Source organism: Styela clava, chromosome 9 (assembly GCF_964204865.1).
Source record: "Styela clava chromosome 9, kaStyClav1.hap1.2, whole genome shotgun sequence".
Classification (NCBI taxonomy): domain Eukaryota; kingdom Metazoa; phylum Chordata; class Ascidiacea; order Stolidobranchia; family Styelidae; genus Styela; species Styela clava.
This window is the reverse complement of record NC_135258.1, coordinates 5,551,765-5,684,478: the sequence shown is the minus strand read 5'-3', so window position 1 is coordinate 5,684,478 and position 132,714 is coordinate 5,551,765. Positions and strand designations below refer to the sequence as shown.

Below are 132,714 nucleotides of genomic sequence, written 5' to 3'. Positions count from 1 at the left end.
TCAACATAGGCTTTCTAATAGTTGTATTTTTCCTTGTGGGTTGCATTAGGCTCACGTACCGAAGGTTGCACACTCCTGAAGTATCCAATTAACCAAGAACTATCTAAATTCCCATCTAAATCAGTTTTGCCATAGTAGTAGTAGTGGTAGTAGTATTTTATTTCGTCAACATGTCAAATAGTTTACATGCAACATTTCAAAATTAATTTCAAGGCATTGTGACGAGGCTGTAACGAAGCGGCCGTTAGGTCATCGAGTCAGTCACAGCCTTTAAAAAAATAGAAAATCACTATTTTGTCAACGAGGAAGGTAACAGGGGAAGAGACAAATAGCTCATCTGCTAGAGTTGTAGAAAGACCTAACAAAATAAAATTAGGGATTACAAAGTATTATCTAAAACAGGTTGAAACAGTATCTACGTAACATGGCGTCCATGGCAAAGTTTAAAAATGTTGTTGAGACTTGAGACTTGGTAGTAGCCTATTTAAGAAAAAGCACTACTTTTCAATTATTTCCAAATTGAAATTATTTTATTGAGATATTTTATGATTGAAACATTTCGCCCTTTTTCACCCCTATCCAAAGCTGCCATCCCCCAGATATGCCACTAGACTGAAAGTAGCTATAAAAAGATTATTGATATATGGACTAATCCAATGACCACATGTCTCTTATTACGACAGTGATTGATACAAATACACAGTTTACTTCAACAATTTCTCACGTTTTTATCTGCTAGTTGTCATTTTCAAATACATATCCATCATGGCTCACGGGTAATTGTTATAACGTGCGGTTTGTGTTATGATTATGAATAATGTTGGCAAACTGTCTGCAACTGACAAATCTATCGCAATTCTGCTTACTACGGCTGACATTGATTGACAATTCTCCAACAAAAACCTTTGAAAATTCTGTTTCAACAGCCGATTACGGTAAGGAGAAAAGCAATAATCGCTCTTTAGCAACCTCACGTGGAAAGAGACCTAAAATCCATTTCAAAGATACTTGATTGGTAACTTGAACGGGGAGAAAAAAATGTTTATATAAAAGGTTTCAAAAGTCCCTGAGGGCCGCTCGGGTAGAAAAGGTTAACTTGTTTTTATGGAATATGTTAATCGAAAAAAATTTAAAACAATAATTTGATGTAGAACACATAAAGATCTTTCATAAAAAATCAATTTTCTGCGAAACACCGATTAAAAATCAATAGACTACAAGCTCTTGAAACTAAAGATTATTTGGCGAGTCTTGTCCTCAGTTGCATAATGTTCAACATTCTCCTCACTGAAACCGGTATCTAGTTTAACATTAAGGGCACTCGAAAAAAGAGCACTTAAAAGTATTTATGTTGTTGATTAATATTTAATCCAAAGCCCATTTCTCCTTTTCTCGATTGTAATATTTACAAATGAAGTTCCATATTTGAGATAGACTTGAAACTAGAGTATCAGTTGAAATAAGCAAAATACTTGAATATAATAGTTTTGTAGTCATATCTAAAACGACATAAAAGTAGATAAAAGACATGCATTGTTTTCTCTGTTATGTTTGTTGCCAATTGAGATATCGTACGTTTAGATTGACTTGTGTGACAGCACAAAATCCCTAATTTTGTAATGAGAATTATTCTTGAATTGAAAGATTTACTATATCAAATATAATAAATATGTCGGATAGGACAAGGTATGTTTCCATGACTACATTAGTAATACTTAAATTCTGTGGATTGAGCATGTGACAGATGTCATGTACACTTCAAGACAAATATCTTCCGTAATGTATCGTCAAAACAGTTATAATGGTGAATGGCAAGTGAATGAAGTAATTTAATATTATAGAATTCCCTTTAACATTTTTATTATAAACGCTATTCAGCTAATAAATGAGGTAACTTGATATTCTTCAGTTCTTATTTAATAATGAACCAATGATTTTGAAGATTCAATTCCTGTCGGGAATGATTTTATGCGAAAAAGAATTGCTGAACCTCATAATATAACTAAGGAATTCATGTGCTGATACGTTTCCACATTTTGAAAAATTTCAATATGGTTTAAATTTTAATGTGTAGCATATGATATATAATTAATAAACTTTCTTCTCCCTAAATATGTTCTATATCATCTTTGATTGGACCAAAGTTACTAAATACAATACTAAAATGTCAGATGAAATACTAAAATTTATTGAAATAAATAAAACTAATTTTTGAAAAAACCTACCGGTAAATCAATTTCAACATACCGGTAAATAGCAAATAATTCAGACAAAAACATAAATTTCTACAGCTTAAAATTTTAAATAATCGCTAGTCGCTAGAATCAGGAATCTAAATAACAAACATATTTAATTTCGAAACGATTCAAATATTAAATTTATTTTGAACAATCCTACACCTAACCTAATACCATTCCTGTCTAAAAACCTGGACTTTGATCAGAGCGTGACTAGCAGAAAAACCAATCATACCACATGCAATCTCAGCAGAAATTTTGCTGATAAGTATTCAATGAACTAACAAGAATTGATAAATGAGCTGTGCGTATATGTATTTGCTCAGTCAAAAAAATGCTTAAACATTGATAACCAAACCGTAATCTCATATGATCATATCTAGCAAAGAGCAATGAAAAAGTCATTAGTTGACAGAACGCAAACCAACCATCCCAAACTGACAAACAAACAATTTCATCATGTCATAAATATAGACCCATCCTTGCGCAAATACATTAAGATAGATTGACACATTAATGTGAACTGAGACATGAGGTTACTAGCAAACAAATACCCTAGATCTGTGGCTCCCAAACTTTTTAGAGTTGGAACCCACTATTTATTATTACCACAGCTTATGGCGACCCATTTAACTTTCTATGACATATCACAGAACACAGCAATGGCTAATCATCGCAAAACTACCGTGTTTCCTCGAAAATAAGACCTGGCCTGAAAATAAGACCTAATTTGAATTCAAAAAATGATTTTAATCAAAATAAATTTAAAATGTGTGAGAGAGTAAAGGTTCAATGACCTGAGGTAAGGTGAAGATCACACCACTATTCAAGATTGTGTCATCAAGTAATCACTTGATTTTTGCATATGAAATACGAATAGAAACAATGGATGTCGGTTTTTATATAATGTTTATTAAAAAATCTCGTGATTTTCTACAATGTAATTTTATTTTTGATAAATAAACACAAAAGACCTCCTCAAAAAATCCATAGTGTTATTCTTCAAAAAAAAAAAATCTAAACCCTGTCTCAATTTCGGGGAAACACGGTAAGAAGTGCTGTACAGTGTACAAAACTGCTATGCATATAAAAGCCACATGGTCATTCTTTGTGTAGCGAATTTTTGTTTCTTTGAGAAGATCGTAAAAATGAAACTTTCACAGATTAGAATTTAAATTCAATTCAATTTTTATTTTTTTTTTTGAAGATTTACGTATTCGAGTCGCCACCGATCCTAATAACTAGTATAATTAATCGAAGCTTTCTACATCTTTTCACGACCCACTAAGATTTCTTTCTTTTCATAGTTTGGGAACCGCTGCCTAGATTGAACAGTGAATGTATTATAAATTAAAAAAGACATAGAATTACGAGCGATAAACACACCTTCCTTAAGAATGTCATGATCTGAGAGACAACATTGACTTAATTATTGAAACACTTACGAGAGATATAGTTTTTCGGCGCTCCAGAAGTGTGTGTACCAATATGGAGGTAACTAATTTTGTTTGCCTAGTTTACATCAAATAGTGTAAAAGGACTGAGGTCTATGGGCAGGGGGTTTATTTAATTGGCTAACACAGAATGTCCCGAACTCGTAATAGGACTAAAATAAGGAATATGGAATAAAATTATGATCTAACCCAGCGGTTCTGGGTGGTGCGCCGTGGCGAGTTGCTAGCTAATAAGCTAGAAATAACGAATAGTAAGATGAAAGTATGTTTTCTATTCAAAAAACTCTCTGTAAATCCATGGATTGAACGTAAATAATGGAATAATTGAAATTTTTATTAAGCCAGTTTTTGAATGCCTCATCAAGTTTTGGAAAGGATGCAGGTGCATTTTGAATAGCTGAGACAAGATCAAATCTAACAATATTTTTATTTTAATTAGCTCCACACACCCTCAAAAAATTGTCTATAAACAAATTCTGCTCTGGAATACTCCACATAAACTTACAATCTAGTCATAAAAAATTGATTTGGCTTAACCTGGACTGGAGTTTGCCCAATTTAGCCACCAGATTACAAGAGGATCTTCAGCTGGAAAAGATACCATGACTGAATACTATGTCTGGGTAATTTGAATTTATGACATCATAATAGTACCATAATTGAAGTCCCTGATTAGCGCAAAATCGTGTACTAGTAATCAAAAGTGTTTACTCAAGTACTGTGTGCTATATTTATTGATGTGACGTATATTTAAAAAACTGAGTGAAATAATTGCATATAACCCCAAAAAAAGAGATTTTGACAGGCCCGCTGACTGTACATCAGTACATTATGATATTACATTATTACACTTTTAGTACATTATGATAAATTCATTACCGTATGTGCTTTTTGGTCTCTATTTTTTGTAAAGTTTGAACTTTACTTTAAACGCGATTTATAACTTTCTTTCTTGCATTAGCGAATAAGTATGTGATTAAGATATTGAATACTATTCAGGTTATAATCCAACCCACCGAGGACTTCATTTTCCCACATCCGGCCCGCCGACTAGAGAAGTTGCCCACCCCTGGTCTAACTGATCAGCAGTTACTTAAACATTAAACCATCAAACTAGACTGCAAAAAATCAATTTCTCAACAAGTGCTAATTATAATAAAACTGAATAATTATTCTCAGTGCTCACCAGGACTCCATAAACAAATAAATATGGATCATAAAGCTCTCCCAGCTATTTAGTTTTATTACTCCTTTTATTGCCATTAGCTATCAATCACAATGTAATTGCCCTACCTAAGGCTAATACTATAAACATTTTAAAGCTCTCACATAATTTTTAGAACTATCGTTGCCAGAAATTATAAAGTACTGAAGTAAAAGAACTGACACGTTTTCCTCAAGAAAAGTGGGTTTTTCATAACTTGGCAAAGAAGTCTCTGAGCAAGTACAATTATTTAACACACTTGCTGTGTTCTGCCCTGGAGCCTGGGAGAGTTTTCACCAAAAGTCCAAATTCATGTTTCGTTTCAAAGGCATCAGCGAAAAAGTGAGGTGATCATTGAAAAATTTCTAGTTTTGTGACAATTTGTCTTCATTATCTCACAAACTACCTCGAAAATTAAAATTCCGAAATCGCTACCACCCGCATAAGTAAATACTCTTTCGAACAAACCATTTTTCATATTTTTGATGTGCATGTCAAGTTTGCATTTACATCATTAATGGCATAAAAACTGAGTTTTTAAAACGACTTCATTTAACTAAGTTATATTCTAAAATTAAGATTGAGAAAGTTCTAAAATCAGAATTGGTCATGTGCAGTAAAACAATCAATTTTACGATTTCACTGCTCTTGGAATGAACTTCATTGAAAGTTCAATAAGTGGTTTAAATCATTGATCAAATTTTTTTTTTAATTTTATAACTATCATGCTGGTTGCTGATTGAAAATAATCTTATTAATTTATTTTGACCATTCATACACTTCTGCGCCGAATCAAAACCTTGTGTAAGTCGAGATAATATCCTTAATGACACTAACATTAACACAGAAATAAGGATATGGTAATCTCTAGAAATTGTAGTATTATAGTACTAGCAGACAGTTAGAATAATCTTATTTTCAAAATTGCACAATAAGTGTTAATGCAGTAATGAAGAAAGGTACACTTCATTGATTCTCAGAATCTTTTCATAAAAAAACGACTACATATTAGAAATAAATGAATATTGAATAAAAATGAAGCATTATTGACCAATAACAGAATGATAAAATTGAATTTCAGTGGATATTGTATCAATTTATCCATGAAGAAATGACCAAGGAATTCTTCAACTAACTACCGTACTGAACTATGAGATAAATATGGTACTCTATTTGATAAAAAATATTCACACAATACAGTATCTGAATATCTACCGGTACCTTAATCATCAAACAGTTAGGCCTGTAGACTGCGGGAAATAAACCAAGTCCAGAAGTCTCTCAGATTCAAGCACTCTGAGTGAGCAGAAATGGTGACGCGCAATTTTTATTTGAATAACAAATGGCATTTTGAATAACACCTTGTTGTGGCTTCTATTAGATGAGTGAAGCAGGTCTAGCCCACCTCTTCATACATCCAACTTGGCAATTCTGATTGGGCAATTTGGCATTAGGTGACTCCAATTATAATCAGCTTGACGATATCTTTTGAGGAATACTTTTCTATCCACAATACATTACTCTTGTTGACTAATTCGGTATCCAATTTGGCAATCCTCATAAAATTATTAATTTGGTGTGGCAAAAGAATTTATTCATTTTTTTTTTTTATTTGTTTGTATATTTTCCTTCCTTTTTACTTTTAAGTCTCGCTTTTTTCGCTTCCGACAGTACGTATCATGTCTCGATGATTGTGTGTGTGTGTGCGTGCGTGCCTTAATTAGTTTTTTTTTTTACTTTTGGGTGAGCGAACACGTACTACTTCTTTTATCAATACCTTTCCATCTAAAATCTGTACGTTTCAAACCTTACTCTAGGTTTTGTTCGCTTTCACTATTCTATAATCAGTTACTTTTACTTTTGTTTTTATCTATTTTTTTATCGTCTATTGCTGATTATGGAGTCGAAATAAACTTATACTTATAACATGATACCGGTACGGTACGCAGCTACAGTCTGACAGTACCGGTACCGGTACGGTCAGAGTTTGGTAAGGCTGAGGCCGTACTCGAACTAAACACAGAAACAGTCAAAATGATCAAACCAAACATCCCACACCTCGATTGAAGTTATTTGTTGACTTCAAATGATGTTTTTATTGATATTTACTGGGCTTCATAGCGTTAACGAAAAAGTAACGTCCATTTCCTTCGCCGTTCGAACTGAGCATTCGCTTTGTTTTCACTTTCAGCTATCCAAGGTCTTTGTTTACGTCCGGAATATTAGTGACGTCACGACCAGCTGATGACTTTTCAAGTGCTATGATGTGCAACAGAGCGTGCAAAAATTATTGCATGTTTACGATTTTAGATAGATGTCTGTCGGCTTGAGTAAAGGTCCTAGAAATTTACGGTATAAATTTTATTAAAATCCCAGAATTTCAATGTAGTAGTAGTAGTAGTAGCGGTGGTGTGGCTCAACGGGCTAAGCGTTAGGAATACGCTCGCCACCGCACCTCTAATTACTCTGCGTGGGTTCGCAGGTTCGAATCCCATGCAGGGATGTTTATGTGCGAGAGGATTGCTGGACTCCTCGCCGCCGTTGGGTGGTTCACGTAACCGCTGGTCGGTTACGGCTTCCTCCACCACCAAGTCCATGCTTCCGAAAACAAACAATATAACTAATCCCATACCCGACTTGAAATGGTAACCGGACGAGAGGCCGTGGTTTGCCATAGGTATAAGCCATCTTATCGGCTTTCCTCTCCCCGGGATAAATATGTAAATCCCATTCTATTTTATTTCGTCAACAATGTCAAATAGTATACATACAACATTTCAAAATTATTTTCAAGGCATTGTGACGAGGTTGTGACGAAGCGACCGTTAGGTCATCGAGTAAGTCACAACCTTTAAAAAAATATAAAATTACCATTTTGTCAACGAAATTGAGCTAAAGTAACTCACTGAAAATAAATTAACACACAAGAAAAACAAAAAGAAAACAAAAACAAAACTCAATTGAACAAGTTAAAACCATACTATGTCGTATGGCATATGCACAGTATAATTCATGCCTAGTCCAACTCTAAAAGGGAATAATGGTCTTTTACAGTTAATGTTCTATAGTAGAGTCGTATATTTCACGAAAATAGGACTCCAAATTCGCTGATAATGCCAGTTCTATAAATATCATCGATTTCGACATTTAAAATCGTTGATGTGATTCAGACAGGAAATGAACTAACAATAAACTCCCTTATAATGGCTTGGTATTAGTTTATCGTGTGCTTTCAGTCATACATTCCATCCCTGGCCCTGTGATTTTATTGAAAAATATGATATGACTGCACCATACTTGGAGTAGGTATAGAGAAATGATGACTGACTTGCTATAATGACCCTTTATCCTCCATATTCTTTCAATACTTATTGGACACGTAGTGGACATAGCGATAGTTTCAATATTATTGGACACTTTAGTGAACATAACGATCGTTTCAATATTATGTTGTTGTTATTGTTCTTCTTCGTCACCATCATTAAAAAATCGCTTTTGTCTTCGAATACTGGACCAATTGCTTTAAAGTTTTCAGTGTTTAAAGTTAAATTTTTTTTCCAGAAGGCTATTACTTTCATTTATTCCTAAATTTTCTACGAATCCTGAAATTTCATTCAAGATTTCGCTGTTTTAAAATTTACTCATGTGAACACTGTTTTGAAACTTATTTCAAGTGGTTGCGTGATCAAGCCTGCAGGTATGGTACTGCTCAGTTACCGTACCACGGTGAAATTGACTTATTCCTTTTGCGATCTTACTATTACAGTAATGTCAAATGTAGGTTTCCTAGAAAATCTAGCCTACCGTATTTGTTAATTTTGGTAAGAGCAAATTGAATTGAGTTTTGATATGCCATAGAACAGGATTTCTCAAACTTTTGGTGTTACGGAGCCGTTGAAGAAGTTGATTATTATTTAGGAGCCCACAATTCCAAAGCTAAACTTTTTTGAAAAAATATGTTTTAAATTAAAGCCATAAATGATGCTAAATTTCACAGATAAATTTCATATATATATATATATATATTGAGATGTGCTGTCTTGTCCATCAGGCAAAATAAGCACGTGCTTAGGGAGCAGAGGAAAACCACAGAAATTTTGGCGCACCAAGATGACGCAAAACATGAACTCAGGTTGTGTACCAGGTTAGGGTTCAAGTTACGCACCATCAGTTTTGTAGGCGATTAACATCGTCATAGGCTGTCAAGTGTGACGTCGTTAATTAAGTAAGATATTAATCAACCCTATCCTCAACAGTAGCGGTAGCTCAGGGGAAGCGATGAAACATGATCAAACATTAGGATCGTGGTTCGAACCCCACATGGTCGAGTGAGTTGTAGGGGTGGACCACCAAACAATGCAGACGGTCGAGGGGTAAAGGGGCAGGCCAGGGCAGCAACCAAGGAGAGCAGGGCTGGAGAGGAAATAAATAGGAGCCAGCATGGTAGTCAGCGAAATCGATCAGCGGGATGACCAAGCGATAAGGGGGGAGTAAAAATGGAGACAAGAGTAAGGGAAGTCATCGAGGCGAAAGATATCAAGACCCAGAGCAGTTGAGGGGGGAAAGGGTCAGGCGTAAGCCAAGAAAATAGGAGCCGGCGTGGGAGTGAGCGAAATCGATCAGCGGGTATGGCAAGAGAACAGGTTAAGCAGCCAAGGAGAGGAGAGATGAACAGGAAATAAATAGGAGCCAGCATATGAGAGTGAGCGAAAAGCGATCAGGATGGAGTTAGATCATCGATGGACAGCCAAGGAGAGCAGAGATGAAAAGGAAAATCGATCAGCGAGCCCCGGAACGGGGAGCGAGCGGGGAACGATTCCAATAGGAGAGAGATCGATAACGTCAGTTAGTTCTTTATCGTCGGCGCCAATGCCATTTCGGTTGATCGTGCGCATAATTTGCAAGCTCTATGACGTGATTGTAATGTCGTAGTGATTTGATTTTAGGATTGGGGGTTAGGATTGACATATCAAAAAATTGTTATGCTACGCCCACTAGAAGTACGGTACGAAAGGTACGAAACCCCTGACGGTACCGTAGGCGTGAGGAACCGCAGTAAATATTGTAGCCTACTTTGTTTTTTTATTTAATAAGAAAAAATGAATTGCGTTCTTATATTCCTCTTATTTCTCTCTCAGGACGCGGTGCGGGATGGACGTGTCGACGTCTCTGCGATGACACGATAATAAAACTCGTTTATAGGACTTGGAAACAAATGGTAAAAGTCAGGAACAGTGCTCGGAACGATAGACAACAGAAGAATTTTGTTAAAAGAAATTTGAATAATTCCACGTGGTACCGGCAATAATATTGAGGAAACATGGTATTTGAACTGGACACAGAGAGAGCGAGGCCTGATCAATGTATTTCACGGAAAAGGCATGCATACTCAAGACTTTGGGTCGGTAACTGGTGTCAGATCTATCTGACTATGTCAATTTAATGACTGACCATCATTCGCCAATACAAAATACTAGACATAAAACGGAAAACACCATAATGTTGTTTTAAGATTGTCCGCGACCGAATGAAAACGCTTTTTTAGACATTGCAACACGCAAAATTTCGGGTGCTACAGTAATGTAGCCTATGTACCCTGGCATTTTCCCTAAGGATTCTTTGCTTTACTGCCTCCACATTGGTACGTACAGTACTGGAGCGCCATAAGTAATCTACTAACAGCTCAGATTTGTCGAATTCACAAAAATACGAATGAAAACAACATATAATCGGGCACTTTACCCCGCATTTTTGTGTTCACGGATTGTCATGATATTTTCGGAGTAGTATTGCTTCCAAGGCGACGAACATGTATTTTTGATTTACTAAATATTTTAAATATATTTTTAATAGGTACTAAATCAAGTTGTAGGCTACTTTCTGAAAATTTATAGCAGATAGTAGGATTTTCCAAACAGCGATAACAAATTCGCAAGATCGCAAAAAATATGTATCAAAACTAAATATAATCGGGCAGTATATTCTTAAATTATTATGTTCGCAGATTGCCGTGGCATTTGAAGCAATGCTTTCATATTTTTATAAGTTGAGGCAGCCGCGTGTTACCATAAACACATTTGAATTAAAATAGAAAGACATTTTAAATACTCGTTGTTGTCATGGATTGAATATTGTGCAACAGAAAAGGTAATCATACACTCAAAAATTAGGCTCTCTTAAAGAAAGCGTAATTGCGCGAACTTCCGGTTTCGAGAATCGTTAAAATTCTGTTGTGTTGGGTTTTATTGTTTCTTCACACAGAGTACGGCTGCAATAAACGCACCCTGAGTCCGCAAAGGTTTTTGCCCATGCGAAAATGGTCCGCGACCAGAAAAGGTTGGGAAACGCTGCTCTAGGTATTGCCCATTTTCCCGAACTTTTCGTTGCCCTTTTCTGTGTTTTTATTTTTGTGTTGTCAAGTTGTAGACGAAAGATCGAAATAAAATTGTATTATATGACAAGTAAGAGCCGTTCTGCAAACGAATTTCAGGTACTGGTAAGTTACCGTACCGCATATTATTATCGGAGAATCGATATTTTTTTATTTTGCCCTGGTAACGTAATGGATAAGTGACTTGGATCACTTGGTATTTCAATTCACGTTGAAATTGGAAGTGGAACAAAACAGGCTTTAAAGTGGTCCTGAGTGGGCTACCCGTCAATCAAGTCATCGATCTAGTCACACTAGAGTGAATTTGGCGTTTACAAGCCGATAATCTCCGTTCTCGGAGCGGGAAAGCGTTCGCCCGGAAAATGGGATTTTTTCAAGTGGCATTAGGGGTGTTGCAGTGCCTCTACCCCCTCAGTTGTGAGAAAACGTGTGGAAAGCCACGCCGGCTTGATACCTAACCCTAAAACGTCGTTTTTCTTTTTAATTACTGGACCAATCGCTCTGAAATAGTCAGTGCTCGACGATAAACATTTATTTACTTCAAACGTGTCCATATATTTGAGCATAGTTCTCTTGTTTTTCGATGGCAATTTTGCGAGCTGCCTGTTACAACAGTTAGATGGCGATTACGAGCTGGTTCACAATTCACATGTTCATAACCATCATCTTGATTCAATATATTTAACCACCTGCCCTTTATATGTAGAATACTGTTGGCTTATCTTAGGCTAGTTTGTCGCAGGTTTTTCGGGTCCCATCTTCGATTAATACAAACAACCAAAATTCTCCGGAAGACAAAATTGCCATTTAGTTATTTGGGAGTCGGTGCTGGGGTACACATCTATCTATAGAATCAATAATTACCGTATTTTATCCGTCAGTAGTGAGATTGAAAATCAAGAACCGGTTTTCTTCTGCGTCGAACTCATTAGCAACAGGCTCCCTCATTTCAGAAAATGTATATATGTCAATGTCACCAGCATTAACATGACACGCTTTACATAAATCTAATAAATGAATTCCGAAACGCCAAATATAGCAGTAGCACATAACCAATTCGCTGCGGTTTATTATGTAGCCTTCCGGCACCGGTACAGAAATAACCGCAAACCACTTTTTTACCTCATACCAAGTGCAGTTTTCAGTATTCTGGGGCGTCTCCAGCTGCCGCAAAACCATGGCGGTATTTCCATACCATGGCCTCGACGGCAAAACCTATGGCGACTGACTTCTTAGCTGCCACAAACCAATGACGAGCTGCCGTTACGGTACCGCGGCAGCAAATTGAAAACCAATGGCAAGTAAAATTTTGCTGCCGTAACCACGGCAGGTGGGCCGTAAAGACAGGGCGGCCCCTTATGGTGATAAATATTGGGTAAGTTGGAACGTTTTTCTTATGGATACAGTTTTGATAGATTTGGGGTTAGGGTTTAAGTAGATATAATTCCGCATGATCAATTAAAATCCGGTACATTAACATTACCATATTCTGTGCTGTAGCTACGTTTCCCCCCCTAATAGATATGCATTCCCAATCAGCATATGCTCATAGTTAGTATGCTCTCAATGTACCACACTTCGAAACCCAAAATCGAACATGTATCGAAAAATCGAAGGGTTTATACGGCCAATTTCGCACCCGGCCCAGTTGAACGAAGGGATTTTTGCAGTGAACTATATGCTTTCTCCATATGCAACGAACCATTCAGATGGACTACGTAACAATGCAGGGAACAATGAAATAAAGAGCAAATATTCGGAAGTTTCCACTCATTGGTCGAAATTACTCAGCTTCGCTCTATGGCCGTTTCTATTTTCGGGTTAATATTTTTCGTCTGTCAAGCTCCATCATACCCTACTGCTCAGCTCCAAGCTGTGCTAGGAGAACCAAAGCCGGGTTTACGATCTCGTAACTGTGTCTCTCAGAATCGTGATAGCGAAATCTCGTTAAATGCGATTCACCAAAGACCTCGTAAGCACGGTCACTAGCATTCTCTCGAAATCTTACGCACGGTCGCAGTTGAACAAAATGCACTGACTGATCACTCAGCCGTATCAGTTGTCGCCGCTCACGGTCGAGCGTGTTTCGCCTTGGCGGTAACCTATCGGCTTTCTTTGCTTCACCTTTGCAGCCTGCGTTTTGAAATGTTGTTCATATAGCAGTGGCGTAATCTATAGACTGACGGATAGGCTACATGGAATAAATGCTGAAGTTACAGAGAGAGAGATTTATTGCCACAAAACAAATTACATATTGTGAACTATTTGTGTGACAGACAATAAAATCAGTGCGTTGCCAAAGCTTGTTAAGATTCTATATTTTTAATTGAGTCTATAGTCCTCTATTAAGGTCCTTTCACTTGCATCTAGCGGATTTTTTTCTTTCGGATACGACATGGAGAGATTGTTGGGCTTTTCTTCTGCAAGCTTCAATATAGGTAGCCATTTGTGAATCTGTGTTTATAATACTGTAGGCCAATGCTAGAATAAACTGGTCGCGGCGCGGCGGTGTGGCTCAACGGGCTAAGCGTTAGGAATACGCTCGCCACCGCACCTCTAATTACTCTGCGTGGGTTCGCAGGTTCGAATCCCATGCAGGGATGGTTATGTGCGAGAGGATTGCTGGACTCCTCGTCGTCGTTGGGTGGTTCACGTAACCGCTGGTCGGTTACGGCTTCCTCCACCACCAAGTCCATGCTTCCGAAAACAAACAATACAGTAAAAACTAATCCCATACCCGACTTGGAATGGTAACCGGACGAGAGGCCGTGGTTCGCCATATGGATAAGCCGTCTTATCGGCTTTCCTCTCCCCCGGGATAAATATGTAAATCCTATCCTAAACAAAAAACAATGACTTCAACAACTGAACAATCTCTGAATCTCAACCCTAGTTTAATCTGTAAATGCGGCAGATATCCCACAGCTAAGTTAACGGCACTAGACTACATACACGCTTACCCGAGTAAGGCCTTTTGATACTATGTCAATTTTTACAAAGTATGCTAACGTCTCAACGAGCCTATTTTAATTTGAATCACTGCTGAGAGCAATCCGAACTGTTAACGAGGCGAAGATTGTACTCGTTAGCTAGCGAGCTCTTCAGCGCGTTAAAGAACTTTCGTGAATACCGATTCTCGGTAAAATGTGAGAAGAAGGCACTTTACGAGACGTCTCATTTGGCGCCAAAAAAATTCTCTCGAATAATTTCTCTCGAATATTTACGAAGCTCTGTGAATACCATTTTTGCTTTTCACGAGAAAGTCGGTGCTTAACTAACACGTTACGCGGTAACGAAGCTTTGTTAATGGGGCCCCAGACGGCCTACCGGCGAACTATTTTCATTGGTAGATTTCAAATTCCATTATAATCAAACAATTCAAGCACAAGGAAATGAATACACCCTGTGATCGCAAATAATCCTATTCAGGTAATGAAACTGCCGTGGAAAGTATGCAAACGAAGTCACTATATAATAAATTATTAGTCTTGTGTCGTGGCCCCCCTCGACCTGCTTCGTAGCCCCTGTAGGGAGCACCCGGATGAGAACCACTGCACTAGTACAATCAAGTGATTTTACATTTAAAAATGACGCTACAGCGCTGGACGTCCTACAGTGGGTTGCAAACATCTTTATGTGAATCAACACCTTATTTATTCACGAGTCTCAAGCTTTACCTCATAGGCCGCGAGCCGAGGCAATTTATCTTTCAGTTTCGTAGCGCACATACGGTAACTACCTGAAAATGATTTTAAAATGTTCCTTAGAAATTTAGTAACAAATATTGCCTTGTTCCCACTTCCAAAAGTTGCACGTTTCACAGAAAAGACGCTTTTACTACAATAAATATGTGTTACCATCTGTCCTATTTTCTCTGCTTTTCCGGTATCATGGGCCAATCAACGCATACTTCTGCATGACGTAACAATCAAATTAGTCAGCTGTAGGTGGATCCCCAGTGGTCGGATGAATATCACATGTACTACTACTGCTCGCTTTTGCGTTGAGTAGCCTTTCCACAGATTTTTTCAGTTATTATTAGTTCAGTTATTCTAAGGAGGTGTTGAAAAGTACAAGTAAGATATTAAACACTTGTATATCCTTACCATAAATAGCAATTTTAGTTAAGCACAAGACGTTGTTAAATCGGTACGGTGCGGTAACTCCAAGGAAGGCTAGACCTAGAATAATATGTCACAAACAACGATATTTTCTAGCTTGTTTATGATTAATTTAATGACTCTTCTTGACTATTCAGCAGACCTATACTATTATATAGGCCACAGCATATTTGGAAATAGATATTAATGGCTGTTCCTGTAATGCACGGTTGTGTGAAAGAGAAGAAAATAATCAATTTTACTAATGTCGGTCGGTCTAAATCTAAATTCATAGAGTCGACAAGAACCTGGGAAGCAATGATAAGTTATGCCGGAGTGGAAAGGAAGTAGCATTGGAAACGATTGAGAGGTGAGAAATCGAGTTGTAGACAGACAGTTGATGTTTCAAAATATAGTCTATAGTCCATACTCATACTATCATAGGGCATTTCGGACTGTGATATATCAAAATTTAGTGTAAATATAGTCTAGTAATGGTATGCAAACACTGCTGGACTGTAGTACATGCAATGAGCATATATACGCTCATTGAGTACATCAGATAAAATGCATTATGTATTCAAGGTATTAGTTAGTAATTAGTGGTATTTTTACACTCATGCTGTTCCAAATATGATTTTCTTCCTCATTTTAGATACTGTACTACAAAAGAAAACGGCAATGTTTCACCAATCCGACCTAACGCAGGCTCTGATCACTGTTGCTATCAGTGCTATAAAATCGATTAAACAAGAAGTCTTGAAGCGAAAAGGTATATGAGAATCATAATAGTTGCAAACAGCTTAGATGGGCTATTCATATTGAAATACTTTAGCACTTTTCTGCAATTGGAACTGCCCATCAAACTCATATTGTAGACACTTCATTGAGGTTTTCAATTCATTTTTTTCTCAACTATGAAGATCTTTTGAGGCTAACGAGGCATTAATAAATAAAGCTGATGAATTTGTTTGTTCACTGTATGAAGAGGATATGAAGAATGTAAATGATACCAGGGCACGTCTATTTAACACTGGCAAACATAAGGATCATACTCTCCACCCAACAATGATTCACTGAAGAAGCATGTGGCCCTCAAATCAGTTCTTGAGTTAGCAAACTGCAAGTGTAAGAAAAATAGTCAAAGTAATTTATGCAAGTGTGCCAAAATCAACTTAAATTGCACATATTTTTGTTTTTGTATTGACTGCAAAAATCACAGTACACTTATAGAGAGGCGCAGTTCTTACCACTTCATGGCAGCTCCTGCCACGAACGAACCGCGGCAGCTCTTGCCATGGTTTTATAGCGCTATTCAATATTCAGTAATCAGTATTAACGGTATATTCACAAATGAATGTACCAGATTTTAATTGATCATGTGGAATTATATCTACTTAAACCCCAACCCTAACCCCAATTCCATCAAAACTGTATCCATAAGAAAAACGTTCCAACTTATCCACTATTTGTCACCATAAGGGACAGCCCTATCTTTACGGCCCACCTGTCGCGGTTACGGCAGCAAAATTTTACCTGCCATTGGTTTTCAATTTGCTGCCGCGATAACGGCAGCTCGACATTGGTTTGTGGCAGCTAAAAAGTCAGTCGCCATAGGTTTGGCCGTAGCGGCCATGGTATGGAAATACCGCCATGGTTTTGCGGCAGCTGCAGACGCCACAGAATACTTAAAACTGCACTTGCTTATAGAGGAAAAGTCGATTTTCGAGATAGGGGATTTCGAAAACAATTCAGAAGAAAGTGAATTAGATATTGTAGTTGATTTAATAAATATCATTTATTTGTTTGTTTTTTCGGACATTTGTTAGTGTCGTAGTCCTGTTTCTAGAAATAATATTGCCTTTGTTCAAATACATAACCACATAAACTAAAAAAAGACTAATTGTGATATTTCTGTTCACTATGTTATGTACATATTGTACATTCATTTAATTTTCTTGACTTTTCCGGTAAATTTCTAAGTGAGAAATAACTGATTTATTTGTGTTTTCGTGCTCACGATGTTAATTTGTGACTTCATTGCTTAAAAATAAATACGTTTGATAGCTTCTATAAAATGGATGTAGCTTTTTATGCTGTTCTTGTTGTAAACTGCTTGTGGTTATTACATAAAATTTATTCGCTAATGTGAATCAGCGTTGTTGGTGTCGCTGCTTTCGAGGTCACTCGCGACTCCTGTCACACAATTAAAGTATTTTTTGTTGTTGGTTACATGTATGCCATATTTTTCGTAATCTACCTAATAAATTATGATTGACTGAGGAAGTCCGATTTTGGTCAGGCAAAACATTACAGGAATACATTTGTGTTAGTGTGCTGTAGGGCTCTCGAATTGCATAGTTCTTATGTATGTGTTGTAAACTTATGGTTATTGAATTTCCGGGAACCTCTTATATTCAATTTCGCATCAGGATTGTGGAACAAGCTGTAATGCGTTCAGTATGTTCATTTTCACGAATTCATTTAGTTATCAGATGTGCGGTACGAAACTCATTTTCTGGGCTTCTTCAAGGCCTCGTCTCACGGCCCATATCCATGGTAAAGATCTACAAGTGTTAAATAACTTACTTATACATTTTTCAACAACGTCTTAGCACAACTTAACTAATAATAACTAAACGGGGCTATGGAAAGGCTGCCCAACTAAACGCAAGATCGATCGAGAAGACCCCACCTTAAAAATTTAATGAACTCATGCAACCTGTTTATGCAATATTTAAAATATAATTAAACTTGCAGTGTGCAATCTTAAATGACATGTTTTTCCTAACCTGATATTTCTTTATAGCGTGCAATGTTGTTCTATTCAACCATCAACTATTTATTAACCCGTTTAATTCGTTAATCATACTGTACTTGTCTTAGTTGTCCATCACTTTCATAATTATCCAAATGATATAAGAATTATCCTATATGTTTGATTACTGTTATATTATTTCTTTTGAATATTGTATTTATATAAATGAGATCTTTTGAGTGCCTTTATTGAGCTTTAATATTTGCAAATTTTCCTCCTATACTTCATTGTGATTAGGTCAGTTTGATCACCGCATTGGTACATTTACATTGATAATGATCATGCTGAAAACCTCTTGAACGCCCCAACTATACTAGATCCAGGATGGAGTGTAAATATTTTTATTCCCAGTACTCCTCTCAAATATATTTTTATCAATGCGGACCCTACGAACAGTAATTTGACTGACTTGTATACATCACCCAAAGGCTCAAGTTTTTATTAGCAAAAAATATTTCTCATAGCATTAAGTCAGCAAACATAGATATAGTTCGAGTTATGACATTCCCTATAAATATATGTCCTATGAATATATAATAGGGGGAACTCAGTCTTCTGCATTATCAAGTCCAACATTCCTCAGATGTGTATAAATTTTATTCTTGCCAACACATGCCTTTCAATGAAAGCTTTTCTCCCAATTGTCATCATAAAAGTTCATCATTAGGTTTTTGAATGTATTTGACGTTGACAATGTGAAAGTTTTATTTATTTTTTGCATAAGTTGCTAAGTGAAATTTTCCCAGATGTGACCAATTTTCGTGATCATGATTTTCAGAAGTGGTTCTCAATCTTCTCCAAATCTTTTCTGTAACTGTTTTCCACACCGCTGCTCCTTCCAAGCTCCAATGCACATATCCCATGATTTATTATCAGCTGGCATGTTGAACAAAAATTCCACCTAATTCAATATTAGATATCTATTTAGGATGTCATTATTTTCTGTATTTCTTCTGTAATAAAAATTTTTTTTTTTTTTTTTCAATTCTCAAGAATTCTCATATGCATAATTAAAATAGTGAATATGGGGGGAGCTGACTCTGATGACCGTATGGTCGTATCGCTCCCCCCAGTCTATACCGAAAAACTATACATTTTTATTGTTGCCATTGTTTCAGTGTTTATTTTTTTTTTTTTTTTCTGGTTGACGAAAATAAATCTCTCTCTCTCTCAGTAATAACTAATATTCATCCGGTCGCTAACAGCTGATTCGATTCAATTGTTACGTCATGCAGAAGTCATTGTTCATTGCCGAAAATTTAGAGAATATAGGACAGATCGTAGCACATATTTCTTGTAGTAAAAGCGTATTTTCCGTAAAACGTGCAACTTTTGGGAATGGGAACAAGGCAATATTTGTTACTAAATTTTTAAGAAACATTTTAAAATCATTTTCAGGTAGTTACCTGATGTGCGCTACGAAACTCACTTTCTAGGCGTTTTTCAGGGCCTCGGCTCGCGGCCTATCACTGTTGCCGTTCCTTTCACAAGCTGCGAATAACGAAGTCGAAACCCAAGTTGATAAAGTTTACTTGAGATCGACTATGGTAGAAAGCAGGCTGTCTGTGCCAGCAATACTGCCTATTGAAAGTGATTTAGTCGAGACATTATCTTTTGACCAAATAATTTCTGAATTTGCTTCAATGAAAACTAGACTTATTGAATTTGGAACTGTCAATAAATTTTTACAATTACTGCTTCAATTCTTCTGTTGTGTGGAATTTTATTCAGCTTTTACGACGGTGTTGAGGAGACGGCATTTCGCGCCATACTGCGTTGTTACGCCACTAAGTCCATGCTTCCAAAAACAAATAACTGGCTAACTAATATCATACCCGACCCGACCTGGACTGGTAACCGGACGAGAGGCCGTGGTTCGCCATATGATTAAGCCGTTTTATCGGTTTTCCTCTCCCCCGGGATAAATATGTAAATCCTATCCTTGTTTCGCGATTCCCAAATTTGGCACAATATGGCGTCCATGAACTTGTTAACCCTTGACGTTAACATTAGGCAAGTTGGTTGCCGGCCGTTGTGAGTTGGAACTGGTTTGCTGAGAAGTTGCTTCTTCCGTAGTCCGGTATTAGGTTATATACGGGCAATAAAGAGAGATTGTTCTTCACTACAGACAGATTCAAAATAAGCTCAGATAAATTAAAAATGGTAAAATGAATACGGAATACCGGTACTAGAGGTGGAGAGACAAAGAACGCGATAGACAGACAGAATCAAAATAAGCCTAGAGTCTGTAGAGTAGGCTGCCATTGAATTGAAATAGTACAATGCACGCTAGATACGGAATGCTAGAGGTGGAAAGACAAAGAACGAGAATAAGTACCGGTATTGTGTCGGTATATTTGGATGAGGATATTTGAGTCAGTGAGCATTCTGACAACTCTGCAATTACGGTACTGTACTGAATTAACAATGCTCACGCACTGATGCATTTTGGCATTATGCAACACATTTTTATATACAGATATACCGGTACCCGGTACCGGTACCGGTGTTGTAGTTTTGTTATGATTTGATTCTACCAGGGTATGGTACGGTATAGTACCGGTACTGTGGTTCGGTACGGTACCGGTTACACTGTAATAACCCATTCTGCCCTTGCTGCCTTGTCAGTCCTTTGATCAAAAAATCATATATTTTTATTCCGATACTTTGATATGCCTTGATATTACTGCGACTTAAGATTATACGGACTCACCGAGTTATTTCAATTTTTCATCGGGACCATAGGTTGGGAAAGTTTGAAACAATCACGCTCTACAATTTTTTAAAATATATAATAAAAAGACAGCGAGAAATTTCTCAAAGGAAAATTTTAAAATGTCAATTTTTCATTCTACAGTTCTTACCCAGCAACTAATCAATTTGACTGTTCTAAATATTAAAAATATGTAGTAAAGTGAACACTATTTCTTATCATAAATAAACAGTAGAAAATGGGTTCTTCCATGAGCTCATTGGCTGCGTGTGCGTGCGGAAGGAACATTATAACAATAAATAATCGAAGATACTTTTTCCAAACTAACATTGGGGAGGGAGGCTTTAGTTATGTTGATTTGATTGAAGGAAAAAAAGACGGACAATTTTATGCTTTGAAACGGATTATCTGCCACGATAAAAAAGCTCGAGATGAGGCTTTAGAAGAAGCGGAGTATTGTAGACAATTTCATCACGATAATATAATTCCTCTTGTGGACCATTGTGTGGTTGATAAGGGCAGATTAACAGAAGTTTGGCTTTTGCTGCCGTTTCATAAACGAGGAACATTATGGGATGAATTCCAACGTTTTATTAGTAAAAAAGAATGGATTGAGGGAAGGAGAGTTTTGCGAATTTTTTATGGGATATGTAGAGCTGTGGAAGCGTTTCATACTCACAAACCCTCACCATTGGCACATCGGGATTTAAAGCCAGCTAATGTTTTACTAACCGATGAAGACGTACCTGTGTTAATGGATCTAGGATCTGTTGCACCTGCTAGAGTTGAAATCAAATCTTTTTCTCAGGCGCAAGAGTTACAAGATTTAGCCGCGGAACGATGTACAATGCCTTATAGAGCACCTGAACTGTTCCAGGTTAACACTCACACCATTATTGATGAGAAAGTTGACATTTGGTCACTTGGTTGTATTCTATACAGTCTTATGTGTCTTGAAGGCCCCTTCGATAAAGCTTGGTTAAAAAAGGATTCTGTTCATTTAGCTGTCCAAAACAGAAAGTTGGTCTATCCAGATAACCACCCTTTTCCTCAAAGTTTTCGAAATCTTGTTAATGAGCTTATGGTTCTTGAGCCAGAAACGAGGCCCAACATAGAGTGGACTATTTCTCAAGTTGAAACATTAAGAAATTCGCAAATGGATGATTCATAGGAGTGATCTCAATATTCGTTTAGTTTTATATTTCCTGCCTCATCCTTTGATTAACTTTTCAGAATAATGTAGCCTAATTCTAAAGCAAATTGATTATAATACGAACTTCTGTTATGTAATTTTGATAATCAGATGAACTATTTATTTTCAAGTTCAGCTCTTCAGTTTTTGATCAAGCAATTACTGTATATCCTCGCCATACAAGCCGACCCCCTAATAAAATCATTTTTTTTTAAATTTGCATATAAGCCACAAGCGATCATGTGTATGACAACCAATCACAGACTGTTATCGCTGGTATAGCGTACCAAGCGAGCGCTGCTTTGTGTGTGTGAGAATTTATCATGGTTCGAGTTGTATCCATTAGAATTAAGTTAGCATAATGTCGTTTCATTTGAGTGTGATTACTGATCAGAGTTATATGCGTTTAAGCCTTAATTTGGCAACTTTTTGTTGAGTTTTAAACTCAGCTTATATGCGAGGAGGATATACGATTCCACAGAAATGCCATATCATGGAAGTGGATTCAGTCAACAGCCTCTATTGGCTGATAATGATGTAAGGTTAGGTTTACACCTTTTTCATTCATTTGACATTAAAGGTTTTCTGGTGCTACATACTGTTCTGATATGTGTATGAGAATCAGGGCTTTTTTAGCCCATTCTCACATTGTTGCAAATTAACAGAATTTCTTTTGTTACAAAATTATCGTGGTGCTTAGAGGTCGGTGGTAAATTCTGTGTTTTTATAGAATTACAGTAGTCTAATAGTGGGGTCTAGCTGCCTAATTTTTTGGTGTTTTACATTTTAGCTTCAACAAGTTTGATTTTGTATGTTTATCAAATTTATTCCTATCAAATCCCTATCAATATATCCTAATGGATATTTCAAGTATTTTGATATTTCATTCCGTATTATATTTTACGTGACAGTTTTAATTTAGAAATTTGAATTGAAATGTCACTGTTATAAATTCGATTTTTTTATAAATGCTGATTTATAATCTAATCTACTTGTGTTCCACCCTTCATGAGACTATAAGCACAAGCAAAATGTTGTACCAGGGTGTAGCCGTGGCCAAGCAAAATGTTGTACCGACTACCGAGCCATGATAACTCGAAGCATGCAATTTCGAAAAACTTTTTAGTTTTATAACTTTAACGCTCTTGTGCTAATGGCCTTATATGACATGCCTTCCTTTATACAATTTAATGGTTTGAAAAGGATAAATATATATCGTAAATTCTTTTGTTTTTGCGGTGAAAGTTTGTTTCCTTATTTGTACCACTCTTGTAGGCGTTCATGTATCTTTGAAAGTTTTGAACCTTAAATGAATGCTTATTATTCTTGTGCAATATTTTTAATATTGTTGCATCTTAAATTATTTTGTGTATTTACTTGATTTTAGTTTTAATTTTAAACATGAATGTCATTTCATGCTGTGGATGACTCTTAATCCTGAAAGAAATTACTCAATGTTGACGAATTTTAATTTTAAACATGAATGACATTTCATGCTGTAAAGCATGCTCTTAATCCTGCAAGAAACACCCCTTTGTTGACGAGGCCAAAAGTAACATTTATTAGGGTGGACAACTTTCCTAAATAAAATAGTTAAAGTATCAGGATTTTGTGTTGTGTCTTATTTTAAATTTTCTGTATTCTGTCTAATCCAGTGTTTCTCAAACTTTTTGAGGCGTATTGAAATATCCTAAATAATGCAGGCAAGATAAAATCCAACAAATATTATTTTCAATTAGCTCCATGCCCCCTTGAAAAATTGCCTACGCTCCCTTGAGTGGCGCGCCCCACTGTTTGAGAAACGCTGGTCTAATCTATATTGATCGTGTTCTGTCCTGGGAAAATAGCTCTTTAGTATTTATGTTAACCTTCAACCACATACACTGTAAATATTCGTGTCTTTCCTGTGCAGAAAATAATATATAGAAATAGATTTGGTCAATCGATGTCGTACAAAGATGAAAATGTTGAAATGTCAGTGGAGATAGCGACATCGAGTGTTTCGTTGGGAAATAACGAACCATCAGATGAAAATCGTGAAAAAACAGATGACCTTTCACCTGCGCCTGACGCTGAAAATGAAATGGGACAACTTAAATCAAAATTGAAAAAAATTAAGGGGAAGAAAAATGAAAATAAAGAAGAGGGTGAAAATAAGGAGGTGGAGATAGAATTTGCTGAAGGAGATGGTAGTTTTATGTGTGGGGTTGTAGAAGGCTTCTATGGTAGACCATGGACAACTGCTCAAAGGAAAGAACTTTTTCAGAGGTTAGCGTAGTTGAATTTGTTATATAATATGGATTTCAAATCAATAACGCACTGGTTGACTGTATTAAACCTCAATTAACTTGTATAGATCTACATTTAAGCAGGTATATTAGTCTGGAATAGGCTGTGGAATCAAAAGTTTGACATGTTTTCTCTGGAATTGTCGTTGTTCAAACTGCTCGAAGTCTGAATCATAATTTTGAAATCTAGATCGAATATCCTCCTTTCATTAATAATGAGGTCAAAATTTTCAACTCAAAAATTATTAATTTCACTAATCGTTTTTAACAATCTGTAAAACAAATCAAAGTATTTATTATCGAAATTCGATTTTCTTAGAATTTCGAGTTTGAATATTTCGTAAGTCTGACTCAAAAATTTGTTTAAAGCTGGAGTCGGGAGTCGAATATATTTTTTACTTAACTTCTAACGATCTCTCATTTTATTCAGAATGAAATCGATGGGAATGAATACTTATCTGTACGGACCGAAAGATGATTACAAACATAGATTATACTGGAGAGACTTATATTCTATGGATGAAACAGGTAAAGTTTCAATTTTTCCATTGGCTTACGCTGGTATGCATGAGTCTACTATTTATTTGAAGACGAAAAGGTTGAAAATTCTTCGTGTTCCAGCATTGCCTACTCACTTTTTACACCCTCTCTGAGTTGGTGATCTGGTCGTTTGAAACCAACCCAAGTTGTTTAACCTGTGCAGTCAGAGGGGTGAGTGGTGGTGCTGGGGTTATGGGTGTCTTGACCCCATTTAAAAATGTTCTTTAGAAGAGTTTCTACTTTTGCCTACTGCTTAAAACAAACCACAATTTAGTTTTACGGTAAGCGCATCGCGATAAAAGCGCATCATGAAACGGGCAAAGTTTACATTTTACTTTGAGATGTTTATACTCTGAGCAAGACTCTGAACTAGAGTTAAAAGTTACTATTTATTGCAAGGTTTAAACTTTGTCTACCCTAATTTTTTACAGAGGGTTAGGCAATTCCCCCCAATTATTTTCCCTCCGCTCAATATGGGACAATATTGGTGAATTTTGGAATCACTTATTCAGAACAAGCAGGCACCTGAAATCAAGTAGCTTTTAGGTTAGGCAAAATTCAACTTTTACCTGTGCATTATAGTTGGCCGAAATTGTTTTACCATGAAAGATTTCTCAGTTTGAACATGATTGGTACTTGGAGTCTATTTGGTAATGTTAATAGGGAATATGGTCCATGAAACTGAGGTAAATTACCCCGAATAGGTCAGAATTTTTCTTTTTTCGTAGGATTTTAAATTAAATTTAAATGGCAGGATATTATCTGAAGATAGCAATCAATATAAGTCAACTCCTTAGCAATATGTTACCAAGTTAATATGTGCATGAAGAATAACTGCTAACATAACTACTGTGTTATGTGGCCCAACCTGTTATGATAGCTTTTTTATGTGTGGTAGTTGGGAACTAGAAATTGTATGATGCAGTACCAGTAACTAATAAATACCATCAGTGTGTATATATCAATACTCATTAGGTTACACCCACTATCTTAATAATGCCCATACCTATGAATGGATTGATCCATCCAATCATTCATGTTCGCTAAACTCGATTCAGCAGATAAATAAACTGCAGCTGGCGAAATTCCAGCAAATAGTGTCTTCCTCTATTGTTACGTAACAGTCACGTAACAATAAAGTCAGACACTAAGTAACAGAATGTAAACAACATAGAAAAGTAAAATGAATTTATTGATTCATAATATACACAACATTTGAAATAAGAAAAGATAAATAGAATAAGTAAAATATTCTATCATATATTAGTTTAATAACACAATTCTGTTAATTTTTGGGGCGCACTTTGGGAACCGCTGGGTTATCCAATTTACTAGTTTTTGAAAATAACGATTTCTGGAACCTTTCTGTCATGTGTTCAATTGTTGCACGCATTCTAAATTGATTCTCTGAGAACATATCTAGTAGGATTAATCAATTTTAATAAGCAATATAATTAACTAGTTACTATCTTGGCTAATATAATACTTTGTCAAAAATACTCCCTTTTTAAATCTTTAACGAAAATGAGAATATGTGTTCCTCCTAATTAAAAATGAAAAAGTATATTCTGTTGTACACTAATTTTCTCAAAACATGGTCTCTAGCTATGAATAGAGTACTAATTGAGGAGTTGCATACAACCACTGATTCTTCTAAGACGAGTATTTAAACTGTACAAAAAGCAGAGTGCACGTTTAACTATTGCTAGTGAAGAATGAAAATTTCTAAGAGGGGGAAAGATGGAAATGCATTGAAAAAGGATGGGTACTACTGTTTTAAGCGAACAGGAATTGTGAGGAATATGCCAATTATACGAAATTCTCCTCGCTCTTTTCATTAAGGAAATTGGTACTCTCGTAAGGTGTGTACCTGGTTCAGGTTAGGCCATAATTTTATTATGATTTTCCCAAAGGTTTCAGGCCCATGCCATAGGTTTCAGTCCCTTTACACAACTTGATGTAAAATGGGCGAACAAAATTAGTTAAGCCCATATTGGTACACAAACTTCTGGAGCGCCATATTTTTTGCCTGGTGGGTACGGTGAATGTAGATGCGTGAGAGCTTACAGCCAACCGAGTTTGGCGACACAAAGTTTTCTCCAAAAGTTCAGAAGTTCTTACTGATCCTTTCTGTTACAGCTCTGCTAAAGCTCCTCATTGATGCAGCAACAGAGCAAGATATCTTATTCATTTATGCCATATCACCAGGCCTTGACATGTCATTTGCTTCAGATAAAGAAGTGGATTGTCTGAAAAGTAAACTGTTGCAGGTAATTCATTAATAAGGTTGCTTGAGGTAAATTTTTTGTGTTTTTTTTATGTCTTTGCTTTAAACAAGGCTCTGCAAAATTTTAAACAGCTGTTAAGTCAAATAAAAGTTTATTAGTAAAGTAAATAAACAGACAGAGCACATACTTATCATATAATCAAGGGCAGTCTCTTTTTACAGCTGAATGAACAGTATTTATACCAGTGACCAGTGAGGCTCGCAATGTAATAATGACATGACAGTAATAATTACTGTAAACAAACATATGATTCATAGAAAATAATGAACTATCAACAGCAAACCACAGAAACTCAATTCTTTATATTGTAATTTCAAGTCCGACTCTTTTAAAAATATAAGCTTCGTGCAATTTGGAATCTGTTTGTACTGAGTGAAGCTATAAAAACATCTGATAAAAAAAAATTTAACCTGAGCCAACATGAAAAAATGTTCAATAACATTTTGAATGTGTATTTATTAAATGCAAGTTGTTAATCTTTTTCAAATTCATCTAAATATTCCTTCACAGGTACAAAGTCTTGGATGCAAGGCATTTGCCTTGTTGTTCGATGACATAGACCCGATCCTATGTGCAGCAGACAAAATGCAATACGCATCTGCCGCGTCTGCTCAAGCCGGCGTCACAAACCAAATGTATCAGCTGCTTGGGGGACCAAAGTTCTTGTTTTGTCCTACAGGTGGGTGGAAGTTTTTATTGTTGTCATTTAATAGAAGGAGTAGACATTTGATTCTTGCGCAACTAGCAATAAATGAAGTTGAGCCAATGTTATGAATGTCCCTATACTTCTATTTTTGGTACTGTTGTTATGCCATAATTTTATTCTGATTTTCCTTATTTTAGTCAAATTTCGAGTTCGGGGACTGTTTTTGTTAGCCAAGTGAATATACCTCCTGCCCATAGGCTTCCCGTCCCTTGCACAACTTGATGTAAAGTAGGCGAAAAAAATTAGTTACCTCCATATTGGTACACATACTTCTGGAGCGCCAAAGTTTGTCTGTATATACTGGTGCCGGATTAGTTTGGTCATTAACTCTCTTTCTGTATTGTTTATAACAAAAAGAAAAGCATCTTTAGGAAATTTTTATCTGAGGTTTTGTGGGCTGATGATCTTAGCCTTATTTTGACACTTCGCCTAAGATTTAGACTCGCCACAAGATTAAAGACTGAGGAACACTGATCTAAACTATATAGTTTGCTTTGATTCAATTTCGAATTTGTTATATTAATTTGAAAGCAGAAATCGGTAATTCGATTTTGGCTCAACTGGCAAAAAATACTTTTCAGCTAACGTTTTGATCAACTCTATAGTTCTATTTTCTATTCATTCAATCAATAATGGTGCAGACTGGAACAAGTTACAAAAACCTAATTTGGAAACACTTTAACATGTTATGTAATATCTTATTATGAAACATTGTTATGATAAATTTAATTGACATCCTCTTCAAACCTTTTAACTGTTGCATATGCAAAGAAATACCAATTGGAATAACAGGCAAAAAATATTTTTAGCTGACTTTTTCAACACCTCGATAGCTCTATTTTCTATTCATTCATTCAATAACGGTGCAGACTGGGAACAGGCCATGCAAACCTAATTCATTTCTACTTCAATATGTTATGTTATATCTTATTATAAAACATCGTTATGATGGAATTTAATTGGCATCCTCCTTAAATTTTGTAATGACGTACGCAAAGAACCAACGATATAGCTTATTAAGGACAAAGATGGCCAATGCTTATTAATCTACTATACAGATAACATTATGAAATAATATTTTTGAACTTGAAATTTTATATATACTGATGGTTATATATATTTTAAGATTATGTTATATTCAACAAAGAACAAGTAGAATTCGATGAATACATTTTCAAATAGGAACGAGTATTTTGATTATAAAAATGAGTATGTTTCAAATTTATATAAATATACATTATGACTAAAATTTCTTCATTCAATTCCCGAAAACTTAGGAAAGTCAGAACGTCACCGAAACGAAAAAAAAAGCATAACTTGGGATGCTTGTTAGACCTTCAACGCTCTTGAAAACCCATGTTTTCTGGCCTCCGACCGCTAGCCGATACGGTATAACTTGGCAATTAGAAATTACAGACCCCTTCCCTTTGAAAATTCCTGGCTATGATTCCCTTGTGAAGGTCTTTGCTCATGTTCCACAGACAACCGCTCTGTGGCTTGGCACCCCAGAGCGGCCAAGAGTTTGAGAAATATTTCTCGTAACTATATCATCTACTTTCTACCAACTGCGCATCTTTACTAGATCAGCCCATCTCTCTCCCTGGCAATTTTTGAGTTCATTTCTATCATTTTTCAGAGTACTGCAACAGTATGGCAATACCAGATGTCAAGAATTCATTGTATCTCAAGACTATAGGAAATGAATTGAATAAAAATATATCAATCATGTGGACAGGTGAGCTGGCTGTATTTGCACTGATGGTTGTATTTGTATTGTTGGCTGTATTTGTACCTGATGGTTGTATATATATATTGTTGGTTGTATTTTTACTGTTGGTTGTATTTGTACTGTTGGTTGTATTTGTACTGATGGTTGTATTTGTACCTCATGGTTATATTTGTACTGTTGGTTGTATCTGTAATGATGGTTGTATTTGTATTGTTAGCTGTATTTGTATTGTTGGCTGTATTTGTACCTGATGGTTGTATATATATATATATATATATATATATGTTGTTGGTTGTATGTGTACTGTTGGTTGTATTTGTACTGATGGTTGTATTTGTACTGTTGGTTGTATTTGTACTGGAGGTTGTATTTCTATTTTTGGTTGTATTTGTACTGATGGTTGTATTTGTATATCTGGTTGTATTTGTATTGTTGGCTGTATTTGTACCTGAAAGTTTGTTGTTGGAAAACATTTCAACCAATGGATCAATCAATTTTAAGTTTTTAGTACCTAAAAGAAATCCCCTTTTTCATATGAGACCTGAAATTCTGTCCAAAATTTTGGCTGTTTTATTTTCTAATCGTTCCCTTCACAACGAACATAACTGCCTCCAGATTTCTTCAGCAAACAAAGTGGTCTAAGGCCTAAATGTACTGGTATATACAAGGGCACATCTAGGATTGCCAGAAAAGGGGGGGGGGGGGGGGGGGGGGGTCAAATTCGCAACTTCCCATGCTCTGGCTTTTAAAACAGTTGTTGCGATTATGTGCGCTTGTCTTTCTCCTCTGATAAAACAGTTGTTGCGATTATGTGCGCTTGTCTTTCTCCTCTGCTAACCGTTTCAACGTATGATGATTTTTCTGTCAAGTAAAATATTCAATTCATGACATCTGCGAGAATTTAAAATGTCATTTTATATCAATTTAATTGTGTACAAAGTAACTTGCAGTTGAGTCAATTTGCGACAAAATAAAAGCATTGATACTCTAAAATATCACGGCAATCTGTGAACATGAAAATGTGAAAAAAACTGCCAGATAATATTTAGGCTACCTATGTGCCATCATATTTGAGCATTGCTTTCAATTCACGTTTAGCAATTTCAACACAGCAGAAAAACAATGATTCAACATAGTAAACATTGCGCAATATTTACAATTCAGTCAACTTATTATGACATGGTTGTCATAACTATGTTTGCTCTCATAAATGTAAAAATTTAAAGTGAAAATAAGTAGCATATTTGGCATTCTTTTGTCAATTGGTAAGAAGGCGTCATACTAGCTTGTTAAAATTCCAAATTATGTACTGAATTATTATTTGAAAAGGCCACTGTCGCTACCTAGAACGCTGTCGTTATAGGTACATTTTTGCGTGGATGGTAACGGTTTATTAAAGTTGCCTCATGTACCAGCGGAGAACCTGGGCGCCCACTGACTTGTTTAATATTTGTTTTGATAAGATTTTGCCATCATCTTGTCTGTGTAAATTCAAGATGGCAAAAGTTAGAAATGGAGTTTTAAAATATCTCGTCCCCGCCTATTTTTTAAACTTCTTGATTAATTATTTCTACCTAAGCTAGAGGGCAAGAAACAAGATTATTTTGATGCATCTGAAACAAATAGCTGGGTGACTGATTCTATGAATTGGACTGGTAATCGTACGAGAGGCTGTGTTTTGCCATATGATTAGGCCGTCTTCGTGTCTTTCCTCTCCACCGGGTTGGATAAATATGTATATCCTTCCAACTATCTATAGAAACTGAAATTGGAACACTAATGGAAATTTGTATGGGTATTGAAATTGTGTTTTCAAGCGGGGATCAATTATAAAATATTGAGTTTTGTACAACAAAAAAAATATCAAAAGTGTTAATGTGACTTTAAATTAAAATAGAATTTTTGATTCAGGGCCTAAAGTTGTATCGAAACACATCTCAGTGGAATCAATCAAAGAACTGACAGAGAGTGTTCAAAGGAAGATTGTCATCTGGGACAACATTCATGCCAACGATTATGACCCAAAAAGGGTCTTCTTGGGGCCATATAAAGGTGTAGATTTTGTAAAAAAGAATTGTGCAGCAAGAGTGTAATGTTGGTTTTGGGGTACTCCTGTAGCATGTGTACCAGGATACGTTTAGGGCAAATTTTTATTCCGGTTATTCTTATTTTTGTTCTATTATTAGTTCGGGGACTGTCTACGTTAGCCAAGGGAATATACCTCCTGCCCATAGATTTCAGTACCTTTACACAACTTGATGTAAAGTAGGCAAACAAAATTAGTTACCTCCATATTGGTACACATACTTCTGTAGCGCCAAAAATTTTTCTGAAGCCGAAACTAAAACTGACCTCAACATTCATTTTTTTTTGTTTGTTATGCCTTTAGTCAATCGACTGGGTTACATGGGAATATATCTTTCTCGAAACTAAATTCTTATTTGCCTTTCCTTGAATAATTGGTACCGAAAAGCAATTGCTATATAGGCTGGGACAAGTCAGCCAAACATAGGCCTAAAATTTAACCGGAATTTTGAGTTTTATCGAAAAAATAGCTCAAATAAATTTGTTGAAGTTGCGATTAAATTGAATGATGGCACGAAGCCAATTGTTTTCTACGCTTGCCTTTGTAACTCTGTAAATATTGTTAAACTGTAACTTTTCACGTCACACGGCCCGTCAGTCTAGGTAGCCAAAACTTTTGGCACATGGTCTAAAAATCCTGCCCTACTATGTTCTATAATCTTAGGCTGAGCTCAATAACTTTATTAAATTATTTATCTATAGGTCGTTCTACTCATCTTATTCCTCATTTATCTGGAGTTTTAACAAATCCCAACTGTGAGTTTGAGTCCAATTATATCGCTATGCACACGCTCGCCTCCTGGTGGAAGAGTTACCAACTTCAAATTGAAATTGCACAGAAAAACAATGAAGCTGAAGCAGAGAAAAAGTTGGATATAGAAATGGGTAACTATATGATAAAGTCATTAGTAATTAGCATTATTGAGGGCTCAAAATCAAAACCATCAAAGGTAAAACAAAACGAATCATGACAGCCTAGCGGCTTAGCAAGTATAATCAGGCGAGAAAGTTTTCGATGTGAGAGAAAACCTTTGTCTCTGAATAATAAGTTAGAAACCTAAAATTCAAAGACTTTCGCATGGCGCCGAAGAGGTGAAAACCGAATCCTGTTATCGGATCCTTTTGGATTCGAATACTTCAAGATTCATATTATCCGAATTCAGTATTCTGAGTTGCCCATCCCTACATCAAACTTTTGGTATATTTTATGTTGTAGTCTCTTTACTTATAAATCTTTTTTTTGAAAACATTTTTTTAAATCTTTTGTTTGAAAACTTCTTTTTGGATCAGCAAAATTGGCTATAAACAGTTAGTTGGAAGATTAAACTCATTGACTCAATTATTCCCAAACATTTCCTTTCACTATCTAATATTGCTCACTCTCAGAAAACGTCATCAAGCAACCAGATATACAAGAAACAATAGAATTAAAAGAGGAGCCTGATGCCGGGAAAGAACAGAATAAAGAAAATAACGGAGAGAAAGAAGAGACAAGTGAAAAGGAAGGTAACGAAACCATAGGTGTTAGTTTCAAAATGATTCGATTTATACAAAATCTAGCGCTCCAGATGTGTGTGTACCAATATGAAGGTAACTAATTTTGTTCGCCTATTTTACATCAAGTTGTGTAAAGGGACAGAAGTATATGGGCAAGGGGGTATATTCAATTGGCTAACACAGACAGTCCCTGAACTCGTAATAGAACTAAAATAAAGAAAATCGGAATAAAATTATGGCCTAACCCTAACCTGGTACGTATACCACGGGAGTACCAACCTTCTGGGAGGAATCAAATCTCTTAACCTTGTATAAGGTAAATAGCAGTTTTAGCATTAACACCAAGCTAAGCCTAACTGTTGAAAAACCGACCTAATACAACCAAATACTCAAATCAATTACATGGGAAAATAACACCATCCATAACGTCCATCCGAGCTATCAAGCGAGCTTACTTTTTCAGCTTCATCACCAAAGCCTTCTCAAGATGAAAGTCCAAATATATCTAAAGATCTGGCAACTGTCAATGATGCAAAAGTGGAAGGAAGTGAAGATCCGAAATCTCTTAAAAAAAAAGATTTGAAAAATAAGGAAACGACGGGAGATGGGATGAATGGAAAAAAGGAAGGTAAAGAGTAGATAATAAGTTATTCAAAAAGAGTAGTAATACATGCACTACATGATGATCTTTAAGGTGAGAAATACATTCCGACCGAGATGACCGGCTTGTAGACTATGTATCTGGCTGTATTCCTGAATTCCTTTGTCTAATATTATTGCCACTGACTTGCAATTAACTTGACTTGTTAAATTTATTCTAAAATGAATAATCCAGTCTTTTTATTGAGCGACGAAAGATAATACGACAATGAGAACGGGTGAATAAGCTACATCAATGACGTATAATAGCGTATAATTTGAACCTTGGATGCTATGTTAACTTATATAACCTGCTATACAAAGATAAATCCAATGCTCCTATTTGCGCTAAGTATAACCTAGACCAGAGTTTCCCAAACGTTTTGGGCCGCGGACACCTATTTGTGGACATTATTTTTTACGGACCCCCATCCTAAACCATTTTATGTACGTGTTCGGGGAAGAAGGATAATGTTCCATTTGGATTTAGAACAAAACAACACAATCGACATTAATGTGATGGATCAATTTGTGACAAGCAAACTCGTAGGCCCAACCCTACAACAACGAACTAATTTAACTGTGTATACTTGAATAGTCTCTCACAATTGACTTACCGTATTTGCTCGTTTTGTACCACAGGCCCATATTTTTTTAACCAAACTCACTAACTGGGCCCTCATTCAAGCACAGACGCTTGGTATTTTTAAAGGAAAATTATACACAAAAATTTATGTATACCGGTAACTTTGTTAAGCCATGTGTGTGTCAAGTCTTCATTCATCCAACCATTTCGACTGTAAGCACACACAACACCGCTTACTTTCTGAAGGCCATTATCCACTCGTTTACCCTTGAATACTATGAAAGGTGAGGGCTTGCTATCATTGGCCTTGGCAGCTAGTACAACAGTCACTCTTAATTTCTCATAGCCCAGCTAGTACAACAGTCACTCTTAATTTCTCATAGCCAGTGGTCTTGATAGCGTTTCTCATTTCCTATTGTTCTCTACCACTGAAAAATCAGCTTTTGCATCGGGCGGGTATTCAAGCACCATCCCTCATTTATTTTTATGTTCTGTTCACACAGGCGGCTATTCAAACGTGCCCGTAATCAAGATCGGGCGATAAAACGAGCATTTACGGTAACTGGGTTTCACGCCTCTTTCCTGCATCAACGGGGCTCAAATGACCTTGGCAAAGTTGCACAATTTCTCGACTGGTGATAACTCAATAACGCATACAATCAATTATTACCAACATTCTATCTCTGTGACAGAGGTCTACCTCACAAACACTGAAAGCGACGATCGTCTACATTTACAATAATTTTTTCACTCCCATTATTAAGGTCTCGTAACAATTACCATTTGCGATTGCGTTAACTTACGACTTCATCTTGTTTATGAATGACTATGTAACAGTGGATATACGTTAAAATGTATATATTCCAAACTCTTAATATCGCTGCGGTAACCAGTTTGGTAAACCCTGACCTAGACAGTTAAATATTATCTCTCTTTATACAGTCAATGCTTCTATAAGTCCGCTGAGCAGCAAAGGCAGCAGTTTGATGGGAAGTGAAGATTCCGACACAGACAGTGATTATTCATCGCACGAAGAATATTTCTCTGTTCAAAGATATTCTGTTTCACCACCATTCGATCATGGAGCATATGACCCCGAGGACTCTCTTAGACAGGTTGGGCAATTTATTGTATTAGTTTAGAACAGCATTTCTCAAACTGTGTTCTGCGAGCTTCTTCAGGGCGTTTTGTGGAACAGTGATCAAAATTGTGATTAAATTGGTCCCCATGGTGATCTCGACCGAACTTCGGTGACTCTTAGTCTTAAATTTGTCTTCTAACTGGCCTCAAACAAACGGACAGGGCTTGCTATTCAAACAGGCGAAAGGTCTTGTACCAGTCTGGAATGCATGGAGTTTTCGGTAATTGCCAGCTCTAGTTTTTTAACTATCAATTTTACAGCAAACGTTTAATCTTACCCTAGAAATTTTTTGTGAACCATTCAACAATTTTTCCTTTTAATTTAATTTGGTGTTCCTCGAGGCAAGACAAAAAGAGTAAAAAAAGGTGTTCCAGGGTAAAAAAAATTTGCAAAGATCTACGTTAAAGGATTGGGGTTATGCGTGCCATCGTACCTACGATTGCTCTGCATGGGTTTACAGATTTGAATCCATCTGTGATAATTATGTGGGAGAGGATTGCTTCTCGTCCTCGCCACATAACTACAAGTAGGTTGGGGCTTCCTCCACCATCAAATCCAAGTATCTGTAATAAATACCAGTTACCTATGCCTGACATAGACTAGTAACTGGAGAAGTTAAGCCATAAAGTTGTCAGATCATTAAGTTGTCTTAACAACTCTTTTCATTCAAATCCATACATATTAATAGATAAACTGTCTTAATCCATTTAATTTACGGAACAATTTTATATTTACACAGGCAATCAGAAGTTGGCTTCCGTATTTTTCTGCCACACGGTTACCTCTTGGAAAACCGATTGCACGAAGTGGACCTCCGCTTGGAATGCTTTCACAATGTGACGTTTCTCTAATCTCAAATGCACCTATGGGTCCGACAAGTTCCACAACCAATGTATTAACAAATGACCCAATACCAAGCACTCCTTTCGCTATTTACGGATACGGGTCCGCATCTCACTCCCCAAATATCGAAATAAAAACAGACTCTGCGGAAAACGAGGCAAAAGATGACAGCGCTAATGATGTCACTGTTGCTGTTAACGATAGTCTCCATGGTAACGAAATTTCTGATGTTGAAATGGCCGGTGCTACACCGAACCGTACGCCACCGAGTGTAACACAAGTTCCTCCAGATGGTGCTAATGAGTTAAAATCGGACAATAAACCCCCCTCTGATTTGGACGTTGATATGAAACCTCCGTTTGAAGATGAAAATATGCAAATGGGAGACTCTGAGGATTCGCCAGTCAAAAGAATAGAGTCGACTGTACAAGTGAGTTTCCAATTATAGAGATGCCACAACTTTTCAACCAAAGCATGGCTGTGAACTCTCCCAACTACGAATGATTCAAAATATGATTTTTTTTCCTATTCTCTCTTGACTCCCTCCTCCAAATTTTGGTAGCAAAACACTTGTGTGTACATAAAGACTTTCCTGACAGTCTGTCTTTGTTGCCACTATTATAAGTCCGGAAGTCCGGCTGCATAGCCTTGTTTTATACTGAAAGACTATTTCAAAAAAGTAACCAATACAGATAATTGCCAATGTGAGAATCGCCGTTTTTTTTTAATGCACAATTAATGCTTTATGAACGCATTTTAAAAATTTTGCAGCTCAGATATTTATATACAATACACAACTGATCCTAGCAAAATTATAAACTTTGATTGATGTCCCCTATAATAATTTTGGTATCAAACATCCAAGACAATTATTTTGGCAATGTGTGTACAATGGGAACTCCCATAGTGTGTGTACCAGGTTAGGGTTAGGCCATAATTTTATTCCGATTTTCCTTGTTTTAGTTCTAATACGAGTTTGGGGACTGTCCAAATGAGTTAAAAATATCTGAAGATCACTTTTTTATTGTGCGCTCTTATAACTCCACTCCAAGAAAGGCTAGACATTGATATATAATACGATAATGTTTTTGTGAAGACTGTTCAGCTTTGGTCTTCGGTCATGCTGCTTTGGTAGCATAAGTTTATTTCTTATTTAGATGGAAATAGAGGATGAAGAAGAACGAATGCAGTTTGATGCCGAAGCTGACAGTGATGTATCCATGACAACCAACAATAGCACAGAAGAGAAGAAAAATGAGAAAGTCGAAGATGATAAAGATAGAAGAGGTTGGATAAGAATTTGTGTGTTAATTTCATTGTTTTTTCAATTACGTTAGAGCAGGGGTGGGCACAGTTTTTGAACCTGGGCCCATCTAGATGGGTGGGCTGTGTACGTGTGACATAAAAGTTACATTTTATGAACATTATTTACAGTGTTACAAAAGCAAAAGTGAAAAACCATATGACTTGTGCTAAAACTAAATTTAATCGTGATCTCAACGAATTCCTTGATCTATTTTTAGTTAGAACATCAAAATATGGTTTTAGTTTGGGCAGCATCAGGCCGACGAGATTGAATTACCCAACGAGCCTCATTTGGCTTTGCCCACGTCAGGGTCTTCTGGGTAACATTATAATGGCAAGATAATTCTTAATCCGCTGTCCATATACCAGGCCAATAGACCTCTATGATTTGAAACCATCTATTTATATGACAGTGTAGAAGACCTTCATGTAACTGACCATTTCAAGGTTGTTTGAAATCAAACTCAACTCTCAGATCTGATTTCACTAGTGCAAACATGTTTGTTTAAATTTTCAAATAATTTTAAGGTTCATTGTCTGGATCATCTGTTGACATGGCAACACCGCCTCACCAATTATCATCATCAGCCAATCAGAGTCCTGCACATCAAAGTACAAATGTTGAAGATGAAACTGCGTCTACATCTAAAGAGACAGAGATTGAGAATGAGTGAGTTTATTTCACACCTTGCTGGGGTTTATTGATATATCTTGAAAAAATAGGAAATCTGTTAGTGTTACAACTAGGGATGCCCCAGTGCAAAAAGTAAGGTAAAGATTTTTTTTCAAGGATAGTTTAAAATTATTTTTTGCTATTGTTGCTTTTCTTATTTTTTTATTTGTTGGATTTATGTGGCACATAACAAGCATTCAAGAAAATTTTGAAAAAAGTTAGAGCCCGTCTTCTTAATTGAGAGACCTTGCCATTCTTCTATGAAATATGCTCAAGCACTATACCGACCCTATTTGGCACATCCCAGTACACCAACCCTACCAACGTGGTACGCCTTTTGAACCTGTTGGTGCACCGTAGGGCTGACATGGGCAAACTACAACTCATGGTCCAAATTCAACCCGTTTGGTAATATAATCTGGCCTGCCTGACGCTACCACAACCAAACTAAAAACAAATTTTGATGTTTCAGTTAAAAATAGCTCAAGGTATTTGTTGGGATTGCAATTAAATTTAGTTTTGGCACGAGATTTCCACTTTTGCTTTTTTAACACTGTAAATATTGTTCATAAAATGTAACTTTCAACATGACACTTACATGGCCCGCCAGTCTAGGTGGGCAAAATTTTTGGCCCTTGGTCTGAAAACCTTGCCTATCCCTGCCTTAGGGCGTAGTGTGAATAAAAAAACATTGGTATGGTGGTAAGGAAGTATTCATACAATTTGCTTGGTTGGGACATGTAGCGATTAAGTGCATGACTATTTCGAAATGAAAAACGGATAATTTTATGGTGTTGAACTTTTTTTTTCTTCTTACAGACAAACCTTATACAAGATGGAGCAGATGACATTAGAAGACGTCGAACTCGCAGTTGAATTATTTTATCTTCCGTACGAGCATGGAGGGATTGGTAGAAAGATGGTGGAAGATTTTATCTGGTTGCAACAGAATGTTCGGAAAGCAGTTGCTTCACCTAACGCTTCAAAATTAATGAAAAATGACACTGTGGATAAGGTCAGTGTTGCCAGGTTTTTTACTTTTTGCTTAAAAATTAGCATAGGATTCAAATATTTATCTCGGGGATATTGCTGGAAATACGATAAGGCCGCTAAACTGTATGGCGAAGCACAGCCTCTTTCACAGTTACCAGTCCCTGTCGGGTATAGGATTAGTTAGTTATTTGTTTTCAGACGCATTGACTTGATGGTGGAGGAAGCATTAACCGACCAGCGGTTACGTGAACCACCCTACGGCGGCGAGGAGTCCAGCAATCCTCTCACACATAACTATCCTTGCTTTGGATTTGAACCTTCAAACCCACGTAGGTTAATTTAGAAGTGCTCCACATCGCCGAGCTGCTAGGTTTTCTATTCTTTTGGAGTTGTTTTCTTTAACAAGGCTCAGTATGAGCAGCTGCCCATGCATAATGAGCTATTATTTTGAGAAAGATCAGCATATTTCGCTTCGGCATAGCCTGATTTAATGCACCCCTCCACAGGGCTTGGACCTGATAACCTCAAACTTCTATTTCCCATCGGAATTTTTAAATTACATTTCAAATAGTCAGGTCTAAGCTTTGATTTGTAAAGTTTTTTTTAAATATAGCTCAAAACAAGAATTATAAGAATCAAGGATCATCGTCTCATAGCTGATTGTGCGGAGCGTTTCCGCAAAACCCAATATAAAAATACAAAACTATTTTCTTAGGCCTTAGCATGGATGGAGCGGGCAATTCGCTTTGAAGACTATTGTGTGTCAATAAGAAGAATGTGCAACAGACTAACTTCGTGTTCAAATCGAGCTCTGCTTTATGATTTATTTCCTTATTTCTGGGACATGAAAGGAGTTGTATCTATGCTTAGTTCTTATGTTAAATGGATGGGTAAGTGATTTACAGGGCTCAAAATTTCTTTAGAATCATATGGTTGGGATAGACCTGACGAGGGTGAACTACGGCCTGCGGTCAAATCTGGCCCGTTGGTTAATTCAATCGGGCCCGCCTGATGCTGCCACAATCGAACTAAATACCAAATTTTGATGTTTTAGCTAAAAAAATTGCTCAAAGAATTAGTTGAGATTGGATTAAATTTAATCCTGACACGAGGCTTATTGTTTTCCAATTTTGCTGTTGTAACACTGTAAATATTGTGCATAAAAGGTAACTTTTACATCACACTTACATGGCTCGCCATTCTGAATGGGCAAAATTTTAGCCCTAAGTCCAGAAACCTTACCTTGCCCACCTCTGTGATAGACAGTAGAGGTATGCAATTCTATTCGATTCTACTTGAGTCCTCGAGTCGTTCAATATTTATTTGATTACGCAGTTGAATTATAAATAATTTGGGCACTCCCGAAGTATGTGCACCAAGATGGCGGGCACCGGAATGTAGTATGTGTACCATATCAGGGTTAGACCATAATTTCAGGTACAAATACTACGGGAGTCACTTGGATAGTTCCCGAACTCGTAATAGAACTAATATAAGGAATAAAATTATGGCCCAACCTTAACCTGGTACACATACTACATTCTGGTGTCCGTCATCTTGGTGCACATATTTCTGGAGCGCCATAATTCAATTATGCAACCAAATTCTATCACATCCATTTTTTTTCTGCTTGTCACTAAATATTCATCATTTCTATCTTTCCAGGCCAATTTTACCTACGTCACCAAACTGCCAAATCATCAGAACCATCTGAAACCGGATCAAACATGTCTAAACCGGCTTCACCCGAACCATCATCGCCTACCATCTCTTCAACAACAAATCAACCAATTAATTCTAATCCTTTACCTCAATGTAAGTATGTATCTCAGTAAAACCAAATTAATGTTGCCACATTTTTGTTATAGTTTAGTTCAAACAGCCAAACCAAAAATGGAAGAATTTTAGAGACAAGAAGTTCATGTGTGAATTTTTGACATGTTACTGACATAGCGCTGTCCTTTTATGCCTTTAGCACCTTGTTGATATGAAATAAATGTGCATTCAGAATTTTCTGATCTTTTATCCCCGCTCGCCTGTGTTTATCTTAGTTTAGATCAGAATATGTACGGAAATATTTGGCCTGATTTATTCCAGCACAAGTCCTAACTACCCTTGTCTCTTCCAATTATCATATTATTTGAATGTTTCAGTTCCTCCACCTCCTCCAGCTGTAGCTTGGTTGGGAATGGATCCAGAACCCTGGGTTTTCAGAGGAGGATTAGCAGGAGAATTCCAGGTAATTTATTTCCTATAAACCTGACCAATTTTGCCAAAAAACAATATTATTTTAATATTATTCAAAATTAGCTCCCATATAAAAACAAAGACATAATTTGAGAGTGCATATAGAGTAATGCAGGATGAAATTTGAAAAATAAATAAACAATTTCCGGTTACATGTTGTAGGTGATGCTTAATGATCTAACAAGAGTAATTTGAAACTAGAATTATTTGTTGTTTGCATACTTCCATGCCGACGAAGAGCATGCTGTTGACTTATTAAGATGTCCTTGATTGGGTTAGTTCTTGCTTGGTTAGTCTTATGTTGATTTCAGATTTTATGTGGTGTACACTTTCGCTTTGAACAACGATGTAGTCTCTGATATGTAACTCAATTTTTACACCCTGGATGACATTATGGGCATTGGGTTTAAAACCAAAGATTTTCAACTTGCATAACTGACATTGGTTACTAACTTTTTTGTGATACATACTTTCCTTGCCCTATTTTGAAACTCATCATTCTTCCCCCGCAATGCATGAAAAGGATGTTTTCAGTTAACATTCAGTCTTGAGAGCATCATTAGTTTGTGATATGCTCACATAAGGACCTCCTGACATTATGGTTCATGCTGGGCGTATAATATAATTCAATGATACTAAACTAATAATATTAGTATTACAACATGCAAATACGAAGTGAACAAAAACATTTGGTTAACGAATCCACAGCCATTCTTATTCAACTATTTCCTTTCTCCAGCGTCTTCTTCCTGTCACGATGGCCAATGATTTATTTTGTCAAGTCATTCCATGTTCGCCTCAGACTTCCACGTCAACTTATATCATCAGACCTTATTTACCTACAGATGAGGTGAGATGAATCTGTTGAAACAACTATTTTATTTATTTAAATAACATTTATTAACGCTCCAGAAGTGCGTGTACCAATATGGAGGTAACTAATTTTGTTCGCCTACTTTACTTCAAGTAATGTAAAGGAACTGAATCCTATGGGCAGGGAGTATATTCACTTGGCTAACACAGACAATCCACGAACTCGTGATAGGTAAACGAGGAAAATCGGAATAAAATTGTGGCCTAACCCTAACCTGGTTATAACCTCAGTTTACTTTGTTATTGTGATAGTTTGACAAATGCTGCATTATGCAAAGATTTGGGAACACACTTTCCACCTCTATTTACCAAGCGAATCTTGTGGGGATAATTCTATGCAAATTGTTGATTTCATTGGCGTTAAGTGATGGCACACAATTATCTCCCATAGGAATCGAACCTGTGAACTCACTCAGTGCGATGGATGGCATGTGTGTGTTCCTTCCTGACACTTCACACCACGTGCCAACTGCAAATGGTTTGAGTGAATCCTCCATAATTATTTGAAACTACACCTGAACAAATGATTCATAAAGCTTAAGCAACTCTAAGCATTTGGCAACTCTTTGTTTGCTCTTTTACTCCTGAGTCTGTGTGCTTTGAATTTTGAGCAAATTCTTTCAGAGAAAACTTTCTCTTTCTCTAGAAATCCGTTTACAAGATATGTTTGACAACTGGGAATGATGGAACAGATTTCGCAGATGATTTCACTGGATATGAAGATTTGCCAGGAGAAAGGTATTATGGTGTTAGTGTACAGACCAAAGACTGTTGACTCCTGTGCGCTCTTCAAAGTGACTCAGTTTTGCTTTCAATTGTTTCCACCAGTTATTTTTTGTGATATGAATAAGATAAAATTAGGCGCCGCTGCTTAGTAACCAAATTTTATTTCCCGCGACTCCCCTCGCTCTGGAATGTTGTTTCATTATTTATTTTCATAATTAACAAGAAGAAATATATTAACCTTTGTTACATTCCTCCGTCTCTGATAATTATTATACGTACCTAAAACCTAAATTTTCACGTTCCAGACTTGTTGGAGGACTCCTCACACTCAGTCCAGAGTATTGCTTTATTCTAGAAGATGAACAAGGAATATGTGGATACCTCGTGGCCACAGCAGATGCGAAAGCATTCTGGAAGAAATACTCCATCGCTTTTTCACCGGACGTCGGAGAAAAATATTCTTTACCAAAGGAAGATGTAAAAGAAGGGGAAACTGGGATCAAAATTGGGGAGGAAGTCAGGGTTAGAAAATTTTTTACTCAAAATTTCTGCTATCTATAATGAGAAGAAAATAACATAATTTACCACTTGACCATCACTTACGACCCCTGTGCCTTCAATGATACTGCTATTGTATTTGGGCAGACTTTCTGATAGTTGCTTTATATTTTTTCTTTTATTTTTTGAGTTTAATTCGATTTACATATTTTGAATTTGATTATATAAGCTTTTTCTCAAGCCAGTTTATCTTTTAATAAGTATTTATGAATATCAGGGTTAGGAATTTTTACTCAGAATTTTTCTTTCTAGTAAAAATCGAACAACGCAATGGTCCCAATGTATGTCTAAATAAACAGACAGTTCAAAATAGTTTGATGATTCCTAACACTTTTTAAATGCCCTCTCCTGCATTGGGATTTTGGGATGCCATATAGACAGTAAATTTATTAAAAGAGAGGGCGCACCAAGATGTCGCATAACCTGAACCCTAACTTGGTAGACAACCTGAGTTCAGGTTGTGCGCCATCTTGGTGCGCATACTTCAGGAAGTCCAGAGGGATATATGTATGGTCCCAATAGTTGTTTGAATGCTCCCCACTGTATTGGGCTTCATTATGGCAATGAATCAAAATGAAAAGGTATTATAAATGCAACCGGTCTCACAGTATTCGTATCTTTGGCATGATAAGCTTCAGCTCCTAATGGTAAGAGGTAAACAATTTAATGATCCCAATGTATATTTAAACATACTATCACACTCATCAGTGGCATTGCAAATAAAAAGATGAATTGTGTATGCAACTGGATAAAAACTGTTATTTTTTTGTTATTTGTCTGAAACAGTGGTTTTCAATTTTTTCAATGAAGCGGAACTCAGAGTATTCGAATACTTTTTCGACTAATAATTCTGAATGATAGCCACTTTTTGCTTCATTCCTGCATTTGCCTATTTTGGAACTCTTAAATCCCCACTCACTATGCATAAAAGCTTTTTGTTCACCTTTTATCAGACTGTTACCTGTGATGTGCGTGGCTTGAATTTTAGTAATACTGCACTAAATTACAAAGTAAAATTACTTCCCCATAAATATCGAATTTAACAACTTTTTTGCAACACTCTTCTTTTTGTCCATTTCAAAACACCGCTTATATTGGAATTTATCAATTCTCCCTTACTACGCATAAAAACTCTGTTCCAGTTCACCTTTTATTAGATTTTTAGCTGTAATATGCATGACTTGATTCTCAGTAATACTGCACAGAATTGTATAGTAAAATTTACTTCCCCATAAATACAGAATTTCCCCTTTGGCGAGGAATACCTCTCTGGCTGGGGAACACACACTATCATGGTGCCTTACACCAATTTTATTGTTTTCAGAGACTTCTTGATGAGATCAGGAGTAAAGAACCACCTGATGCCTATGCTGTTGATAACTTGTACACTACACATCCCGCTTACATGCAGATTGCTGTCCATAGAAGAGTTTCTGATCCCAGCATCGCTAAAAGTATGACAGTATGTCTGCTCTCCGCACTCAAGTCTCATGGTAAGCTAGTCTTCATATATATTTTAGGCGTTCCAGAAGTGTGTGTACCAATATTGAGAGAACTAATTCTGTTCGCCTATTTTTCATCAAGTCGTGTAAAGGGACGGAAGGCTATGGGCAGGGGGTATATTCACTTGGGTAACACAGATAGTCCCCGAACTCGTAATCGAACTAAAATAGGGTAAATCGGAACAAAATTATGGCCTAACCCTAACCCGGTACACACACTACTCGAGTACCCAGTTTTATTATATGATGCATTTATAACAATTTTTCTCTGAACAAGACTCTGCAACAGCTAGGTTAGGAGCTACTATAAATTGGAAAGACACTAGTCCTTCTTTCGATTCCGCCATTGTTTATCCAATTTATTACACCCTGGGTGAGGTGGTGGTAACGTGATTTGAACCCGAAATTTTGATCTTTGATGCCATTGCGTTTCGTCTGACGCTTGAACTACCAGGCCACCGTACAATTTGTTCAGAATAGTGACAGACTGTGTATCGCTTGTTCTTCATTCCATGTTTTTTGAACTGCTAGAACCATTTGTGACTTGTGTCACAAAGATGAACATGATGAAAGTCAAGAGTTTACAGGGGAAAAGTAGAATCTCATTCAACAGAATGCATATTTTACCAAGGCTTTGCTGAAGTATGGCCTAGTTACTGTTTCTATGAGGGCTCAAGCTTTCACTCTTAAGAGGGCTTAGATCAGCAGCTACTAGTATATTGAGCTATGGTATATACTGAAAAGTACCCAAATCTTTCCAATTATTGCAGTCCGAGTAAGGTGACAGTGGTCATGGAGGTTCGAATGTAACACCAGTTAGTTTAACAACTGGACGTCAAGTATCAATCACAATGTTTCAAGTTTGTTTTATTTTCTTCTCTAGGGGTACATGGCGTTCACACGACCGTTCGATCCAGTGACTGTTACATGCCTGATCTGTATTGTCGCCTTGGTTTCCATGAGATACGACCTCTTGACCCTTCACCTGTGACCCCTGCACCTTCAACATACAAAGATGATACCGCTATTGTATTTGGGCGGACTTTCTGATAGTTACTTTATATTTGCTTTTTATTTTTTGAGTTTAATTTGACTTACACAATTTTAATTTGATCATATGGGCTTTATCTTGAGCCAGTTTATGTTAAATGATTCAATTACATTTGAATCCACGTACATTTAAACCCATGACAATTGCACCTATGGATTTTTTTTTGTTTTGCGGATATTTGAGCCCATACTAACCCTAACCCATGGGTTTTAGCACTCGCATATAGATTAAACCTGCGGATATACACATGGGTTCAAATGTACGTGGGTTCAAATGTACGGTCACCATGTTAAATATCAAGTGGTAGCTCACATTTTGCTCTGAACAAAGCCCTTTTTAATGAGCTAGGTTTGGGAACTATAGAGCAGTGGTTCTCACACTTTCCCTTTTTAAAATTTTAAGTCTTGCGCCTCGTATCAAAAATACCCAGCTAACAATAAGCTACAAATAACAGATAGTAAGACGAAAGTATGTTTTATTCAAAAAAAAAAGTTGAAAGTAAGTGGATAGAACGTAAATATCCAAAATAAATAGGGCGAGATTAAATCTAACAAATATTCCTATTCAGCTTCATGCCCCCTCAAAAAATTGTCTACCTCCCCCTTGTGGTGCGCCCCACCGTTTGAGAACCATTGCTATAAAGAAATGTCTATGCACCAGACCTATAAGCTTCTTGGATTTAAAGAAAGTTGAAAGATTGTGTGTTATTGATTTCAAAACTAATACCAGGAGAAAATGTTCTAATCATACAGGAATGTAACATCCCATAAGATCTGTATAATAACTAAATATGAAACGAAGTTACAATCATAAAAAGGCCACCATTGCAAATGACCAACCGATTTTAATTTGTCATAAACTTTCATTGCCAGTGCCAGTAAAACATGGTTTGTAAAATTTTGGACTTTGGGACTTGCTTTGACAGGAATGCTGCTAAGCCCCTGTGAACCTCTGGCATTTGGTCATTCCATGTCTTTCAAAAACAGTAATTGAGTGTTGCAACAAGTGTGTCTTTTACAACACCAATAAGTATAACTATCAGTAGAGGTTACTCGAGACTAACTAACTCCCAATCCTTCCTCAATACTTTGTGCCAGTGAATTCGTATGCGTATAATGCAAAGATGTTGTAGCGGGAATAAACATGACTACTCTATCCAATCCCAAGCGTCCTAAGGCTCACGAACACAAATGTATTTCTGTAATGTCTCAATTGACCAAAGTCTGACTTCCTCAGACAAGCAGCCGCATGATGAGGTCTGATTTTTGTGAGATGAAATGTTATTGTGTATGTAGAAAGACATTTGTGTTAGTCTACGGCATGACTCTTGAATCTCATAGAAAGCCATAAGACTAATAAGTATTTCACAATTGAACTTTGATGAATGCAAAGGTGATCAGCCATTTCGTGATATCTCTTAAATTTAATTAGCCTACACAGAATTGGAGAGTAGTAACGATACAGTAGCCCAGTGGTTCTCAAACTTTTTGAACCACACCCTCTTTTCGGAATTTTTTAAGTCTCGCCTCCCACCTCAAGAATAACTAGCTAACAATGAGCTACAAGTAGTAAGGCTTTACAGACAGATCTCTAAACAGTAAAGAAGTGTGAATATCCAAAATGAGGCGGCTGAGATCAAATTTAACAGGCGTTATCATTTTTAATCAGCCTCGTGTCCCCTCAAAAAAGTGTCTATGCCCCCAACGTTTGAGAACCACTGCATTAGCCTAATTGGTATATTGATTTGAGTTATGATTTTGCAATGAATTGAATGATAATTCCTGGTGATCTTCTTTTGCTTTTGCAATTTTTATTATCTTTGTTCCTTTACCATTTGCTTCAAGTAAAATTTGCAGTAATTTTATTCGTTTGTGATGTTTTGTAGAATGTTCGTGCAGAAACACCATTGTTCACAGTGCTCTGCTCTACTGTACCTGGCTTGTTTATAAGGATCTTTTTACTGTTCTATATTTTGAAATTCCCATGCCAGATCTCAATGGGTTAATCTGTTTATATAGTGCGCATTAAACAACATTGTGCTAATAGTTCGCTGAGAATTCGATATTTAAAAATTTTGCAAGAATATTGACTTGACTGTCAAACTTGAGTGATACTTTTCAATGACTCGAAATGGCTTGGGTCACCTAAAACAATGGCTTGATATTGGGCTCTGCAAACCACCATACAGACTTACTCAAGACTCAAAGATCATTTTGGACGAGTGTATAAAAACTTTTGGATTGGGGCAACGAAAACAACTTAGGTAACAGGACATTGAAATTCATACCAAGGTGGCCAATAATTTTTGGCTTTTTGATTTTTCGATTATTTGTGATAGTAGCATTTAACCACAAGGTATTTGGTATTACCTAAAAATCTTTCTCCATATTTATTCATTCAACTAGAATACCACATGGAAAATCTTGAGTGAAAGGTGTACATGCAAATACGGTGCTTAAATGTGTCGATGGTCGTTAATAGTAGGCTATGTTATGATTTTGGCAAGCTTGTACTGTTATGTGTACTCAACCATATTGTTTAATAATTCACTGAGAATTTGAAATGTTAATGATGACCACCATGAGTTTTTGCTTTGGATTTTGTAACTTCAGTGGTATTGTTGTTAATGCTAATGTTCAATCTCTGTGCTCCTCAAGCTTCTCATTCCTGAAGTCTTGTTCAAAAACCTACGTTTTGTAACTGATTTTTGTTTGCTCCATGTTCCTATGTCTTCTTCTATTTTTCTACAATGATATTTTACTGCAATTTGTGTTCATGGTTCTATACTTTGTCAAAAATATATAAATATATCTATTACTGCGGTAAAACACCAATAAAATCATCTGCAAATCGAACAGTGTATGTTCTGGTATCTCTGGTTTTTCTTTAAAGATGTTGATCTAAGCTGTTTGAGTTGTTATCATAATAATTAGTAATAATAATAATTGGCGATTGTACAAAGAACACTTAGGTGCATCAGTGCAGTTGAGGACTGGCAAACTTGGGGTGTTCCATATGTTAGGTATTAATGCTTTTTTAAATAGGGCTACATTGTAGTGTGAGTGACCAACAGTTAGGCGCCCTGTAACATGACGAAAGCCGTGTTGAAGTATTCTATATAGACTAATTCACGTTTTTTCGCCGTAAAGAAAAGTGTACTAGACATATAAATGTATGTTAAAATGGTAAAATACTACGCTAAACTGCGATAAAATGGCGGACTATACAACAGTCCGTTGTGCACTGAATTTCGGTGGTTCCAATCAATATTTTATTTACTCCTGTTATCAGTAGAGTCTATATTTCGAAACGCGATTATTATCACTGTACGTTCTTGATAAAATCTCGAGTAAGCGAGCGAAGAAACGGCCGAAAACTGATAAAGATGGCGGCCGATCGTCTCCGCCATTTTGTTACACTGGGTCCACCCGCCTGTTTGGATAATGATTCATTTTCTGTTTTACTTGGCAATGCGTCATGATAAAAATAAAGTTCCTACTTCTTTATCAATCTATACCGTTACCACCACGGACACAACGTCTTTTATATCTAATGCGGAACGTTTTACACTTCTGTAAAATGGCAGGCAAAGTGATTTGATATTTACTTTCTGAAACTCAAGACAACTATATATTTAAAGAAAACAAGGTAAGTGCATTCACTAATTTTAAATATGAAACAAGTAGGGTTTGGTGATGACTTCTGTAGCTTAGAAATGTGTTGTTGATGTGCTTGGAAGTTGGCTGTAAATGCAGAAATGGCATGTCTGCATGTCAATAACTAGGCCTACTGAATTTCAGAACTTAGTCTACACTGATGGTCTGAATCATGAATTTACATATTTATTTTAAATAAAAATCGGGTAAAATAACTTAATTTACCGACGGGCCATGGCCCCACATAGTCAGTATGTTTACTAGTCAAGTCAGAAATGGATAAATGACTGAATGATCAACCAACCCAGCATTTCAGATTCGTAAATATAGTTCAGTGTTTGTGAAGAAAGCCTCGCTACCTAATATATAAACATGATCATTGTAGATATATCTAGATATGTGCAACCACAATTTTTATTCCAGTAGAATTGGAACCAGTATCAAGTTATAAAAAATAGATTTAGAATAATTCCATTCAAGGAGAATTAACACTGAAATAGCTACGAGAGGGACCTAGCGCAATGACCAGACGTTACTATTTGAAGTGATTTGATGGCTATTTTTAGGTGACATCTCTTTGGCATTCAAGTATTTAACCTGGTTGATTTATATTTCTAAGTAGGAATGAAAAAATGTAGACTCTCAAAGTGGAAAACTCAACCGTGAATGTGTCGCTGATGACGGAGTTCAAAAACATTAAATATTTTTTTCAGTTCTTTGGTGAGTTTTTTAAATTGTCTGTTTTCAAATATGTGTATAGACAGTACCATTTTAATATTAGTGTCACTCGAGAGAATGCTTATGACCCAGTTTACATATTAACCTGGCACACTATAAATATGAATAAATAGAAAGGCAGTTTGTCCCATGACTCTCCATCAGATTTGAAAGAGGCTTGCATGGAGGAACGTATGGCTAAGCCCACCAATATATATTGAGAATGTTCAATTATATACTAGTATTAGGAAATCACCTGTTTCCTGTGCCATGTATTTCATATTGTTCTGGTTTTCTGACCTTTTTAAAGATTAACAGAATTCTGTCTTTTAGAGCAATGGAAACAAACAATTATAACTTGTGCCAAGTCCATGCTTCCTAAACAAATAACTAACTAATTCAATACTTAACATGAACTGGTAACCGAACCAGCTGTCTTATCGGTTTTTCTCTCCCCCGGGATAAATATAAAAATCCTATCCTAATTGACTGTATCAGACTATGAACCAATCTCTAATATTCCAGCATCATTGTTTTTCCAGCATCGTTGCTTTAACATGGGGCAACATACTGACAAGACATTCAGCCAAAAACATACTGTGAGGCACTAATTTTAGGTCTATTATCAAAACCTAGATGTGTTATTTTGTTGTATAATGAATGCTTCTTATTTCTCAGGTCTAAAGACACTGACTTTTCAATTTGTTTATCAGAAAGATTGAATTGATCAAGTTTCTAAGAGGTGGAATAGACAAGACGATGAGGAACAGACAGATCTTCTCTTCAGTTTATGTTTTGTGATGTTTGGTTCATTTTTTTACAATAACATGCTTTTTTCGTGGAGGATTTTGCTCAAAGTAAATCTTAAGCACCTGCTTTAGAATGGAAGGAGACTCATCTCTAAGTAAATTCACATGTGCCAATCTTGCTCATGACACCTTCAATGTAAGAGCTATAAACAACCACTACCATGTTAAGAGCTATATAGATTCATGGCTGATATAGAGGAAATTCTACCCATAATTTTATATACTGTCTATTCCGTGCATTCTTTACGTAAAATATGGAAAAGTGGTTCTTTATTTGCAGCGAGTGCATAATGACATTTATTGCAATACAAACTGTGTTGCAATCCTTACAAAATTGCAATATCGTATGGAGTCCATGGCCACATTTGGCAATTCTTGCCTTCAAAATCCACCACCAACGCAACTCAATTTTACCCATGGTTGAGAAGTCCCTAGTTCAAACTGTTCTGAAAAATTTGGGGGATTCTGACTTAGCATAGCTTTTACTGTGGGATGTGGCAGTAGGCAAGGGTTGATTGGAATTGTATGAAACTGAACTGAGTCTTTAATCTAGGATTCTAATCATGATCACTAATGCTAGGTCATTGTTTTGAACTTTTTTGAACATGAAGTTAGTATTCAGCTCAGGGTTTCACATGATGGCTCGGCGGTGTGGCGAATCGTGCTGAGCGTTAGGAAACCCTCGCTGAGTAGGAGACGATTGCTGGACCTCATGAACCATCCGTTGGATGGTTCACGTAACTGCTGGTGTGTTATGGCTTCCTCCACCATCAAGTCCATGCATATGAAACAGATAATTGGCTAACTAATCCCATAACCATCATGGACTAGTAACCAGACAAAAGAATTTTTTCATAAGAATTTGCTTCGACCAAAATCGCAGACTCATTTAGAAATGAATAAAACTTATTATCAAGTCATAAATAATCGCTGGAATGTCAGTAGCGACTTAAAAACAATCAAAAACTTTGGGTGTAAATTGTCAAGAGTGTTCCATGTCAGTATTGTCAAGAAAGCTGGTCCTGAGTGATGAATTCTACCTGAATGACTCGGTGGTAGGTTATTTGATTTGAAGATCCACCGATGATTACGAGAGATCACACCTAATCAACTCTCACTGGCTGGAACTTTTCTTAATGAGACAGGTTCAGAGGTACACAGTTCGATACTCCCATAGTGTGTGTACCTGGTTAGGCCATAATTTTATTCTGATTTTCCTTATTTTAGTTCTATTACTAGTTCGGAGACTGTATGTGTTAGCCAAGTGAATATACCCCCTTTCCATAGGTTTCAGTTCATTTACACAACTTGACATAAAGTAGGTGAACAAAATCAGTTACCTCCATATTGGTACACACACTTCTGAAGCGTCCACAGTTCAATATATACATGGAAAACAACCGACTTTTCAAATGAATGTGAAGATTTTTACATGGAGAGGCCAAGCCAACCAAGGCCAAGAAACTATGAAACAGCTATCAGAGTAAAATATAAAGAAACCTAATTCCAAGCAAAACTTAACTTATGTGATGTACGCTAATTCACATATCTATCATTCTGCTGTTGATGAGTAATTGTGAGAACAATGAATCAAGTTTCAGTAGTGATACAGTGCATTTGGTGATGTATTTTCATTCAAAATCTTAGTGGCATTCAGAAACACTTTTTCTTGAGTCTTGCAGTTCAGCAATCTTCTGCATCAGTGGTTTGCAACTATGAATCTGAGTTAATCACCAGCTGTTGGACTCTAGTTTATCAAATTGGCTGTTTATCTCTAAAGTCACATGTTAGAAATATTGAAGATATGTTTTGATATCTTCACTGGTTTGTCCCATCAAACTGGGTGTGATTATTCTCAAAAGTATGAAATATTTGGTGCTCAAATCTCCATATGTTTAGATGGCTGCTTGCTTGTGTTCAGGGTGAATTTGTTCTTTCAAAAAAGCTGAACTAGCGCTTTAACTGCTAAAACTTTATATGATAACATACTTCATGAGGAAATGTACAATTTTGATTCTCATATAGGCATTATGTTCAGCTTACTAGTAGGTGGTAGTGTTTGAGTAATCTTTAATTTTTTTTCCTATTTTCGACTAAAATAAGTTTACGAATGTGTCCTCATAATTGGATTTTTATCCTGTGAATTATGGATCCCAAACTGTGGTGTTCCTATTCCCCCATAACCAATTGAATCAAGAAAATTCTAGTTTCGGATTTGTCCAGAGTGAGGCGCTTCAGATGTACGTGTACCAATATGGAGGTGACTAATTTTGTTCACCTATTTATTTTACATCAAGTTGTGTACAGGGATGTACTGAAATGTGTACTGAATACTATGGGCAGGGGATATTCACTTGGCTAACACAGACAGTCCCCAAACTTATAATAGAACGTAAATAAAGAAAATTGGAATAAAACTATGGCCTAACTTAGTACACATACTATGGAAGTACCAAAAGTGGTGTATTAAATTGTGATGTGTGGTATTGTTTGGTTTGATGTTTACGGGAACATGGTTTGTTGTATTGGGCATTTGAGTTCAAGATATGTCAGATTGATTTTAATATGGTAAGACATAACCACCAGCTCATCAGAGCTCTGGAATCTAAGTTTGAAGTGTTTTCGCATTAGTCGTGTTTCCAAACTACCCAGAGTCAAAATTTTGAATTTGTTCAAGTCTGAATTTATACTTGCATTGGCGATAAAAGTCAAAATTTGATTTTCTCAAGAGTTTGGAGTCCGGGTCTTAACCCAAATTCAGTTGCTATTTTCCTATGACTACTGCTTCTACCACTAGAGGTCATAAAAGTGCCTTATCGGGGTTAAGTGCTTATTCTACATTCCTTGCCCCCATAGATACTATCACTAGGATGTTTTAACAAGTATTAGCCAGAAAAGTCTGACCGCCCCTGAGCTATTCGAAAACCACTAACAGGCTCCAAGATCCAGAGAGCCATAGTCAGATTTTGAACCCAGCCCTAGCCAAAATTTGTGATTGGTAAAGTAAAACATTTCAGAGTCAGAAGTCCGTATTTTTGAATTCTTCATGCAAGTTTCCAATTTTGGGATGAAATGGAACTGTTTTTGAATGCAGACCCTAAATCTATCGAACATCATTCGAAGAAAACATCCATAAGTGCAAGCAAATTTTAGATATTTCATTTTACAACTCACAAAACTTGCAATTGTGTATGCTGAATCTTACAGGCTTGGCTCAACATTGCAGCACTGCTGGCTATTGTAGTGGTGTTATACCAATACACCATTAAGTGATCAGTGATGCATGAAATAGCAGCATCAGTACTGCAATGTTGGAATTGGATTATTTCGACTACTCTCATTGTTTTCTGATGGTAAGAAGTCTAATTGATATTAAAAATTGCGTGGAAACTGGCATCTCATCTTGCTAGTTTCATCCGTTATTCTTCCTTTTTGTTAATTTAAATACCTTTTTTGAAATGATATCAGTGGCTGAAATTTATAATATCTTATTTTAGTCGCCCAAATGGTTATTCATTGAACATAAATTCAAGAAACAGTAAAGAATCACAAACCATCATTCCATCTCGTATCTCTGGGACGTAGCCAGGAAGATGGGAGTCTGAAATTTCTAATTGCCAAGTTAGACCACAACAGCTAGCGGGTGGCAGCTGTGGGTTTTCAAGTGTCACGAGGGTCTAAAAAGCATTCCAAGCTACGAAAGATTGCTATGTAGATTGTGAAGATTGCGGTGTGGCTCAACGGGCTAAGCGTTAGGAATACGCTCGCCACCGCACCACTAATTACTCTGCGTGGGTTCGCAGGTTCGAATCCCATGCAGGGATGGTTATGTGCGAGAGGATTGCTGGACTCCTCGCCGTCGTTGGGTGGTTCACGTAACCGCTGGTCGGTTACGGCTTCCTCCACCACCAAGTCCATGCTTCCGAAAACAAACAATATAACTAATCCCATACCCGACATGGGCTTGTAACCGGACGAGAGGCCGTGGTTTGCCATATGAATAAGCCGTCTTATCGACTTTCCTCTCCCCCGGGATAAATATGTAAATCCTATCCTTATGTATGATAACAGAAAAATGCTTTTTACATTTCAAAAGAAGGAGGTTTCGATCACCACTCCCTCCCACCCCTCGGCTATGCCCCTGGGTCTCACTTTATAACATGGGGCCAGCTGCATATTAAAATAGATCTTGTATTATATACAACTGAAATATTGGTTGCAAAAAAATAGAACTGTGCTTTTTTGTTCATTGCACTGACAAAGAGTGATCTAGTTCATTTCCAGCTTTCAATTTTCTCTGGTTAGGTTGAGCAGTTGAAGCCGAATCATCTTAAAGTCCGAATCAGACTGTTATTGTCTCTAAGTTATATTTACTGCATGCTACAGGGTGTGTACAACCGACAACAAACGAAAAAGCATCCATGAGACTTGATTTTGTTACTATTTTACAGTTTTGTATAAGCATAACATAAAATAATGGCGTTTGGTAATGATCGGAGAGAACTTCGAAAAGGAGAGAAGTTTGTGGTGACAATTGATGAAGTTGTACATAACACAATACTGGTGTTTCTTGAATACAGAAAAGCTAAATTCTGTGGAGCATTGCTTAATACCTCTAACAGGTAATATAAAGTTTTGGAGATTCATTGTTATAAGTTGCAATCATTTTTCACTTTATTATTTTTTGCATGGTCAAAAAGTATATTAAAGTGGCATAAAGTTTTGCCAAAATTGAACATATGACAGACTCCCTGATACATTCCTAGAAAAGCCTTTCAAATGAAAAAATTGAATACTCCCTATATCTGGTCACAAGAATTTTTCTGTCCATAATTGAAGCTTGACATAATGTATTGAGCATTTTTGGTCAACTTAAACTAAATTCAGTTTTGAAGAAATATCTAAGTCTTTGTACGTTTCGGAGCTGACTTTCAATATTAATGATAAAAGTCAGGTCTTCAGAAACATCGAGTTTATTCGGCGTTCTTTCAAGCCAATGTTTTTGGTATCAAAATAATTTGATTTCCTCAATTTGTTTTTAACATCAAGTAGGAATGCAAAATTTTCTCAACCTTGTGTCGATTGCTTTTCGCCTGGATGTCTGTTGGTTCAAATGCTCACCTAATTAAATTCATTTGCAGACGTGGACCTTATGGCATCGAAGAACGTCCAGATAACACTTATTATCGGGCGTATGGCATCGATCCAAAAAAGTTAAAAGAGGATGAAATAGAGCGTGAAAAAATGGTTGCCCAGCAACAAGTTCGTTTACCACAAACTCTTGATATTCGAACAACATACGCGCAAAAAATTGAATTGCCACCGGCTCGGCAAATATACATGAGACGACGACGCTCGAAAAGAAAAGTCAGAATGGACATGATCAACACTGATTTAGCTCTGAAAATTGTCACTTCAAATTCTGGACGAAAACTTCTTTCTCATCCTTCCACATGTTGTTGTGACACTTGTGCATCTGGTGGACTCATGAAATTATCAGATGAGAAAAAAGCTATTAAAGGTCTGTTTGATTGATCGATAGCCTGATGGTTAGAGTAGTGTTTCCCAACTTTTTATGGCTCCTGCCCCCTTCCGGAGGCTTTGAGAACTCATGGCCTTTCTGTTTATCATTCCTGTGGTATTAATAGTGTCATTTATCATTCGAGTTATATTATAGTGTTATTTTGAACGGTAGATTTCAAATTATATTTATTATTGCTTATTATATTTATGGAATAACCTTATTAAGTAATGAAACTAGGAAAATGGGGAGTTTTTTTGTAGAGTGATAAGTTAAATCAGTAAACAGAAGAGTAAAATGTTGGATTCAAATACTGAAAACTGGGTAGACGATGCCAAAACGAATGCCAATCCATAAAAAGTAGCTTATTATGTGTAAGTAGATGATTGTGAAAAACTATATAGAGTGATTGGAAAAGCTGTTGAAAATACCCTTCTCTATGACTTATTGTTTGTCCCGGAGAGATATACCCAAACCCAATCAAAAACATATTAATTATATGATTATACGACAGACCAAGCCAAGACTTCATTTTCAACAAGCTATTTTCTATCTTGCAGGCAAAAGAAAACTAATCGCTGATGGACGGAAAGAAACTGGTTCAAAACAAGAGAAAAACGATATGGCTGGTTTCAAACCGCTTTCAAAACAGGCAAAAAGAATTAAACTCGATAAAGAATCTGTGAAAACAAATAATTCAAAAGTTTCTTCCAAAGACAATGGCTCTAAAGATTCAGCAAAAACAGGGTCAACTTCGGAACCAATAAAACGAAGCCCTGTGATAAAAATTTCCTACAAATCGCCAGGGGGCAAAGGTCGAATCTTAAAAATACCTTCACGACTTCACTCCCCAACTCCCAATTCAAATGATGCCGTTACTAAGCGGAATGCAATGCATGAACGAGCAAGGAAAGTTGTTAACAGGGCTAAAAGTGAACATTTTAAATATTTACAAGAACATAAAGGAGACACAGACAATAAATTTATTGCTCCAACAAAGGCGACAGCCAAACCGAAAGGATTATCAAAACGATCATCAACGAAACAAACAATTTTATCTCTGGATAAAAATGAAGCAAGCAAAGAGAAACCAAATTTTCTTCATGTATCTGATACATCAGCGTTTACCTCAGTCGAAAGCCCAAACCAGCAACGTAAAACTCCAAAAAATTCACCTCGAAAAAACACTGAAGCGCAACAAATAAAAGACGATGCAGCCAAAACTTTTAATGGGAAAAAAGAATCGCCTAATACAATACGGCGAAGACATGTGCGGTCTTTACACCCACATGTTTTACTTCAACCAATATCGGCCAGAAAATCTGAAGACAGCCTTTCAACGCTTTCGAATTCAACGAAGGCAACTGTACCATCTCAGCTTGCTGTAAAGTTCAAACAGAACATTCCAAAAGAGGAAAGTTCAGAAGCAGAAGATGCATCAGCTTCCGTAAACGCCGTTGGAACTTCATCGCATAGAAAAAAAACTCCTACTAGTGTTCAAGCATCACACTCGATTTCCGTCACACGGTGTACCACGAGAGCAGGTGTAAAATGGTGCCAAGGTGATGTAGTTTGGGGGAAAATTATGGGGTTTCCTTGGTGGCCAGGTATTTTGAAGAAAATTGTCATCAAAAATGCGGAATCAAAGATAGAACAAATTGCCATTGTGGACTGGTTCCAGAGCAAAACGGTTTCTCATATTCCGTGCACAGAACTTGAATCTTTTTCAGAAAGTTTTGATAGAAGGTAGTATCAATTTTATGGCTAGATACAGCAAAGTAGCTAAATATAGAATTTTAAAGTATTTTCATTGGGAAACTTGTAATTTTAATCGCATAGAACTAGGGTGTGCTGTGCAACTGGAGGGCCAGTTACAAATAGGTGAAACCGCGGGCCGCACCTTCATTCAACATATGCTTTCTAGCAGTTACAGGCGCAAACATTTTGGTTATTGATCTCATGACAAGCGTTGTTAGCATTGCCCAAGCTAGCTTTCAGGGCATTGTAACCTCATAGGCATAGATAATAAATTGGACTCGGGTATAGGTAATGCAAAGGAATTAGAATTACTCGAACGTACCAGATTAAACTAAATTAAAATCTCGCTTTGAAGGCTGCGCACCATCCAAAATTGGCACTTCTCAGCGGGCCACACACCTCTGGTATAGAACACTAATCCTGTGAATATGCCCCCTGCCCATAGGTTTCAGTCCCTTTACACAACTTGATGTAAAGTCGGCGAACGAAATTAGTCACCCCCATATCGGTACACACACTTCTGGAGCGCCCATTATTTAACTCTTTAAGATTTGGTCATTTTGATCATTGACTCATCTGGAATAACCTCATAAAAAAAAATTTCTTTTCAGATTTGTTCGCAAACGTAAAGGAAAATACCGAAAAGCAATCCAAGATGCTCGAGAAGCAGAGAAAGAAATGTCGCCTGAAGTTAGAAAGTTAATCATGCAGTTTGAGACTTAAATTGTCCACGATTTTGATTCATTTTTAATATTATTTCTGTGTTGAAATGCAGCTGACTCAACAGATTACCGACGGAACGCAATAGCATAGTTGAAATTAGGAAACCCGCTGCCCAAGAAGAGTTTACTTTGACCACTGAGATTCATTTGATTAGTTTTTAACTTCGAATAAATTCGTCGTTATACGCAGATAAACCTGCTTGATTAGCTAATTTGATTCAGTCCATATATCTATCTAAGACAGTTGTTCCCAACCTTTTATGGCTCCTGGCCCCCTTTCGAAAGATTTTAACACTCATGGCCCCCGGTTTATCATTCCATTGCTGTTTGTAGTATTATTTGAATTGGTGTGTTCGAAATCCCATTATGTTCAAACAATTCATGCCCAACAGCCTGAAAACACCCTGTTAAACCTTATAATGCGATGTGGCCGGGAAGAAGGAAAGTTTTCTCGCCAAGGGAAAAGATAACATCAGTTTTGTACCTAGCATTGTGCCCCCCTCCAACCACGCTGTGGCCCTCTTGGGGGCCATGAGCCCCTGGTTGGGAACTGCTGATTTGAGACGAGTGAATTTATTGTATAAAAAGAACAACTGGATTTAAACTGTGATTCCAATCCTGTTAGTATGTGAATGAAACTTTTTGTACTAGCAAGTTTGATGACAGTTTATATCTTATTAAAATAAGTTTACAGGATCAAAATTGTCATGTCTATTCCAAGGAAGGGCAATCACTTTTCTGAGTGGGCCAGTTACAGATAATAGACTCAGTTACTGAGCCAAAGGCTCAAAACTCAATATGAAAAACTATGGAAAAAAAAAATTTATTTACATCAGCTAGTCCAACAGCTAAGCTAACATTTGTATTATAATAAGAAGAATAATGTAACAATCAGGGTCATTATGCTGGTATTTTCATCAGTATTTTCAACGGAAACTTACATTCATAAAAACTATAGTCATAATTTTAGCATACAAGTGGGCCTGCGGGCCATTATTAGTCTACTCCTGGTCTATTCCTTGATTCTGACTTTTCTCTCAGAAGACCAAATTGCTATTGGTATATGCTTTTTCTTTTAATCTTATGTTTGTAAATGACTATTGTTAGAGTAAACGTACTATGAATTGCAGGTTTTCATCATGTGTTGCTTTTTTTACCACATGAAAAATTGTAAATTTGGTATTAAATTTGATAGTTGCTACGTAACTTGAAATATAGCAAGCGAACCTACTTTCTACTACTGCTACTACTGTCTTGGTACGCGATTGTCTAGAGTTGGTCTTTCCAACACAAAACTATGCTCACGAAGTAATTCAAATAATAATTTTGATAAAATATGTCAAATAATAATTTTGCAAGAAAATTTACTCCCAAAATTATTCTGCCATGAAAGTCTTCAAAATAATTCTAATTTCCACAAATGATTATTCTCAAATTGTTGCTTACATATTTTGGAGAAAAGTCGACCTTGCATGTGAATATTTGTTTAAATTTCTTTCAAGTGGCAATGAAAGCATGTTAAAATTCTAACATATTGCTTCACTTTTGAAAACGTCTTCGTGGGTATGTCTAGAAAATTTCGTTTCAGCTGAATTTTGAATCAATGCTCTTTGAATGGGTCCATATCTAGATTTCAGTTCATTTAAATTCCTGTTTTTGGCATAACTATAGTGGGTATGATTTTGATTACCGGTAAGTATGAGTATGATTTTGGTATGCACAATATCTTGTCGCAAAATGAGCCTAATGTACAGGGGGTCCATAATGTACTTTTACAATTTCGTTATGAAGTCGGTTCTCAATATATCTTAACCAGATTTTGTTGTTTCTTAATCAGCAGTTGTTTATTACCTCATTCAATGCATTTGTGAGGGCCAAAACAATATATAGACAAACTCCTCCCTTTGCAATTTTGAAAAATTTCAAGACTTTGTGGACACCCCATATATAATTTGAGATTTTTTCAAGGAAAAAACTATTCAGACATTGGCATCCTTATCATTTGGTTCACTATTCTCTTTCAATCATAAACCAGTTTATTCCATGAAGCTGCATGTTTCAGTTAAATTTGCTGCTCCAGTGTAAAGTAGTGAATTTTTTGTTGCCAGTAATTGAATGTCTTATTCTTTTTATGGAATGTTTTGACATTCTCATTTCTTGCTACAATATGACTGTAAATTATTGATGTTCAACGTTTTAAAATTGTGTTTAAACACTTTTAATTTGAAAGCGAAAAGCATCTGGTTACCTATTCCCATACCCCCCTACCTTGGATATGTAGAGCCTGAGGTTCACAATATGAATATCCCTCATGATAAACATTATTTTATAATATTTCAAAACCTCCACTCGCTGCTACAAAACGACTTTCAAAGATAGTGCTCAGCCTTTTTTTAAATTGTATTGTCACTTTTAATTTTATAGCAGGAATGGCGTTCACATGACATTAAAGCATCTTGTAGGGTGGTAACCAGGCAAGATGGTGTGGTTTGTCCTATGAACGAACCCCTTATAAGAACCTGAGTTGTTTTTCAAGTTGAAATTAGTCAACCATAATTGCTCATGAAGTCATTTTTGCTTCAACACTTGCACTAATATTATGGTCACTCAAGAGTGAAGAATAATATTAATTTAATTTATTAAACTCTCACTAATAGTTGTCCTAACCTCGAAGACTATGATCAGGCGACTAGTGACTATGATTAAGGTTGTATCACTCATAATAAATGTGCACAAGTCCTTGCATATGTGATATGGTGCACATAATTTTATTATGTTATGTGAAGTATCGTTGTTAAGATTCTCACTGTTTTCCTTGTTTCATTTCTGCTCAGTTTATTTCAATTTCTATCATTTTCAAACTTATTAAAAGCATCCGGAAAGATCTATTGTCATGGACTTATTAAAAGCATCCGGAAAGATCTATTGTCATGGTTTGAAAGTAGTGATCAGGATGGGCCGCGATCTACTGGTTTCTTTTGTCTCGAGACGCTGGGTTTCAAAAAATTTGACTTACGACTCTTGACAGCTCTGATCACTGAGCGCATATGCAATCATCCTTTTTTAAGAGACTGTATGAGAACAAAAAACCATGTGTCTGGGCTTTGGGTGTCATTCCGACCCCAGGAAGTACGGTATGTAGGGGCCACTCCCTTGTTAGCCTGGCGCCTCAAAAAATAGTATGTCGTTCACTTGCCCCTTTTTTAACACACTTATTTGCATACTTGTCCCACTGTCCTGGGTTAGGTAAACTTTTCAGACATCAGTATCAGCCCACATATCAATGCAAATTAAAATTCTTCAGCGAACACGAATCTTCATATAACTATCTTGGAAATTGGTATAGGTAACTGGCTAGTGCAAATTTAAAATCACTCAAACGGATTGGATTTTTATATGGGGGGAATAAAGCAGATAATTCTGGGCATATAGCAAACCACAACTTCACATCCAGTTCACGCTAGTGTATTGTGGTAAGTCAGGGGTGGGCAACTTCTCTAGTCGGCGGGCCGGATGTGGGAAAATGAAGTCCTCGGTGGGCCGGATTATAACATGAATAGTATTCAATATCTTAATCACATATTCATTCGCTAATGCAAGAAAGAAAGTTATAAATCGCGTTTGAAGGAAGGTTTAAACTTTACAAAAAATAGGGGCCAAAAAACACATAATGAATTTATCATAATGTAATAAAAGTGCAATATTATAATATCATAATTGACTGATGTACAGTCAGCTGGCCGGTCAAAATCTCGTCGCGGGCCGGGTCCTATGTTGCCCACCCTGTGGTAAGTGGATGAAATAGGAAGATTCTTAAATGTATCCATAGCAGAGGATGGTCTCTTTTACATCAGACTAACCAGTCCTATTTCAATTGTATGGATCTTAATTTACATAAATGATCTAAGACTCTAACCATCTGCCAAGACATTATACTTTTACCCATCCTTATACTAGTATACAGAATGTGGAATGAACCCCACTTCATATGCTCATTTCAACTATTTTCCCCACAATAGATTTGGTCCTAAAATCAAAACAACCACCTCGCCATATGTGCTTGGGTGTGTTGAAACTGCACCGGGCATGAACCAGCAATGTTTTTTTTTAATATAATCGTTTCTCATTGGGCTCAAACCCTGTGCGTGTTGGTGCATAATCAGCATGAAGTGCTCCAAATTCAGCTTAAAATGCTAAAAACACATTTGCACGTGAGAGTGAGGAAAGCACCACACAAAGATTTTTTGAACAATCCTCTTGCAATGCGCAACCGAGTATGATATTTTGTTAAATGGGATAAAGTTGAAAAGTTGAGTCAATCAAAAAAAAAAACGAGAATATCGGTCGGAGACCGAAGACTTATCGATCGAGACTCTATAGTGACACCGCGTGTCCCATCACTAATTAATTGATAACTCGCTAATTATACGACATAATTCATCCGAAATCAATAAGCTTCTGGTCCGAAATATGATAAATGCACATGCAAAATTTGGAGCAGATTCAACCACGCCTTCGTGAGATATCGCGTGCATCTAACAGACAGACAAATAAATACCTATCAACATACTTACCGATCTAAAGATCGATAGGTAATTACTGAAGTACATGTAATTGTGTTTGCCCAAACACAAAAATGTAAAATTTTTCTTGTCGGACGATTACCTTACTAAATCAACATTTTTCACATATCACAGTTTCGACTTTTAATTTTTTTTAATAGAAAGCAGCCGTGTTTTGATTTTATCCTATGAGAAATATGTGTGCGTGGTGGTCGAGCGCGTGTAAGGATTATGCGGTTTATCTGGCATGAGGATAGAATTCTTGTAGTAATGAAACAGATTAATCACATGGCGAATACTGAATTTTGCCCGGTTACCTGTCCGGATATTGCCCGTTCAAAATCACGGTTACATGTACCATCGTCAGGCGGCTGAGAGTCCCGATATTCGGCTGTCGTGGCCTTGAGTTATTTATTCCTTAAATCCGAGTATGCAGTTGGGTCGCTAGTCTGCCGCTATCGCTATTTCCTTATATATTGTATTCAAGGCCTAAATGCACAGAACGACTGGCATTCTCCATTTTTCAACACATCACATTGGCACTCCTTTTGCCACAAAGCTGATTTTTTTGGATAAAAAAAAACAAGAAATCTCTTTCACTAACTAAAATAATTACATAACAGCAGACTCATAAAAGGCTGTGATGGAATTTTATTATTCACAAATTAGGCCGATAATTTATGCATATCATTTAACAATTGCAAAAATACACTTATGTAATATTTGAAATAATAAAATAGAAATAAGATTAAACATCATTCTTCAACAATAATTTAATATTCACAAAAGACCTAATATTGACACAACAGAAGCAAAGCCGTTCATTTATTTGGACCAGAGAATATACATTATTAGATTTCCAGAAAACAATTTTTGGCGAATTTCCTGAAAAATGCCTCTTGGCATGTTATTTTGTGGGGCGATTCAAAGTACATTTTTTCAATTCAATAAATTTGACTCACTTTATGGTAGAAATGTTTGGTAGTTTGCTTTGTAGCACCTTGGTCTAATCACCTAATATTACCTTCGGACAAGGCGAGATTTCAATAGAGTGGAGATGATAATACATGTTAATAACTGCCATATGGAATTTCATTTTTCAGAAAGCAAAAGGGGTGTGCAACGTGCGGCCTGTAGGTCAAATGCGTCCCACAAGGAAAAATTGTATGGCATGAAGATAAGCGCTAATTTTGGATGGTATGTAGGCTGCGAAACGAAATTTGCCTGCAACTACAAGGAGGCCAAATGAAGGTGCGGCCTGCGGTTGCACGCAGTTATTTGCATCTGGCCCTCTTGTTTTAAAGGTTGCACACCCGTGCAATAGATGATAAAAGCCCTCATTCAGCAGCCTGTCATAAGACTATGAGGGTCACAAGGCCTGTCATAAGACTATGAGGGTCACAAGGTGGCGGATAAACTTTTTTGTCAACCATCTGACGAATGAGTTCGGCACTTGAATGCTCGCATGCACCATATCTTGATTCATACGGTTTACACATAACCTCATGCCCAGAAGTTATATCTATACATCTGCAAAACCAGTCCAATTTGAGCCTTCGTATACTATAATGTGTAGCACATTTTATTGGATGGCCTCCAAAATTTAACTGAAAAATTTCAGAAAAAAATGAAAGTATCATAAGAATAATTTGATTCACAGCAGAATGACATTTTTTTAATAAAATGGAGTTTAGCAATATGGTGTTACCAAAAGATTTCAATCAAAAAATTGGCGATCCCGAAGTATGTGAACCAAAGTAGAGGACACCGGAACGTAGTATATGTACCAGGTTAGGGTTAGGCCATAATTTCAGGTACAAATACGGGAGTCACTTGGCTAGTCTCCGAACTCGTGCTAGAACTAAAATTGGAATAAAATTATGGCATAACCTGATACACATACAACGTTCCGATGTTTGCCATCTTGATCCACATACTTCGGGAGTACCAAAAAATTATCCCACTAATTTTACTTATTGGACATGAAATGAATCATTTTGCTAGATTGTTGTTGTGAACAAATATGGCTTCCCAGTTTCAAATTCTCAGTGAATAAAGATGGGCGAAACCACTAGATCAGGGGTGTGCAACCTGCGGCCCACAAGAAAAAGTGTGCGGCCCGCAGCGAAGGGCCAATTTTGAAGGGTGTGCCTGTGTCCCCCGCGAAAGAAGTTTTTAATTTGGTACGTTTGAGTAATTCCAATCTCTTTGCATTGCAAATCGAGTCCAATCTATGCATGTGATGTTACAATGCCCTAATAACTCACTTTCGTGAACTGAACATAGCATGTCATAAAATCAATAATCCAAATTGCTGTACCTGCTACCTGTACAAAGTTTAAATAAAGCTCGCAGTTTCATCAGTTATTTGTATTTGACCCTCCAGTATTGAGGTTGCACACCCTGCATTAGAAGATAACTACCTTTATTTTTTTTACAAATTTACCTTAGGGTTCTCCGGGACATTACATCGCTTAAAATTTAGCTGTTTCATTTCAAGTCATGGGAACATTTTTATATGACATATGGGAACACTGTCCATATATATTTGGGCATTGACCTTCTTGGTCTTTGTCGCATTATACTTACGTACGATGTTCCTCCATCTTCATTTATATAATGTTTAAATTCTTGCCAGGTTAAAATTTATCACAGTTCTCACCAGTTCGACAAGGATTAGCACAGACACAAGTTGGAGCAGTTTCCAACCACCTCCCATCCTTCCCACATATCATCAAATTAACACCCTGTGACAAAAACAAAATATGGTATTCAGCAAAAAATTCACATACGGCCCATAATTCACATGGTTCCATATTTATCCCAGAGGAGGGTAGGCAATAAGACAGCCTAATTATATAGGTATGATCGTTCTTCATCATTCAATTCTATAATTACTCCTGTCACCTAATGAATGTCCTCAGACTCCTCATATAGCATATGCCAATGTGTCAGGAGCCTAGATAACGGATTCTGAAACTTCATTTATTCCTGGCCCATTTTTTGCATCAAAAGATGTCTTATTCCCATGAAAGCTTCAAAATTGAGTATCATGAAAATGTCTCCTCTCTTTTCAATTTGTAATTTCTTGAGACCTACTTGTAGGCCTGAGGAGCTACGTTGCGAAACACTAGCCTAGCCGTATTCCAACTTACATCTGTCTTTCTTGATTTGTCACATTTCACTCTGCATGCAGAGCCAACCACAGTACCATTGCATTCCACTTCACCATGTAACACTTTGGGAGGCTGATCACAGATTTTCAAACCTGGTAGAAAAGTAAAATTTTTCTAAGCCCTTCAAGAGCTCCATATATTTTTAATCGATAAATCTAATCAGCTGTGTGGGGTAGAAATACCATCACCCCTCAGTAAAGAGCCTGAAGTCAGGTCCAATCACATTTTAAAGTTCCGAGTCCCAGGTCGAATCACTGCAGATCGAGTCGCTGCTGCTTCGAATTGTAAGTCTGGGTCCCAATAGACTTCATACCAACAGTGAAATGGATGACTACGAGTCACATTGACATCAAGATTTCACCGCACGATCTTGCGTTAAACTAATTTTAACTTTGAAACTAAGATTCATGTCAATCGTCAATGTATTGACAATTTAACCTTGCAATTAGATTAATGTAGACTTCACTACCGCAGGATATACATGCCCGGTTCAAATCTAATAGCTAAATATGTATACAAACATGATGGTAATCCATTAGTCCAGTTTCCTTCTTCATTGCATGTAGTCTTCACTGCTCCCTAATCAATAAAAGAGTGTAACATTACTATGGCAGCTATCGAACACCACATACTAGATAATTTGTAAATTAAATAGAAAGACATTGTTAGTACGGACAGAAATTGAATAACCAATGTTATTCCCACAGAATCAGCATAAAGTAGCTTAATGGTTAGAACGGACCTCCTGAAGTATGCGCACCAAGATGGCGCACAACCTGAACTCAGGTTGTGTACCAGGTTAGGGTTCAGGTTGTGCGACATCTTGGTGCGCATAATTTAGGTGAGTTAGAACAGTGGTTCCCAAATTAGGTTAATTATACCCAATTGGGATAATTTGTTAAATTTAGTCAAATGAGCTATTGAGTCACATACTTCGTAGTGACATAATACCACTACTCTGACGTACAGATTGTAGGCTAAAATGGTGAGCTTGCACAAGTTTAGCAATTCAATGTCGGATGGGAGTATGCAAGAGGCTTTAATATTATCGCCATTTTTCATCAAGGAAAAAGGGATAACAATATGACTACTATATCTTAATTAAAGGGATAATTGAGTTTTTGATAAAAATTTTGGGAACCACTGGGTTAAAGCATTGAATTAAGTATGTTGGCTTAGCAGATTTGATATAGAGAATTTGTTGTACAAAAGGGTGAATGTTGGAATTTTGAAAATTTCAATTAGAAAATTGATAAAGTAAAAGCTGCTTCTTAAACAGGTTTCCCAATCAAAGTTTGAAGCCATATTCGCCAGAATATTTCAATAAAAATTTGGAGATTTTTTAGAAGTTGAAAATATATGTTTATCTTATTTTCTCGAAACAGTTTTTTTTTCATGTTACATTTTTGGGGGTTGAAGCCCTCGAAATCTGGCCAAAGGCTCATGCTCACAAGAGTACAATAGATTTATAGTACTCAATTTAACGACTAGTTTTTTCTATGATTGAATATGTAATATACTTAAACTTGTCACCAACCACCAACTGAAAACCTTTTTTGCAAGAGAAAGAACAGACAGCGCCAACTGAGTTGTTGTACCAGTTACCGACACACTCTATTGAACCATTCTCAACATGATTAAGAGGCTTGCAGGTTGTCACTGAAAAAACAGTTGAACACTGAACAGTTTTTTCAAAAACTAACTATGGTTAGAGCACTGGATCTAACTAGAGATCACAAGTTAAAGATTTCTCAAAGATCAAATCCATGGCCACCAAGTCAGAGAAGTATAACTTGGGTAGGCAATGTCGATCTGAAAGATTCTGGTCCTTAGAAATAGAATATCCTGGCACAGTGCCTTATTGGGAGCAAATGGTGTGAATTAGCATTTATTAAAAAAATAAGGGGGGGGGGGGGGGGTTACTCCCCGTTAGTCGACAGAATCAGTTTTGTACCTAGTATTAACCCCCTAGCATCTGACCCCATTTCAACCTCGCCTCCGGTTAGAAATTGCTGCTATAAATTATGAATAAACATTTGAAACTTTTTGAATGTTTATATTTAAAAATACTCACATGACAAAAACTCATAAATTACTGGCAGAAGCATGGCAATTATCACAGCTGCAGCACGTTTTTTCAAAGCCTGCCATAATTCTGTAAAATACAAGAAAAATTACATTGTTTAACAAAGCCGAGATCCAAGTTTTAGGTCTTTCCAAGAATAGCTCTATAGAAGTCAGTGGCTACTTGTTGTTAGTTGCGATATGCAATAAATACACAAAACATCTTAAAATGTGGTAAAAAGTTTTCTACTTTTAATCTCCATAAGTGTTCTAAATATCAGTGAACTCTCTAGAGCATAATCAGATCTTCAAGTATGATCATAAAACAATTTGCAAAAAAGGTTTGAGAAAATAATCTGAGCATTAAAGAATCAAAACTTACCATGCAAAGTACCAAAAATGACTCTTCTTATGTAATCCATATTTCTAAGCAGTTTTCCTGGAGATGGTAGCAGAGAAAAATCAAGTGGTAGGTGTACACTCTATCAGGACACTACACACCTTAAGCCAAAATATTGATTAATATTTAAGATTGCACACCTTGGAGTTTATAGACAACTTTCATAACATAATTCCAAGCAGTTGACAAAAGTTTTCTTACAATTTTTATAGGAAACTTTGGCACAATCTGAAGGATAAGGCTTTGAAAGCTCTCAAATGTATTAACAGTTTGAAAATGGAAAATACAGATTACCCTAACAACAAGGACAAATTGCTACATGTCTGATTCACTACATGTCCAAGATTAAGAAAACAATGTTCAAATATATGAACACATATATGAAGTGTGTTTCCCCAATATTAAGTTCATAGGCAACAGCAGGTACAAATTTTGGCTAAAACTTTAACAGTAGAAATACCTTTTATAGCTTTTTATAACATGAACAACAACTGCAATTGATCCTAATAAGTTGGAAGATTTTTTATATTGTTTTCGATATATCAATTCAAATACAAAACATTTACCAACGCAAAATATTTTGAAAAATAATCCCAGAAATATCCTACTTAAAAAATAAACCATGAATAAAACATTGAATCTAGTAGCAATTTACTGTTTTTCATTGACGGAATAAACATGGTCTTTTATATGATACTCCTTCGATTCTTTTGCTCTGAACAAAGCCCCTCGCGAGTTGTCATCGATATCTGAGAATTTGCGAGGACCTACACTGTATGATATGACCGGAATCTTTCAAGTTCGGCATTGCTTACCAAATTTAAAACCGGTACATTATATATTAATTTTACTTTCCATAACAATGTACAACCCGACAAAACTATACAACCTGGCAACCCATAAATCACAATTTCATTGAAACATCTCAATATATTTATATGCTAGTCGAAAATACAATAAAAACAGCTTAAACGAAAAACATTGACCAAAACTAATAATTAAATCTACATACATATAGATCTTAACAGCTTTTAACTCTGATATAAAAAAGCACAATCTTCTTTGAACCAGCAGTGAAACATAAAACCTCACCTATTTGGCAACTGTTCCGAAGTCTGATTCCATCTAGATCAAGTTACAAGTCCTAAAAATTCTGCTCAGTCATGGTTGAGTGGAACTATTCTTAGTTGGAATTGATATATTTCTTATATAATGTCATTCAAATGCATGGAGCGGAACAGCAGTATATTATGGTTCAAAAAAAGATGTCTCGAATAATATTATGAATGTACTAAAGTAAACTTAATGGAACTAATAATCTTGTCACAACTATTCCTAGAGCAAATAATCCAAGTGAGAACATCAAGCTGTGGTTATTATAATTCGTGGTAGTTCCTATTTTAAACATTCATTTTGTGATTCATGGCGCTCACTGCTAAAAGATGTTATAGTTTTGTGCACCAGGGAAAACGTTTTATTTATTTATTTGGTTTGATCAGAGCGAAGTTATTTGAGAATTGACTAACAAAAGAAAATTGATTCAAAGCAATCTGTTTCAGAAATAGAGGGGTTTATTCTTTGCGCAAAACTATGGGTGACCACAGAAGTAAGTACCCATCAGTACAGCGGCTATTGAGAATTACAGTTCGTAAACACTTATTAACTCATCTGCAAGACACACTAGACATAATAATTGGCACTCCCATAGTATGTGTACCAGGTTAGACCATAATTTTATTCCTATTTTCCTTATTTTAGTTCTATTGGAAGTTCATTCAATAATTCACTATATAACGCTAAAAGTTTAATTTCGCAAACTAACAATACCATTAATTGAAGAATTTTCGAAAAATCATTTTACCATATGTTCAATTCTGCTCAAACACCTTAAACTGGAATGAAGAGAGAAATTAATGAATCTGAATTTCTATTTATTTTTCAAATTCAAATCAAACTGACAATAATATAAGACTAACGGTAGCAGCCTTGCATTGCTGCTTTTCCATTGCCTTGTTCAAAATTCGAAGTAAAAAAGAAATAAATATAAAAATAACAGCAGGACAAAAATTAATTGAAATGAAACAGAGAATTTAATAAAATCCCACACACTCGAGACGGTACTCCTGTAGTATGTGTACCAGGTTAGGGTTAGGCCGTGATTTTATTCAGATTTTCCTCATTTTAGTTCTATTACGAGCTCGGGGACTGTCTATGTTAGCCAAGTGAATATACCCCCTGCTCATAGGTTTTAGTCCCTTCACACAACTTGACGTAAAATGAGTAAACAAAATTAGTTACCTCCATATTGCTGCACATACTTCTGAAGCGCCCCCGAGACAAAAACCAAAAAAAGGTAAACGTAAAAAAAAACTTTTTGAAATACTTGGTGATATCCACCTCTCGTAAGATGGGTGGCATAGCCAGGGGTGGTTTTGGGGGTCAGACCCCCCCCCCCTTTTGAAAGTAAAAAAACATAATAGCATCTTTCTGTATCATAAATTGCAATTTGCAGCTTGAAAGGTTCGGACCGGCTGGCTGTTTTGATGTAGCTTGTCAAATAGAAATTTTGTTTGAGATTTCCTGGCAAAATTCACAAACATCCATGGCACAAAAAGTTTGGGAAAACCTGATTTAGACCAAATACTTGGAAGCATTATTTATGTGCAAAGCACCATATCGAATAAATATATTCGATCCGATTCTGAAATCATCAGGTATTTGAAAAGCCCCAGCACTAGTCGTCACTCTGAGTCAATATTGTCCGAGAGGAATCACCCATTTTACTCGTTTTCCATTTTTTTTTCGTGCGATCCTTTCTTTGGGGAACATCTGAGTCTAATGCATAGATATCAGAGTCGAATACGTCATCACTACTTGAAGAATCCTTGACTTCTTCCAGTTCATTCAACTCCCATTCATCAGGACCCGAACTTGGAGATTTTTCATTTGCCATTCCACCTTGAAAACAAATGTAACATATTATAGGGTGTCCATAAAGTCTGCATAGGGAACTCATCACTACCATACGTTGTTATGGCCCTCACAGATGTATTAAATGAGGTAAAAATACAATTACTGATTAAGTGTTGAACTGTTTCACTTATTAAGTTTGGCAAGCCATTTCAAAACGGTTCAAGAACCACTGTTATAAACTGTTCAAACTGTGCAAAAGCCAGAAGCACTAGCTCAGAATCTATTATTAAAGATTGAGGAAAGAATAGCAACAGAGTTTTTATGCGCAGTGAGGGGGAATACCCCAAAAGAGGGATCCGAATAAGACTAAGAGCGGAATTTATCGAAAAAGGTTGGAAACCACTGTACTAGTGGGTGAATTGTTGACTCAATAATTTTCGCCCTCGTTTTGCGTTTTTTTTATTATAAGTGAACTTCTAGGGCTGGGCATTTCAAATCGAATATTCGAATCAAATTGAAGATGAATTATTCTAATCGCTGTCATCTTGTTTTTTGTCCGCCCGCAGGTCGAGATGGACCCCTCAATGCAATTCTGACATATGACTCTTATCTTCCGAGTTAGTCATTGATGTAACATGTTGCATAATGTGTGTGAACATTCATCGAACTGTGTGAGTGGTAGATAACGTGTTTTCACGAATTTATGCGTATGAAGGACTTATTACAACCAAACAGTCAATACAACTAAGTACCTTCCAAGTATTCGAGATCCAATTCGAAAAAAATATTCTATTCGATTCTGAATCATTAGATATTCAAAAATGCCCGACTCACCTCTTTCAATCATTCGCTCTCTTCTCCTTGTATACATGGATCGATCTGTGATATCGGGATCATTAAGAAACACAGACTCTTTGGTTCTGTCAGAACAAAAACAATCATATTTATTACAAAAAGAAAGCAGAAAATTTGATGCTCCGAAAGTGTGTGTACCAATATTACTTTACATCAAGTTGTGCAAAAGGACTGAAACCTATATTCACTTAGCTAACACAGCAGTCCCCGAAGTCGTAATAAGAATTAAACTAGAATTCAGATGGAAACCGAAGACTTATCGATCGAAGGTTAGGGGATCCCCCAAAACAGTGGTCCTACTCCATATTGACACCGTGTATCCCATCACTAATTAATTAATAACTCGCTAATTATACGACATAATCCATCCAAAATCAATAGGCTTCTGATCCGAGCTAAGATGAATGCACATGTAAAATTTGGAGCAGATTGAACCTCGCTTTCGTGAGATATCGCATGCATCTAACAGACCGACAAACAAATACCTACTTACCGATCTTAAGATCGATAGGTAATAAGGAAAGTCAGAATAAAATTATGCCCTCACCCTAACCTGGTACACATACATTGGGAGTACTGATAAAAGATTGGGTGTTAGTCTTGCGTACCCTCAACTGATGGTTATATTAAAATTGTCCATCCTTAATTGATCAAAATGAAAATTTAAAAAAAAAATACTGTATTCCAAATTACTTCTAAAATCAAAAATATCAAACAAACAAATTTCCTCTTGGAAGATGCAGTCGTAAACAAATCACAGATCAAAAAAACTTATTTCCAATTTACCTGTATGCCATAAATCCACTGACTCTTGAAATATGAATCTTTTTAATAACGTCTTTATACTTTTTATCGCATAAACCTGTGAAACATATGACCTATATTTGTATTGCTCAATGCAAACTATCCTACCGGTTAATTAATGAAAGGGGGAAGGGTTAATTCATACATAATTTCTGATTGAGAGATAACTTTTTACAAAGGAAATTTACTCAAAGCCAAGTCAACCACTCACCTATACATACCCCGAACCAGTACCTGAATAAGTCATAGTTTTCCACAGATTCTAGTTAACTTTCCTCTCTCCAGGATAAATATGTAATATCTATCCTAATCATAAATCCATAGAGATATGCATATGGAACAATCAGCCAGTTGTCTAGATACCATAAATGATTTGGACTAGTAACTACGAGAAATCATAACTGTTGGCTTGCAGTGTGGCGCATCATGCTAAGCGTTAGGAATACACTCGCCACCACACGCACCTCTGATTACCCTGCGTGGGTTCAAATCCCTTGCAAGGATAGTTCTGTGTGAGAGCTGACTTGGACTGGTAACCGGAAGAGAGGCCATGGTTCGCCTTAGATTTAGCCATCTTATCGTCTTTCCTCTCCCCTGGGATAAATATGTAAATCCTATCCTAATCAAAAAATCATTTAAATATAGCAACACTTACCACTACTTTTTTGTGTTAATGGAACCCCTGTTACAGATGAAACGAACTGAGAGAGAAGTTGGACATTTTTATAATCAACCCTAACCCCACAAAGAAGACATCTCTTTATTTCTGGTTTAAAAGGATTTTCCATTGATACGGGCATGTCGTCATCTTCAAGCTGTGATGATTGCAGTTGTGTACTCGATAGACGTTTTACGCTGTTTAATACAGTATTTTTGGAGGGTTTTAAAACCCTATTTATACATTTAAATGATCTTAACATGTTTCTGTTTATCTAAAAATAAAATAAATACTAATACGTGGAAAAATAGGTCGTAAAAAATTTACAATTTCTCTATAACAAATAATTTTCTGAAGGGAGCTACGGTAATTCAGTATCATTGAAGATCATAAAAATCACTCAAGAAGAAAACAAGCTCAAAGTAACATATTTTAACTAACGGGCTAATTCCAGGTAAATGGCAACATATTTCAGCCCTATTGTGGGTTTTCATTCTGTTAACTGTTACCCATAATTTTAATCCCAGAGCCTCAATAACATTTCAGCTATAAGATTATTATAGAACTCAAAAAAACAACTTTCAATTACAGTTATAAATTATTCCTATAGTGATTAATTGGCGCTCCAAAAGTCTGTGTACCAATATGGAGATAACTAATTTTGTTTGCCTACTTTACATCAAGTTGTGTAAAGGGACTGAAACCTATGTGCAGGGGGTACATTCACTTGACTAAGACAGACAGTCCCCGAATTCGTAATAGAACTAAAATAAGGAAAATTGGAATAAAATTATGGCCTAACCCTAACCTGGTACACATACTACGAGAATACCAATCAATTTAGCACAGTGCTAATAAATATAGAGTTAGAAAATGCTACAGTGGATATGAATTGGGATGAATTACGGATTCACAATCTAATAGGAGAAATAAACTACAATTGTATATGACCAAAATTTAAAAATATGAAAAAATTAATGTATTTACAGTGTACTGTACATTAATTTAACAAATTAAAATCGAACAAGTAAAAACTGAGGCACTTTTGACAAAATAAATAGATTAGAAAAACAGCACATTCTGAAACCTTGCGAATGCTAATGACTATTTTTTCATGTCACTTCCTGCAAGTTGTCTATACAATTGGTCCAAATATAATAGGAAATGAAAGGATGATGAAGAATATAAAAATAATAAATTATAGCAACTGAAGAATACTTCCAAATATAAAATATAATAATTTGAGCTGTGTTCAACAAATAGTATGCAGGAGTGAAAGTACAACCACAGCTGTCTAAAATACATTGAGAGGCTAATTCAGGGGTTGGCAATTACCTTTCTGAATGCCCCAGTTGCAGATTAGACTTGGTAAATGGGACAGAGGCTCAAAAACTATTCGTAAATATATTTGGTTGAATCAAATAATTCTCTTGTTATAACAACTGCATTTTTAGCATCTTCAATTTGGAAATATGCAAAAATATTTGAAAGGTACATCAGAAATAACAGATTATTCGATTCCAGCCATCTCAACTAGTTGCCAGACTGTATTTTAGCAAAAGATTGGATAAATTATTCTACATATGGAGGGAGGATTCAGAATTCGATAACTGGACCCAAATTGAATTGAATAAATTCAGCTTGTCATAACAGTCGCATCTGCGTCTCCTTTCTCAATCGCTTCTTTTATACTTTCCGCATCTTTTTTCAGTTGTTCGTTATTCGGATCAATTTTAAGAGCTTCGTTGTAATCCAACAAACCTTCCGCGTACAATTCTAACTCACAAAACGCGGTTCCTTTCCTGATATGAGCTTTGAGACGAGCATTTGCATTCGCTGGTACTGGTGGTTGTAACAAGTCAAGCGCACGAGAACAATCATCAAGGCATTTATAGAAGTTTCTGAGCTTCAAATGACAAGCAGAACGGTTTAGATATAATAGATGGTTTTTGGGTTGGATTCTGATCGCAAGATTATAAGCGTTAACAGCGGCGAGGAAGCTTCCAGAAGCAAAAAGTTTATTTCCTTTTTCTTTCAGCCAATCAGGGTCCTTTTCATGCTCTTCCAGATCCGTGTCATTCAATTCAGTAGTTTTCCTTGCTTCAGCTTGTTTTTGCAGCCATTCTTCTTCTTCTTGAGTTTTCGATTCCCGCAGAGGAGTCGGAAAAACCCTTGGAGTGAATTTGAATTTTATGTTTCCTCCTTGCCGAGGTTGTGAACCTCGTGGTTTTGCAGCCACTGTTTTTTTCTCATTATTGCTTGTTTTATCATCTGCGACATCACCAGTTTCCATGGTTTCAGCATTAAAAATGGCTTGACTCTTCTCAATCGCTGGTTCTCTTGCCTTTCCTGCTCCATTAACCTGTTGAAAAGAAGATAAAATTTAGAATCAAAAAATTATCCGTTTCTTATAAATTTTTGTTGCATAAAAACTTAGAATTTTTCAAAATCTAAACAATGCAATTTGCAAATTTTAATCTGGATATTGCTTTGTTTATGTTTGAAAATTTCCAAAGTATGTATGATAAAAAACTCTGACCATGCCTCTGACATTTACTGTATATTCCATTTAGAGAGTTATGAAGGGAACATTATTACTATTTGCATTGAGAATATTATTCTACACATGTAAATTCATTTCGTATTTTGTTTTGACTTTAGGAAAATAACACAGGGCTTCCCAAACTGGGGGTCGCGACCCCTTAATAAGGGGTCGTGCAACAAATTTTAGGGGTCGTAAAGAGTGCACCAATTCCACACAAAATACGATATACATTGTACTGTTTTAGACTTTTGATTCAAAACACAATCATTAAGTTAGTGCAAAACAGGAATCTTACAATTTCAAGAGAAAACATCAAACTAGGGAAGCTGCCTGCTTGTATAACAATCCCAACTCAACAAAGGTTGCGAAAAATTATGATATATTGAAAGGGGTCGCGAGCTTGTTTGGGAAACCCTGACATAATATATATCATCATTTTTCAAGTAAAAAGGAACACATCCAGATAGGGATGGGCAATATAGAATACCGAATCCGGAGGATTCGAATCCCAAAGTATTCGAATCCAACGGGATCCGATAACAGGATTTGGTTTCCGCCTCTCCGGCGCCAAGCGTCAATTTTTGTATTTCGGGTTTCTAATTTATCAATTATAGACGAGCGTTTTTCTCGCAGGGAAATCTCTCTCGTTTAATTAAACTTGCGTCTGCTCGCAAAGAACCCGTAAATTGGTAAACATCAAACACTGTAACTTCAATCGGCATATTCAGGACAAGAAGTCGGTAAATTTAACCTCACGGCGAGGACTCGTTATTGCACCATTGTTGCGTTTTCCTTCTTTGCTATCTAGCTAGCGTTATTTGTGCCGACTTACTGGTGATATTCCAATAATCTGAATGCAACAATCTTCAATTGTTTAAAGATGTGCCTTGCCTCATTTTAAATCAAATTATTTTTCGCGACCTACTGGTTTTTCCCAAAAAAATGATGCACGTAAACCAAAAGCCAGGCGTTAAATATTATAACATTACTCGCCATTAATTTAGATCAATTATTATTTACGAAAAATTATTTACATTTAAATTTCACTCTCAAAAGATTACATATTTTTCGGTCCGTTTCTATCGTTCAAGATAGACGCACGTTTGATCGAGTGTCTGTAGTATTTTAGTCGCCGATAAATTTTGAAAAAAGTTGCCGCATCTGTATATATCTGGCGAGATAGTGACGTATTGAATTTGAGTAGGGCTAAGTCTGGGTAGATAATGATTAATGATAACATTTCTATCGTTCAAGATAGATGCACGTTTGATCGAAAGTCTGTAGTATTTTAGTCGCCGATGAATTTTGAAAAAAGTTGCCGCATCTGGCGAATTGTGACGTATTGAATTTGAGTAGGACTAAGTCTGGGTAGATAATGATTAATGATAACATTTCTATCGTTCAAGATAGACGCACGTTTGATCGAAAGTCTGTAGTATTTTAGTTGCCGATGAATTTTGAAATAAGTTGCCGCACCTGGCGAAGATAGTGACGTATTAAATTTGAGTAGGGCCAAGTCTGGAATGGGTAGATAATGATATGTAACGATAATCATAGAAAATGAGTTCGTCTTCAGATGTTATTACCTAATAACTAAGTACAAAATCGCGTTTATGGAAACTTGGTTTTACGTGTCTTGCTCTCACAGAATAAAAGGTTGATTTTATTTGATAGTGGTTAAATTTAATATTTTACAACTGCGCATAGGTTGCTTGCAGTGGCCACACGCCGGTTTAGCATCTAATTAATTCTCAGCGGGTATGTTTTAGTATACTCGGCAGACTATTTTGTATTTAACCGCTTACTATTAAAGTGTGTAAAGCGTGTCTTAATTTAGCATATCAGTATTTAGGGATTACATACATTTGGAACAATTGAAGGCAAAAAATATTGTAATATTCCTAAATTTTATTGTCCTGGGAACTGCCTGTTTAGTATCAAATGAAATGCAATGTTCAGGACATTTCCAAATAGATAATACAATTATAGTAAGTAATACATTTGCAATTTTTTACCATCTAAATCCAGCAATGTAGAAATTCCCACTATTTGAATAAGTATGAAAATAGAATAGGATTCGGTATTCTGGATTCGATTTAACTATTCTAGAATATTCTAGAATAGTAAATTATTCTACATTGCCCAGCCCTACATCCAGAAAGTTCCAGAGTACTGTACCATTGAGATATGGGCATCCCCATGGATAGCTAGCTTCTACTAGAAAATGAAGTTATAGTTGTTTATTGAACCGTTTATTATCAAGTCCTCAAGCTGGAACAACAATTGATTTTCCTTTTCTGAAATTAATTATTTTCAAAAACCAATAATAATTGACCACCGTGACATTGAATATTTTCAAGAACCAATATTTCCAATAAATTAATCAATATATCTATCACTTCCATCTGTAAAATATCTGAATTCACTGACACTGACGTACAAACATTGATTAAACTAACCAGGGAACCAAGCCACTTGAAGAATTGTTTCGCTGAATTAATTGGCTTGTTGTGATTTTCGTTAGGAAAAAATCATTTTTGAAAGCCACTACTGAACAACTGATTTCAAAACTTATGTATTTGAAGATGAAGAACTTTTACTTTTATTTATTTTCGAATAGTATGATATTTCTCCCCACTATTTGCCGACTGGCTGATATCACTGGCTGATGATTATTATCTTACTTTTTGCCAGTTTGACATAATACTGTGAAACATTATACAATGAGAAAAACTAAAACCAAACTAATATAAATCTAATACATTCACTGATGTTCAATGATATGTATGGAGATACTGTTTTCAAGAATGACCAGAATTTCCCAAGTTCGTCATTGCCCTCTCAATTTATCACACCCTCAGGAAGATTTTCCTAATAACTTACCGAATTTGTGATATCAAGATCATCCACTTCCTTCAATGACTGCTGAAGACGTTCTTCAGCCAATTTCTTCTTTTCCTCCATTTCTTCCTCCTTTTTCAGTTGTTTCCAGCGTTCCATTTCATCTTCAGCGTTTTTTCGTTCAGTCTCTTTCACTGATTCAATTCTAGATTTTTCTTCTTCTTCTAATCGCATCATTTCTTTTACTGTGTATCGTTTATCAGTCGTCTTCTTTGCCAATGCTTCTTTCTGCTGCCGTTCAGTCTGTTTTTGTACATACTCTACCGCTTCTAACTTTTTTTTAAGCATGAACGCTTTATCTTCTGATTTTTCCGATAAAAGCTTTCCCCAAATTTCATTTTCGACTTTAACAAGATTAAATTCCACTGCCCCGTCTCGAATTTTCGCGACACTTTTATCATCATCAATCTCTTTATATAGTAAAGCCTCAAAGAGAAAAGGCGGATAATTCGCTTTCAAGAATTCGTTGGTACAAAGTAGACCAACATTAGCAGTCTTCACACCTTTTAACGGCACAGTTACATGAACTTTGTCTTTGGTTTCAGTCCAACTGTAATCTTTTACTAAAATCGGCATCTTTTTATGAGATATATTTAATTAACTAATCTTAAATAGAAAATACAGAAGAAATATGAAAAATATAATATATAGCAATTACGGTTAATATACTTTATACCAAATATATGAAACTAGTCTAATACAGAATCAGATAGATTGAAATGCAAAAATGGTAACAAGGCATGTAAATACAAAATTAAAAATCGATATATTTAACAACCGTATTTGAATATTGACAGTGGAATTGCTATTTTACAATTGCTTTATAGGTATAAATAAATTTCGATTTAGTCACAGTCAGGTATATTTCTTACAGACTTAACGGAAGAAATGAAAATTATAACAGAAAGCCATTTAACCCTCAGATATATCAGAGTTTTTTTTAACTTCGTGTGGTAGATTTGTGGAAATGACTCAAGTCATGAATTGGTTCATGTTTGAAAAATGACAGTTGTAAATCAAAATCCCTGAAGATTCTGTCCCAATGGTGTAACAGTATATTTGAAGTGGGCCTCAGGGACTTGAAAAACAAAACTTATTATATGCTTGTAGGTTAATATGTGAATCTTAATCGTTTAACTATTGGTGGTCCTAATCAAAAGCCGCTGAAATCATATATTGTGGCCCCATGGGGTCTTGAATCTGGTACAATATCCCAGGATTTCGAAACAGGCAAAGAGAAAAAAGTATCAAAAAAGGTTGGGAATTGAATATTCATCCACTGATATTTATAAGGTGTCCATAAAGTCTTAATATTTTTTAAAATTGCAAAGGGAATTTATCGATACCATTTTTTTTAGTCCTCACAGATATATTGAATGAAGTAAAAATACTTAAAATAATTACTGATTATAAAACATCAAACCTGGTTAAGATATATTGAGAATTCTGTAAAGGGACTTTATGGACACCTTGTATAATCTTTAAAACTCTACATTGTTCAATCAATGTCTCATACCAAACCATGAGTTTACAATTTTCAAATTCAGCGCAACTGTCAAACACTCCAAACAATAACCGCGCCCAGAACCAATAAAAAATAACTCAATATGACCTATGTTATCATTATAAACCATTCTTAACCCTTTATCAGAATCTTGGTCAAAGTTAACCACTGCGTTACTTGAGAATTCATGTTTTACAGGGGATGCAGAAGACCACATAACATCAGAATTAATGTCAACTGCAGTTATTGTTAAAAAAGAAACATTTTTTAAATTTCCATGAAAAAGATCTGTTTTCCAGCTTAAACCTGTTGCGTCAAAAGCTGAAGAAACATTATTTGTTTTCATAAAAGAAATCATCGAACTGTCAGTATTATTATCACACTCATCACTGTGTATTCTTAGATCCCAGTAATCCTTTTCTCCTAACGTTAACTGCAAATGAAACCAGTATCTATGGAGTCCATAAAGCTTATCCAAAACGCCAGGTTTAACTGTGTGACGCTCCAAATAAATAGTGTCTGAAGTTGACATTAGACATTTTTTGAGAAGCAAATCGTGGTGTAAACTGGCACAAATGAACGCGACATCTAATGTATCTTTCCAGACAGAGACCAAAACCCCAGAATTTGTGGTATACACATCAATTTGGTCATTTGCGACAAATTTATTTTCAGCATCAAATAATTTTTCATTTAACTTCTCTTCAAAAACAAGGCTTCTCTGTCTTGGTCCATTTTTAATAAGATTTTTTACTTCACCGTGCACGAAAGGTGTCAAGGAGAATATTTGTACTTTCATAATTTTTTTCAAATCCGGCCAAGTCTTTAAACTGTGCCATTGTAGCATAGTGGATGTGAGATAAATTTGTCTTTCCTTTTCAATAAAATTAAAGGTTTGACCCCCCTTGGTAGAAAAACAAAGCTGGAATTTTGCACCAAGTTTTTCAAAATGCTTTTGCATTTTATCCGTAACACCAGTATAAGGATTAATTTTAGATAATCCCAAAAACGATTTATCCCTCATTTGTTTAGACTTTGTAAAAAATCGCTTCTTCCAATACTTTTTTTCTGCTTCCAACGGACTAGCAGGTTCTTTAACTGCGTTTTCAGCAAATTTTTTAGCATTCATGAAAACGTATTTAGTATAGAATACTTTCCAAAACGAATTATCATCCGCGATTTCTTGCCACCTTTTACAAACAGAAGCGCAAGACAAAAGTGACTTCACGTCTAGATATTTAAACACTTTGAATATTAATTCATTTGGCAAATCATTAAGTCCGTTATTCACCTTGTTTCTAGTAATTTTAGAAAGTTCTTTCGGTTTTGTTGTTGTTCGCTCATAGAGTCGATAATAAGAAGAATTTGGAACTGTTTTTCCGGAACTTTGCTGCTTCTTTTTATCCAAATATGATTTTTTCAAAGCTGAAATTTCTCCCGCCTTGCGCATCTTTGTTGAAAAAACTTGTCCTAATATCACAAGATGTCACCAGAGCACGATCCAGAGACCATATGGAATGGTTGGTCACAATGTATATATATTTTCCGTTATGATGCTGATTATAAACTGTTATTATGGTATTGATGAGAAGAGTTTTCCTTCTGGGTTAACCTTTCACCTTAATCTTCCTCATTATCATTATAAATCAATTATTAGTCTTAACTATGTTAATTTAAATCTAATAGAAACAGAAGCAGTCAGATATTAAAGTCCAAACAATCCACAACAAAAATCCCTAACCCATAAGTTCAAAGGTCATGAATTATGAAACTCAAGAGTACAATCAAAAAATGTGAATATATACAGTATAACACCACACTTCTACTGGAAAAGGGGAGAACAGGCTAGTTTCTAGCATCTTCCAATGGAGTTTTCTAAAGATGATGCATTCATTCATAAAGTCATATCCTGAACCATGAAATTTTAAAATCTTGAATGGAGGCCAAATTTCACCCAAATGAATCTAAATAGGATTCGATTAGGCTAAAGTAACATCCTATTTGTAAGCATTTTAGTTTTACAGTTCGCTCATGATTTTAAAATCTGACATATATCACGATTTTGGTATTAAAATTAGATGAGAATATTCAAAATCTATTCGGATACTTATTGAAATCTCAATTTGACCCTCAACCTTTACAAGTGTGGCGGTACACTCTGCCAGACAAAAATTTACAAATTTTATTAGTCTTTCCAGGTATGGCCTAAAGTAAATGATGGATAAATAGTGAATAAACCAGCAAAAGCATGAAACAAACAATATTGGAAACCAATTCAAACATGAACAATTCTGGTATCATCAATTTATTGCCCAATCACTTATTTTCTTGTGTTCTGTGGTCATGTTTGTCTTGGGTTTGGTCAGATTATTACCTTTTTCTGATTATCCTGAACCAGAGATGAACAAAACAAAGGAGAACCGATCAAAAAATTTTTAGGTGAGACAATGTCAATAACAAAATAAAACCAAAATACTTTCTTGAATAAAATATAAAGTGAACTAAGTCTGAATGATACATAATTAACTTAGATAATGCAGCTTTCTGCATTTAAATAAATTTTCATGTTCTCATTTGACATATAGAAGTGAGCAAATGAAAGCCAGTACGGAAATTACTATTAAAAGCAATTGAAATGGCACCAAAAAATACCAAAATCTAAATTGTAAGTCATAAGTTGACTGAAAGGGTTAGGGTTACTGTAAGCACTATAACATGTGGTTAAATAACATGAGACAATAGACAGCAAAATCATGACATAATCAGATTTTAAAGCATAATTAGCATTGTTCTATGAATTCGGAACATAATTATTCACAAATGCAAAGCAATTTTACAATAATTTTACCCTTGCAAGAACAACCAATAATAAATTGTCCTTCCAAGATAAACCAATAAGTATAGATACATTATACACAACATATTATTTGTAACAGTATTCCGAACAAATTCCAACACAGGTTTAGCCTTCGATTAAAGATACAAAAAACATAGACATTTGAAATTAAACTGTGAACATCCAAATAATTAATATTTTTTCAAACGCTAAAATATGGTCATTTTTGTGCTGCCAAGAAACAATATATGGTCATGCTCCATTTAAATCATCCTCAAATGAGGTAATTTCAATAAACTATCAAACTTTGAATACCTGAGCTCCATTCTGGCTTTCATGTCAACCACCAAATTGAAGCCAAGTCTTTGGATTTGGTAAAATTAATTCAATCTTTAGTCCTCCCAATAGAAATGAGAGAGGACCTATTGATTGATATTTCCAATCTTAATACTAATTCCCAAATCACCATGCAAATGTTTACACACATAAAAAAGTGAAAATTAAACATACTTGATCTCACTCCCAATAGAATGAAGGTATCTTTTTATATAAGCCTATTTCAATCTAAGTCAATCTAGCAAAAGATTTACTATGGCAGAATTGAATGTATTATTATGTAAAGAAGCCAATCAGTAGACAGTTGACCAATTTTGCACGACACAAGCCATTCATTTTGGATTTATAGACTAATTTTCTGACACGCTTTATAAAGCATAATTACAGTACATGACATCTTACCAGAAGTTGACCTAACCCACAGGAACTTCATATTATTTTGGATTGCCATTAGAGGATAAATCTAAAATTTTGGACATTTAAGTCACTACCCATATAACACAAATACTTGAAAATCTCCAGCGAAAAGCGAAACTCAAACTGCTCTATTTATATTAGTCAGCTGTGTGAAAGATACAAATTTTTTGATAGAATGACTATGTCAGGCTTTTATGTTATTTGTGAGCTTATAAAATTAAGCTGTTTCGGGATTCAAGTCAATGAGAAGCTTTACCGTGTTTTTGAAAATTTCAGCACTTCCGAGCCAACTGGACATTTTTGAATGACAGTTCACAATTCTAATACCAGTCCATGATACCTGTATTCAATTTCAATACGACTACAGAAAACACATTTTTTTGTCAAATATTTTGTTATTAATATAAAGACAGAAGTAAGAGAAACTCGCATGAGAAGCAAATGAACGTTGAATTGATAAGGAACGAGATAGTTTTTGTGTCATTGATAAGTTTTCCCCAAAATGATTGTTGAATATGGCACTCGGATAAATCGAAAATGTTGCCTATGAGAATGAACAACAACAAAATTGAAAGTTCAACAAATGCCTGAAAAAAATCGCTCTGTTCAGGATTTTGAAAAAAAAATACTCAAATGATACTGTGTGTCACATAATTTAAAAAATATTGGAACTAAAGAGTATTTTTTTATTTTTATAATCGACTTATCTGAGAAACATGGCTTACCAAAGTATGAAATTAATCCCAAAATAAATATTACTTCCACAATTTGGTGATGGAAGGTCCTTGCTTAAAAGCAAATTGAATATTGGAAAAGGAGATGCAAGCAGACACTAGCATGGTAAGAGCAACAGTTTGATCGAGTTCTTTATATTAAAATTTGTGAAATAATTTGACAATGAACCCCTATATCAGCACTTGAGAACATCTTTTATTTCGTAAACAGATACAGCCAGAAGAAAACAATGCAAAACACAGCAAACGCAAGCGAAGCCATACATTACATTGAGTTTGTACTTTAAAAGATGAAAATCTAACATTTCGCCAATTTTTCTTTAAAACAACGTAAAACAATGAACATATTTGATGATAATTTGAGTTCTTAACAAACGTAAACAGAAAAGGGTTAGGGATGTTGTATCATTGGTGACAAAACCAAAAAGCAAAGTTACCAACAAATAACTATTCCTCAAAATATTTGAGAACCAGAAAACAGAATTCTTTTCACCCTATTCGCACACAAGGACAGACATTTAGGCATCAATATTTTATTTTGAAGGTTATTCAAATGTTTTATTCATGATTTTGGTGAACTTGGATTTTTTCTGAAGCAAAGTAAATCTGTCATAAAGTGAACCCACAAACCCGCTTCATTTTCAAATAAAATATAAACGACTGTTTATGACAAGCCATGATTACGTACATTCCTTAGTGAAACCAATAAGCTTTGCATACATGGTTTCTTTACTCTCAAGGCGTCTCATTTTGATAATGCCACACAAAATGCCGTCTTACGCAGTGTTGACCATCACACTTGAACCAAAATTTAACAATTTCTTACAGAGGCTTCTTATGTTGCATGTGTTATGGCATCCGAATGGTGCCACACAAGATGCTGCATTTTGCCCATCACTTTCAAAGTTATTTGAAGAGGAATTTTACATAATTTTTTTCAGAGGCTAACACATTAGCATACAAACAAGGTGCAGCAAGTCATTCAATTTTATATCGCAAACTAGCAACTGAAACGAAAAGTATTCATTTCGAAAATTTCGGATTGTAATTTCTGATATGTGTAAAAAAAAATTTGACGCAAGCAGACAACATATTCATCAAAAAAGTACAAAGGTAGCGTAAAATGGAGATACTTTATTCCACTACAGTCAACTAAAATGAGCAAATATTATATCAAAAAGTGGGAAAACAAAAGCAATTCTCATTGTCATGTGACAGATAAAGCAAAAGCCTTCAAACAAATTGTATAGAATTCTGAAACCAGGGGTTCCAGCTGAACTCATACAGCGGTTTGCCCACAATCGTGTTCGGAGGTTTTACCCATATGCTGCACAGTGGTCTTACTTGCATCATGTGCCAGTCGTCCGGCACACACATTAACAACTTTATGCTAGCACAGAAAGGGTAATTTCAGAATTATTCAAGTTAAATTATTGAATTTTTAACTCCAAGATGTTTCAAATCCAATAAATGATATTGGGAGAGACAAATTCAGGTTTGAATTATTACTCTAACTTACATTTCTGCCAAACAACAAAAGGAGCAAACATGATATTGACTTTGTGAATTTCAGAAAAAAAACAATAGGAATCACTTTTGTTGTTCCCACTTTATAATTAAACATTCGCAAATGAAATTTAATGGAATAAAAAGCTAAACTCAGCATGCAATTTTTTGAACTATGACGTCACTATTTTTTTTCGAGTAAAATTTTGAATTTTGCCATAAAACGTAACAAATAAACCACATAAAAAAATTGTCCTTAAACGGCGTTCTTGCGTTTACCGATGATCAAGTTTATTTTGAAATAGAAGCCCCGTTTAATATTAAAACGATGTTCAACAGTTCATTCTCACACACATAATATTCACAGATTTGAAAGGTCTTGACGATGACCTTTAACCCAAGGTCGGGAACTCTTGTTCGTTTTGAACATCAGGAAGTAGTTGATGACCTTGCCTCTGCATTCGTTCCCCTCCAAAACGACCGCCACGCCCACGTCCACGCCCTCCTCCTCTACCTCCGCGTCCTCGACCTCCAAACCCTTGATTTCTGTTGTCTCCGAATTGGATATTAACGCTTACTTGTGGTTTGGTTTGTCGTTTATGCTGGTCATCAGGATTGGTTTCTCGTTTCGAATCGTCTTTGTTGACTTTGCGCAACACTTTCATGCCTTTCCATTTTTCTTGGCTCTCTCCTTCTCCGGGTCTTCGAATATTAAAGGATGGTTTTGCTTGAGTGCCTTGTTCCTGTTGGGCTTTCCATTCATCGAGTGTCATTTCCGTTGGTTCTTCTTCTTTCGGTTCTTTATCTTCTGCGCCTTCCTCGGTTGTTCCCTCCTCTTCAGTCTTTTTTGGTGATTCAGTTCCTTCAGTTTCAGCATTTTCTTGCCATGTTCCGACTGGTTCAGTTACAGCGGTAACTTCCACAGTTTCCTCGATTTCGTTTCCAGGGGTTCCCCAATTTCGTGGGCCAGCGCCGTCACGCTTATCGCTTGGTTTCACACTTGATCGATCACTTCCGCTACGTCGGTCGAATTCACGTTTTCCGCGATCATCACGTCCGTCATTTCGATATCCACCAAAGTTCCTGCCTTGATATCCACCACGACCTCCATTTCCACCACGACCTCCGCGGTACCTTTCCGCACGATCTCTTCTTGGGCCATAATCTCCAGTGCCAGGGTTTCTCAACTTCTCCCCTTTAGCTTGATCAAAGCCTTCTGTTTTTTGATTTTCATTGTTTTCTCTGTTCTCCCGTGGATGATCATTTCTTCTTCGTGGTGGTCTCCTATTTTCATCACCTTCCCCGTAATTTTGTCTTTCATTACGAGGTCGCCGAGCGCTATTTTGCCTGGGACCATCGCTACGGTCATTTTGACGTCCTGGCTTTGCAGATTTTGGTGCCCCTGCGTCTTTTTTAGGTGGGACATTAGAATCCTTGTTCTCTTGGAATCGCGTTGGCTTTTTTTGGTTTTTTGGCCTGTTTGCCAAAGCCTGCTTTTTCTTTTTAGCTTCCTCTAACGCGCTCTTTTTCTGATCTTCCAGCGTTTTCAAGGTGTCTAACGGATCATAATCCGCCGCCGTGTCGCTTTCATCGTCAGGTTCGGAACCTATATCGTACCGATTACTGACGTTTACACTATAGATATCCTGTATTGCAGGCATTTTAAAGAGGTTTTGCTGACTCTAAATCGCCAATATTCAACAGCTTTTGTACCGAAAATCGAAGAAACGTAAAACGCCGCCTCGTGAAAGAAGTTTCCGCTTCAAAACGTGCTCGGCTCCGAAATTCCTCGTTCCCACTAAAACACGCCCACAAATAGCGTTGCCAGGTAATATTGGCGGTTTATGGCAAGACCAAATTTTAGAAATTGAATTGTATAATAAAAAATTCGGATAATGCATTGGCTCATTTTAATAAACTGAAAATATTGATAACGCTTTTGAATATGCATACAAGTATTTTGATGCAAAAATTATTCGCTAATCAGTTAGAATAGACTGAATAGCAAAGAACAATCGATTGGTATCTCACCGTTTGTTAAAAAAAATGGGAATAAAATAATGTATAAAACTGTTTTTTATTTTAAAATTGCACAGTTGGTGCAATCGTATTTTTTTCATACTCATGTGCAAGATGAATTTTTTGATGACAGACATATTTAAGAATCTATCTTCACGGAAGGTAAACTGATCGGAAAATTTTACCAGAAGAATCTATATTTCAATTTGAGGATATTGAAGATAATGGCAAATTTAAATTCACCTTAACTACGTGAAGAAAAAATTTAATTTTTTGCAAAATTTTGATGATTTAGAAAATTAAAATTATATAATCCACCATGGAAAAACGAATGCCAGAAAAAATGAAAAACAACAAGACCAACTGGGAATGGCAACTTGTTAGAAACTCTTATAAGATAGGTTTTACATATTTGACGATTGCCTATTGCCAGTCACTGTCGGGTATGGGAATGGCAAAAAAATATTTCTTTTTACGAGGAGTTACACAAACCAAGATCAATGAATGTCAAATATCCTGTACCTAAAGATGGAAGAAGTGACTAGAAGGATATCATAGTTTTTCTATCACCCTACGGGCCAAATTTTACAGTTTTTTATAATTCCCGGGCACAAGCTCATGTGATATTCGGCACCGTTCTTACATTTGGCAGCCATATTAGTGATGGACGTTTCCCCGACCTTTGACCCCTGAAAAACTCTCCTTATACTTTACTATTGCAAAATTCCAAACGCTCATTTTAAGAGTGTTTTGGGGGTTAGCGCCTACAAACTGGTCCTTATAAATTTATGCAACTAAACTAAATGTCGTCGGAAGGCATGATAGCAACCATTAAGTTGTTTGATTTACAACTATTTTTGGGGGAACACACGTAAACACTGACAAATAACACGCAAATACACGAAAACGAGGCAATACTTACAACTCTGCCTGAATATCTGTCTGAGCCAAAGAATGGTCTGAGCGGCCGCATAAATTCCTGTTGTTACGATGTTGTTGGCCTATTGCTGATTGGTCATTGTTACGGCAATAAACAGGGAAAACGATGCTCGGGGAAACATTTATTGATATTCGTGACCATATATTTGAACATTGTTCTCTTGTTCGACATGAAGTGGACCAATCCACAAGGTCTAGATCAGGGCTTCCCAAACAAGGGGCCGCGGCCCTGAAAGGGGCTCCGAAACGAATTTTAGGGGCCGCAAAGAGAACACCAATTTTACACGAAATACAATATAAATCTATTGTACTTTTTCAGACTCTTGATTCGAAATACAATTATTGAAAATAGTGTAAAACAAACATTTCACGATTCCGAGTGAATACATCATCATAATACCGTGTTTCCCCCAAAATAAGATACTGTCTTCAATTTTCTTTCGAAAATAACACTAGGGCTTATTTTTGGGATAGAGAATACCGAGATTTTTTATTATACAAAATATGAATACCGATTTTCATTTACTTATAAATAGCACGTCTTTATTCAAAATAACTGCTAAATACAGATTATTAATCATTTAAAAAGTAGAAAATATTTTTTGCTATCGACTAGGACTCAGTGGTTCTCGATCTTCATTGTATTGTGACGCCTTCCAAAATATGCTCAAGTTGCGACTCCTCGTGAAAATACTAGGGATGGCCCGGGATTCGGATCCGGACTCAGATTCGAGTGGAATCCACACATTTTATAGACTCGGATTCGATTTCAAGTCCACGTCATTTTTACCGCAATTCTGTTTTTACTAATTTACGCCTATATTTGTACTTTTGCCTCTATAAATCTCACTACATACCTTAACTAGGTAAAATTCAAGGTTAGATCTGTAACAATATCCCTCGTGTGTATTATAATATAAACACTCCTTATAAAGACCACGACAGATATCCAGATAATATACCGTAGGTTAAAAACTATTGATCGCTGATAATAATAATGTTGCGCCAGTCGCTTTCAAACTATCTATCCTTTTCGGTATACATGTGACACAATAAAATATGTGTTAGCGAAATATTTTTGAGTTTTTGATTCGCGTAAAAATGAAACATGCTCCCGATCAACCCAGTGGGGAATCTCATCAATACCTCTTTTAAATCGAGTTTATTACGTGCAATCCTTTCTCTAAAACGGGAGCGATGGAAAGCGTGGGGAGTTTCAAAACGTTTACATGAACTACTAAATTGCAAGAAGATGTAGAAGACATTGTATTGACGACGAGGCATTTCTCTACCATTTGCGCACGTGACATAGTAAATTTACGGCTAGAAATATCTGGAATTATAGGAAAGCATTGTAGTCAAAAGCTTTTTATTTTTCATATTGACATATAAAAATGTCTGAATAGCCGCCCGGAAATGACACAAGGTGGTGGGCTGGAAATCCAGTTCACAGCCAAGGCGCACAAAAGCCCACGTTTACGTTCGTATTATGGCCGCCAAAAAAGAAAGAAAATATATTTTTAAAATGATTCAACAGCTATCTGCAGAACCATTAGGCAAATGAGCTACGACGTATGTATGTGGGCGCACGATGCTGTAGCTTGGTCAAAAACGTGTTTTTCTGCTTTTACATTGTGACGTCACGGACTCGGAGGATTCGATTCGAGTCTTCAGTCTATTACTCGGATTCGTCGAATCTCTGTAATGGCGGACTCGTCCCATCCCTAGAAAATACGTATTGATACATTTTAATAAAAGACTTTTTTTGCAATGAGTTTTATATGAACGGACAAATAAAACTTAACGACAGTCAGTGAAATCGCATTTAATGCGCCTTGGTAGAAAAGTCTGCTTTATATAAAAACGAAATCGCAAAGCAGGTGGGCGTGCGCATCGCTTTTTGAACCAAGGAAAAATAATTTTTATCTACGGAAAACCGAACTTTCAGAATTAAACTTTTTTATTATAGCACCATCACAGGTAAGATCGATTTAATCTACTTTTTTTCAGTAAAAGTAGAAGATATGGGTTGATTGGAAGGTTCAAGAATCACGAAATTTTGCGACGTCCCAGCAAAATTGAAACGACGCACTTCCACGGGATTAACTAAACAAAAAGATGCGCTATCGACTAAGTCTTTTTTAAAGGCGAGCGCTCATATTATATATAATTCTTTTTAAAATTCAGGCTTGATCTTATCCTCGGGGAAACACGGTAGAATCATCGCGCTTTCATGACAATGCATATTCTGACCGTAAGACCCGATTTGTGTGTGCTTGCATAACAATGACGGCTTTAATCGTTACGTTAGCGGTTTCCGAAGGCGATTTGCTGAGTGCGCCCCGAAACATATCACATATTATAATAATTCTAAATGTTTTATTGTTTCTTATTGTTGCAAATGATGTGTATATGAATCAAATTCATTTTACCGTTCTACGTTGTTTACTTTCTGTTCCGTAGGGTATATTGTTATAAGAGGTAAACCCTACAATACATTCTGCAATTTTGTAGGCTGCGGTTTATTCATTTGCTGAACCGATTTTATTAAACATGAGTAATTTTTTAGCATTTTAAAGAAAAACCCAACAGAGATAAGAAAGAAACGATAACCTTTTGCCTTCATTCCTCAGGCCTACATGTTTACAAACCTCAAAAGACATCAAGTACATATTAACGATGACAAAATTGTTTTTGTTTTAAGGCAGCATATTTTCCGTGTAGGTGCGCCATGAGTTTTTCCCTGATAATTTGGCGTCACAGAAACCGCTTCCTTATGCTAAGTTTGATCAATAAGAGTGAACAATTCGAGATAAAGACCATGCCGTCGGTGGCCAGACATCATTATTCATCATCTAGGACTGCATAAACATACATTGAGCCTAGGTTGGACTTGCTATGCAGCAAAAAGCATTCGCCCCCATTACACTGAATAATTGAGTAACGTTAATCTGAATAAATATGCTTGTTTTTGTTATTGAGTAGGCCTAATAAAAGTTGAGAATTAGCTGTGCCAATAAAACATCAAAAATGCATATTTCGAACTGTTTAGCATTATATTATTAACGTGGACAGGGGCCGCGAATAAAGTTATATAATAAAAGGAACCGCAAGCTCAAAAGTTTGGGAAGCCCTAGTCTAGATTACAAATTTTTAGTACCGGGAGATGAAAGGAGTCGTTGAAAAGTTATTTAAAAACAATAATTAAGATTTCATATTGAGCCGCTGCTTCGCTCTATTTGCTAATTAATGTATCGCTGATTGGGTGATCGCGATCCTCATTAATTGCTATGACTCGATGTCCGTTTCTATAGTTTTGTTGAATGTATTTCATTTATTCCTTCGTATCGCATGTATATTGGTTTTTGCACGAGGAAAAATATGGGAAAAATAGGAAACTGTATTGATTTATCTTTAGAGCATAAAATGATGCGTTGTTTCATCCGAAACTAATATTTGGAGCTAATGAATTAATTTAGAATGAGCGCATAAAATACTTGATAGAGGAAATGGGACCTTTTCACATTGTTTGTATCCCTTCTGATCTTGGTAGCGCTCAGGATACACCTGGTTGACTAATAACGTTTTATAGGCCGTGGTTTTATTATATGGTCACCCCAGCTTGACGTTATAAATATGAAAATCACATTCCATTGACTCACATTTATGCTCCGAACCACTTAAAGTGTAACATATTTATTATTCACTTATCCATAGATTTCTTTTAATAAGAAGTGCAAGTTTTCAATACTGTTCATCACAGAAATCGCGTCAAGATTGAGAAAATACTATATAAATCCGAAAATACACGACAGGAGATTGTGACCCCAATTACATTTCCAAATTGCCAATTCCGAATGCTAGCAATTTTGGGTCCGAATTCAAAAAAGAAGTTGAAGTCAATTTTCTTAAAAAAAAAACGCAACAAATTTGGAAGATACCCCAATACTTCCAGAATTTACTACTTTTACTCGAGCGTTTTTATTTTATACTTCTGTTTTGTAAAGAAAGCAACGACGCTCACTATATCTCAAAATCTCGCATACGATTTTAATTTTTTCCTGATTCTTCAGCGTATTGTTCGTTACTTTATTGTTTTCGCGGGCGGTCCAGAAGTGTGTGTACCAATATGGAAGTAAGTAATTTTGCCTCCTTTACATCAAGTTGTGTAAAGGAACTGAAACCAATGGGCTGGGGTTCACTTGGCTAACACAGACAGCCATGAACTCGTAATAGAACTAAAATAGGGATTTATGGCCTAACCTGGTACACACACTACGGGAGTACCTTTTCGCGACTGTGCGCGCATCAATTGTACAGTAGAAGCCAAATGTTCATTTATCTCGATTTATCATTACCATCACATATCTCTCTCGTTCCATGCTTAATACAGGACATATTCCTAACATGCGAAATGTAGAAAGAATAATATACCCAACGCGACTCTCCGAGTAAATGAATAGGGCGTTATGAATATATCGGGAGGAGCAGATATCTGGTTACATTTCGTTGCTACAATGGTATCGAAGCGTGCTGCCGTTACCGGAGAAACACAAAAGAAAAATGAAGATCTCATTATTTTCCTAAGTGGTTCTTGAATAGGTTTAATCATGTTTATTTTTCAATAATGAGTACTAAAATCTTCAAAGAATTGTCTACTAGCCACACAGACCTCTTGTCTGGCAAGCTGGTAACCGACATGGTACAACGCTTAAATTGTTGCGCAAACAATGAAAAACCAAAATGTGTATTGTGATTCACAATTTAAGGAATTTACAAAATATAGAGCTTAGCAGGTGGCAGCGTGCCTACGTTGAAGTATTTTTACTTGTACATTATGTGTTTTTATGATGTTTCGGATGTAAAAGCGTAGGGTTGAGTGTTTAGTAAACCCAGAGATTTGAAAACCACACCACCTGCGTAGTATTATGCCGTATTTAAAAACAAAATAAACGAATGAGAATTAGGCTTGTTTTTTAATAAGAATAAATCAAATACCGGTATTATAATTTTGTTACACGTAACGTAAGTCTATGGTTGCTGCATTAGATTGGTAGGTATAAGTTTTTATGGATGGTTCAAAGTGTCTATTTTGGCTTAATAACCAAGCAGATGCGGAGCATATATTTTAAAGTGACAATATGACCTTGCGCTGGCTATCATAAGTATTTCAGGAAGCTACTCCTTTTTAGTGTAATACGATACTCGAATGAAAGTTATGCCTACGGCTTCCGGTATGTTCTAGGATAAAAAAAGACTACGTCCAAATGAAATTATTCGAGTCTCTTGAAGTCCACACTCAGCAGTAATATGTGCTCGCGATGGCCTAGCCCTAGTGCACTGGTCGGCAACTTTTAGCTTTGAAAGAACCATTTGGCACCCTTTTCGTCAAACTCAAACCTACTCGGAGCCGCAACATGTACTCAGTGACCATTAAAACTCTTGGAAAATCATTTATGAAGCAATATTCTTCTTACTAAGAAAAAGCCAAATAAATTACGAGTGATGCGATAATTCAGTTTACGACGAAATTTAAAGAATTTGAAAAATGAAAAAAAAGCTTGTTTTGACATTTGAATCACCTTAATGCCACCTATTTTTACCGCTCTCGACTTATACATGCTGTGATGTGTAATTAGTGAGTATTAATAAACTTAATGCCCCCCCCCCCCCCCACCGACTTTCATTGAATGTACAGGGCCTAATTTGGAGCAAGCAACGTGAATGAGCGTGGCATCGAAAAGTAGATTATTACGCATCAGGGTTGCATGTTAGAAGTCTTGCCCGAAGTCAAGATGCGAAAATGCCGAATAAAAAATATAGGCTTGGCGACTCAAATACGGAAATGCTAGATTTTTAACTGTTTATGATATGTTCCTTAATACTTTTATAACTTAGCTCTGGGATCCCGTGATGATTGCACAGGAGGTCCGCAACAGTATGTTCCCCAGCTTTTCATTTTAGGGGGGAGGGGGTTCGAAATTTGGGGGTGGTTAATAATTTTCTATACAGGGAGTCCTCGGGTTACGATGGTCGCGACTTACGCTGTTTCGAGGTTACGAACGCACTTCCAAAATAAAATAGAATTCTATACTATAATACCAAAGCCCTTAAACTGGATAATTGTGATCAAGAAAATCAGTGCTTTGGGCTCATTGGTTTTCCTCATTTACATCGTACTTTTTGCATTATTTGTACATTTTATTACCGTACCATACTTTACAATACAGTACGATATGTATAGAGTAATTTATGTACTGTACAGTATAATGTTCCGACTTACACTAAAATTCGGGTTACACCGCTTCTCAAGAACGGAACAACGTCGTAAGTCGAGGACTCCCTGTATTTTATATAATTAAATTTAATTATACTTGAGTTAGGAATTACAGTGTAGTATCACACCTGTAATTTTAGGAGGGGTGTTCACCCCCTATATGGGTGATGGGATCGTTGGTCCGCAACAATATGTAAAGAGCCTGGTCGATCTGTAATGATTGATTTCACTCAAAAAGCCATTGCATATTTTTTGTTGCACGTTGCGGGCGAATATCCATTGCTGTCAAAAAATGCAATTAAAATTTGATTGACTTTTGCAATAACCTACATGGCAGCAATTTCAGCGCTTACCAATATGATGACAAAATACTGGTAGAGACGTACCGTAATAGAGTCGAATCTAAGAGTTTGCTCGACAAAATCGCTCCGAGAATAGATAAATTGTGCGTCAAAACTAAGATTAACAAATAGGGCTCCGCGGCCCAGAAAGTTTGGGAAATTCTGAATTAGCTGATGAACAGAATGAAAGGGGACAGATCAGAAAATTAGTGGTGTGGCAGGACAGCACCGAATAATCTTAACCTATCCAAAGAAGTACACTTTAAGTTCAGTTGGTAATATTACGCTAAATTAACACTCAGATACACTTCGAAGTTTACTTTCTATGCGTTTACACGCTTGTCATACCCAACGGAGCTCACTGCAGTCACTGATACGCGAACAGTCACTGATATGCGAAGAGGAATAATGAAACTGAAAACAGTGTTACACATAAATGCAGGCCGACGACGTAAAAATGTTGAAATTTGCGATTTTGTAAGGACCACCATGTTTTTGTCCAGCATTACCTATCCCATTTATAACACCTTGGTTGAGGTGGCTCTGCGCAAGCACCTCACTGATATGTAAATAGCTACAATTATGGAACGGCTGTTCAGCAGTAACTACACAATTCACAGCGCTCAAATGTTGAGGACGGCTCGGTTTTGAACCCTCGATAAGGGATATCTTACGGTTTACGCTATAAAATAGTAAGAATACTGTATATTGAGCGTATATTATAGAAATTCTCCAAGCGATGTTTCCACGTTTTTCACATCGTATATTCAATTAATAACACCTAAATGAGAAGGTCGGCACGGGTTTTGAACCTGAAATATGGGATATTTCACGCTACATATTTGTATTACTGTTTAGAAATTCACCAAGAGTTTCCACGCGGAATAAAACTCAGCGCAAGCAGCCATCGATACGCAAAGAGCTACTAAAATCTTCTCGTTTAGCATTACGTACCCAGTTTATAACATCCGAATGAGGATATCGATAGGGGGTTTAATTCCGAAATATGAGAAATTGTAAAATTACTGTAAAATTTAACTTATTTTTTGTTTTATATGTTTTTATTTATATAAAACCTAGATTAGTGATCAAACTAAAATGAAATAAAAAAAACTCCAATGAAATAAGAATTGTAACAAGCACAAGAAGTGAAAAAACTGCAGAGTTGCGATAGAATATACAAGTAATCATAAAGCACAATGGTCGAAATCCAGGGTGAGTAAACTAATACATATTCTGAAAAAAAAAACATTTTTCTTTGTTGTAAATAATTGATAGACATTAAATTGGTGCCGTAATTGTCAACGCGCAATTATACAATAAAATAATTTATTGCAGGGTTGTGCAATCTTTATACAGGAGGGCAGATACAAATAACTGGATGAAACGGCGGGCCGCACTTTTATTACACACAGGTTTTCTAGTAGATGTAAACACAAAAATTTTGGTTATTGATCTTACGACATGCGTTATTCGCTTCGTACAAGTTAGCTGTTAATGCAACTTAACGTCATTGGCACTATTCCGCGGGCCGCACAATTTTTTCCTTGTGGGCGCAGGTTGCACACCCCTGATTTATTGCCACAGTAGCTCTTGTCAGCTTGATGGTGGCCCGTTACGTCGCTTAGAGATCAATCTCCTATATTTCTGAGTGCATGACCTTGCCTTAAACAATTTCCTTATAAAAATAAATAGTTTTAGGCGAGGCAAGAAGTCGGAGAAATGATATACCGTGTTTCCCCGGGTCGGCTTATTATTCAATTTGAACCATAAAATACTTTGGGGCGCCTCTTCGTCATGTCAGTTTAAATGAATCAGCGTTATCGCGCTGTGAATCTGGAATATTAACGCTGTGATTATCATCTCTGAAGTTGCCGCATTTGTGTGTACATCATGAGCGCCGGGCTATTGCCGATATCAACATACGTGCAATTGCATTTTGTGAAAATCGCCGAATGTTTTCCGTCAGCGTGACAGGTTATTTAGGTCGTAAACATCTTTCTCCCTAAATCAAGAATTTTCCTCGACTTATGTTTAGTATCACGAGGACGATGATAATTAGTATTCGACTCGTAATTTACAGAATAAAATTATGTTCCACACTCCGGTGAAATGACACCGGTTCTTGCCCTCCGATGTAATAAAATATACACGGCAAAGACTTTATTGTGCAATATGTTTTAGATCTCGACTCTGACTCCACTTTTAGAATTTTGCAATTTCGACTACGAGAGAAACTACAACTGTTAGTCTTTCAAAAAGTAAACCCCGGCTCGGATTGACGCCGAAAATTGTCGTCCATGGCTTTAAATACCGAAAAAAAGTAAAATGAAATTGGTTCTCTTTTCTAATTTATTTCAATTTAAATACAGTCGGTGGCCGATACCGAAAAAATTGCCGACGTTGCCGAGACCAATACCCGATACATTGACGTCGATCACTTGCAACAAACAAATGTTATATGTTTGTGTTAGTAAGGCTGTTTGTCTATGGCTTTGCTCAAAGTAAATATGCATCTAAAAAAATGCTGTCTATTTTCGTTGAAGTGGCTCGGCGGTGTGGCACATCGTGCTAAGTGTTAGGAATACGCTCTGCGTGGGTTCGCAGGTTCAAATCTTATGCGGGGATAATATTGGGCGAGAGGATTGTTGGACTCCACGCCACCGTAGGGTGATTAACGTAACAGTTGGTCGGTTACGGCTTTCGCCACAATCAAGTACATTCTTCTGAAAACTAATAATTGGCTAACTAGTTCCATACCCGACATGGACGCCATATAATTTAGCCGTCCTATCGGCTATCATCTCTCCGCGTTAAATATGTAAATCCTATCCGAAGTGAAACCTGTAGTTCCGCGCGTTTCTTCTGAGACCCATTCGCACCAAGGCTTTGTCCTGTCGAGTAATAAATTGCATGACTTAGTTGTATGACGAGAAGTTATTCATAAACAATTTTTCTTGAAATCATTCAAATAATCAGTTGTAATAATAGATTTGCACAGATGACAAACGTTTTCATAGTTAATTGGCCGATCACTTCCTATGGGCTTATTTTTTTTTCAATATCCAATAGACTATAGAACTATGCGGAATATCACGTATGACACCAATAATATGCATTTCTTCTCCTATCAACTTAAAATGCAACAATCTGTCTGAAATTTCATATATATATACATTCCCGATATATGCGAAATCAAATGCATGTATTTTATTTATTATTTAATAGTCCTTTACATTTCTGATTGGTGTAATATTAAAGTCTTTCCGACAGCAGCCTCCGCGAATAAATAAATTCTTATTCATTGTACACCGGTAGACACTTGCGCATTTACTTCTAAATATAACTGCACAGAAGGACTCGGCGCATAAACTTATCGTCTGTACTTCAATTAAATGGCAATGTATATCTATTACCAATTAGGTGTCTCGCCAACCTAATTCAGTTGGCGTCCAAGATACAGAAAACTTACGTAATATAAATTAATGAGCGGGCAATCAATGTGATTGTTCGCAGCGATACTTTCGGAAGATATTTTTTCGATACTCCCGTAGCATGTGCACCAGGTTAGGTTTAGGCCATATTTTATTCCAGTTTTTTTTTTTTAGTTCTATTACGAGTTCAGGTCTGTCTGTGTTAGCCAAGTGAATAATTATACAGCCTACCCATAGGTTTCAGTCCCTTTACACAAATTGATGTAAAATAGGCGAACAAAATTAGTTACCTCCATATTGGTACACACACTTCTGGTGCGCCCTTTTTTCGTCTTGAGTGAGCGGGAAAACCCTGCAAAACGCTTGACACTCTGATACGGACGGGGATGAATGTATTTATTTGTCAGGTTTTCGTAATAAATACGATAACGAAAATGTTGCGCGTTTCAATTGTAAAAGTCTGTATAGTTGTCAAATGTATATGTACAGATACTTGGTATTTTCGAATGCAAGTTTGCCGAAGCTAGGTAGGAATAGAATGAAAAATGTTATATTATATAAAGGAAATAATAGATATTCAAATGAATAAATTAAAAATCAACTTATTACAATCTGTCCGATATCCACGCTCGTGAATTTTGATTTTGAGAGCGCTTTGATAAATATCAGAAAGCTAGAATTGTACTTAAATTACTTACTTTCTGTACACAAACTGGGAATATATGAATCGTTTTGCTATATTGTTGTTGTTGCTAGCAAAAAAAAATCGATTTTCTCCGCAAATGATGGGCCAAACGATATTAAATTTTTAGGGCCTAGAAATGGATGGTGTCGCTAGAAGGCCAATTTTTTATAAAAAAAAATATGGGAACACCTTTACAAATAAACCAAATATGGGAACACCACCACGCCCCTCCCCCCCCCCCCCTCCCAACCTTTCTGTCGATCATTTCGGCAAACTAAGTTTTATCTCTGTTTTTTTTTATACAATCGAATACGTTAAAATTTATCATACCCAATAATATTATTTTACATATTTTTCAGTACATTTCATCATGCTTTCGCGACAATTAATTCAAAGTTTACTGAAATACAGCAACCTCGAATAAATGTATCATTGAAAATGACATTTGTATATGGAACTAAATTATTATCCTTCACTTGCGTTCAGTAGCGTGTCAGAGGGGGGCAAATGGGAGGGTTTGTTGCTTAGTTTGATGATTTAAATTATAATATTACAACATTTTACTCTCACTTGGACTTTAATTTATTTATTCTAATGTATAACAACATCTATAATTTGTTTATCCCCTAAATCAGGGGTTCTCAAACTTTTGGTGTTACGGAGCCCCTGAACAGGATGACTATTATTCACGGATCCCCATAATAAATTTTAAAATTGTTACTTACCAATTAATATTCCTTACTTAGTTAAAATTACTTTACTCAATTTCAATGCTAAACTTTTTTAATAGGGTTAATACAAGCCATGAATAAATCTAAATTTCACAGATAATTTATATATTATGGCTGTAAATTTGACACTTGACAAACATATTAATAAATTCGAGGTCGAACCTCCCTTCTGATATTTTTGAAAACTGAAAAATCGCTAATAACGTTCGCGATCGCATCTTGATAAAATCGTCGATTATTTTCGTCAGTTTGATATGTTTTTTAGTAAACATTTGCACGTCGGTGTTTATTCTCCTTTAATCACAAAATTTTTTTCGGCATATGCATAAATTGTTCCACGAAGAAGACGATAATTGCTTTTTGTTTTGTGTGGAATTATAAGTTCAGTGTGAAAAACAAGTTATTATATGTCATCGGCGACGATATGCCAAGAATATTTAATAGAGGGGTGTATTCGCAACCCAAATTTCTCGAATGAAAAGCGGCATTATATAATAATAAAACTAAAACTTAAAACAGCTAACACCCTAAGTTTTGCTTTAGCAGACTCGTGACAGATTGAAAAAGCTTTTTAAGACAATGTTAATAACAAAATTTGGTGTTATTTTAGGTTTTCTTTGGAAATTATACGGTAGTAACAGAAATCGAAACATAGTCAATTGCGCGCGATATAGGTTACTTTTATCCATTCTGAAACTACCGACTGAGCCGCATGCGACTTTTTCTCGATATGTGACGATATATAAGATAATTATTATGAAGTATATCAATCAATTTTTTTTATTGCAATAAAATAAATTTTAATCGTCCGTATTTTGTCCAGATCTTGTGATTTTCCAAAAGGGTGATATATATCTTTGAAAGAATCTGAGTGGCAGACATGCGATAGGGCGGAGTCAGCGTTATAGGAACGGCTCACATTTGTCGAAATCTCTGAATTGCTGAAATCTGTTATTTTAGAATAATAATCTTTAATTTTAGTAATCGTAATAGTAATATAGACGCAAAGACGAGTAGCGATGAACACAATTAAATTATCGTGCTCGCGTCGGCCATAGATTGATATTTTACGCGACAGAAAACTCGTTATCTGCTGAGAAGTCTTTTTTTTTTAACGAGTGGCCTAATCGCGAAGAATGTTGCGCGAGAATTTCCGATTCCAAATTTTAAACCTCACTCCCTTTTAAAATCGCTCCTACTTATAGATAATGTCATATTTGAATTACCGCCTTGCGATATTTCGACGCTACTGTTGTCACATTTTATTAATGCCGTTATTGCGTCTTTGGACAGTTACAAAATTAGCCAGGTAATCGAATAGCCCGCGGAGCCCTTAGGTTTCTCTCGCGGAGCCCTGGGGCTCCGTACGGAGCACTTTGAGAACCTATGCCCTAAATAATTTTCGAAGTGGGGTATAAGTGACAGCATTATATGAAACTCGCCCCGGCCAGCAGGAAAGTTTGACACGCCACTGCTTGCGCTGCAATCACGACCATCATATTACTCTCGTACATGTCATTTAAAAAAAAGTATTCTTTGGTAAGAAATATTGATTTTCCACATCAGTCATAGCAATATAAACGGCGCTCCAGAAGTATGTGAACCAAGATGGCGGACACCTTAACGTATTATGTGTACCAAGTTATGGTTAGGCCATAATTTCAGGTGCTAATACTACGGGAGTCACTTAGCTAGTCCCCGAACTCGTGATAGAACTAAAATAAGGAAAATTTGAATAAAATTATGGCTCAACCCTAACCTGGTACACATACTACGTTCCGGTGTCCGCCATCTTGGTTCACATACTTCGAGAGTACCGCTTTTTTTTAAATTTATCTTGGTAGGAAATATTAATTTGCCACATCAGTCATAGCGGTAAAAACTGCCTATGAGTGAAAATTAAGATCAATTTTCTCGATCAAAACCCAAATGTGTCATTTATGGTAGGAAACATGGGCGGTAATTGGAAGCCTCCGCCATTTAAAGTTAAAAGTACTTTAGATCCCCTTTATCGGACGCTCCGGAAGTATTCGTACCAAGATGACGCACAACCAGAACAATCCTGACATGGTACACATACTCTGTTCAGGTTGTGCGACATCTTGGTACGAATACTTCGAGAGCATCTAGGAAAGAGAGAGAAAGAGAGAGATTCATTGCCACAAAACAATAAATCTATTTCTCTTTTTCTAGATGTGCAAACAATGGACAGGACAAGGTACTTTCATTTTTATCGGAGAAATTTGATTTAAACCTTAATTTCAAAAACGTGACTAAAAATTAACGGATAGCACGCAAACCTGAAATTTTGTTTGAGTGAAAAAAGTGCCTGAGCGACCTAAATTGCGGTCCGCGCCTCTGATTAGCCTATGTCAGGGAAGTAAACAAGGAAGTCGCGCGCGAGGGAAATATCCATAGGTCGATAGGTTAACATGTCTCAGTAAAGTTCTGCAAAACTGGCAAAAAATGTACCTACTTGACAAGCCGTAACAGGGGCTTTCAATGAATTTTGTACAGGTGAGAATTATGTGATGGGATTTACTTATTTATCCCGGGGAAAGAAAAGTCGGCAGGAGATAGTACATACTGTAGTATGAATTAGGCGCGGCGGTGTGGCTCAACGGGCTAAGCGTTAGGAATACGCTCGCCACCGCACCTCTAATTACTCTGCCTGGGTTCGGAGGTTCGAATCCCATGCAGGGATGGTTATGTGCGAGAGGATTGCTGGACTCCTCGCCGTCGTTGGGTGGTTCACGTAACCGCTGGTCGGTTACGGCTTCCTCAACCACCAAGTCCATGCTTCCGAAAACAAACAATACAGTAAAGTAAAACTAATCCAATACCCGACTTGGAATGGTAACCGGACGAGAGGCTGTGGTTCACCATATGATTAAGCCGTCTTATCGACTTTCCTCTCCCCCGGGATAAATATGTAAATCCTATCCTATTGCTTGTTGTGCTCTGGGTAACTCTTGCAGCATTGCAAGGGCTCATGACCTCTTTTATAAAATTAAAATTAATAAAGACTGATTAAACGCATTTTCGGTGGTCCGCACATTGAGTTAGCGATAGCAATTTTATTGTCATCGCCACAGCGATCATTTAAATGCGGGAGGTTTAGAGGTTCGAATTCCAGCATGAAGACAGGAAGAGGGATAAAATACGGGTCTGGTATAGTTTAGTACCACATGCACTTCTAGTTGACCTGGCTCGACAATTTTTGCAAATGTCAATTCTAACCCTCACCTGACTACGTCACCCAAAAATTACGTCATTTCAACGTCACAGTGGCGTAATAAGGCCCACCAAAATACAGAAGTATGCGAATGGTCGTCCAAAACGCGCAGATGATCACCCGAAATCGAGCAAGCTATTTTCCTCGTCACAACGATCACGATAGGAGAGAGATCGCCGGCTTTAGCGAGTTCGTTATCGGCGGCGCAGATGCCATTTCGGACGATCGTAATTATACTTTGGCATGCCCCATGACGTGTTGGTGACGTCGTAGTGACGTAATTTTTGGATGGCATAGTCAGGTGGGGGTTAGGAATAACAATGCAAAATTCGTTATGCTACGTCCACTGGAAGTACCTGTGGTACTAAACTATACTAGACCCTAAAATACAATATATGTACAAAATTATTGCTGGACACTTTGCCCTTGCAGTATTGTTGAGGTAAACCCTGCTTGCTTCGAAAAGTCCCTCCATATACAGTTATATCAGAATATATAGTGTTTCCCCAAAAATAAGACAGGGTCTTACTCTTATTCCAATTTATTTTCATTTATCAAAAACAAAATGACAAAGTAGAAAATTGCTTTTCAAATATACAAAGTATGAAAACAACCATTTACTTATAAATACCAGGTTTTTATTTGAAAAACTGCTGAACAAAGATTATTCAGAAATGACTAAATAATCATCCTCTGACATGTATTGCAAATCACTAGATTCATAATTTCGGCGCTGTCGACTACTACTAGGTCTTATTTTAAGGTGAGGGCCTATATTATTAAAATCATCTTTGAAAATCAAGCTAGGTCCTATTTTCAGGTTGAGTCTTATCACTCTTATTTTTGGGGAAACACACCGTAATGTAGCTTTTTATGTACCATCCGGTGCCTTTTTTGAGTTGATACTTCGAGTAAAGCAGAATTACTTTATGGTTTCATTTTTTCTTTAGCACCTGTTTCCTATGAATCATCACATGCACAAGAGAGAAAACGGTAAGTGTTTTAAAAATCAATTTAACAAGTTTTTCAGTTTCAAATATGGCAGTAGGAAATACTGATACTTAATAAGAATAAACCAAGGGTGCACAACTCAAATTGCTGCATTCATGTGGCAGTAACCCTTTGTGTTTTTGTCATGCTGCGCATCACCTTTGATTACCCCGCGTGAGTTCGCAGGTTCGAATCATATGCAGGGATAATTATGTACGAAAGGATTGCTGGGCTCCTCCTCCATGAAGTCCATACTTCCAAAACAAATAACTGGCTAACTCTAATCCCATACCCGACATGAACTGGCAACCGGACGAGAGGCCGTGGTTCGCCATATGATTTAGCTGTTGGCTGTCTTCTCCCACTGGATAAATATAGAATTCCTATCCTAGGACCCAACTATTTTATTAACAAATAAAATAGGCGACTTTTTAACTTCCGCCCTAGCTATCCAATTATGTGTGGCAATAGCACTTACATCAGTTTCTACAACCTCAATAACCAGCCCCCATGCAATTTATTGTGAGACAAAGTTTAGATCAGGATTGTGCAATACTGCAACAGGCTGAAATGACTGAGCAACAATTTCCATATCGAACATGATATGGTAATCAGACAATTTTTTCATGGGTGCCGCTGCTCGATAACCAAATTTGGTTTCTTGCGGCTCCCTTCCCCCTGAAATGCCTTTTAATTATTCATTGTAATTTGTATATCAAGTGTGCATTTAGTCTGGTGAGAAAATAAACTACTGATTACTGATTACTGCCATATGGTTATTTCTAGTGAGGCTTAGTGTAATCAGCCAAATCGACCTTGTATTTCAAAAGCTCAGCATGGTTTTGTGAAATAAGGGGGTATTGTTGTGTAGTTTCGTCGTAGTGACGTAATTTTTGGATGACGCAGTTTAAGATTGACATATGCAAAAATTGTTATGCTACGTCCACTAAAAGTACTTGAGGTACGAAAATACACTAGACTCAAATAAGGGAACCTGTTGTTAGTGAGTACCATACAAAAGAGAAGATTTTTGAAATTTGAATACCATCACTGGTTATGCCATATTATTATCTTTTTTCTCCTACCTCCCCTAAGTGAGAAATATAAAAATCTAATCTAAAACATATTTTTTACACTAACAGGAACAGTAAACAGCAATATTCATCGGGATATTCTCTTCAAAGAATTCTCGCTTTATCACGACCAAAAGAAAGCAAACAAATATGGCTGACAAGTTTTGGGTAAGAATTTTTTTTTTCAAATATCATTTTCATATAAACACAGAGAAATTACTTTAATGCAATAACTATAATAATTCGACACTCCAGAAGTATGTGTATCAATATGGAGGTAACTAATTTTGTTGGTCTGTTTTACATCAACTTGTGTGAAGGGACTGAAACCTATGGGCCCCAGAAGTGTGTGTGCCAATATTGACGTAACTAATTTTGTTAGGCTACTCTACATCAAGTTGTGTGGACGAAAGCCTTTAGGCAGGGGGTATATTCACTTGGTTAACACAGAAATTCCCCGAACACACCACAGGAGAGTAGCCTCCACATGACTATTCAAAATTAAGGAATGTAAATATCTAAAATAAAGCGGTCAAGATTAAAACTAGCAAATGTTTTTAATTTTAATTAAAAATTTGTCTATGTCCCACTGTTTCAGAACCACTAGTGTAGTGTATAATTCTCTCTCTCTTTCAGTCCGAACTTGCGATGGGGCCATCAAGATATGATGTGGCCTTTACCAAAAGCAGCTCTTCACAAACGACCAACGCAAAGGCTGATGGAACTCACAAAACCGAAAAGAAATTTCCAGCTTAACACATTAAAAGTAAGTACCGTATTTTTTGTCTGATAAGTGGATTTTTCGAGATGTGCTAATTGGGTGACGGTCTATTTTTATTTGTTTTTTTTGGGGGTCGAGTTATTTTTAGCATCGTACCAGAAAATACAGAAAGAGGGGGACAATAACATACTTCCCCCAACAGTTTTCATGGTCAGCGTGGCATATTTTTTTTTGAGTTGATTTATTATTAACATAGTACCAGTAAATACAAAAACAAGTCAGTTATCATGTATCGTCATTTTCACACTGTGAATCTGAGATATCTTCGCTGTAATTACTTATTGATTTTAATCGGTAAGTATGTTGATAGGTATTTGTTTGTCTGTCTGTCTGTTAGATGCACGCGATATCTCACGAAAGCGAGATTGAATCTGCTCCAGATTTTGCATGTGCATTCATCATATGTCGCACCAGAAGCCTATTTATTTTGGATGAATTTTGTCGTATAATTAGCGAGTTATTAATTAATTAGCGATGGGACACAAGGTGTCACTATGGAGTAAGAGCGCTGTTTTGGGGGATCCCCTAACTTTCTATGGATAAGTCTGCGGTCTCTGACCAATATTTTCGTTATTATAAATTGTTGTTGCTACATTTGTGTGTGTATCATGAGAAAAAGGCAATTACTGGTACAATGCGCTTTGGTTTTGGTATGTGTACTGTAAACATGTCTAAGAGAGATAACGTATTTATGCGTAACCAAGGAAAAGTGTGTTAAGTGGAATTGCTAAAAATAAGAGCACATATTGCAGTGCATTTTTGTGTATTTTAGTTGGATTACTCTTACACTAGACCTTATTAGATCCACATTTCTGACCTGTACTTACAATATACTCGGATTGTCTTATGAATATATTTATTACAATTATAAAATAGATGGCATTTTTAATAGGATTCAGGATTTCAATAACGGTTCTTCTGTATCCAACTCACTAATAATGGGTTTCCTCTTATCAAAAACTATACCGAACCCGCAGCCTTGGAATTGCGTAATAATTACTAATGTAAGTTATTAGATAAGCTATATTAACATGACACACTTCACATTGAATCTAATTCATAATTTTCGTTAATCGTCATCTCAAGAACGGGTTTGCTTATTATCACAACATTCCGAGAATACCTCTGCCAGTTTTTTTTTTCATTTATTCTATTTTTCACATTTCCACTGATCTTTCTCGGACCACTTGCGAGTCTGCTTACCCAAGTTTGCGAACCTATAACCTATACCAAAGCTTTCAATACAGCCACTGACAATATGAAATAAAATCCAAGCTTATGTACAAGTTATCAATAACAAATAGTAAATAAAAGCAAAGTTTCACATCATTAGTAAGACTGTGTGAAATTAGAGTAAAGTTCATCTCTGGATAATAAGAGCAGCAAATTAATGATATTTATAAATTTTTTCAGACAAATTTTCAAATCCAACTTTATTCTTTTAGAATTTGTTGAGTTTTTGGTAGAATTTAAAATCTCCAATCAGACTGACAGAAAATAATATAAAAATGCACTTTCAAGTTTTAATGTGAAAGCAAGAATCCAATTTCATAGATCTGTGTAGATGAGTGACTAAGGATTATGATCAGTAAAACTCATTTAGTTCAAATTCACAGAGTACTTTCATACGATCATTGCATGGTTGTCTTTCAACATCATCAGTACCATACTTAAATATTCCACAGTTAAACAGAGGTTTAGGCTCGCGCTGTTTCCAATACGTTGACCATATATTGCTATCTACTGTAGCCCCATCTAACCATTTGAAATCTCCTTCGATAAGATTTATTCCAATCCAGTAGTAGTTAGAGCGAGCTATTAGTTTTTCGTTATTTTGCACAAGACTCAAGATAGATGACTTTTGCAGGCCCATGTATGCCAGATGAGCATTCCTTTCTTCACAATATGTTTTCCCTTCCTCCCAAGTCATGGAAAAAGAACTTGAAAAATATGAGAATCTTTCATTTGCTTTTACCCAAGGGAGAGTCGCAAACTTCAGCATTTTGGCTTCTAAATTTGCCAAATATTCTTGCGAAACTTCACCTTCAGGACCTGGATGTCCAACCATTCCTGCATTTCCTTTTGGCCCTGAAATCAAATGTATGTTTATGTAAGTCAAATGTAAGTTTTCGAACTTTTCACCAATAATAACGAGTTTGATTTTTCTATCAGCAATTTTTTGTGAAAAGAGGGGGAAGAGTATTAAAATAAGCTGCGCTTGACGAACCACTGCAGTAGGCAATCTCACCCAGAATTTCTATGTTAACTGATTATTGAATATTAATTAAGTCACTTTCACAGAATAAGATAATTATGTGTGATAGAATGGCTGAACTTCTCACCACTGTAGCGTGATTCATATAACACCTGGTTGTTTACAGCTATCCTACCATCAAGCCTATTAATCTCATCCCTGACATGGACTGGTAACCTAACAAGAGGCCCTGGTTCGCCATATGATCAAGACGACTCATTGACTCTCCTCTTCCCCACGATAAATATGAAAAAATTCTAATTATTGCTTACCTATGATTCCTTGTTCGCCCTTTTCACCTCGCTGTCCCTGTGTTCCTTTCTCTCCTGTAATTCCAGGGATTCCTCTCTTTCCAGGTCTTCCTTGTATTCTTTGTGCATTTTCCAACCAGTCTAATTCTAAATGCATTTTTGATCTCGCTCTATCGTAACTCACAGAGAAAGTACTATCACATTTGATCTCCCCTATTACAACGCAAAGCAGGAAAAATATGAATCTTGCCTTCATCATTTTTATAGTGTTCATCTTGAAATTATATGTCAGATATGAGCGGAGTCTTGCGTGTTTTATATCTTTTTGTATTGGTTGCTCTATTTTTCACACGGAACACAAATCTTTTACTTTTAATCTGGGTGGTTTAAAGGTGTGTCTCACTTGTTTTGCTGAAAATTGTTCAAGGCTTTTTGTAATGGAATATTTGGGTCATGTTTACAGTTCATAGGGTTTTCAAGCTGTTAACATTTTTTGTGAACAACTTGCACTGAATTCTCTTTTTGTCTCATAAAACACTAGTAGGCTATATTATTTCTTTATTTGGTGGTTTTAGGGTGTGTGATGCTCATTGGGCAGAGTGTTATCCCTGTTTAGTGAGCTTTTTTGTTTCGGAATTTGTGGTCTTTTTATAGGTAATGGGTTTCTAAACCATTTTTCAAGCAATTAACACATTTGAGAATATCGTAGTTAAAGTGGATTCTCTTTTCATCTCCCAGAAAACAAGTATATTACTTTTGTACAGGGTGGTTTTAGGGTGTGTGACACTTATTTTGCAGAGTGTTATCCTTGTTATTAAATAAGATCTATTGTGTGTGTGGTTTGAGGTTTCCTCTTTTCAAAATACCATACCCAGGGGTGCAGCCAGTGGAGGGTTACATGGGTCGTATCACCTGCCTCCCATTTAAGAAATATTTTTGATGCAAAATTTCTTCTACAAAAGAGCAACAGCGTCGTTTCATGGTCGCTCATCATGGTTTCGCGACCAAACGATATTATTCTGTGTGTTATCACTGTAGCGCAATTAACACCGCCAGACCTTTTTCGTCTCTGCAATATGGTATCTTTTTTAGTTGGCGCTGATAATGGCGCTTACCAAAATGTCAGTTATCCTTTATCAATAAGAAAGTTTTTTTTATTTATTCTATTCTTCCACATTTCCACTGATAGGAAAAAAATCTAAGAAATATTTTTATTTTCAATCAGTTTCAAGCCCCCTACGACCTAGTGACCTACGACCGAGTCTACGACCCCTTTGTGGGGATCAAAAATATTTCTTAAATGGGAGGCAGGTGATACGACCCATGTAACCCTCCACTGGCTGCACCCCTGGGTATGGTATTTTAAAGAGGAAACCTTAAACCACACACACAATAGATCTTATTTAATAACAGGGATAACACCTGCGTACCCAAGTTTGCGAACCTATAACCTATACGAAAGCTTTCAATCCAGCCACTGACAATATGAAATAAAATCCAAGCTTATGACAAGTTTATTGTTACCAATAACAAATAGTAAATAAAAGCAGAATTTCACAACTTTAGTAGGACTGTGTGAAATTAGAGAAAAGTTCATCTCTGGATAATAGGAGCAGCAAATTAAAGATATTTATAAATTTTTTCAGACAAATTTTCAAATCCAACTCTATTCTTTTAGAATTTGTTGAGTTTTTGGTAGAATTTAAAATCTTCAATCAGACTGACAGAAAATAATATAAAAATGCACTTTCAAGTTTTAATGTGAAAGCAAGAATCCAATTTCACAGATCTGTGTAGATGAGTGACTAAGGATTATGATCAGTAAAACTCATTTAGTTCAAATTCACAGAGTACTTTCATACGATCATTGCATTGTTGTTTTTCAACACCATCAATACCATACTTAAATATTCCACAGTTAAACAGAGGTTCAGGCTCGCGCTGTTTCCAATACGTTGACCATATATTGCTATCTACTGTAGCCCCATCTAACCATTTAAAATCTCCTTCGATAAGATTCATTCCAATCCAGTAGTAGTTAGAGCGAGCTATTAGTTTTTCGTTACTTTTCACAAGACTCAAGATAGATGACTTTTTCAGGCCTTTGTGAGCCAATTCAGCATTCCTTTCTTCACAATAGGTTTTCCCTTCCTCCCAAGTCATGGAAAAAGAACTTGAAAAATATGAGAATCTTTCATTTACTTTTACCCAAGGGAGAGTCACAAACTTCAGCATTTTGGCTTCTAAATTTGCCAAATATTCTTGTGAGACTTCACCTTTAGGACCTGGATGTCCAACCATTCCTGCATTTCCTTTTGGCCCTGAAATCAAATGTATGTTTAAAAGTTTCGAACTTTTCACCAATAATATCGAGTTGATTTTACTATCAGCTATTTTCTGTGAAAATAGGGGGAAGAGTATTAAAATAGGCTGCGCTTGACGAACCACTGCAGTAGGCAATCTCACCCAGAATTTCTATGTTAACTGATTATTGAATATTAATTAAGTCACTTTCACAGAATAAGATAATTATGTGTGATGGAATGGCTGAACTTCTCACCACTGTAGCGTGATTCATATAACCCCTGGTCGTTTACGGCTTCCTCTATCAAGCCTATTAATCTCATCCCTGACATGGACTGGTAACCGAACAAGAGGCCCTGGTTCGCCATATGATTAAGACGACTCATTGACTTTCTTCTTCCCCACGATAAATATGAAAAAATTCTAATTATTGCTTACCTATGATTCCTTGTTCGCCCTTTTCACCTCGCTGTCCCTGTGTTCCTTTCTCTCCTGTAATTCCAGGGATTCCCCTTTTTCCAGGTCTTCCTTGTATTCCTTGTGCGTTTTCCAGCCAGTCTAATTCTAAATGCATTTTTGATCTCGCTCTATCGTAACTCACAGAGCAAGTACCGTCAGATTTGATCTCCGTTATTACAACGCCAAGCAGGAAAAATATGAAACTTGCCTTCATCATTTTCATAGTATTCATCTTGAAATTATAAGTCAGATATGAGCGAAGTCTTGCGTGTTTTATATCTTTTTGTATTGGTTGCTCTATTTTTCACACGGAACACAAATCTTTTACTTTTAATCTGGGTGGTTTAAAGGTGTGTCTCACTTGTTTTGCTGAAAATTGTTCAAGGCTTTTTGTAATGGAATATTTGGGTCATGTTTACAGTTCATAGGGTTTTCAAGCTGTTAACATTTTTTGTGAACAACTTGCACTGAATTCTCTTTTTGTCTCATAAAACACTAGTAGGCTATATTATTTCTTTATTTGGTGGTTTTAGGGTGTGGATGCTGATTGGGCAAATTGTGATCCATGTTTAGTAAACTTTTTTGTTTTTGGAATTTGTGGTCTTTTTATAGGTCATGGGTTTCTAAACCATTTTTCAAGCAATTAACAGCTTTGTGAATATTGTAGTTAAAGTGGATTCTCTTTTCATCTCCCAGAAAACAAGTATATTACTTTTGTACTGGGTGGTTTTAGGGTGTGTGACACTTATTTTGCAGAGTGTTATCCTTGTTATTAAATAAGATCTATTGTGTGTGTGGTTTGAGGTTTCCTCTTTTCAAAATACCATACCCAGGGGTGCAGCCAGTGGAGGGTTACATGGGTCGTATCACCTGCCTCCCATTTAAGAAATATCTTTGATGCAAAATTTCTTCTACAAAAGAGCAACAGCGTCGTTTTATGGTCGCGCATCATGGTTTCGCGGCCAAACGATATTATTCTGTGTGTTATCACTGTAGCGCAATTAACACCGCCAGACTTTTTTCGTCTCTGCAGTATGGTATCTTTTTTAGTTGACGCTGATAATGGCGCTCACCAAAATGTCAGTTATCCTTTATCAATAAGAAAGTTTTTTTCATTTATTCTATTCTTCCACATTTCCACTGATATTTCTCGGACCCCTTGCGGGTCTGCGTACCCAAGTTTGCGAACCTATACGAAAGCTTTCAATCCAGCCACTGACAATATGAAATAAAATCCAAGCTTATGACAAGTTTATTGTTACCAATAACAAATAGTAAATAAAAGCAGAATTTCACATCTTTAGTAGGACTGTGTGAAATTAGAGAAAAGTTCATCTCTGGATAATAAGAGCAGCAAATTAATGATATTTATAAATTTTTTCAGACAAATTTTCAAATCCAACTCTATTCTTTTAGAATTTGTTGAGTTTTTGGTAGAATTTAAACTCTTCAATCAGACTGACAGAAACTAATATAAAAATGCACTTTCAAGTTTTAATGTGAAAGCAAGAATCCAATTTCACAGATCTGTGTAGATGAGTGACTAAGGATTATGATCAGTAAAACTCATTTAGTTCAAATTCACAGAGTACTTTCATACGATCATTGCATGGTTGTCTTTCAACATCATCAGTACCATACTTAAATATTCCACAGTTAAACAGAGGTTCAGGCTCGCGCTGTTTCCAATACGTTGACCATATATTGCTATCTACTGTAGCCCCATCTAGCCATTTAAAATCTCCTTCGATAAGATTTATTCCAATCCAGTAATAGTTTTGGGGAGCTATTAGTTTCTCGTTATTTTGCACAAGACTCAAGATAGATGACTTTTGCAGGCCCATGTATGCCAGATGAGCATTCCTTTCTTCACAATAGGTTTTCCCTTCCTCCCAAGTCATTGAGAAAGAACTTGAAAAATATGAGAATCTTTCATTTACTTCTACCCAAGGGAGAGTCGCAAACTTCAGCATTTTGGCTTCTAAATTTGCCAAATATTCTTGCGAAACTTTACCTTTAGGACCTGGATGTCCAATCATGCCTGCATTTCCTTTTGGCCCTGAAATCAAATGTATGTTTAAAAGTTTTGAACTTTTCACCAATAATAACGAGTTTATTTTTCTATCACCAATTTCTGTGAAGTCCAAGCATCTGACGCAAATATCTGGCTTACTAGTCCCATGCCCATGGACTGGTTATCACACATGCGGCCATGTAATACCCTATCGCCATCTTATCGACTTTTCTCGGCCCACGATAAATATGAAAAAATTCTAACTATTTCTTACCAATGATTCCTTGTTCCCCCTTTTCACCTCGCTGTCCCCGTTTTCCTTCCACTCCTCTACTTCCAGGGATTCCCCTTTTTCCAGGTCTTCCTTGTAGTCCTTGTGCGTTTTCCAGCCAGTCTAATTCTAAATGCATTTTTGATCTCGCTCTATCGTAACTCACAGAGCAAGTACTATCAGATTTGATTTCTGTTATCACAACGCAAAGCAGGAAAAATATGAAACTTGCCCTCATCATTTTTATAGTGTTCATCTTGAAATTATATGTCAGATATGAATATGAGCAAAGTTTCGTGCGTTATATCGTTTTGTACTCCTTTGAATTTTTTTTTCTTTTACTGGGAGGTTTTAGGGTGTGTCAAGCTTGTTTTGCTGAAAATTGTTCAAATTTTCAATTTTTGAAGGCTTTGTTTTGAAGTTCGGGTCATGTTTACAGTTCAGGTTTTTTTAAGCAATTAACATATTTGTGAATATCTTAGAATGGATTTTTTTTCATCTCCCAGAACACAAGTATATTTCTTCTGTACTGGGTGTTTTTAGGGTGTGTGACGGCGGCCTCACTGTGACCCTTATATTTGCAGAGTGTTATCCCTGTGAAGTAAGGCTTTGTGTTTTCATATATAGGGGCTATGTTTATAGTTTATGAGTTGCTAAATCAATTTTCAAGCAATTAACATATTTGTGAATATCGTACTGTGATTTGGCTCAGAATCTAGGTTTAGTCTCTACCAGTTTGCCTATTTTTATGCAAACACATTCTTCATTGTTTCACCATCACTTAGCTAAAATGGCAAAGTCCCTGAACTCGTAATATAACGTAAAATTATGCCCTAACCTGGTACACATACAATGTTCCAGTGTTCGCCATCTTGATTCACATACTTTAGGAGTACCAAAATTTTAGTGACCCCCTCTCCTAACCATCTGATTATTTTTAACAACTGCATTTGGGCACTGCAGCAGGCATGGCAGTACACACCTAAAAACCCTAATGTGAATGGAGCCCAGCTACGACATAGAAAAAATGAATCTTCTGAGTCGGAGCTGGATTCACAGTTTGAATATACTGCCCCTCCAGAACTGGAGCCAGAGCCACTGTGATTTTGAACAGGTTCCCCAGCCTGGAATAGAATCCTGAATCAATAAGTAAGACATCAATACCATTTTCAAAATTTTATTACTTTGTACAAATAATCGCTAATAAGTGAGTTTATTTTGACTTTGTAACAGACAATAACATATAAAGGCAATATAAGTGCTCTAACCTAAAATTGTGAAACTTGAAAACATCGTTTTGCGAAATTGAGAAAAACATGTATTTTTGCATTTTCATTCTTTAATTTTTTATTGATTAGGGAATGCCAAGTTTTATAGACTAGGGAATACCAAGTTTTATAGACTTTTGCTTTTAACTGTGATTAGATACCAGTTTAAAGATTACTTATTTCTTTGTAGCATTTTCGAATAAAACATTTTTGAAATTTTCAAGTTTCCCTATTCGTTTTAAAACCTCAAATGCATGAATGATAAAAATATGATTAAATATGTCAGAATAGCAAACAAAACCTGCAATCAAGCTTAAAACGTGCAAGCAAAATTCTTAAATAACAAAAATATTGGCCTTGCAGTTGCGACATTGTGTAAATATGCTTGCTTCATCAATGATATCCTATATACAGCATGGGCTCCCGCTCCGTGACCTATCCGGTCTTGCATAGTTATCATCACAAATACTGACTAACTGACCAACCAATTATTTTCGAATTATTTTTTTCATTTGGAGAAATGTATCATAGTGTTGAAATTGTTTGTGATAATAAAATCTCTGGTGTGGCTTCCCAGGTCTGGATTCATACACCTTTTGCTCCAAACAAGGCCACGCCCTAATATTTTTGAAACGGCCAGAATTTTCTCTATTTGGCATGGGTTACCCAATTTTTTATACCCTGAGTTAGGTGGGGAAATTGAACCAGGGATTTTAACCTGCAATGCCAACACAATCTAACACTTTCTATGCCTTATATAATTACCCGTACAAAATTTGAACCTGCGAACCCACGCAGGCCGTCAGAAGTGAGATGTAAACATTTAGCAAGATGTGCCATCTGAACTGCCAAGCCATATTATAGTTAAACAGTCATATATATATATACGGAGAGAGAGGGATAATATTATAATAATCACATAAGTTTTGTTAGTTTATGATATGAAATTTTGCAACTCATATCTCAAGTTCAAAAGTAAGTTATTTTTGTCCAAAGTCTATTTCACACAGTACTTTCAAAGTCCTACTGCAACTTGCCTTTGTAAATTTATTACATTCCGCATGTATCCCAACACATTCACCATTACCGGCACAAGCTACTTGAGTAGTCCATGAATTTCCGTCAGCCACAACACCATCAGTCCATTGGTAGTTCCCATTTGCTTGTCGTTTCAGTCCGATCCAATAGAAATTACTACGGGCGATCAACTTCAAATTCCCCTTTATAGAATTATAAATGCCTGGGTCTCTTGGTCCCATGTATGCCAGATGAGCATTCCTTTCTTCACAATATGTTTTCCCTTCCTCCCAAGTCATGGAGAAAGAGCTTGAAAAATATGAGAATCTTTCATTTACTTCTACCCAAGGGAGAGTCACAAACTTCAGCATTTTGGCTTCTAAATTTGCCAAATATTCTTGTGAGACTTGACCTTTGGGACCTGGATGTCCATTGTTCCCCTTTGACCCTGCAATGAAAATCGAGACAAAATTGAAGTAATGTTCTTTCCATATGTTACTTATATGCCCGTGTTTCTTAACCTGGGTTAGATCGAACAACAACAAGAACGAATGTGAAGTCTTGGCGTATTCGAAGATTAATAAATAATAGAATTCACAGAAAACAATCTTTTTATCCACACCAGATTGGTATTTGAAGCATGGGATCTGAATGGCTTGTACTATCAACACTTTTAATACCGGGTACATCATTTTAGCTTTAGGATTTCCAAAGTTGCGATTTCTGCCTTGTAATGTTTTCCTTTCCAAAAGTACACTTATTTCGGTACTCCAGAAGTATGCGCACCAAGATGTCACATAACCTAAACCCTAACCTGGTACACAACCTGAGTTCAGGTTGTGCGCCATCTTGGTGCTCATACCCCAGGAGATCCCTTATTTTTCTGCCAATTATTGTGGCACAACGGAGGTTGTGTATCTGTATCTATATATCACAATAATTGCATTTGTTCAAAGTTAGTATGCCTTTAATATATCTTTTATTTATATAACGAGAATTTCTACAAAATATTTCCAAAATCTACCTTTTTCTCCATCGGGTCCTCTCTCTCCCTTTTCTCCTCTTACACCAAACACACCCTGGAATCCACGCTCACCCTTCAGTCCTTGCACCCCTCGCTTACCAGGCCTCCCTGGCATTCCCTGTGTGTTTGGAACCCAGTCCAATTTAAAATGCATTTTTGAAGTCGTCTCGTCATAATTTATAGAGCAGGTATCATGCGCAATGATTCCTTTCTTGACGACGAATACTAAACACAGCATTAATGTTAGTTTCAACATTTTGACAAATTTGCATTTGTGACTTCGAGTTGAAAATGAATGAATGACTACGTTGCATCTTGTTTTATAGAAGTTTATTGAAACTGAAAGCTTTTTTCTCTTTTGCGATGTAAAATTGTTTTGTGATTTCTGTAGTTAGAATTATAAGTGAGATTAATCGTTTTGTGTCTGCAAGCGTATCTATAATAGTGATGGATTTGTTGTTTGCGTGAGCTGCTTTACTTAATATTTGAATTTGAACTTGAATCCTATATTTTCTTAGAATCCCAGACATTATTCTAGAAAACTTGTTTGTAAGCGGGGTTGAGTTAACCACAGGAACATTCTGTATTCAGTATTAAAATGGAACAGTGATGTCACTATTTTATCTTGACACTAGATTTGTTTTGTGGGTCGAAACCCCCTTCTTTTCAAAATGTAAAAAAAAATGTTCTGTATCATACAAACAAAATTTTCGTATCTAAAACACTCTTTAGACCTTCAGGACTCATAAAAACCTATGTTTTCCAGACGCTACGCCCTGCTAGCTGCGTCGAAAGTTGAATAAATAACTTTTGTTTTCTGAACATTATAATATGTCAAATGCTTAAATGATGAATTTTCTACATGAAAATTTTTTAAATTTGTTTTGAATTCAGGAATATTTTGTATCCAGTAATGGAACCAATTAGGTCTAGTTTCATGATCTATTCCATTCATCTACTTCAGAGGTGGGCAAATCACGACCTGCGATGTGTTGCACCGGGCCCACTTGTACGTGCTGAAATTAGTACTGTAGTTTTTATGAGATAATGAAAATAACTTCATAATGACCCCTGATTGTTACACTGTACTTCTTAATATTATATAAACGTTAGCCTAGCTGTTGGACTAGCTTTTGTAAATAAACTGTTTTTACTCATAGTTTTCATCTTGTGTTTTGAGCCTCCGGCCCAGTAACCAAGTCTTTGTAACAGGCCCACTCAAAAAAATAATTGTCCACTCATCCCTGATTTACTTAGTTTAGTGAGGTCAATTCTACCAATTATACTTTGACAGAATTTTGTTCCACATGGGCGATATGCTGGGATTTATTTCACCTACGTACTTTATTTGTATTGAAAACATGATCCAGCACTATTGATGATAATTTGGCTGAATTTGCGTCTGCATGAGCGATAAGCCATAATTTATTTCACCCACATACGGTACATCTTTAGTGTAGTGAGAACAGGGTCCAGATTTTTCAGTAGGTGATTTATTTCACCTACATACTTAATTTGTATTGAAAACATGATCCAGCACTATTGATGATTATTGGGCGGAATTTGGTTCCGCATGGGCGATATGCCACATACATCTTTAGTGTGGTGAGAACAGGGTCCAGATCTATTGATGATTATTTGGCGGAATTCGGTCTCGCATGAGCAATATTGTCGTTTGTACGGTTCATTTCATCTACAGGAGCTCCTGTAGTGGTTTATTACGACACATGATTCATTATGTCTGCTGAATGTCTGAGTCTGTTATTTGTTGAGTCACGGTCACAGTTAGCGACATTTTTTTCGTTTGGGAGAATGGAAAATCCTTTGTTATGATTTATGAATCATTGCCGGTGTCCCGATATGGTAAAAACTTTTTTTTCAATGTGTAGGGTTGGGTTTCAACCAGCCTTCACAAAAATTGGTGACAAATAGTATAAAAGAGAGGATTTTATACTCTCACACATCAGTTTGCTCAGATATTTGTGGGAAACATTGATTGTAACGTTCATTTTGTCATGATGTGGCGTTTGATTGGTTTATGCTATGTTCTTACCATTGTGACATCACAAGAAACATGTTCTATAAATTATGATGCAACAACTTCTAAAATGCATTTTGAAATGGATTGGAATTCTGGTTTAAAAGGCATTCAAGGTTTTCCAGGAAAGCAGGGACCATCTGGAAAGCGGGGACCACCGGGATTGAAAGGGGAAAGGGGTCCACCAGGGCCATTGGGAGTAAATAACAACCAAGGAGGAGCAAAAGGTCAAAAAGGTGAAAATGGAATGAAAGGTGAAAGAGGTGAATGGGGATTGGCTGGACTTCCAGGGTTCAAAGGACAAAGTGGACAGAAAGGGGAACCAGGAAATGGTGTTAATTCTGACATTTCCTCTAGATTGGCGAAAATTGAGGCTCGTCTAGATGCATTAGAATCTATGCCTCGCCATTCTCCCCCACTCATCATCGCAGAAGACCATGGTGGGGTTATTAATTGACACTTTTCTGAATTCTGCTATGTTGACCCTTTTATCAGACTGATAATTTTGTGATTCGTTGCCAATTGCAAGCTGTATTTTCATATTTTTCATTTCATTCTAGTCAATTACGTAAAATAGTGTTCTTGCTGAAAACAGATACTCCCGTATTGTGTGTACCAGGTTAGGGTTACAGCATTTATTCCGATTTTTCCTATTTTAGTTCTATTACGAGTTCGAGGACTGTCTGTGTTAGCCAAGTGAATATACCACCTGCCCATAGGTTTCAGTCCCTTTACACAACTTGATGTAGAGTAGGCGAACAAAATTAGTTACCTCATATTAGTACACATACTTCTGGAAAGCTGAAAACAGAATGCTCTGACATAATTAACCAGCAATGCCTTATTCAGACGACGTGTATTATTCATTGTCATCCATTTATTGTTGGGTTAGTTGAAGTTTAGCTATATTGATTCAGTATTATACTTGTAGTTTATTCGTACCTTTTACCCTTACTCATTTAAAACTGGTCGAATGTTTAAAAATTGAAATTCTGTGTTTTGATGAAAATGAAATGTCTGGCCTGATGCAACAGATCTTGATCGGGTTAAAGGGCGAAACTCTCTCTCCTGCGTGGATTTTGACTTTGTTTACCAGTGCTAGCCTGGGACTACTCTACCTCTCAAGCCTGGGACTACAGACTACTCTACCTCTCAAGCCTGGGACTGCTCTACCTTTCACGCTTATTCATTCCATATTAGTTTAATTCACAATAATTGAAATTGTGTTTTTTTTGTTGAAAATAAAATGTTTGACCTGATGCAACAGACCTTGGTTGGGTTACATAGTGAAACTCTTTTTCTTGCATGGATTTTAGCTATATTGACTTAGTACGGTACTTGTGGTTTTTCCATATCTTGTACCCTTATTCATTTCAAACTGGTTGAATTTTCAAAAAATCGAATTGTGTGTCGAATTGTATGTTTTTTGAAAATCCAATGTTTGGACCCAAATAAATATCACTGCATTATTAAAACTTCTTGTATTTTGACGCCTGTGAGAATCCTATAGAACAGTGGTTCCTAAATGTTGGGGCGCGCCCCACAAGGAGGGCGTAGATGATTTTTAAGGGGGTGTGAAACTAATTAGAAATAAAAATATTTGTTAGATTGGATCTTGCCCGCCTTATTTTGCCTATTTACGTTCCATCCACATATTTTCAATGTGTTTTCTGAACATAACATACCTTTGCTCTACTATCTGTTACTTGTAGCTTATTGTTAGATAGTTATTTTCAAGGTGGGCCGAGAGACTTGACGAATTCTAAAATAGGGGCGCGGCTTAAAAAGTATATGCATACAGATCCACACGCAAAAGCTTAGAAGAGGGATAGGTAATTGTTCGGCGAAAACCCAGTCTGATTACCATACCAGCAAAAATCTTTTAAGATTCTGGCTTCACACCCCCATGTTACAATAAGTTAATAGATAATTTTTTTGCTGTTTTGCAGGTAAACAGGCCAGAATTTGTGTACAGTTGTGGAAGAAATTCACAGATATGGGAAGTTGGAAGATCAGCCTTGGAAAGCAGGGCCAGTGAAAGAGTTTTGCAATTGGCACTCCCGAAAAATCCACCCAAGGAATACAAAGAAGACAGGTATTCTGAAGTTTGTTAAATCTTTTTAGGGTCTGGTAATTTCATAAACCACGGTTAATATCATTGTGAAGGAAGTAACCCGCTTTTAAGCAAGGGTATGGCACTTTTATGGCGGGTCAAGGCTTTTCAGTTTTCATTTTATTAAAAGGTTTCATATATTTTATTCCCTGATATTTTGTTTATTGATGAGACATGTTATAAAAAATTTTTTTTTATTAAAGATGTTGTTCAAGAATATAAAGTGTACCATGTACCAAAGTACCATGTTTCACCTTACATAATACGCTCTAATATGTATATTATGTACCATTATGTCTAATCTGCAAGTTGTTTCAGCACATAAGTCACTAGCAATTGGTAGTCTCTCTGTGTTTCTGATCCCTGCTCCTCTTTTGCATAGCCGGTCTTTTTTTCTGCGCAAATGTTTCACACATTCCGCCCATTTATGTTAGCTGTGAGGCAAGGTGTTTGATGTGATTAATGTTTCCCTGTGCCAGAGATTAGAATTTTCTTCCAAGTAACTGCTGGTCGGTTGCGGCTTCCTCCACCATCAAGTCCATGTATCTGAAAACAAATAACTGGCTAACTAATTTTGTCATACCCGACGTGGACTGGCATCGGACGAGAGGCCGTGGTTCGCCTTATGATTAAGCCATTATATATCGACTTTCCCCTCCCCCAGGGGTTTCGTAATAGGTTGTAATCCACAGGTCTATATCTCTGAATTACTCTCTTACTCATCAAGTTTTCTTACGTTCATCAGGCTTCAACATCAATATAGTTGTGGCCGCGTTTCACCGATATGGAACGTACCAATACGAGCACAGACTTGCAAAGAACGACCAAGAACAGCTGAACTTGCCAAGTCTAAACGACCTCACCCAGAATATGTGCCAAACAGTGAGGTTAGACTTTTTTTATACCTAAGCTCTCGACAAGGCTCTAAGCAAGCATCCATTAATACAAATGATTGTGGGGAGCTGCAGTTTGAGAAACCAGAAATATTTCAGTAGTATTTTATAATTTGATTTATTTTACTCAAAATGAGAAAAAAAGGATACAACAATCATAGTTTTGCTGGGGTAGGGGAAGCTGGTTATTTAGCAACGACACTCTGGGTTCTAATATCTAATGAAAAATATCTATTCCAATTTGGGAACAACAGTTATTATTATCAGTGGCTTGATAATTAATGAACAGACGAAAGGCTGTGGTACGCTATATAAAATAAATTTTATCGGACTTCCTCTCCCACGAGATAAAATGAAAAATACTATCTTATATCTTTTCATGTCAACTTTCAGGTAATGACCACAATCAACCCAACAGCTTTGAAAGCGTATTGCACCATGCGAGTCTCTGACCTTGCTCGACCTAAGAGTAGAGGAGAACGACCTTTCATTGATTCAAGGTCACCAGAGGAATCTATATGGAAGGTCAGAAAAAGCAGCTTATACTTCTCCTAGTTTCTTGCATCGGTAGATCCGTATTCATATAATGCAAGGATGCGGTAGCGAGAGTGAAGATAGTTATTCTAAGTGATTCAAGAGTCTTGCTGCACACTAACACAAATATTTTTCTCGTAACATTGGATGAAACATTACAAAGATATATTTGTGTTAGTGTGCAGCAAGACTCTTTCAATCCTTTCTCATATTTTTATCTAGAAATAAGTCAAAGCATTGGTTTTAAAAAAGATAAAAGCGTTTTTTCTTTAAACTGCTTCGAATCTCGTTTCAATCTGCATTTACTTTACTGCGTAATGTGCCATCATAATCCTGTAAGTTTTTGTGGGTATTGGCATCTCAGCAGTTGCTATCTGTAAAGTAACTTTGCTCAGAGAAGATCCTCTACTTCTGAGTGAGTATGTGAGACTTTGCTTTGAGTAAAATTCTGTGTTAAATGGCCAGGCAATTGGGGCATTAAACCATAACTCTATATATTTGCGGTAGCTATTGGCATTTGGGTGCTCGCTTGTTACTTTGATCAGGAATGTATCTTCTTAACTTCTTATCAAAGTTTGGAGACTCAAGCCACCATTTACCAAAGACTCAAAGTTACTTTAAATGTCGCAGACTCTTCATCAAATAACTGCCAGTGAGTCGTAACTCAGTGATTGACTTGTCTTGGGGTTTAGAAAGTCTACTCCCCAGCTCTGCTCAATGTGAGCAAATTCTCCTGAAACATCTGGGTAAAAGGGGACCATAAAAGAGTTTAGAGCTTATATTTTTTCTTTTTTTATCACTTTTTTGCTTAACTAAGTCTCAAAGCATCTTGGATTACTGAAACTTGAGTGTTGAATGGAAGTAATTAAGAAATTTATTCATCCACAGGTCTCAATGCCTGCTAGATCTGCCACAGCCAGTCCACGTGTCATGGAAATGGCAAAGTTCAAAGGGTATGCAGATGGATATGTTGCCAATCGATCTGTCCAATGGCCGGTATCAAGAGCGACAAGACGAGCACTTGCAACTCCACGACAAGAACAATTATCAGCACCAATTGTCAGGTACCGGTGGTTCCCAATATATCATTCAAGCGACCCTATTTTTTTGGTACTCCCGTAGTGTGTGTACTAGGTTAGGTTAGACCAGGGGTAGCTAACACGCGGCTTTTATGACGGTTTCATGCGGCTCTTTTCGCTTTGATTATTCTAAAGAAAAAATAACTTACAAACCGTGATTCATTATGTTTCGATTGAACATTTATGATTCATTGTGCATTCTTCTTTCATTTCGAACGCACACTAGGGCATTTATTCACGTTACGATGCAATCGTACTCTCACATTTTTTCCTTACAGGAGGCCCGCCAGACCCAGATCAGTTTCAATGGTTTCATGGGAAGTTAACTAGACGGTTTTTTACTGTTTCTGCACATTTTAGCAAGGTTTCTGGTGTTTTTTGACGGTTTTTCACTGTAGTACGTCACAATCTCATTCTTTGGTGTGAAAATCGTTTATTGCACTACAACGGCTATCGTATCGAAAACGAGGTCTGGCACCAAATGCGCAGTTTACCATTTGAGTGAATTGATTGAACTGAAGTTCAGTCACAGATTATGTCTTCGACGACCCATTTAATTCTCAGACAGACAGTTTGAAATTCCCTCCAGTCTGCAACTGAGATGAATTTAGAGATCTAAAGGAGATTGTTCAATTCAAGGAATAACATAAGTCCCACTAAGTAGCATGCATACCAATGGATGGCTTGTAAATGTTCGTCATAATCATGTTTGTTTGCGAAATTTAGAATGAACTGACATTCTAGCAGAGATGAATAAACATATGTTTTCCATTTGTGTTTTAGTTTATAATGTGGCTTATTACCATAAAGTATTAAATGCGTCTCTTGGTCTCTGAATGGTTGGCCACCCCTGGTTTAGACCATAATTTGATTCCGATTTTCCTTATTGTAGTTCTATAACATTTTTGGGGACTGTCTGTGTTAGAAGAGTGGATATACCCCCTGCCCATATCGGTACATACACTTCTGGAGCGCTTTTTTAGAACAGTGGTGGCCACAGTCCGAGCCACCGAAGTGTTGCATCCGGCCGGCCCACTTGTTTAAATTGAAATTTAAACCATAGTTTTTATGGACATATATTTTTGTTGGGAACATCGATGAAAATAACGTCATAATGACCCCAATGGTTACATTATGCTTTTCATTATTATATAATTATAATTTGATTCACTATCAAGGTGGTCACTGACTCTGATGACCGTATGTTCGCATCACTCCCCCAGTTTATAATGAAGGTCTATTTCTCGCTGATAATTTTAGCGAAGCTGTTATGCTTTTTCTATCAAACATGGGGGCTGAGACCAACATTTCTCGTATCCGAAAAATCTCGCCGCAGAAAATTTCTCCGCGTGATAAATCGCCGCAAGAGCATTTTGCTGTAAAACAAGTATTTGTGATAGAAACAGTTAGGTTTATAGGGACATAACTGTTTTTATCACAAATATTTGTTTTACATCAAAATGCTCTTGCGGCGATTTTTCCTATGGGGAGATATTTCCTGTGCAAGATTTCCTTCGATGAATTTTCTTAGAACTAACATTTCTAAGCTACTCTGTGGCGCATTGTTACAAAAAAAAAAACTATTTACCGATCCATTTCTTTGTATTTTTTTAAGGGGGTGAGGGGCTGGCAACGCCTATGTGGCGTTATGCTAACTACCGACAATGTTTCTTTCATCCAGATTCAGAGATTTCACATTTTATCTTTTAGAGCTTCCATGGATCATGTTCAGTTCAACCCAGACGCATTTTTAGTAAGTGAAGCCGCCAAGAAAGCACGATGTACTCCAAGATTAGAAGAATTATCTCACCCAATTCAACGATGATGAACATCTAACCACCATTTTTTTTTACTTGTTCTAAATAATATAATTCAAGAATTTAATTACACACAGTTTACAGTAAAACAGAATAGAGAAGAATAGATTCTTATTCCTAATTTAATAAATATGAATGTGTTTATTGATTGATTGATTGCCCTTATTATATATATACATATATGGATACTTCCCTGTGGTATAGAAAAATACAACACACAATTTTGGATTTGTTTTAAATAACACCATTCATGAATGCAAAAATTAGCACTGGTTTAATAATAAAGAGATGATGAGTTGGCCATCCCAGTCTATTTGGTTTGGTTTTGCAAAAATTTCAAAATGTGAAAATAAAGCATTTTTCTGTACCATACATAGCAGTTTTTGGTAGCTTACAAGACGCTTTTTAGACCCTCGTGAGTAAGACTCTTAAAAACGTGGTCTAACTTGGCAATTACAAATTTCCGAATTCCTCTTTGAAAAATTCACGGCTACGCCCCAGCACCATAATTCCTGATTCTATTCTTTATTGATGTTTTGTGTGATACATAGGGTAAGGGATCCAAATAGCGACTGTCAGTAGAGCGACCACACGACAGCGATTCATTTAAAACAGCGACTGTCAATAGAGCGACCACACGACAGCGATTCATTTAAAGCAGCGGCTGTCAATAGAGCGACCACACGACAGCGATTCATTTAAAACAGCGACTGTCAATAGAGCGACTACACGACAGCGATTCATTTAAAACAGCGACATCACGCGCACACACACTCTTGCAAACACTGCGTAGTGAAAGATTGAAACCAAAAGGAACTTTAAAACAACATTTTATTTGAACTAACCCTAACACGAGTTACGTAAGTCTCTATCATAACAGTCGCTGTTTTAATATGACAGTCGCTCACTTGATTACGTCGCCATACTCACCCTATACACAGTTCCATTACTGTTAGCTGTTTTAATTTAATCCGTGCTTGACTGTTTGAAATCGATTGGTGTTGATTAGCAGAAGATATATTGATGTTATTTTTTTGTCATGATCACAGGTTTGAACCGTGTCTCTAGTGAAATTAAATATCGTCAACTAAAGCTTTAAGGCAGGGGTCGGCAACCTTTTGTTGCTCGCGGGCCAAAATAAAGGTTGCAAGTCATTGGCGGGCCGCACATAATTTTAGAAAGTTAAAAACAGAACAAATGGCCGATGAATCACGCAGATCGAAAGTTAAATTTTAAGCAGCGCGCGAAGACTGACCATATGAATATTTTCTGCGTCATTGAACCATTTGCACTCAGTATCAACTTTTCTGCGTTTTGTTGCCATTTTTCTAATTATAATTAAATTATAGGCTCATTAAACGCGTAATTGTGAATTATATACTTGTTAGGTTGTAATATAATTCAGTCTACACTTGTCTCAAAATAAAGAATAAAATCGTCAAAACAGCTGTTTTGTTATCATAATTCAGTGAAGCCTCGCGTGCCGGATTATATTGCTCCGCGGGACGTAGGTTGCCGAACCCTGGTTTAAAGTTTGTGCCGTGCTTGCTTGATTTGCTATTTTCGAAACTATGTAGTTTTATTTTGGTATAGTAGTAAAGGATGCGTGTACAGAAGCGCCTTTATTCCAAGAATTTTAACATGGGACTCATTAGGGCACTCCCGTGGTGTGTGTACCAGATTCAGATATTTTATTTTCGTCGTGCATGAAATATTATACCACACAACACACATCGTTAGGAATACGCTTGCCACCGCATCTCTGATTACCCTTCGTGGGTTGCTGGACTCCTCGTCACCGTAGGGTGGTTCACGTAACCGCTGGTTAGTTACGGCTTCCTCCACCGCCAAGTCCATGCTTCCGAAAACAAATAACTGGCTAACTAATCCGACCTGGACTGGTAAACGGACGAGAGGCCGTGGTCGCCATGTAAATAAACCGTCTTATCGGCTTCCTTCTCTTCGGGATAGGTATGTGAATCCTATCATAAAAAAAAGTTCATAAAAAGACGTACAATATTGACGCTGGGCCGCGAAAGACTACCAGAGTCCTCGTGTCAGGGACACCGTGTTGTTGAGTTCGGCAGCAGATGACGTCAAAGAAAGTGAACTAACTATTTTTCAACAGGTTAGAGTTGAGGCATAATTTTATTTAGATTTTCCTTATTTTAGTTTTATTACGAGTTCGAGGGCCGTCTGAGCTAGCTAAGTGAATATCCCCCTGCCAATAAGTTTCAGTGTCTTTACACCTCTTGATGGAAAGTAGGCGAACAAAATTAGTTACCTCTATATTGGTACACATACTTCTGAAGCACCCTCGTTAGCATCTGGTAAAACAGTTCCCACTTGCGGATATGTGTTTTGACCGTAAATATGAAGTTAAAGTGCAGGTCTTAAATAGTAGATTTAGACAAAAATACTGAATGGGCAGTTTCACCTTGTGGCATACGTTGTAAGTCGAACGATTAAGTGCTCGGAGTTTGGATTAACGATTGTCTGAGTCATTTGCTCGGTGCGGTGGAAATACAATCAATTAGGACAGGATTTACATATCGTGTTTCCCCGAAAATAAGACGGAGTTAATTTCAATTTTCTTTCGAAAAGTAACACTACGGCTTATTTTGGTGGGATGTCTTTTGTTTTCATTTATCTTGCTTAGAGAGATTTCCTGCTATCGACAGGGTGAAAAAAAAATTGCGCTATCGACTGGGTCTTATTTCAAGGTGAGAGGCGTGAGGGCTTATATTGAAATCATTTTCAATGAACACGCTATTTATTCCACAATGGAGCGATAAACATGGACACTTATATTAGCCCAAATTCTGGGTTATGAATCGCCTGACATACCACGTTCGGTAAGTTATCGGTACACTTTAAGACCTAAACAGGCGGAATTCAGGACAACCACCACAGTTAAAGGGTCATCAGCTTGCGCCAATTGCGCTATCTTTAATTTCCTGAAACTATTTGTTGTTTTGATTGAGACAGGGGTGTTGGTCGATGAGGAATGCTTGATTCCGCGACATGAAAACTATTCACTAACTGACATGGGCAATCTACGGACCGCAAGCCAAATGCGGCTCGTTTGGTAATTTAATCTGGCCCGCCTAGCGCTGCCACAAACTAAAACCAAAGTTTGAGTTGAAAATAAGTCAATGAATCTGTTGGGTTTGCGGTTAAATTTAGTTTTAGCGCGAGGTTCATTGTTTTCCACTTTTGCTTTTGTAAAACTTTGAATATTGTTCATAAAATGTATCTTATATGTCACACTCGCATGACCTGCCAGTCTAGATTGGTAAATTCCTCTACCCTGTTCTAATAACCTTGCCCACCCGTGGTTTGGAACTTTAGAACACCGGTACGGCTTTCTGGACGTGTGAAGTGTGGCAACACAGATAGATTTTATTATCACAAACAAAGCTAACACTATGATAAATTGAAATGAAAGTAATTCAATAATAAGTATAAGTTTATTTCGACTTCATAATCAGTATAACATGCAGTGAAATGATTAATAAAAACATTATAAAAAAATATGATGAAATCAGGATAGCAAACAAAACCTTAGATAAGGATTAAAACGTATAGAATATAAGATCGAAGGTTTTGCCAAGAAGAAGTGGTACGTGTTCACTCAGCAAAAAATATTGAATTAATTCACACGCACCCACCAACACAACCACAGAGATATTATAAAGTAGGAAAACGCGATATTCCTAAAATTTAGTTTAATTTTTTTTTTAACAGTGAGTGAATAAGTATTTTATAAGTTTATTTCGACTCTATAATCAGTATATCAGACGATAAGATAATTGATAGAAGCAAGTAGGCCTAAATAAAATTGATTATTGAATAAAAAATGCTGTAAATTTGTTGCTTTATTATGTTCGAGGGGAATACTGGACAGGCGGTCGACTGCATCATGTCTAGGGCTGGGCATTTCGAATCGAATATTCGAATTGAATAGTAAATTATTCGAATCGGCTCAGAGCTAAATTTCGAATCGCCGCCATCTTGTTTTTATCTTTCCGCTAATGGCCGAGGTGAATTCCTCAATTTTTTTTCACTGGAGTCATATATTTTCAACGAAATTCTAACATATGACTATTTTCTGTAGTGAGTTATTGATAAAACGTGTTTGTTATTCTGTGTTCTGTGTGCCATATGATTAAGCTGTCTTATCGGCTTTCCTCTCCCCCGGGATAAATATGTAAATCCTATCCTACTTTGAATAAAAACGTGTTATTTATAAGCGAATGGATATCGGTTTCCATATTTTGTATATTTGAAAACCTTGTAATTCTCTACTCTGTAATTTTTTTTCTTGGATACACGGCCATATTATCTAACTGCGTGCGCAGTATTTTTTATTTTAGTATTGATATATGTCGGACTGATTCTAGTCGAGTTCACACAAGAGGTGATCGTGCATTCAACCTGCAGTCGATAGCACGGCAATCGTACAGATTTATTAAAAGGTTGACTCCTAATGAGGTAGACTATGGTTGAACATGAACTCAGCGCGACGTCGAAATAAGGTTTGTGACACTAGTTGGTTTTTGTGGCGTTAAAGTTCGTACTTAGCTGGCGCGTGACATACTCAAATTTTATGAAAGTATTTCAAACTTTTATCTAAAACAAAATAATTCATGTTATTTATGGACTATTCATCTTTTAGCAATCCAACAGTAACGTATTTTATACTTTACAAGTAAGGCATGGCATGTAATTTTTAAATCTCGATGACGCCATAAAGTTACACAATCGCCATTTATTTCATTTCGCTGCTGGCTATGTGCATATTCCAGTTTTGGAATTCTTATTTCATATATCTATTTTCTGATATTTTATCCGTTATTACGGACAGAAATTTATTTCAAAATATAGGCAGGCCGTTAGAGAGTTACGGTAGCAAGTTGATGGACTGCTGAATTAAAGGTTTCTGCTCAATGTGATGAATTGCTGGTATTGCAGTATTGAAACGGATGGTTCGTTCATATAGTGATAAGGCCAAATGCCAGAATGTTGGAACATTAGGCATAATTGTGATGTAAATAGAAATTGGGGGTCTTTCCCACTTTGAATTCATTGTCAAGCACA

At 36.4% G+C, this 132,714-nt stretch overlaps 13 protein-coding genes and 1 long non-coding RNA gene across 21 annotated transcripts; 5 read left to right on the top strand and 9 right to left on the bottom strand.

Annotated features, from left to right (window-relative positions):
* Window positions 1–21,043: 21,043 nt before the first annotated feature.
* LOC120338668 (serine/threonine-protein kinase 16-like) lies at window positions 21,044–24,028 on the top strand. The gene has a single exon (XM_039406571.2). It carries the CDS (start codon window positions 21,156–21,158, stop codon window positions 22,086–22,088), a length of 933 nt encoding a protein of 310 aa, XP_039262505.2. The 5' UTR covers window positions 21,044–21,155; the 3' UTR covers window positions 22,089–24,028.
* On the top strand, window positions 24,026–49,239 carry LOC120338667 (protein O-GlcNAcase-like). Its single transcript, XM_039406570.2, has 22 exons — window positions 24,026–24,377; window positions 24,828–24,925; window positions 27,077–27,207; window positions 27,736–27,904; window positions 29,568–29,666; window positions 31,572–31,712; window positions 32,448–32,630; window positions 33,132–33,251; window positions 33,706–33,870; window positions 35,410–35,582; window positions 36,348–36,881; window positions 37,609–37,738; window positions 38,285–38,426; window positions 39,249–39,444; window positions 40,138–40,312; window positions 41,088–41,237; window positions 41,576–41,661; window positions 42,409–42,519; window positions 43,189–43,280; window positions 43,574–43,790; window positions 45,151–45,319; window positions 46,212–49,239. The coding sequence occupies exons 1-22, from the start codon at window positions 24,055–24,057 to the stop codon at window positions 46,376–46,378; spliced, it is 3,771 nt and encodes a 1,256-aa protein (XP_039262504.2). The 5' UTR covers window positions 24,026–24,054; the 3' UTR covers window positions 46,379–49,239.
* A 376-nt stretch (window positions 49,240–49,615) lies between these two features.
* Window positions 49,616–52,183, top strand: LOC120339456 (uncharacterized). Its single transcript, XR_005569203.2, has 3 exons — window positions 49,616–50,027; window positions 50,658–50,755; window positions 51,431–52,183. It is a non-coding gene; the product is annotated as an uncharacterized LOC120339456 (long non-coding RNA).
* Window positions 52,184–53,895: 1,712 nt separating this feature from the next.
* On the top strand, window positions 53,896–62,444 carry LOC120339247 (PWWP domain-containing protein 2A-like). Its single transcript, XM_039407340.2, has 5 exons — window positions 53,896–54,914; window positions 56,013–56,183; window positions 56,703–57,082; window positions 57,643–58,828; window positions 59,452–62,444. Exons 2-5 carry the CDS (start codon window positions 56,038–56,040, stop codon window positions 59,561–59,563), a joined length of 1,824 nt encoding a protein of 607 aa, XP_039263274.2. The 5' UTR covers window positions 53,896–54,914; window positions 56,013–56,037; the 3' UTR covers window positions 59,564–62,444.
* Window positions 62,445–64,758: 2,314 nt separating this feature from the next.
* On the bottom strand, window positions 64,759–71,537 carry LOC120339453 (L-selectin-like). 6 transcript variants are annotated; one of them, XM_078115908.1, is made up of 9 exons: window positions 70,857–71,537; window positions 69,747–69,865; window positions 69,375–69,455; window positions 68,838–68,959; window positions 67,822–67,879; window positions 67,280–67,392; window positions 66,787–66,871; window positions 66,445–66,527; window positions 64,759–65,731 (listed from the first exon to the last, which is right to left on the bottom strand). In XM_078115908.1, the coding sequence occupies exons 2-8, from the start codon at window positions 69,784–69,786 to the stop codon at window positions 66,463–66,465; spliced, it is 564 nt and encodes a 187-aa protein (XP_077972034.1). In that variant the 5' UTR covers window positions 69,787–69,865; window positions 70,857–71,537; the 3' UTR covers window positions 64,759–65,731; window positions 66,445–66,462. The 6 variants fall into 6 exon arrangements, 4 of the variants coding, with proteins under 4 accessions (XP_077972034.1, XP_077972035.1, XP_077972033.1 ...); XM_078115909.1 differs by having other exon boundaries at window positions 69,747–69,803; XM_078115907.1 differs by having other exon boundaries at window positions 64,759–65,654; window positions 69,747–71,537.
* Window positions 71,538–71,674: 137 nt separating this feature from the next.
* Window positions 71,675–75,368, bottom strand: LOC120339403 (uncharacterized). The gene is made up of 4 exons (XM_039407521.2): window positions 74,992–75,368; window positions 74,319–74,394; window positions 73,512–73,597; window positions 71,675–72,722 (listed from the first exon to the last, which is right to left on the bottom strand). Exons 1-4 carry the CDS (start codon window positions 75,254–75,256, stop codon window positions 72,499–72,501), a joined length of 651 nt encoding a protein of 216 aa, XP_039263455.1. The 5' UTR covers window positions 75,257–75,368; the 3' UTR covers window positions 71,675–72,498.
* Window positions 75,369–76,630: 1,262 nt separating this feature from the next.
* On the bottom strand, window positions 76,631–81,112 carry LOC120339401 (dynein axonemal assembly factor 4-like). Its single transcript, XM_039407519.2, has 2 exons — window positions 80,423–81,112; window positions 76,631–77,356 (listed from the first exon to the last, which is right to left on the bottom strand). The coding sequence occupies exons 1-2, from the start codon at window positions 81,014–81,016 to the stop codon at window positions 76,631–76,633; spliced, it is 1,320 nt and encodes a 439-aa protein (XP_039263453.2). The 5' UTR covers window positions 81,017–81,112.
* An 830-nt stretch (window positions 81,113–81,942) lies between these two features.
* Window positions 81,943–83,475, bottom strand: LOC120339400 (F-box only protein 15-like). Its single transcript, XM_039407517.2, has one exon. It carries the CDS (start codon window positions 83,392–83,394, stop codon window positions 81,943–81,945), a length of 1,452 nt encoding a protein of 483 aa, XP_039263451.2. The 5' UTR covers window positions 83,395–83,475.
* A 147-nt stretch (window positions 83,476–83,622) lies between these two features.
* On the bottom strand, window positions 83,623–89,563 carry LOC120339402 (intracellular hyaluronan-binding protein 4-like). Its single transcript, XM_039407520.2, has one exon. The coding sequence runs from the start codon at window positions 89,432–89,434 to the stop codon at window positions 88,166–88,168; it is 1,269 nt and encodes a 422-aa protein (XP_039263454.2). The 5' UTR covers window positions 89,435–89,563; the 3' UTR covers window positions 83,623–88,165.
* An 8,864-nt stretch (window positions 89,564–98,427) lies between these two features.
* On the top strand, window positions 98,428–129,058 carry LOC120339002 (sperm microtubule associated protein 2-like). 3 transcript variants are annotated; one of them, XM_039407036.2, is made up of 9 exons: window positions 98,428–98,564; window positions 106,385–106,427; window positions 107,567–107,665; window positions 108,134–108,263; window positions 123,128–123,273; window positions 124,037–124,178; window positions 124,578–124,709; window positions 125,607–125,782; window positions 127,508–129,058. In XM_039407036.2, the coding sequence occupies exons 1-9, from the start codon at window positions 98,549–98,551 to the stop codon at window positions 127,620–127,622; spliced, it is 999 nt and encodes a 332-aa protein (XP_039262970.2). In that variant the 5' UTR covers window positions 98,428–98,548; the 3' UTR covers window positions 127,623–129,058. The 3 variants fall into 3 exon arrangements, with proteins under 3 accessions (XP_039262970.2, XP_039262969.2, XP_077972168.1); XM_039407035.2 differs by lacking the exon at window positions 98,428–98,564 and adding an exon at window positions 104,329–104,417; XM_078116042.1 differs by lacking the exon at window positions 98,428–98,564 and adding an exon at window positions 104,611–104,716.
* Window positions 109,352–111,271, bottom strand: LOC120339003 (killer cell lectin-like receptor subfamily F member 1). The gene is made up of 2 exons (XM_039407037.2): window positions 110,805–111,271; window positions 109,352–110,366 (listed from the first exon to the last, which is right to left on the bottom strand). The coding sequence occupies exons 1-2, from the start codon at window positions 111,055–111,057 to the stop codon at window positions 109,864–109,866; spliced, it is 756 nt and encodes a 251-aa protein (XP_039262971.2). The 5' UTR covers window positions 111,058–111,271; the 3' UTR covers window positions 109,352–109,863.
* Window positions 112,280–114,361, bottom strand: LOC120339008 (uncharacterized). Its single transcript, XM_078116043.1, has 2 exons — window positions 113,526–114,361; window positions 112,280–113,104 (listed from the first exon to the last, which is right to left on the bottom strand). Exons 1-2 carry the CDS (start codon window positions 113,776–113,778, stop codon window positions 112,602–112,604), a joined length of 756 nt encoding a protein of 251 aa, XP_077972169.1. The 5' UTR covers window positions 113,779–114,361; the 3' UTR covers window positions 112,280–112,601.
* Window positions 114,781–116,358, bottom strand: LOC120339009 (killer cell lectin-like receptor subfamily F member 1). The gene is made up of 2 exons (XM_039407045.2): window positions 115,835–116,358; window positions 114,781–115,605 (listed from the first exon to the last, which is right to left on the bottom strand). Exons 1-2 carry the CDS (start codon window positions 116,085–116,087, stop codon window positions 115,103–115,105), a joined length of 756 nt encoding a protein of 251 aa, XP_039262979.2. The 5' UTR covers window positions 116,088–116,358; the 3' UTR covers window positions 114,781–115,102.
* LOC120339005 (uncharacterized) lies at window positions 117,015–119,630 on the bottom strand. Its single transcript, XM_039407040.2, has 2 exons — window positions 119,141–119,630; window positions 117,015–118,564 (listed from the first exon to the last, which is right to left on the bottom strand). Exons 1-2 carry the CDS (start codon window positions 119,394–119,396, stop codon window positions 118,080–118,082), a joined length of 741 nt encoding a protein of 246 aa, XP_039262974.2. The 5' UTR covers window positions 119,397–119,630; the 3' UTR covers window positions 117,015–118,079.
* Window positions 129,059–132,714: the final 3,656 nt, after the last annotated feature.

Coding starts and splice junctions, on each gene's coding strand:
- LOC120339401 (XM_039407519.2), bottom strand. CDS start 81,016: ATGCCGATTTTAGTAAAAGATTACAGTTGGACTGAAACCAAAGACAAA. Junction 77,357..80,422: donor ATCTTGATATCACAAATTCG/GTAAGTTATTAG, acceptor TCTTTTCAACAG/GTTAATGGAGCAGGAAAGGC.
- LOC120339402 (XM_039407520.2), bottom strand. CDS start 89,434: ATGCCTGCAATACAGGATATCTATAGTGTAAACGTCAGTAATCGGTAC.
- LOC120339002 (XM_039407035.2), top strand. CDS start 104,393: ATGTGCAAACAATGGACAGGACAAG. Junction 108,264..123,127: donor TCCAGCTTAACACATTAAAA/GTAAGTACCGTA, acceptor GCTGTTTTGCAG/GTAAACAGGCCAGAATTTGT. Junction 124,710..125,606: donor CAGAGGAATCTATATGGAAG/GTCAGAAAAAGC, acceptor ATTCATCCACAG/GTCTCAATGCCTGCTAGATC.
- LOC120339453 (XM_078115907.1), bottom strand. CDS start 69,786: ATGGATTACATAAGAAGAGTCATTTTTGGTACTTTGCATG. Junction 69,456..69,746: donor CATTTTTGGTACTTTGCATG/GTAAGTTTTGAT, acceptor TGTATTTTACAG/AATTATGGCAGGCTTTGAAA. Junction 67,393..67,821: donor GACTAATGGATTACCATCAT/GTTTGTATACAT, acceptor CTTTTCTACCAG/GTTTGAAAATCTGTGATCAG.
- LOC120339003 (XM_039407037.2), bottom strand. CDS start 111,057: ATGAACACTATAAAAATGATGAAGGCAAGATTCATATTTTTCCTGCTT. Junction 110,367..110,804: donor GGGCGAACAAGGAATCATAG/GTAAGCAATAAT, acceptor ATTTGATTTCAG/GGCCAAAAGGAAATGCAGGA.
- LOC120339005 (XM_039407040.2), bottom strand. CDS start 119,396: ATGTTGAAACTAACATTAATGCTGTGTTTAGTATTCGTCGTCAAGAAA. Junction 118,565..119,140: donor AGGACCCGATGGAGAAAAAG/GTAGATTTTGGA, acceptor TTTTCATTGCAG/GGTCAAAGGGGAACAATGGA.
- LOC120339247 (XM_039407340.2), top strand. CDS start 56,038: ATGGCGTTTGGTAATGATCGGAGAGAACTTCGAAAAGGAGAGAAGTTT. Junction 56,184..56,702: donor TTGCTTAATACCTCTAACAG/GTAATATAAAGT, acceptor ATTCATTTGCAG/ACGTGGACCTTATGGCATCG. Junction 58,829..59,451: donor TCAGAAAGTTTTGATAGAAG/GTAGTATCAATT, acceptor ATTTCTTTTCAG/ATTTGTTCGCAAACGTAAAG.
- LOC120338668 (XM_039406571.2), top strand. CDS start 21,156: ATGGGTTCTTCCATGAGCTCATTGGCTGCGTGTGCGTGCGGAAGGAAC.
- LOC120339009 (XM_039407045.2), bottom strand. CDS start 116,087: ATGAACACTATAAAAATGATGAGGGCAAGTTTCATATTTTTCCTGCTT. Junction 115,606..115,834: donor GGGGGAACAAGGAATCATTG/GTAAGAAATAGT, acceptor ATTTGATTTCAG/GGCCAAAAGGAAATGCAGGC.
- LOC120339400 (XM_039407517.2), bottom strand. CDS start 83,394: ATGCGCAAGGCGGGAGAAATTTCAGCTTTGAAAAAATCATATTTGGAT.
- LOC120339403 (XM_039407521.2), bottom strand. CDS start 75,256: ATGTTAAGATCATTTAAATGTATAAATAGGGTTTTAAAACCCTCCAAA. Junction 74,395..74,991: donor ATTAACACAAAAAAGTAGTG/GTAAGTGTTGCT, acceptor TATGTTTCACAG/GTTTATGCGATAAAAAGTAT. Junction 73,598..74,318: donor AGTGGATTTATGGCATACAG/GTAAATTGGAAA, acceptor TTGTTCTGACAG/AACCAAAGAGTCTGTGTTTC.
- LOC120339008 (XM_078116043.1), bottom strand. CDS start 113,778: ATGAATACTATGAAAATGATGAAGGCAAGTTTCATATTTTTCCTGCTT. Junction 113,105..113,525: donor GGGCGAACAAGGAATCATAG/GTAAGCAATAAT, acceptor ATTTGATTTCAG/GGCCAAAAGGAAATGCAGGA.
- LOC120338667 (XM_039406570.2), top strand. CDS start 24,055: ATGTCGTACAAAGATGAAAATGTTGAAATGTCAGTGGAGATAGCGACA. Junction 42,520..43,188: donor CTTATTTACCTACAGATGAG/GTGAGATGAATC, acceptor CTCTTTCTCTAG/AAATCCGTTTACAAGATATG. Junction 45,320..46,211: donor CTCCGCACTCAAGTCTCATG/GTAAGCTAGTCT, acceptor TTTCTTCTCTAG/GGGTACATGGCGTTCACACG.